Raw genomic sequence first — 144,179 nt, forward strand, 5'->3', positions numbered from 1 at the left:
GATGTTTTAGTAATATACTGGAATATTTGAAGATTACTTGATATCAAGCTTCTATGTCTCTAGTTTGAGCAAACAAGGTCTGTTCATTGTGCTCCTTTCAAAATGGTCACTGTGGTTAACTGCATTGCTTGAAAAAAATAATTTCAGGGGCCTTAAGTTTTTCTTAGAAGCCCACCTTAAGTGCTTCGAATGGCAGGTTACTTAATACCACCTCTCCCTGTGATTCCACCTCAGGCCTCTTTCTTCCACCACCCTACATTTCTCTTGCAAACCTTTTTTCTCCCCAGCTTTCTCTTTTGCCTTCTTTCTCCCCTTCTCTCTCTTGCTTAGGGCCAAATTCTGATGATAAAAAAGTAAGCCCTGATCCCCAAAAATGAATGCTGGTGCCCATCATCTAAAACTGTGAAAAAATGAAGTAATGAAGTGGTTTTAGAGCTCATGCTCCTTTTGCCTGGAAGTAGTTGCCCATGAATTTGAGAAGCATTTAGGATCATCCAGGTAGGTCTGCTCCCTTTTCACCTGTCATTTATAGTTGTACAGCACCTTCAGACAGCTAGCTTTATCAGAGTATGTTGTATAAATGTTCTTACTGGGTCATTTGGGCTGCATTCTGGGTTGCCATTTGCAGTTTGATCACAGTTGTTTTCTACTAGTGCTTCATGTGTTCTTTTTAAACACATTTTTTCTCTTATTTTCTAGATTTTGGCTTTCTATGGTCTAGCTTGACAGTTGCCAGGCAATTATGTAAGCAACACTAGAGAAGGGCTTAGGCTCTCCCTACACATTGGCAGCCAGGAGTACATGTTTTGATTGCATGCTTCCAAATAAAAAGTGCTTCCCTCCATGCAGCTGTGATAATTTTGTTTATTTATCCAGCTGCCGAAGCTTCAACTTCTAGGGGCACACATATGCCATGGGAATGCTATTAATGTGTCTTAGCTAACTAGATAATTGATATTGTGTTTTACTCTGGCAGCAGCACAGATGAGAGGAGGGCAACCAATAACTTACATGGATTTTTAGGTCTGGTTTGACAGTACATCTGTCAGCTGTCCTTTTAATCTACACCAATATTACTCTACAGTTCTTTGCTTCTACACAAATACATATCTATTCCCATGCCATTTACTTGTAAAGCTTCACATTACTATAATTTGTTTGCAAGCCAGATCCATTGGCATTGCCAATGGTTGTTTAAACATTGCTATGGTGATTTGCTAATTATGAATTGCTGCTTGAAGCTAGGAAGCTGGCATTGTTGCTCACTACAAATATTAGACTTGACGATTTTGTATTGCAAATGTATTATTTTGTGGGTGCAATCCCTTTTGCATTTGCATTTTTATAGAATGGTTGTCTTTTCAGTCGTGCCTCTTTTCTGATTTGCACGCCCTCTGTCGATCTTCCTGCTCATCTGTGCAACTGTCTGTGAATTCTCAACATATTTGTATACATAGTGTACAGCCTAGAGTACTTCTGAGAAGTGGGCCCTTCATCTGGAAATGCTTTCGAACTAAATCCTATATGCCCTGTCCTTCAAATGTGTAGCTCTTTGAATAACCTTTTAACAGTCATGGGAAGCTAGGCCTATGTGATGCCTAAGACAGTAGCACACTGAACTACTCACAGACACATTTTAAGGAAATAGAAAATAGAAGCATTCCTTATCCAAAACACAAGTTCCAAGTATACTTTACAGCACATCAAGTTACTGAGACCCTCATTACAAGTGGCCTGGGAGGTGGTCTGGTATTTCCCCACCTCCAGAGTAACACATCCAGGGTGTACCATAACTCCAGAGGAAAACTCTGCCACATTTTGAGTTGGGCCCATGCCACTAAGAAATGAGGAATTACTAGGGAAAATCGTCAATTCCAAGTCCAATTCCCATGATAATTCCTTATTTTGAACTGGACTTTCACCTAGAGATTTTGGTTGCTTTCGTCTGCCGAAATTTCCGAGTGAAAGTAAATAGATCCTCGGTTATTCTGTAAATAAAATGCTCTCGAAAGAGCAAGTGACGGCTGTTACCGGCCTCAGTGGAATTAAGTGGACATTTGGTATGAGGATTTACGACACATCCCTAAAGCACACTATACTTGCTAACTGCCTAATCTGAAAACCTTTTTGAAATGCTGAAAAATCGAGGAAATGCAACCTCTCTCACTACAAAGTACAAGGGCTTATTTGTGAAAGGCAAGCCTAACATGATTCAAATTGACAAAAAATGCTTCCATTTTCTCTGTAACCAAAGCAGGACCTCTGTGCACATCCACAAAATTACATTGTAAGGCGCCGAGTTGCCCCCACAGTGCCTAACATAGCCACTAAAAACAGCCTAGGCAGCTCTTGAAACCAGTAGGAAGCTGCAGTACCCGGGGGACTACATCAGAATTATCGAGGGGGATGGAAACTCTATAAACAACAAGGACAAACAAAGGGCAGATAAAGATCCACACTGGAGGGAATATGCAGGGCAGCGAGGTAAAAGGGCGATTCGTACTATTGACAGGCTGGCGTGGTGCAATTACCTGGCCCGATGCCAAACAGCTGTGTACAAGGAGGTCAAAGGTTGGAATCCATTCCAGGTGGACAGAGGCCTGACGTCAGTGCGATCTGGTAAGTACTCACCTTCCCAGTCCTAGTGGGCAACTGTGGACCGAGGATTCCCTACTGCAGGGCTCCAGCCCTCACAACATGACTCCCACTTAAGAGAATCCCCATCTCAATCAAACTGAATGTGGGAAGGATCCCAGCTTCAAACTGCAACTCTCGTTCGTCATAGGCCAAAGACTGAACAAATAAGATACATTTACATAAATGGACGTTGCATAGTTAAAATGCCAGTGGCAGACTTTGGCCCCTGAAGTAATCAATTGTGGAACTTTTGTCACACCCTTTTTTTGACGCTGACAGTGCTTAACGTTTAAAATATATATGCCGAGGGCTAACGTTTTGCTCAGAAGCCAGCGACTGGCGATATCCAATGTTGGAGTGCAGAATACCCAGGTACTGTGCACTTGACAGCATCTCATGCCTCTTTAATTCACAACCAGTCATGCCCTATCCCTTTATATCACACTTTCAGGTACTTTTTCATGCTTAATTTCAGCCTTTGTTGCTGTTTTTCCACCAGTTCCTACTGCCATCTATTTTTCTCTCTTGCTCTGGGTCAAAATCTGATGAAAAGAAATAAGTGCCAGTCCCCAAAAACTAGTGTTGGTAGGCCCCATCTGTAACCACTGGCTCAAATTCAGCTATAGCGGCTTAGTCACTATGGAAAGTGGTAGTCAACGCCCAACTGTCTCACTTCTTAGAAGAAAACAACATACTCAACACCTTCCAGTCTGGATTCCTCAAGTACCACAGCACTGACACCACCCTCATCGCCTGCACAGACAACATCAGGACTAGAGTGGACAAGGGCGAGACCGTTAGCCTTATCCTCCTAGACCTCTCCACAGCATTCAACACTGTATGCTACCAGACCCTCCGCGCACGCCTTTTTGACACCAGAATTCGACACAAGGCCCTGGACTGGCTCACCTCTTTCCTCGCCGAAAGAACCAAAAGAGTTCGCCTCCCTCCCTTCCGGTCTCCAGCCACCAAGATCATCTGCGGAGTCCCCCAAGGATCCTCCCTGAGCCCCACACTCTTCAACATCTACATGGCCCCTCTCGTCAACATCCTCCGCCCCCACGGAATCACCATCATCTCTTACGCAGACGACACCCAACTCATCATCTCACTCACCAGGAACCCAGCCACCGCCAAGATAAACCTGCACGCCGGACTCCTCGACATTGCCAAATGGATGACAGCAAGCCACCTCAAACTTAACTCAAACAAAACAGAAATCATCATCTTCGGCACCAACAAGACAGCATGGGACGACTCCTGGTGGCCCACCACACTCGGACCACCCCCAACGCCCACCACCCACGCACGCAACCTTGGCATCGTTCTAGACTCATCTCTCTCCATGGCCCAGCAAATCAACACCATATCGTCCTCCTGCTTCAACACCCTTTGCATGCTACGCAAGACTTTCAAATGGATTCCTTTAGAAAGAAGAAGAACGGCCACCCATGCCCTCATCAGCAGCAGACTGGACTACAGCAACGCCCTCTATGCAGGGACCACAGCCAAGCTTCAAAGAAAACTCCAGCAAATTCAAAACGCATCCGCCAGTCTCATCCTCAACCTCCCTCGCCATGAACACATATCCACCCACCTCAGATCCCTACACTGGCTGCCCATCAGCAAAAGGATCATCTTCGAAGTCCTCGTCCACGCTCATAAAGCCCTCCACAACACTGGACCGGCCTACCTCAACGAATGAGTAAACTTCCACATACCAAGTCGACAGCTCCGCTCCACTGACCTCGCCCTCGCTGCAGTCCCCCGCATCCAACGCACCACCTCCGGCGGCAGATCCTTCTCCTCGCCGCCAAGACCTGGAACTCCCTCCCCACCAACCTACGCTAGACCCAGGACCTCCTAACTTTCAGAAAGCACCTCAAGACATGGCTTTTTGAGCAGTAACCGGCAACCCCCCTCACACAAAGCGCCTTGAAACCCTAACGGGTGAGTAGTGCGCTTAAGAAATTTTTTGATTGATTGATTGAAAGGGCAAAGACTGTCAACAACAAAAAGTAAAGAGCATTTTTTGTTTCCTTTTCCTTCCTCTGCTTCCATGACCACTGTTACTGGAGTACCAAAGGCAGTACCAGGGGTAATAAAGAGCATCCAAAGTGTAGCAGATGCTATCCCTGGCTACTCTAAATGTATATGCATGTTCACAAGTCGTCCCTTGTGCAGATACGTCTAGAGAAAGGAAATTATGGTAAGTAAGAGGATCCACTCCCTTAATCCACCAAGTACTAATCCTTACTGAGAGAGGCCAATGGCCGAATGGGCATAGAGATGCAGCACATCTATCATGTCTATATGAAGTGGTACCAGATAGAGACTGTTTACTTTCGGGAAAATTCCTAATCATAGGTGGAGGAGGAATAGCAGTGCCTCTGGTCTCCATTGATATGGGTCTACACTTCCATGGATCCTGTTAGACCTGACAGCCTTAGGATGGTCACACCTTACTTTTTGCCTGCCTCTCTCCACTTTTTTGACACTGTTTTTGCTGGTTTTAGAACTATGTGCACTTTACCACTGCTAACCAGTGCTAAAGTGCAAATGCTCTCTCCCTGAAAACATGGTTACATTGGTTCCTACCCAATTGGCTTATTTAATCTACTTGTAAGTCCCCAGTAAAGTGCACTACATGTGCCCAGGGCCTGTAGATTAAATGCTACTAGTAGGCCTGCAGCACTGATTGTGCCACCCACATAAGTAGCCCCTTAACCATGCCTCAGGCGTGCAATTGCAAGGCCTGTGTGTGCAGTTTCACTGCCAATTCGACTTGGCATTTAAAAGTACTTGCCAAGCCTTAAACTCCCCTTTATCTACATATAACTCAGCCCTAAGGTAGGCCCTAGGTAACCCATAGAGCAGGGAGCTATGTAGATAAAAGGCAGGGATTATGCCTGGGTAGTTTATGTGTCCTGGTAGTGAAGAACTCCTAAAGTTTTTGTAACACTGCTCTGAGGCCTGCTCCTTTCAAAGGCTAACATTAGGGCTACCCTCATATACTGTTTGAGTGGTAGATTCAGATCTGAAAGGAGTAACAAGGTCATATTTAGCATGGCCAGAATGGTAATACAAAATCCTACTGACTGGTGAAGTTGGATTTAATATTACTATTTTAGAAATGCCACTATTAGAAAGTGTCTCACTTAAAAATGCTCCTAGAGGAATTATTTAGATATAGGCCCTCATTACAACCCTGGCGGTCAAAGACCGCCAGGGCTGTTTCGTCGGATGCACCGCCAACAGGCTGGCGGTGCAATCCATGGAATTACGACTGCTGTGGAAGCGCCGCGGTCGCACCGCCGGGACCAACGTGGCGGTAAACCTCCAGGGCAGCGCTGCTTGCAGGGCTGCCCAGGGGATTACGTGTCCCCCTCCCGCCAGCCTTTTCATGGCGGTAGGAACCACTATGAAAAGGCTGGCGGAAAGGGGAGTTGCGGGGCCCCCTGCCACAGCCCGATGGAGCTTTTCAAAAGCGCAACAGGTGCAACTGCACCCGTCGTACTGCCGCAACACCGCTGGCTCCATTTGGAACCGGCTCCCGTGTTGCGGCTGACATCCCCGCTGGGCCGGCGGGCGGAAAATCGGTTTCCGCCCGCCGGCATAGCGGGGATGTTGAAATGGCCACCGCGGAACTGCGGCTGCATTGGCGGCCGTGCAGTGGTTACAACTTGGCGGGCTGCGGTTGCCGCCCGCCAAAGTTGGAATGAGGGCCATAGTCTGCGTACATTTATTGGAATTGTTGTACATTTTTTTGAACTTCCTTAATCCTATTGAGTAATTTATTGGATTTTAACAGTACGGAGTTGTCTTATTCATTAATTGAAGACTGGATAATATGTGCGCATACTATATCTAAATAATTCCTCTAGAAGCATTTTTAAGTGAGACATTGTACCAAGTTCCTAGGGGAATACTGGGGTGTGTTCATTCACTTTTAGAAAGTGAGCATTTCTCTGCACTTAAATCCTTCTGTGACTTACAATCTATGTCTGGCTAGGTTAGTTGACAGCTCCCTTGTGTATTTCAACCCAAACACAGGATGCTCAGTCACACCTTCACACATCTGCATACTGAATGGGCCTTCCTGGGCTGGGAGGGTGGAGGGCCTGACACTTACATTTGAAAGGACATTGGCCTTCCCTCACACAATGGACTGCCAAATCCCCTACTGGGACCCTGGCAGACAGGGTGGAACTGAAAGGGGACCTGGTGCACTTCTAAGTCACTCTTTAAAGTCTTCCCCACTTCAAAGGCACATTTGGGTATTTAAACAGGGCTTCTGACCCTACCAACTCAGACACGTCTGGACAAGATACCACTGGTGAAGAAACTCTGAACCACAACCTGCAACCTGCCAAGAGGAACTGCCTGGCTGCCCAAAGGACTCACCTGACTGCTTGTCTGCAAAGGACTGCTGCCCTGCTGTTGCCCTGCTGCCTTGCTGCCCTCTGGCCCTGCTGAGAAGTACTCTCCAAGGGCATGGATAGAGCTTGCCTCCTGTTCCTTGAAGTCTCAGGGCCAAAAAGACTTCATCCTGCAAAGAACTCCTTGTGTGGCGAAAATTCGACACACAGCCTGCCAGAAATGACGCACAGCCTACATTACAGTGAGAAAATCACCGCGCGCTGAACCGGACGACGCAGCCCAGTTCCCCAAGAGGAGATCGACACAGCGCCAGCATTGCGAATGGAACTTTGATGCACGGATCACTGGTTCGCCGCATAGCCGAGCCAGAACGACACAGCCCGACTTCCTGCAAGAAGAATTGATGCAGAGCCTGCTATGCAACAGAAATTTTCCTGCATCGCCCACTGGATCGATGGAGCGCCTATGACTTCGTCCTTCATGCCCAGGATTTCTCTGCATCGTCCCCGGGGCGTCCAAATACCCCACAGTCTGAAGAGGATCCAAGTCTTCACGCTGGAAAGCGACGCAAGGCCCTGACTGCGTGGAAAAATATCGATGCATCGTCTGTGTGTGCCCGGAGAAACCGATGCACACATCCCTGTTTTCCACGCATCTCCTCCTCTGCGGCCCCTTGTGGATAATTTAGATGCAAACCAGGTACTTTGTGCTTGCAAGAGACACTTATTGCGTTTTAAGATCTTAAGACTCTTTTTATCATTGTCTAAAGTGATATTTCAACATGTACTTATCAATCTTTTTCGTTTTGGCCTGCATTTAACCAGGTAAATACTCTATATTTTTCTAAAAATTGTGTGGAGTATTTTTGTGGTATTATACTGTGTTATTGCATGATTTATTGCACAAATACTTTACACATTGGCTTCTAAGTTAAGCTTAACTGTTCAGTGCCAAGCTACCAGAGGGTGGGCACAGGATAATTTGGATTGTGTGTGACTTACCCTGCTTAGAGTGAGGGTCCTTGCTTGGACATGGGTAACCTGAATGCCAACCAAAGACCCCATTTCTACCAGATCCCATTACGCACACTAGGCATACTTTAATCCCTACGGTGCCGTGTGCGAGCTGGTCTCGTCCTCGCACACGGTTCCCATGTGCCGGGGATGAGACCAGCTCCTCCTACACTGGGCCCACAATGAGCCTCCCACCCACTCCCCCAGGGCAGGGATGGAAGGGGAATCAATAACCTCCCCACCCTCCCAGTGACGTCTGATGACGTCAGCGTGCAAATCGCACGCTGACCTCATCAGAGGTCACCTCCAATTGCGCTGGAAGCACAGATCCCAGAAGAGAAATGCAAAAGAATTTCTCTTCCGACCAGGAGGTGGGGCGGGAGAGGCATGAAAGGAAAGGAAGACCTTTCCTTTCCTTTCATGTCTCTCTCAGCATTTCTGTTGCCCGATCGCGAAGCAATCGGGCAGCAGAAATGCCCACTAGACACCAGGGATTCTTTTTTTTAAATATATTTCATTAGAGGGGAGCAGCCCCTACTGTTATTAGGCTGATCTGCCCCCAGGGGGCAGAAACCTCTAGAAGCCAGGGATTATTTATTTATTTATTTTGTGCAGGAGGGGAGCGACCCCTTAAGCAAGGGTCGCTCCCCTGGGGGGGAAATTATTTTTAGGCTATTTATGCCCCCCTTGGGGACAGATCGGCCTATTTTTCTCAGACCAATCTTCCCCCATGGGGGGGAGCAGAAACCACTAGACACCAGGGATTCTTATATATATCTATATATATATATATATATATATATATATGTATTTATATCTATATATATATATGAATAAGGGGAGCGATTCCTTGGGCAAGGGTCACTCCCTAAAGGGGCAATTTTTTTAAAGGCCTTTTCTGTCGCCCCGGAGGGGGGGGCAGATCAGCCTACTGTAATTAGGCCGATCTGCCCCAGGGGAGGGGGGGTCAGAAACCACTAGGTACCAGGGATTTGTATTTTTTTACAGATTGGGAGCGACCCTTGCCTGAGGCCAACCTGCCTCCAAGGGGGGTAGAAACCACTAGACACGGGGGATTTTTTTTATTTTTCAATTTCACGCAAGGGGATCGACCCCTTAGGCAAAGGTCGCTCCCCTGGGGAGGCAAATTTGTTTAGGCCCTTTCTGGCCCCCTTGGGGGAAGATCGGCCTATTATAATTAGGCCGATCTGGCCCGGGGGGGGGCACAAACCTCTAGGCACCATGGATGATTATTATTATTATTATTTTTTTATTAGACGTGGGGTGCGACCCCTTAGACAAGGGTCACTCCCCTGGGGGGAAAAATCTTTTTAGGCCATTTCTGCCCCCCTTGGGGGCAGATCGTCCTATTTTTATTAGGTCAATCTGTCCCCAAGGAGGGCAGGAACCACTGGACACGAGGAATTTTGATTTTTTGTGTCAATTTCACGCAAGGGGAGTGACCCCTTAGGCAAGGGTCGTTCCCCTGGGGGGCAAATTTATTTTAGGCCATTTCTGCCCCACTTGGGGGTAGATCAGCCTATTTTTATTAGGCTGATCTGCCCCCAAGGAGGGCAGAAACCACTAGGCACCAGGATTTGTTTTGCACCAATTTCACACAAGGGGAGCAGCCCCTTAGGCAAGGGTCGCTCCCCGGGGGGGGGGGCACATTTATTTTAGGCTATTTCTGCTCCCCTTGGGGGCTGATCTGCCTATTTCTATTAGGCTGATCTGCCCCTGAGGGGTCAAAAAAACACTTAGGCTCCAGGGATTGGTGCATGTGGGTTTTGTTGGGGGAAGCCTCTTGAGCAAGGGTCGCACCCCATGGGGCACATTACTGTTGGCCATATCTGCCCCCTTTGGAGGCAGATCAGCCTATTTTTGGAAGGCCGCCAGAGACCAGAGAAGATGTTTTTCAAAAAAAGAGGGTGGGGATATGGCCATAACCCCACCCCAAATAAATGGGGTCACAGTTGTTCTGCCCACTGGTGGGCAGATGGGGCAATTACCCCGGATCCACTCCCCAGGGATGCAGAAAGCCTACTAGATTCCAGGGAATAAAAAAAAAAATAATGGGGTGGTGGCTACCAACCAGTATGGGCATGGTTATGCCCCCACTCCAGCTGAAGGGGGTAACTGTCTTTCAGCTCTCACCCGTACACTAAAACATCTTATCCCACGGCAAGCAAGAGGACATTTGATTATTTGGGGTTTTGGTTCTACATTTGGGAAATGAGAGCTTGTCTAACTCTCAAAATCGTCCCACTTGGAATGGTAAGGGCTGCACTTTTTGGACTTTGGGACACTGCCATGTAGAAAAATCCACAAGACCTAGACACATCTGAAAACTAAACATCTGGGTGAGTCTAGGGTGGTGTGCTTCACATGCACCCCCCCACCATTTCCTTACCCACAATGCCCTGATAACCTCCAACTTTGCTGGAAATCACACATTTTCCCCATATTTTTGTGATGGAACCCTCCGGAATCTGCAGGAACCCAAAAAATTCCTACCACCCATCGTTGTCGCATCTATACCGATAATAATTCTGCCCCACTTGTCAGCCTAAAAATGTTTTTTTACAAAACTGCCCCTTTGGACCCACTTTGGTTCCCCATCAATTTCAACATGTTTTTGGCTCTTCCCTGTCACAGGCACTTGGCCCACCTACACAAGTGAGGTATCATTTTTACCGGGAGACTGAGGGGAACGTTGGGTGGTAGAAAATTTGTGCTGGTGCTTTGATCCCAAACAGAAATGTAGGAAAATGTGATTTTGTTAGCTAAATTTGAGGTTTGCTAAGGATTCTGGGCAAGAAAGCACTGGGGGATCCACGCATGTGACACATCCCTGGACTCCCTTGGATGTCTACTTTTTAGAAATGTTTGGGTTTGGTAGGGTTCCCTAGATGGCTGCTGAGCCAAGGACAAAAACACAGGTGCTCCTCCCTGAAAAAAAAAACAGGAAGTTTTGTATTTGATAATTTTGATGTGTCCACATAGTGTTTTGGGGCATTTCCTTTTGCGGGCACTAGGCCTACCCACACAAGTGAGGTACCATTTTTATCAGGAGACTTGGGGGAACGCTGGGTGGAAGGAAATTTGTGGCTCATCTCAGATTCCAGAACTTTCTGTCACTGAAACGTAAGGAAAACGTGCAAAGGATTCTGGGTAACAGAACCTGGTGAGAGCCCCACAAGTCACCCCATCTTGGATTCCCCTAGTTTTCGAGCTAGAGATACAAAACCACAGCTAGGCACTTTCCAAAAAACAGGTCAATTTTCAATGTAAAAATGTGATGTGTCCATGTTGCGCTTCCTGTAGCGGGCATTACGCCTACCCACACAAGTGAGGTACCATTTTTATCGGGAGACTAGGGGGAACACAGAATAGCAAAACAAGTGTTATTGCCCCTTGTCTTTCTCTACATTGTTTCCTTCCAAATGTAAGACAGTGTGTAAAAAAGACGTTTATTTGAAAAATGCCCTGTAATTCACATGCTAGTATGGGCACCCCGGAATTCAGAGATGTGCAAATAACCACTGCTTCTCAACACCTTATCTTGTGCCCATTTTGGAAATACAAAGGTTTCTTTGATACCTATTTTTCACTCATTATATCTCAGAAAATGAATTGCTGTATACCCGGATTACAATGGAAACCCATTGCAAGGTGCAGCTCATTTATTGGCTCTGGGTACCTGGGGTTCTTGATGAATCTACAAGCCCTATATATCACCACAACCAGAAGAGTCCAGCAGACATAACAGTATATTGCTTTAAAAAAAATATGACATTGCAGGAAAAAGTTACAGAGTAAAACATGGAGAAGAATGGCTGTTTATTTCGCCTAAATTTCAATATTTTTGTATTTCAGCTGTTATTTTCTGTAGGAAACCCTTGTAGGATCTACACCAACGGTACTCAAAGTACGGCCCGCGGGCCGCCAGCGGCCCCACGGACCTAGCTTGGCGGCCCGCGAGACGCACACCAAACGCCACATCATAATGGCAGCAGTATGTAAACATAGAAGAGGGCCGCGGGAGCATGCTCCCGCGGCCCTCCTCTATGTTTACATACGGCGGCCATTGTTTATGGCGTTGCCCTGACGATCCTGGAAGCCAAAGCCCCATAAAAGTCAGCGCTTGCAGCTAACTTTTATGGGGCTTTGGTCGTCTGCTTCCTGTCACCGGCTCCACGTCTGCTGCCCGCCTGCCTGCCTGCTGTTCCACATTTGTGGCATCTTTACAGTGCTTTGAGTCAGGTAAGGCTCTTTGGTTATTTATTTATTTGTTTTAAATGTAGTGTGTGTTACTGGGGTAGGCGTGAGAGCAGATTGCGCTGTGTGTGTGCGCTGTGTGTGTGTGTTACTGGGGTAGGGGTGAGAGCAGATGGCGCTGTGTGTGTGCGCGCTGTGTGTGTTACTGGGGTAGGGGTGAGAGCAGATGGCGCTGTGTGTGTGCGCGCTGTGTGTGTTACTGGGGTAGGGGTGAGAGCAGATGGCGCTGTGTGTGTGCGCTGTGTGTGTGTGTTACTGGGGTGGGGTGAGAGCAGATGGCGCTGTGTGCAGATGGCGCAGTGTGTGTTACTGGGGTAGGGGTGAGAGCAGATGGCACTGTGTGTGTTACTGGGGTAGGGGTGAGAGCAGATGGCGCTGTGTGTGTTACTGGGGTAGGGGTGGGAGCAGATGGCGCTGTGTGCAGATGGCGCAGTGTGTGTTACTGGGGTAGGGGTGAGAGCAGATGGCGCTGTGTGCAGATGGCGCAGTGTGTGTTACTGGGGTAGGGGTGAGAGCAGATGGCGCTGTGTGCAGATGGTGCAGTGTGTGTTACTGGGGTAGGGGTGGGAGCAGATGGCGCTGTGTGCAGATGGCGCAGTGTGTGTTACTGGGGTAGGGGTGAGAGCAGATGGCGCTGTGTGTGTTACTGGGGTAGGGGTGGGAGCAGATGGCGCTGTGTGCAGATGGCGCAGTGTGTGTTACTGGGGTAGGGGTGAGAGCAGATGGCGCTGTGTGCAGATGGCGCAGTGTGTGTTACTGGGGTAGGGGTGAGAGCAGATGGCGCTGTGTGCAGATGGTGCAGTGTGTGTTACAGGGGTAGGGGTGAGAGCAGATGGCGCTGTGTGTGTTACTGAGGTAGGGGTGAGAGCAGATGGCGCTGTGTGCAGATGGCGCAGTGTGTGTTACTGGGGTAGGGGTGAGAGCAGATGGCGCTGTGTGCAGATGGTGCAGTGTGTGTTACTGGGGTAGGGGTGGGAGCAGATGGCGCTGTGTGCAGATGGCGCAGTGTGTGTTACTGGGGTAGGGGTGAGAGCAGATGGCGCTGTGTGCGTTACTGGGGTAGGGGTGGGAGCAGATGGCGCTGTGTGCAGATGGCGCAGTGTGTGTTACTGGGGTAGGGGTGAGAGCAGATGGCGCTGTGTGTGTTACTGGGGTAGGGGTGGGAGCAGATGGCGCTGTGTGCAGATGGCGCTGTGTGTGTTACTGGGGTAGGGGTGGGAGCAGATGGCGCTGTGTGCAGATGGCGCAGTGTGTGTTACTGGGGTAGGGGTGAGAGCAGATGGCGCTGTGTGTGTTACTGAGGTAGGGGTGAGAGCAGATGGCGCTGTGTGCAGATGGCGCTGTGTGTGTTACTGGGGTAGGGGTGGGAGCAGATGGCGCTGTGTGCAGATGGCGCAGTGTGTGTTACTGGGGTAGGGGTGAGAGCAGATGGCGCTGTGTGCAGATGGCGCTGTGTGTGTTACTGGGGTAGGGGTGAGAGCAGATGGCGCTGTGTGCAGATGGCGCTGTGTGTGTTACTGGGGTAGGGGTGGGAGCAGATGGCGCTGTGTGCAGATGGCGCAGTGTGTGTTACTGGGGTAGGGGTGAGAGCAGATGGCGCTGTGTGCGTTACTGGGGTAGGGGTGGGAGCAGATGGCGCTGTGTGCAGATGGCGCAGTGTGTGTTACTGGGGTAGGGGTGAGAGCAGATGGCGCTGTGTGTGTTACTGGGGTAGGGGTGGGAGCAGATGGCGCTGTGTGCAGATGGCGCTGTGTGTGTTACTGGGGTAGGGGTGGGAGCAGATGGCGCTGTGTGCAGATGGCGCAGTGTGTGTTACTGGGGTAGGGGTGAGAGCAGATGGCGCTGTGTGCAGATGGCGCTGTGTGTGTTACTGGGGTAGGGGTGAGAGCAGATGGCGCTGTGTGTGTTACTGGGGTAGGGGTGAGAGCAGATGGCGCTGTGTGTGTGCGCGCTGTGTGTGTTACTGGGGTAGGGGTGAGAGCAGATGGCGCTGTATGTGTGCGCGCTGTGTGTGTTACTGGGGTAGGGGTGAGAGCAGATGGCGCTGTATGTGTGCGCGCTGTGTGTGTTACTGGGGTAGGGGCATTGTTTTGAAAAAGGGGGTGGGGTGGTTGTTCCCCCTCTAAGCCCCGCCCCCTCTAAGCCCCGCCCCCTGCTGTCACTTCAGTGCGGCCCTCGGCCGCAAACCATACTGCAATTTTGGCCCCCGAGAAAAAGTTTGTGAGTACCCATGATCTACACAAACGACCCCTTGCTGAATTCAGAATTTTGTCTACGTTTCAGAAATGGTTTGCTTTCCGGGATCCACCATTGGTTTCACACCCATTTCTATCACCAACTGGAAGTAGGCTAAAAGCACAAAATATAGTAAAAATGGGGTATGTCCCAGTAAAATGGCAGAATTGTGTTGAAAAATGTGGTTTTCTGATTCAAGTCTGCCTGTTTCTGAAAGCAGGGAAGATGGTGATTTTAGCACCACAAATGCTTTGTTGATAACATTTTCAGGGAAAAAACCATAAGCCTTCTTCACAAACTCTGGGTACCTCTAGAATCCCTAGGATGTTGGAAAAAATGAAGCAAATTTGGCGTGGGTTGCTTATGTGGACAAAAAGATATGGGGGCCTAAGCGTGAACTGCTCCAAATAGCCAAAAAAGGCCTGGCACCTGAGAGGGGAAAAGGCCTGGCAGCGAAGGGGTTAATCTGCAGACAGCCTTGTGCTAGTCACTGCCAGGTTTAGTGTGGTGCCAACTCCAAATTGCCTTTCCGAATGCGTGGTGCTCAGAGGGAAAGCATTACTAAAATCGATGATAAGGTGTTCTGCCTATTAAAAATACCACTGCTACACTCATACATTGTTAATCATATTCTTTTGAAGCATTGTGCCACATACCATGGATCTCTAACTTATATTTACATATTTACATACTACATACGTTATTAAGAAATATTTAATATTTTTCACTAAATGTGCATTTAGTCCATGGTTTAAACACAAGCGAAAGAGTTTTTATTTTGCATCATCCACTGCTGAGCTCACTAATTTCTAGTATTGGTTGTGTGTAGAGGCAAAAAGTCCTTCAAGAAGTTCATTCGATTTGTCTGCTGGAGTTCCTCCAATATATGTGCCTTATTCTGGCATTCCTTAACTTTCAATAATTGCCTCCATTATGTGTGGAGCTTGTACTTGCTAATTGAGGAATTATGGAATTTCAAGACATGACTGAATAAGATATTTTGGGGGATGTTAAGTTGTAGCATAACAAATATCTTGTAAAAGAACTGCTGACGCTAATCAGAAGGTTTTTGGACCAACGGGAGCAATAAGCATGAGGAAAAGAGCGAGTTTCAGACATACCAGGATCTACTGTGTTGCCTCAGGAATTACAGGACTTGCAGTCCTAATCCCAATCACATTTGATTTTTAGAGGTAAAGTACTGGCTTTTCTGATTAGGAAACAAGTACTCTAAAATATGAAATACAAATAATTTGTATTTTTTAATTAAAACATTGCTTTTCTGCTTATCTGAAACCTGAAGTATCAACACGTTGGTTTCCGACCCCAAAATATTTTTGTATGTTTTAAACCTGTAGAGAATCGCAACTTGGACAGGGCATGAAAGAGATGTTCCCTCCTAACTGCGATTTTGTATGGTATGTATCAGTGGTATCAAAGAGTTGATCAGTTACCAACACCATGAAGGGGGTGGTATTTTATTCTCAAAGTGAAGCTGTCTCTATGGTAATTGAGATGATGGCCTCGGGTCTGAGGACTTCCTAATTTCTTCTGAAACAGCAGTGTTCCCTTTAAGGGATTTTTAGGTCAAGCGTGCAAGCGTTCTGGCTTGTTTTAATCTATCTGTGGGCTTTTAACCACACCCATCACTATCACTTGTTCATGGACTTGCCTTTCAAAAATCCATTGTTATCATTGGTAATTGTTTTACATTTTCCCTCCTTGGGGCAGTTTTGTTACCACCTTGTTCATCAAGCCTGTTACATGGATAATTGCACTTTTACCGATACATTTGACAGCGAGCAAACTTCTTTTTCCTTTTGTCTCTCCTTCAAGCTCATGCTCATGGCGGCCATGGTGCTTTGAATCGGCTTGTTTATGTCAAGTGTTTTACTTTTCATTCTCAATTTATGTGATAAGAAAAGTCCAGTAGGAATTTACAATGCTAATAGCTCTAACTCAAGCAAACACAAGACCCATTACATTGCAAATGCTTGTTTTAAAAAATATTACCTGTTTAGGGAGGGCAAATGCAGGGATGGAGATCTGTAGTCATTTGCAAGCTCCTAACCCAGTCCTTGCTGTTAATCAGATGGGGTCACAAACTGCAAACTGCCTAATTAATATTCATTAGGCAATTCATTTTGTGACCCCCGCAAATGTACAAGTTGCGTTGCGATCTATTAGTACACATAGAAGAGACTCTCCGAAAATTGCTTGATATTTGGTCAAAATGTTTGGTTTTACAATACACTGGGCCTACATCATTCATGAAAACTTGACAGGGTTTCCTTTTTGCATGCTGTAAATACTGAGTAAGAATGCATTCAAATATAAGTAAGATTTAGAATGCCTCAAGGCTAGGAGGAGTCCCATGATTGTCAGGTACACAGTTTATATTCTTGGACATTCTTTGATTCTCTCACTCCTATTTTTATCAATTGTCATATTCTGTCTACCTGCTGCTCTCTGTCCTTCTGTCTGGCAAGTCTCTTTTCTTCCTATTGTTTCTGACTTCTTTCCCTCACTATTGCTCACTTTTTCTAGCCAGTCTATACTTCTTTTCCTTTGTTTCTGGATCATGCATTTATTTTATTTTCACCCTCCCTTTTTTACCGCCTGTCTTAACCCTTGCTTCACCCTTCCACCTTTCCTTCATTTCCTTTTTCCTATTTTTTTCTTTTGTCCCTCTTCCCCTCGCCACTTCCCTCTTCCTCACTTACCATCTTTCTTCCCCATGGGTCTATATATTTATTTTCTCCCCAACTTTTATTATCTGACTTTTTCTCTCTCTCCTCTTTCGTTCTCACTTATCCTTTCTATACACCCTCAGTCTTTGTATAATGTTGTTCCTGTATCCCTACTTCCATTCACTTACACTTTTGTTTATTGACTTTAAGTTTTCACCCTCATTTCCTCATCTCTTCCATTTATTCTTTATTTTTTCATAAATACTGAGCCAGTATAGATAAAAATATAAGTAAGGTTTGGAACCTCACCAGGCAAGGAGGGGTCCCATGCATGTCAGGTCCACAGTCTATATTCATGACATTCTGTGCTTTTCTTCTCTTTATCTCTCTTCCCTAGCTCTCCTTCACCTAATGCTTCTGTTGTGTCCCCTGCTCCTCACTGTTCTTCTGTGCTGTGTGACTTTCTCTCCACTTTCCTTGTGTGACTTTTTCTCTCTCCTCTTGTTTTGCTCACATGCTCTTTTTATATGCCCTTCATCTTTCTTTCACTTTGTTCCTGTATTCAAGATAAACCTCAAATTGCACAGATAACGATATCCAGAATGAAAAGATGCTCCAAGTAATTAGATGTGAAGCTCATCATGACCATGAGCAAATACGGTGCAGATACAGGAGTCGCTATAGATATAGATATAGTTATCTATGCAAATGTGAGGTTCATCTTGAAGTATTAGTTACCTATGTAGAGTGGCCCACATATGTGATACCCTTGGGTTATCCTGTTACAGGTGTGGGCCCCTTGTTTCCCGGGGCTTTATGACACCACTCTGTGCATCTGTCTCACAGATCTGTCGCTAGGTTTACCCTTACAAGAAGAAGACTCCTGGTCCCCTCTACCTTATTTCGTAAGGCAAGGTGGTGTTCCTATGTACTCTACGGCTTCCCGTCTTGGTTATATGTTCGTTGAAGACTTTGCAACCCTATAAACACTTTCCCCCGACTTCCCAATTGGAAGTTTACCCATTTTCCTTGTCAGTTTTTTGGGCACTGAGGAAGGTGGTTGCTGGCTGGGGTAGGCTGAGGGTTTCTTCAGGAGGGGCTTGACCTCGGCGTGTTTCCAGGAACCAGTGACAATGGCTGTAGAGATGGAGGTGTTGAGAAGTTCTGTGAGTTTGGCTCCAATAGTTTTCCTCCTGGGTTGTAGATACAGTGTGGGCAGGGGTCAGCGGGGAATCGGGAGTGAATGGAGGCCATAAGGGTGAGAGTGTTCTCACTGGAAAGCTACTTCCATTCTGTGATCCTGTGAGGGGGGAGTGGTGGGATGGGGTCAGGGGTGGTCGAGGTCAGTGGAATGTGGGTTGAAGTTGCTGTAGATGTGGGCGATCTTGTGATGAAAGTAGTATGATAGCTGGTTGCAGAGGGCTTGTGAGGGGTGAATCATGTTCTCTGTGGCAGCGGGGCAGAAGAATTTTCTGACGATGCTGAAGAGTTCTCTGGCACGGTTGTTGCTTGCCTCAAGACGGGTGGTGAGTGCTTCTTTCTTGGTCTCTCTGAGTCTGTGGTGGTATCTTTTGAGTGAGATCTTGAAGGCTTCAAGATTGGTGGTGGTCTTGTTGCATCGCCAGTGTCTCTCTCCAGTCTTCTGCAGTGTTGTTTGAGGGTCTGAAGTTCTGACGAACCATTGGTTTGCTTGGTGGGCTTGCTCCTGGGTGTTCTCTTTAGAGGAGTGATGGTGTCACCAGCTGAGGAGATCCAGTTGGAGAAGTTTTGCATGCAGCGTTTGAGGGTGTCCATGAAGACAGGTCTGCTTTCTTTGAGGGCGGAAGTCCAGTTAGTTTCTGTGAAATGGCTTCAGTTGCGGGGAGGAGGGCTGAGGGTTTCGTCTGGGCTTCGAGTTGTCTTTCGATGGTGAAGTGAACGATGTTGTGGTCGGTCCATGTTACTTCTGAGGTGTGGGAGAATGGCTAAGGTTCGGGACGAGAAGATGGGATTTAGAGTGTGTCTTGCGTTTTGCATGGGCGTGGTGACCAGCTGTGAGAAGTCGATAATGCTCATGTTGTCGAGGAGTGAGGTAGAGCTGGCATTGTTGAAGTCTTCTAGGTGGAATTCAGGTCTCCCAGGAACGTGAAGTGGCTGGAGTTGATTATCTAGAGGGCAATGAAGTCTGGGATGGAGTTGCAGAAGCTGTGGTGGAGGCCAGGGGGTCTGCAGGCGAGAGTTCCTCTGAAGGTGGTTTTGCCATTGTTTTTGATCTGGAAGTTGAGCTGTTACATGTTCGTTGTAGTGTGGTTGTCTGTGGTGGTACAGAGGAGGGAGTCCCTGTGGATAATGGCGATGCCCCCACCATGTCTGTAGGGGCGGTCGTAGTGAATCATCTTGTTTCCAGGGAGGTGGCGATGTGTGGTGCAGAGGACGGGAGTGAGCCAGGTCACTGTGATGAGCAGAATGTTGGGTGTGAGGGTGGAGATGGTGTTCCAGATTTTAATGGCATACTTGCAGAGGGATCGGACCTTGAGTAGTACGCAGTGAAGTTGGGTTTTGTGGCTTGGCGTCTGCTGGGTGTGGTTTGCAGTGTTTCTGACATTGCAGGAGAAAGGGCAGTTGTGGCAGGAGAAAGGGCCTTTGGTGTATCACAGCTGGAGTACTGGGTCTTTGGCCTGAGGTGCTTAATTTCATCAGACGAGTACCAGTGCTGGGTTGCAGAATCAAATTCAATACACAATTTGAAATTGGGAGTCAGTTCCCATCACTGTTTCATGGTCTAAGAAGGCTCAAAACGATGAAGGTACAATGTCACATTAATGAAGATATCAGGACTGTTGAAAGGCAACACCTCAGGATAACATTTCATCTACAAGAAGCGGTTAAGAAGGAGCTGGAAGCTTTGCTGAAACATGACATTATGGAGCGCTCTACTGGTCCCACACTATGGGTTTTGCCCATCATGGTAGTGCCGAAAAATAACAGTAAAGGTGCAGTGCACATCTTTATGGATATGCGACAAGCAACAAAGCAATCGAGAGAGAGAGAGACATCCTGGTCTGCTCATTGCAGATATGATCATGCAGTTGAATGGAGCCAAAGTTTTCACCCGCCTTAACCTGAACGAGGGCTACCACCATCTTGAACAGGACGAGAACTGCAAGTACATTACCAATTTTGCCTCATGTCAGTATATTTAGATACAAAAGATTAAGCTTTGGTGTGTATTCTGTTGCAGAAATATTACAAGACGTTATACGTAGGATTATTCAGCCTGAGACACATGCTTTCAATTACAGTGATGACTTACTGGTATTTGGTGCAACAAGGAAGGAGCCTCAAACAAGTGTGTCAAGTACTTACATGCAGAAAAGTGTGAATTTCACAAACAAAGCTCAAGTTCTTTGGACATGTATTATCTGATAGAGGCATGACTCCTGATCCTGAAAACATACAAGTAATATCAGCCACCAGTCCACACACTGCAGATTCTTTCTCACGAGTACCCCTACAGCGGCGCAGTTCAACGTTGAAAACTTCAGAGGAGTACATCAACTTTATTGTAAAGTACAGCACGCCTCCTGCTCTGTCCATTGAGCCGATCATTGCCACTACCAATGCTAATAAAGATATGTGTGCCCTTAAAGACACTACTGCAGCCCAGTCATGGAAACAGAAGCTCTTATTTGGGTCGGAGAACCACCACTCCGGTTTTCTGCCCGCTGGCCCAATTAAGAGTTTCCTGCTGGCCCAGCAGGAAACTCACCACAACATTGATGCCGGCTTGTAATTGAGCCGGCAGAAATGTTTCAGTGCGTCGGGTGTGGCAGCACCCGTTGCGCTTTTCACTGCCCATAATTCGGGCAGTAAAAAGTGCGATGGGGCTGTCCATGGGGGCCCATGGCACCCCTTCTCCACCAGTCTTTGCAAGGCGGTGGGACCGCAATGCAAAAGTTGGCAGAGAGGGGAGTTGTAATCCCCAGGGCAGAGCTGGCAGATTAAGATCGCCAGGCTGTCGACTGGCGGCAACCCAGCAGTGCCGCCGGTCAAACCGTGGCGCCAGGGTCATAATGTGGAGGCAAGACCACTGCTTTGGCGGTGGTCCGACTGCCACCGCAAGTCTGGCAGCCCCAGGACCTCCAGACTTGTAATGAACACCAGAGTGTTCAACCTTTAAGTGACAATGTTGAATTAAAAAAATATTGCAATTTCCAAGATGAACTGTCTGTCACTAAAGAAGGGATTGTGCTAAGAGGATCCCGAATTTGTCATACCTGCAAGTTTGTGACAGCAAGTTATTGAACTCGACCATGAAGGCCATGGTGGCCACCAAGAGGGCATTGAGGGATCACGTGTGGTTCCCTCACTTGGACAAGAAAGTGGAGGGAGAACTAAAGTGGTGTCATTTATGCAACTACCTGTCTTCCAAGGTAACCCAACATCCCCTGACAATGTATGATCTCCCTGTGCATGCATTGGATACAATCGCTGTCAACTTATTTGGGCCTTTGGAAAATGTACACTGCCTTATGGTGGTCATTGATGAGCATTCCCAGTTTCCTCTGGTAGAAGACCTTTCATCCACAACACAGTCATTGAGCAGCTAGGTAACATCTTTGCAGTGTGGGGCATACCAGACATTCTCAAATCTGACAAAGATTCACCAATCAACAGCAAGGAGTTCAAGGAGTTTGTAGTTAGCCTTAACATAAAACATCAGAAAGGCACACCTTTGTGGCCTCAAGCCAACAGTGTCATGTAATAATTTTTGGGGACCTTGAAACAGGTGATTCAATGTGCAGAGATAGAGGGACTTGATCTGAGTCAGGCTTTATGCCAAGCCCTCTGTGCTTATGGATCAACTCCTACATGTGAGAGTCCTGCTACTCTGATGTTCGGGAGAGCCATGACAACCAAATTACCACAGTGGACCCCTAAGTGAGCCCTACATGTAGGTGTGATTTGTGCTACTGACCCTGCTCTGAAGCATCAGATGAAGACAGATGCTGATCGACGTTGTCAAACTTGAGAGATCGTGTTTGGTGGAGGTGACTTGGTTCATGTCAAACAAAGGTGGAAGCGAAAGACAGATCCTCCATTTGAAGTTGAGCCTTCAAAAGTTGTAACACGAAAGGGACATATGGTAATGGTGCATCGCTGACGAATTCATCACAAGGGTCTCATCCCACCTCAGACATCTGTCTCATTGATCATCAGTCCCCACAGGTTCAGAAGAAAGTGCTCCACCTGAAGACTCTGATCAGATATTAAACCCTGTACTCCTGGGGTCAGCCTTTCATCCTCTAAAGGATGATAACATGTATACTACCAAGTTAACAATAAACATCTGTTATTCAGTGCTCAGATAACCAACAGGTGAACATGTGTTGTATTATTGTCTCAGTGAAAAGAGGGACGACACCAGTCATTCGAAATTATAACCCCTTTTATTTACTTTTATCTACTTCTTGATCAGGCAGCTTCTCTTGGCATGCATGACTCTCCCTATCCGTTCCCCTAGTAGACTCCATCTCTTCCTGTCCCCCACACTGCATTTCCTTTCCCAGAGCCTCAGTTGTCAGCAGAGTCCTAGCGATCTGGTAATAGTGTATCAGTTACGACATGACATCTCTCCCACACATAACACTGAGACTCACGAAGGTGAGAGTATTTAAAGTTCTTTAATGAGACGAGCAGGTCTGCAACAGGTTTGCTGTCAGCGACACAAGGTGCTCGGTTCTGTCCCATCCAGTGAAACAGGAGACCCATGAGTACCTTGACTACTGGCTGGTCCCTGATTATCTTCAAAGACCGTATCATTTGAGATGCCCATTGCATCAGTGATTTCCAGCTCACACTTCTTGAAATGAGAAATATTTTGTGTCACTCTCTTGTGAGTAGAGGATGTGGTGACCATGGTGCCCTTTAAGTTAGTCACTTGCAGTGGGTGTTTAGAGTACCGGCTGTCTGACTTCTTCTTTTGTTCTTGTCTAATACCCAGTCTCCTTTCTTGATAGTAGACGTCCTTGCTTTCCAACGAGTGTCTATGTATTTCTTCATTTTGGCTTTTTTGCCCCTGCCTGTCTCAGCCAGTTCTTCACGCCCTGAAGCCCATTGTGCACAGATGACTGGATTTTCCCAGGTGGGAATTCTCATATGTACAGTATGACCCAACATGAGAGCTGTTGGGCATTTTCCAATTTTCCAATAGTGTTATGGGGTGTGGTCTGATAAGTCCACACCACTTCTTTCAGAGCCATCTGAACATCTCGCCTTATTAGTTCTGCTTATTTTTATGGTCTTCTTTAGTGGGGTCATAAATCTCTCTGCCATCCCATTGGCTTGAGGCCATATGGGAGTGATCTTCCTGTGTTTGAAATTGAGGTGTTTGGCAAATTCTGCAAATTCATGTCCATTAAATGGAGGACTGTTTTCTGTTTTGACTACATTAGGAATTCCCATGCTGCAAATGTTTTGTCCATGAATGGTATGGTGATGGCTGCTTTAGTAGATGACACTTGTTGAGCGATTAGGAATCTTTAGTATTCATCCATTATGATGATAATGTATTTGCCAGACTGCAGAGAACCAGTCAAATACTATGTTATGCCATACGCCTTCCAGGAGTTCTGACATTTGCAATGGCGCAGGTGGTGCTTCTTGACTGACTAACTGACATTGAGGACAGTCATGAAGTGTGGTTTCAACCATCAGGTCAAGGGAAGGGAACCAGACTCTTCCCCGTAACTCCCTTTTTGTGGCCATCATGCCTCTGTGTCCTTTGTGTGCCAAGCTGACCACCCCTTGACGCAATTTCTTGGGTATGACAATCCTTTTGTCTCTGAACAAAAGTCCATTGTCAGCAAGCGTCAGTTCCTATTTGACAGGTTGGAAGAAGTTTAGTTCTCAGATGTTGACCTTTTGGGAACCCTCATGTTCTTCAAGGTGCCTCCACAAATTTGTACTGAAGCCATGTGCTACATTTTGGAGAGTGGCATCCTCTGCAGTGGTTTCAGTGCTAGCCTCCAGTGGGACAGCAAGTGGTCTCACCTCATCAATTACAAAATGGATGTATTCTTCAGCTACTGAATGTCTTGTTCTGAAGGATGTCCTTGAATGCCTTGACATGAAGTCAGCTGGGTTTGCTGCTTTTCCTGGTTTGTGAACAATTGTGTATGTGTATTCCTGAAGACGGATCCCCCATTGCTTGATTCTGGGTGGCATTGTTGCTCATGGGTTTCCAAATATGGTTAAGAAAGCTTGATGATCTGTAATGAATGTGAAGTGTTTCTGCCTATGTGAAGATGTGGAAATGCCTGCAGGCCCAGACAACCGCCAGGCTTTCCTTCTCTGGCTATGAGTTCACTTTTTCAGTATCAGTTAGGCTATGGCTTGTATATGTTACTATGTGCCGTTGGTCACTGTCCTTGTCATACTGAGCTAAGACAGTTCCCAGGCCCACAGAACTGGCATCCACTGTTAGTTCTGTGTTCTTGCGAGGATCAAAATAAGTGAGATTGATTGCAGGCCCTACAGAGTCTTTGATTTTGTTGAATGCTTGATCACAACTTGCATACCATTGAAAAGCTTGAGCCTGCTTGGTAACTGCACACAAAGGATGACTGATAGTAGCATAGTCTTTGATGTACCCGGCACAATAGCTGGTCATTCCCAGAAATTATCAGATGTCACGGACATCTCGTGGGCAAAGGTATAATTTAACGCAGTGACCTTTACAGGATCGGGCCTCATCCCTTCACTAGAATTTTATTGTGGACTTGTGGAATTCACATTTATCTCTGTTAAGTGTCAGGTTGGTTTCCAGGAGTGCATGACACTCTATCCAGTGTTTTGTCATGTTCCTTGATGGTGACACAAAACACAAGGATATCATCACTGTAATTGAGTGCGTTAGGCATTTAGTGGATGACTCCTCGCACTGCTTCTTGGAAGATTTTGGCTGCGGGGGAAACACCGAAGCTAAGGCGTTTGGTTCTAAAGAGACTGTGATGAGTTGAAAATGTGGTCATGTAGTGAGAATTCTCATGAAGTCTGAGCTGATGATAGCCCTTGATGAGGTCCAATTCAGAGAAAAGTTTTGCTCCATTAGAAGCGTGATCATATCGCTGATATGAGGTCCCAGGAGTCTTTCACGTTCTTTCGCAGAGTTTGGTGCTCTCAGATCAACCTGTTGCATAGGCTCTCATTATCCTAATGAGACTACTGGATTTGGGTGGCAGAATCACTTGCACTGTGGGGGACTGAGTCTGAACCCACTACAGGTGACATCTGTCGGCCTAATCGGGTTTTGTTCTGGCTAACTAACAGTGCCTCATCTCCACCCAAGAGCAGGGATGATTGGGAAATCGTGGTCACTCAGATCTCATCCGTTTCTCTCAGTTACATTAGTCTCACATATGCAAGGATGATCAGAGGCAGAATATAGTTCAATAAGGTTTTATTGAAGTAACTGCATCTTAGATAATAAAGCATGAATTGCAATAACTAGGAGGATGAAGCATGACAGGATTACAATTGTGACAAGGAGAGTGAAGCATAAAAATAACGCTACCATATTGTCACTACGATCGTTAAGAATAGTCCTACGTAGGCTATGTTAGAGCACAGCATGTTAAGCTCGAATTCAGCCCTTCAGGGTCCCATGGGAAGACATCATCCCTCATATCTGAGAAAGAGGCCTGTAGTATACATAAGCAGCTGCAGCGAAGCACGCAGCAATCCCCATAAAGTAATGGTCATCTTGCTGGAATCTCCCTCTAATGTACATGGGTCAAAGTAGTGTTTTTATAATAAAACAGCTGATCTTCCAAGAAAGGATCCCCACGTAAGAGTGTGTATGTTTCTATGAACATTAGAGACAAAGCGAACCACTTTTGCCGGCAACCTATCTTACTGCAGCCTTGAGAAAAGCACAGAGTGAAAGAAATGTCTTGTTTAAGAACGCAGTGCTGGCCTAGGCAAAGAACAGATAGATAGGGAAAATAAAACAAGACCGCAAATGTGGCTATTGTTAAAATAATAAAATGAAGCTGAATAAAATATGTCTAGGTTAAAGTGCATAGCGGCAGGCCTAGTTTGCTAAAATAACGTGTGTAAAACTATAGCTAAAATGGCTACACAACAAACACATAAGTGCACCTTGCCTCCTTAACCACAACCACAGACGACACCCAGGGAGATGGTCCCAACGATCTCTTGATGATGTCAGCTCTGAGCAGGGCCCGTAGTTCATCCTCCACTGATTTTGTAGGTGAAACAGCACTTTTTAGTGATGTTGAGCCACAGGCATGACTCGTTCATTGATGTAGCAGAACCTGAAAATGGTGATCTGTCCAACATCTTTGACTATTAGGTTGTGTACGACAATGAGTTGTTGATTTGGGGTTGTGACTTGCAACCCTTTCATAAAGTCTTCAAAATCATTGAGCCGTTCCTGAGTGAGGACCCTTGCCACCGCCAGTTGTGAGTGTCAGAGCTTCTGCTGGGCGTAGGAAGGACACGCCTAACATGGCTGGTCAAGGTTCAGTGTTTTACGTGGAGTCTGGCAGTGTGGACATGATCTAGGCTGACGAGTATTAGAGAACTCAGACAATTGGCTTGATATCAACATATTGTGAGTTGCAGCAATATTTGCAATTCGTCTTGCAGTGGAAGAGGCAGAATTGATAGTTGTAGGCTGGAAGGTCACATGAAATTGCCACTAGCGCTCAGCCGATATGGACGCCTGGCTTTAAAATGGCCACCACCAGTCATTCTTGGCTAATTGGACGAGCTGCCTGACCTCAAAATGGCTACCCGTTGAGGGGAGGGGTGCACAAAATGTACATGAACTCGGCCGTTTGAAAGCTGTCGGCTTGAGCAAATTCAGTGAGCTGGACAGGTTGCAGGCACTTGGAATACCCAAGATGCGGGGGAACAGTATGCAGCACGAGTAATCAGTGGCACAGGTATAAAGCCCAAGCGAGGTGAGTCGAGTAGGGAAACAGATGGGGGAGTGGCATGCCAGTATGTTTCCACATCCCCGCTATTTCCATAGAACATCCAGTACTTAAGTTCCATAGAACTTAAGAAAATACAGCAAATACTTGAAGAACATTTTGATCGCTCAAACCTAGGGAATTAATATTATCAAGTTTCTATGTTTTTCCCTCCTTTCTCCCCACTCTTCTTTCTTTCTCCTTGAGCACTTTAAAGCTACTGTCTGGGTGAACTGGAGCTACCCAAAGACAATTAATAAAAAACATAAAATAATGACCTTTAAAACCACACATTTATTGTTATGCTTCTACTTTAATAAGCAGATTGGAGGTAAAAAGCAAAGGAAAAACATAAATATATACAAAAAACTCCAGGAAACTATTTTCAGAACAACTGACCCACGAACAGTGGGAAAGTCAATAGGTCCGGCTTGTGCAAGTGGAAGTGATACTATATTGTATGGTATGCAGAAACCTCAGAAATAAAAAGAAGAAAAAAAGAGAACATACCATGGGCTCAATGTGTTAGTTATATGCTTGCAGCAAAAAAAAAATACCATGCTTATTATTTTAATAGAACAGTATGGGTCATTTCTAGCAGGCAACTACACCTAGACCAGGTCTAAAAATCATTTTTAGCTGTACTGCACATCACAGGAACAATATGTTTTTTATTGGAGTAAAGAAAGGGTACAGTTGACTTGGAATTACGGTGGCCTGAATTTATAGCGTAAACAAGCAAGGAAGACTATACACAATAAAGACTGGAATGAAGAAAGCAATTGCACAGTAATGTAACCTTGGCTCTGAAGTACACTTCTTTTTAGGGCCGAGTTCACAAGTGCTCTGGCTTGTTGTAATCTTTCTGTGGGCTTTTAACCATACCCACTCTTGCTATACATTCTTTGTTGTGGTTGTTTTAAATGCTTCAGTTTTAGTGGTAAATTTTGTGAAATATCCCTCCTTTGTGTGCTGAGTTCCCTCTCTGGCTATTTTTACAAATTGAACATTTTTGTTGGCCATCACACTATGGCCCTTATTACAAACCTGACGGTCGGTGATAAAGTGGTGGTAATACCGCCAACAGGCCGGCGGTAAAAAAAATTGAATCACGACCATGGCGGAAACCGCCAACATAGACTGCCACTTTAACACTCCGACCGCCACGGCAGTAGAAACAAACACCACGGCGGTAACCGCCAACAGACAGGCGGAAGACAATGTACCGCCCACACTATTACAAGGCACCAATCCGCCAGCGTTTCCGGGGCGGTACCAACGCCATCAAAAGAACGGTGGAAACAGTCTTTGGAAGGGAAACCACTCACCTCTCAACACCCAACGAGGAACCAGGACGCCATGGAACCCGAGTTACAGGTCCTGCCCATGATGGTTTACCTCCTAATCTACCAGGAACATCAAAGACGACACCGACGGTGAGTACTGCACCTAGTACACGGGGGGAGGAAAAACACCCTCACCCACAACAACATACACACACACACATCCAATAACATCACAGATACACCCCGTAACCCCCTGGGAGAACGCAAGGACCAAATGAAATGAGTTTAAAAAGTGTAATAATCGAACAATCAGGTAGCCCAAGATAACTTGAAATCATCAGTATATACAAATATTTACAGCAAGTAAACAAGTCCGTACACTGTCCCATTAAATGTCCGTGGATCAGTGGTCCCAAAAAGCATGGGCGAAGCCCACACGACACCTGAATCAAAATGGAGAGAACACTGCAGGGGCATCAGGTCGAAAAAAACAGGCACCTCAGGGGTAAGGGGAGGGGGGGAACCTCAGCCGGATGATGGGACGACGCCACTGCTCCTCGAGGGGGCTCCATGCCCACTGCTTGGTCCTGGGGAGTGCAAAGCGGCAGTCTCAAGTGGGTGGTTTGCCCACAGTTTGGTCCTGGGGAGTGCAAAGCCACAGTCTCTCAAGTGGGTGGGCTGCCCATTGCTTGGTCCTGGGGAGTGCAAAGCCACAGTCTCTCAAGTGGGTGGTTTGCCGATTGCTTGGTCCTGGGGAGTGCAAAGCCACAGTCTCTCAAGTCTCTCAAGTGGGTGGTTTGCCCACTGCTTGGTCCTGGGGAGTGCAAAGCCACAGTCTCTCAAGTGAGTGGTTTGCCCACTGCTTGGTCCTGGGGAGTGCAAAGCCACAGTCTCTCAAGTGGGTGGTTTGCCCACTGCTTGGTCCTGGGGAGTACAAAGCCACAGTCTCTCAAGTCTCTCAAGTGGGTGGTTTGCCCACTGCTTGGTCCTTGGGAGTGCAAAGCCACAGTCTCTCAAGTGGGTGGTTTGCCCACTGCTTGGTCCTGGGGAGTGCAAAGCCACAGTCTCTCAACTCTCTCAAGTGAGTGGTTTGCCCACTGCTTGGTCCTGGGGAGTGCAAAGCCACAGTCTCTCTAGCGGATGCTGTTCTGCACTGGTTCTGGAGGGGGCCTGGTGCCCAGAGTGCTTCATCCTGCCAAGGACTGGGGTAGTGTATGCTGTTCTCCACTGGTTCTGGAGGGGGCCTGGTGCCTAGAGTGCTTCATCCTGCCAAGGACTGGGGTAGTGGATGCTGTTCTCCACGGGTGCTGGAGGGGGCATGGTGCCCAGTGAAGCTGCCCCAACGGTGTGGCAGTTCCCATTCCCTCACATGGGTGTCTGAGCCATGGCATTTACCGGTAACAGGTAGCATGATACTCCATCGAGCCGGAGCCACACTCGTCCTTGTGACGACTAAGGCTGCAAACTGCTGGAAGTGCCAGTGCTGGTGGTGGTGCCTCATGTAGTGTGTGCAGGGTCCAGGATGTCTCCTGCAGCCTTGGACGCCTTCCCACTGGGGATGCTGCTGATGTCCGCTGTAGTGGCACTGGCTGGGCACCTCGCGGGGCAGGTGACGGTGGCTGCGGCGGTGTCTGTGGCGGAGATGCTGCTAGTGGTGAAGGTGTCTGCACTTGTGGAGGGAGACACCAGGCCGTCTCCTGCAGCCTCGGAAGGCTGCCCACTGGGGATGATGCTGGTCACTGTAGTTGAGGCAGCTGCCGTGCAGGTGGTGGTGCAGGTGGTGGTCTTTGCGGCGGTGCCCACTGCGGTATAGGTTGCTGGGCTGCCTTGCGAAAGGGGTGACACCAGTCCCTCACCCGGAGGCTCCGTGCCCGGAGCTGACTTCCCTTTGCTCTTGTGTCCCTTCCCCACCTTGGAAGTCTCTGCTGGGACCTTGGCACTGTCTTCTTTGGTTCTGGAAGAGGCCTTGCTGGGTGGTGGTGTAGGGAAGAGGTCAATGCTAGCCAGGAAAAATTTCTTAGACACACCGGGACGGGAAGATGGAGGGTGTTTGGGAGTGGAGGAAGAGGTAGTGGTTGTAGGAAGTGTACGTCTGCTGAGTTTGGGTGAAGGTGCATGGGTTGGAGGCTGTTGTGAGGTGGATGGCTGTTGAGTGGGTGTATGCCGGCGTTTGTGTACTTTGGGAGGAGGGCTCACAAACACACTGGGAGAGGACACAGGGGACGTGTTATTGGTAGTGGGGGTGGTGATTGCACGTGAGTGGTGTGTGGTGATGGGCGTGCTGTGATGGAGGTAGCAGCTGAGGATGTAGTGCATGCAGGTGTGAGTGGAGACGAGACTGGGAGGGAGGTGGTGCCCTGGAGGAGGGGTACACAGTGGAGGCAGTGGATGTTGGTGTGTCTGCATGGGTATGGTGCTTGTGGGAGTGCCTGTGGGATGTGAGGTGCTTATGTTTGTCTGAGCCACTTTTGTGTGTTGATGTGTGTGCTTGCTGGTCTGATGGTGTGCGGATAGGCTGAGGTAGAGGGGATTGGGTCTGGGTAGTGGAGGCTGGAGGGGGGAGGCTGGACACAGGGGCATTGGCTGCCATCAGTGCTGAGGCCAGAGCCTGAAATGCTCTCTGTTGGGCCGCCACACCAGAATGAATGCCCTCCAGGTATGCATTTGTTTGCTGCAAATGCCTCTCGACACCCTGGATGGCATTCAAAATGGTTGACTGCCCAACAGTGAGTGATCTCAGGAGGTCAATAGCCTCCTCACTGAGGGCAGCATGGCTGTCTGGGGCAGGGCCTGAGGTGGCTGGGGCGAAGGAGATGCCCACCTTCCTGGGTGAGTGGGCACGGGAAACATACTGAAGGGCTGCTGGGAGGGCGGTGCTGGTATGGGTGGGTAGTGGCTGTACCTGTTGTTGCTGTGGTACAGATGTGTCTGCCACCGCAAGGGAGCTCCCATCAGAGGAGGAGTTGCTGTGGCTGGTGTCCCCACCTGTCCCCGTCGTGGAGCTCCCCTCGCCTTCGTCCCACTGGTGCCTTCAGACTCCGTACATTCACTCTCCTCGGCCATGTGGGTTGCAGCTCCCTCCTGCTCCAGTGCCACTGCTCCTCCGCCAGATGTTGCTTATGTACACAAGGACAGGGTGACAAAACAAAAAGGGGGGGAAAGACAGAGGAGACACATGGTCAATGCCAGCAACACCACTACCGTTGACAGACACAACACACAGGGAGCAGCCCTATTCACTAGCCCATGCACTAACAGTTCTTAGGAAAATCACCTGCCCATGGGGGACTATGCTTAACCCCATTTGCTGCACACCTGAAACACACAGGAGCCTGACTAATTGTAGACGGCCACTACCACTATTGGGGTTGGAGTGGCACAGAGCCTGCCTAACAAAGGACCTACCCTACCACGTTCGCCCTGGCCTAGGGGAGCCCACATCCCCACCCAAACACCTCGTAAAGCGCGCAGAGTTAGCTGAATGAGACTGTACACACCCCCTTGTGGCTGCTGTGATGCCCTCAAGCTCCGGATATGCCACCGCCAGGATCCAGAACATCAGGGAGGTCATGGTGCGACGGGCACCCCTTCCACGTTGGGAGGCCATCCCCAGCTGGGCCTCCGCCGTCTTCTTGCGGCGCAGATCCTCCCATCTCTTGCGGCAGTGGGTGCTCCGTCTATGGTAGACCCCCAGGGCCCGCACTTCCTTGGCGATGGCACACCAAATACCCTTCTTCTGGTGGGCACTGACCTAGAGGAAAGGTAAAGTAAGAATGGAACTTACTCCCCCGTCTGGTTCTTCTTACTCATTGGCCACCAGTTCCCACCCATGCCCTGAAACACATACACTGACCAGCCTCACATGGAGGCCACAGCCCCCCACCCCACAACTTGTATCTTAAATCCAAACCACTCCATACATTCATGTCATATCCATCATGCTCACAGTGTACTCACCTGTTTGTCTGGAGGACTGTAGCGTAGCATGTACTGCGGGAGGACCCCATCCACCAGTTTGTCCAACTCTTCCGCGGTGAAGGCAGGGGCCCTTTCCCCGACACTGTACCCATTGTCGCTTCCATACGGAGGTCACAGCAGCACTTGCAGTGTAGGTCCTCTCCTGTTGAAGGTCAGGTATCAAGTGAGTGAACAGATAGAAAATGGCGGTCACGTCCACGGCGGTGCGTACCGTCACCGCCGGCGTACATCATCATTGGCTCCTGGAACCCATACGGCCCAATGATAACCAATGCTGAATTGCGCGACTGCCTACCGCGACACTGCACAATGCCAGCACAGTTACCTCTTTCCCCTTGTCCCTCCTTATAGGTCAGGCAGCCGCCATATCTGCCCCCCTGAAGGCACCTAACTGCGTCACAGCACATTTGGGCAGGAATACGGACAGACAGCGCCATACACCGATTAAATCACATTAGTGCAAACAAACCTTGTGCAACCTATGTGGTACATGACCCTCTGCTCACCGTTCTCCTCCTTAGGGCACATCCGCTGGGCAGATGAGATGGTGTCATCCTCCGGTGTACAGACCCCTGGTGGACCTGTCAACAATGGAAGACAGACACATCATTATCACCTACAGACTTGATCGTGCCACAATCCAAGAACTGTGTGCCCAGTTGGAGCCTGACCTGATGTCAGCTATCCGCCATCCCACAGGTATTCCCCCCTCTAGTGCAGGTCCTGTCAGTGCTCCATTTCCTGGCCAGTGGTTCCTTTCAAATAACAGTGGCCATGGCATCAGGGATGTCACAGCCAATGTTCTCTAATGTGTTGACCAGAGTGTTGTCTGCCCTGCTGAAACACATGTGCAGTTACATCGTTTTCCCCCCAGTAGAGGATTTGCCCACAGTGAAAGGTGACTTCTATGACCTGGGACATATGTGAGAAAGTAGCCTCTTTCTAGCCTTGTTACCCCCACTTTTGGCCTGTTTGTGAGTGTAGGTCAGGGTGTTTTCACTGTCTCGCTGGGATCCTGCTAGCCAAGGCCCAGTGCTCATAGTGAAAACCCTATGTTTTCAGTATGGTTGTTATGTGTCACTGGGACCCTGCTAGTCAGGACCCCAGTGCTCATAAGTTTGTGGCCTATATGTATGTGTTCCCTGTGTGGTGCCTAACTGTCTCACTGAGGCTCTGCTAATCAGAACCTCAGTGGTTATGCTCTCTCATTTCTTTCAAATTGTCACTAACAGGCTAGTGACCAATTTTACCAATTTACATTGGCTTACTGGAACACCCTTATAATTCCCTAGTATAAGGTACTGAGGTACCCAGGGTATTGGGGTTCCAGGAGATCCCTATGGGCTGCAGCATTTATTTTGCCACCCATAGGGAGCTCTGACAATTCTTACACAGGCCTGCCACTGCAGCCTGAGTGAAATAACATCCACGTTATTTCACAGCCATTTTACACTGCACTTAAGTAACTTATAAGTCACCTATATGTCTAACCTTTACCTGGTAAAGGTTGGGTGCTAAGTTACTTAGTGTGTGGGCACCCTGGCACTAGCCAAGGTGCCCCCACATTGTTCAGGGCCAATTCCCCGGACTTTGTGAGTCCGGGGACACCATTACACGCGTGCACTACATATAGGTCACTACCTATGTGTAGCTTCACAATGGTAACTCCGAATATGGCCATGTAACATGTCTAAGATCATGGAATTGCCCCCTCTATGCCATCCTGGCATTGTTGGTGCAATCCCATGATCCCACGGGTCTCTAGCACAGACCCTGGCACTGCCAAACTGCCTTTCCCGGGGTTTCACTGCAGCTGCTGCTGCTGCCAACCCCTCAGACAGGTTTCTGCCCTCCTGGGGCCCAGCCAGGCTTGGCCCAGGAAGGCAGAACAAAGAACTTCCTCTGAGAGAGGGTGTTACACCCTCTCCCTTTGGAAAATGGTGTGAAGGCAGGGGAGCCTCTGGAAATGCTTTCATGGGCACGCATGGTGCCCATTTCTTCATAAGCCAGTCTACACCGGTTCAGGGACCCCTCAGCCCTGCTCTGGCGCGAAACTGGGCAAAGGGAAGGGGAGTGACCACTCCCCTGACCTGCACCTCCCCTGGGAGGTGCCCAGAGCTCCTCCAGTGTGCTCCAGACCTCTGCCATCTTGGAAACAGAGGTGCTGCTGGCACACTGGACTGCTCTGAGTGGCCAGGGCCAGCAGGTGACGTCAGAGACTCCTTCTGATAGGCTAGCAACACCTGAAGGAGCCTATCTTCTCTCCTAAGTAGCCAAACCCTCTTTTCTGGCTATTTAGGGTCTCTGCTTTGGGGATTTCCTTAGATAACGAATGCAAGAGCTCATCCGAGTTCCTCTGCATCTCTCTCTTCACCTTCTGCCAAGCCAAGGAATCGACTGCTGACCGCGCTGGAAGCCTGCAAAACTGCAACAAAGTAGCGAAGACGACTACTGCAACTCTGTAACGCTGATCCTGCCGCCTTCTCGACTGTTTTCCTGGTGGTGCATGCTGTGGGGGTAGTCTGCCTCCTCTCTGCACTAGAAGCTCCGAAGAAATCTCCCGTGGGTCGACGGAATCGTCCCCCTGCAACCGCAGGCACCAAAGAGCTGCATCACCGGTACCCTGGGTCTCCTCTCAGCACGACGAGCGAGGTCCCTTGAATCCAGCAACTCTGTCCAAGTGACTCCCACAGTCCAGTGACTCTTCAGTCCAAGTTTGGTGGAGGTAAGTCCTTGCCTCCCCACGCCAGACTGCATTGCTGGGAACCACGACTTTTGCAGCTACTCCGGCCTCCGTGCACTTCCGGCGGAAATCCTTTGTGCACAGTCCAGCCTGGGTCCACGGCACTCTAACCTGCATTGCACGACCTCCTAAGTTGTCCTCCGGCGGCGTGGGACTCCTTTGTGCAACTTCGGGTGAGCACCGTTTCACTCCACTTCATAGTGCCTGTTCCGGCACTTCTGTTGGTGCTGCCTGCTTCTGAGAGGGCTCCTTGTCTTGCTCGACGCCCCCTCTGTCCCCAGACGCAATTGGCGACATCCTGGTCCCTCCTGGGCCACAGCAGCATCCAAAAACCCTAACCGCACGATTTGCAGCTAGCAAGGCTTGTTGGTGGTCTTTCTTCAGGAAAACACTACTGCACGACTCTCCACGGCGTGAGGGATCCGTCCTCCAAAGGGAAAGTTCTTAGCCCTTGTCGTCCCTGAAGAATCTTCAGCTTCTACTGTCCAGTAGCAGCTTCTTTGCACCCACAGCTGGCATTTCCTGGGCATCTGCCCATCTCCGACTTGCTTGTGACTTTTGGACTTGGTCCCCTTGTTCCACAGGTACCCTCGTTTGGAAATCCATCGTTGTTGCATTGCTGATTTGTGTCTTTCCTGCAGAATTCCCCTATCACGACTTCTATGTCCTTTGGGGAACTTTAGTGCACTTTGCACTCACTTTTCAGGGTCTTGGGGTGGGCTAATTTTCTAACCCTAACTGTTTTCTTACAGTCCCAGCGACCCTCTACAAGGTCACATAGGTTTGGGGTCCATTCGTGGTTCGCATTTCACTTTTGGAGTATATGGTTTGTGTTGCCCCTATCCCTATGTGTCCCCATTGCATCCTATTGTAACTATACATTGTTTGCACTGTTTTCTAATACTATACTGCATATTTTTGGTATTGTGTACATATATCTTGTGTATATTTGCTATCCTCATACTGAGGGTACTCACTGAGATACTTTTGGCATATTGTCATAAAAATAAAGTACCTTTATTTTTAGTATATCTGTGTATTGTGTTTTCGTATGATATTGTGCATACGACACTAGTGGTACTGTAGGAGCTTCACTCGTCTCCTAGTTCAGCCTAAGCTGCTCTGCTAAGCTACCATTATCTATCAGCCTAAGCTGCTAGACACCCTATACACTAATAAGGGATAACTGGGCCTGGTGCAAGGTGCAAGTACCCCTAGGTACTCACTACAAGCCAGTCCAGCCTCCTACATTGGTTGTGCAGTGGTGGGATAAGTGCTCTGTAACTACTTACCACTTTTGTCATTGTACTTTTCATAAGAGAAAAATATACAAAACAAGTTCAGTGTATGTACACCTAACCAAAAAGTTTTGCATTTCTTTTCTCACTTCTTTTCTAAAGTGCTGAAAAGTACTTCTAAACTTTTAAAAAGTTCTTAAAAAGTTTTAAAACTTTTTTTCTGTCTTTCTAAAAGTTTTGACAAACTTTTTTTCCTTTTTCTGTCACTAAAACACTTTCTAAAATGTCTGGCACAGGCCAAACTGTTGATCTGTCCAGCATCCCTTATGTGATGGGCCAAGTTCAGAGACACCGTGTGTGGCTAATAGGTGAGCCGAAGGTCCCCACACAGTATGAATAGGTGTCTGGGTATGGGATAGTCCCTAAGGGTCGGTGTATGTCTGACAGATATCCCTCTACATTTGCAGGTGACTCTGTTACCCCAACCTGTCATGGCTACTGACCCCAGTGAGGAATCCCGGGACAAGGGCAGAGGAACGCTACAATGAGGCACATGGGCGAACTAGGAGGATTATAGAGCGGACTTTCGGCCTCCTGAAAACCAGATTCCGGTGCCTCCATTTAACAGGTGGCTCCCAATACTACTCACCGGAGAAGGTGTGGTAGATAATCGTGCTGTATGTTGCACAACCTGGCTTTGGGACGCCAGGTGCCTTTTCTGCAGGAGGATGGGCCTGATGTTGGTCTTGTGGGAGCTGTGGAGTCTGTGGACTCTGAAGAAGAGGAGGCAGAAGAAGAAGAAGATATTGACAACCGAAACAACATCATCATGCAGTACTTCCAGTGAGACACAGGTAAGAGACTGGCACTGCTCCTCTCGTATCAGACTACTGTAGGACATTGTTTAAGTCTGCCTTTTTACCTCTGTGTATGGAACCCTGACAGTTCACTTTGGCTTTCCTTTTCACAGATCTGGGTACCACATTCTGCCTTCTGCTATGTTCACTGCTGCCCAACAACTGTCTTTCTTTGGTATGTGCAAATGAACATTAACGTTGAGATTTGTCATAGAGGTTGTAATGACACATTTGTGAAAATACAGACTGACTCCAGATTGTTTTGTGATTCAAGGGTGTTTATTTAAGTGCTAATAAGTGGAGGGGTGTGTGCAATGGGCTGGGGTGATGGTAGAGGAATATCCATGGTGGAGTCCAGTCTCTTTGTATCACAGGTGCATTGTCCAAGGGGGCATAGGAAGTGGAGCAATGGCAGGTCAGGGTGGTCAGGGTGACATAGTGGGACAGAAGGGTGACAATCAGGAGAGTCTTATTTAATGGCGGGGGTCGTGGCAATGTTCTCTGTCTTGTGCCTGGATCGCAGGGGTCATTTGCGGGGTGGTTCTCCTTCTGCAGGGGGTGGGGTGCTGGTGGCCTGTTAGTCCTGTGGCGGGACCTCCTGTCCACTAGTGCCGGCAGACGTGGAGGGCTGTTCATCATTCGGGCTGGTGTCAGGCATCCTTTGTTGTGCCACTGTCTCCCTCATGGTGTTGGCCATGTCTGCCAGCACCCCTGCTGTGGTGACCAGGGTGGTGTTAATGGACTTCAAGTCCTCCCTGATCCCCAGGTACTGTTCCTCGTGCAGCCGCTGGGTCTCCTGAAACTTGGCCAGTACCGTGCCCATGGTCTCCTGGGAATGGTGGTATGCTCCCATGATGTTGGAGAGTGCCTCGTGGAGAGTGGGTTCCCTGGGCCTGTCCTCCCCCTGTCGCACAGCAGTCCTCCCAGCTTCCCTGTTGTCCTGTTGCCTCGGTCCCCTGAACCGTGTGCCCACTGCCACTAACCCCAGGTCCCTGATTGTCCTGGGTTAGTGGGTTTGCCTGGGGTCCCTGTAGTGGTGGACACACTGCTGATTGACGTGTCTATGGGACAGTGGCATGGGCCCGCTGGGTGGGTGCTGTGGTGGTGTTTCCTGAGGGGGAAGGTTCAGTGGTGGTTTGGGACTGTGGCAGGGGAACCGACTGTCCAGAGGTCCCCGATGGGCAGGGCTGATCATCTTGATCCAGGCATGCAGAGCTGCTGTCGTCTCTGTGGTCCTCTTCTGTGGGGGGATTGGATATTGCTGTGCGGTGACATTGGGTAGGGGTCCTGTTGGGGTGTAAATGCATAGTTATTGTATCCGTGTGTGCCATCTTGTGCAATGGGTGAGTTTCCCTCTACTCCTGTGCTTGCATTATTACCTTGGCCCTTGTGTGAGTGGTGATTGTGTGCCCTGGCTGAGTCTCTCTACTGGACATGCTTTGGTGATGGATGTCCATGCAGGTCTGTGATGGGTGTCCATGCATTGTTGTGACATGCAGGGCTTGGTATTGGAATGTGTGGGTTGTGATAGTGGGGTATCTGTGAGGTGTTGGAGTAATGGGTGTGAGGGTAGGGATAGGTGTTTGTGATGGCATGCAGGTAGGGTGGTGGATATAATAGTAAAGATTTGCCTTAAAAGAGAGTCCAGTTCTCCAGCTACTACTCCAAGGCCCTCAGGATGCATGATCGCCAAGACTTGCTCCTCCCATGTTGTTAGTTGTGGGGGAGGAGGTTGGGGTCCACCACCAGTCCTCTGTACTGCTACCTGGTGTCTGGATACCGCAGACGCACCTTCCCCCATAGGTCATTCCACCTCTTCCCGTTTTCTTGGGTGCTGTCCCACTGCGTTGACCCTGTCGACAATTCTCCGCCATAGCTCCATCTTCCTTGCAATGGATGTCTGCTGCACCTGTGATCCGAATAGCTGTGGCTCTACCCAGATGATTTAGTCCACCATGACCCTGAGCTCCTCCTCAGAAAACCTGGGGTGTCTTTGAGGTGCCATGATGTGGTGTGGGTGATGTGTGAGGTGATGGGTTCGGGTGTGTTCTTTGAGGTGCGTGAATGGTGTATGAGGGATGGTGTTGTGTGCCTCTGGATGCTGGTGTTGTCTTTGCTATTCTCTCTCTCTGCCTCTTCCGTAAGGGGTTGTGGGTAATGTGGGTGTGTGTTTTATAGTGGTGTGAGTGTGTGGGTCTGGTGCGTGTATGTGTGTCAGGTGTGTGTAGTTTGAATTGTCCAATGTGGTTGTGTTTTGTAAGTGTGTGTATTTTGAGCGCGCTGGTGTGTACCGCCAATGGATTACCGCGGTTGAAAGACCGCCGCGTTGATTCGTGGGTCGTGATAGTGTGGGCGTATTCCTGTTGGCGTAACGATGTGGGTTTTGTTATCGCCAGTTTATCACTTACCTTCGGTGTGGCGGACTTGTGTGGGTGTCTGTATTGTTGCGGATTTCTAGATGTGGGTCATAATACCTGTAGCGGATTTCCGCCACAGTATGTTGGCGGCCGTCAGCACGGCGGTCAGCGACCTTTAACACCAGGGTTATAATGAGGGCCTATGTCATGCTTCCTCCTGTTACAGCGTGTGATGGTCCCTCTCCGGGTTTCGGTTTGTCTTTCATCCCAGCCACTATCCTTTCTAAACATTAACGCAGGGAGCCAATAACTCTCCCGCTCACACTTATGGCGGTCGTGGCGCTTTGAATTGACTTGCTTATGTCAACTGTTTTACTTTTCATTTTCAGTGTATGTGGCAAGAAAAGTCCAGTTAGGAATTTACAACGCTCATAGCTCTAACTCAAGAAAACGTGAGACCCATTGCATTGCAAATCCTTGTTATGATCTGGAAAAAGGCAGGCACCCACTGAGCACCAGAGCCAGGGATGAAATGGGCTAACCTATTGCCCCATGCTATATGCTATGGGACCAGAAGGAAAATGTGAACGACAGCTGAACAGACAGTGGATAAGAGGCCTGACCCAAAATTCCTCGATGTATCTATATATTTATGTATCATGTTTTTGATTAAATAGAGCAGGTTAACTCCCTCTACCCAAATACACAACCCAGGTGATTACAGTTTGCAGAGAACATGTTATTTAATGGCTTCTGGCACCACCTTGTGGACATTTGTGTAACGCAGGTAAAATAGTTCAGTCAAATCTACCTCAGGAAACCAGCGGACAGAATTACATGTTCATACCTAGGGATGTGACCAAATACCCAGTAAGGTGAATAGAACAGTGTACAAACGAAATGAGCTTAATTGTCTTAGCTTATTTTTTTGAGGAGTGTAAGTCTATTTTGCAGAAAGATTACAGATGTTTGAAATATTTTTAATTTCTTTTGCGATAAACAGTACAGAAGTAATTAGCTTAGACAAAACACGTTCACAGCAACAATGGATATAAAGTGATAGATTTTCCACCTGGCAATGGACGGCCAAATTATGTGGGAGGGTTGAATAAATTGTACAGCAAGGAAAGGCAAATTATGCGTCGTAATGCCACACATTTTCTGATAGTATCATTTCATTATTTTATCAATTTTTAAACTTGTGAACACTGTCTGGGCATTGGTTGCATCTCATTAGTACCAGTTTAGTACCAAAAAATAGCAATAAGCAACAGAAAGTTGACCAGTCAACCTCTACAAATGGCCGTCCACTGCGCAGCAACATGTGTCGTTGCGATTTTAATAACTTGAACCGTTTGAGCCAGAATCAAATTATTTTTAAATTAAAATCTGCAGATTATGCAGCAGATGATGGATTATGTGACAAATGCTGCAAATCTTTAACTATGTGATAAACTGCACAACTGCACAATCGTATAATTCTGGTTTCCTGACTGTAGAGTAGATAGACAGGCAGAACGTGGCACGTGATGTTCGTTAATTGGGTCATTGTTGTGCCGTTTGGCTGCTTCTGACCCAGCTCATCTATCCTGTCTTCAAGAACATGCTCTTATGCAGGCTGTTTTTCCAATGCCTCTTTAGCCATAATACCACTAGCCTTTTGAGCCCTCCTCTGTATCTCAGGACCCAGAGCCCAAAGGCCCTGAACCATGAAGCCCGATCCCCTCCTTTCAAATCTCTTGAATGCTCTCCTTCCTGCAAGGGTCATGTTTCCACAGGCCATGGTGCCCATGGGCTGTCCCTGCTAGTAGAGGTCTTTCAGATCCTCTCCCAGGTTCATGTTTCCATAGCTCACTTGTTCAAGAGCCTGAACCTCCATGTCCGATGGCCTTTGATCTTCCCCTCACGGTCTTTACCCCAGAAGTACCTGGGCTGCTTTTCCAGTACTCTGAGCACCACCCCCAGGCCCTTGCACCCACAGCGAGTTCTCTGCCTTTGCTCAACTAGACAAGGGCTTATCCTAAAAAATATCACCACCATCCTCAAATTCACAAATATATTCCTCATGGTACTCATGGTCTGCATCCACAAACAAAAGCCCAAGTGCTCTATATAACAACAAGCTTCTTATAAAAGCCATGGTCCCATCCCCTACTCACAAACACCCACTGCAAAGACAAATCACTAGACCTCCTGCTAACACTTAATGCTAAGCATCTATCTACCTCTCTCTGAGGAGCCTCACACTCATGCTCATCATCTTCCCTCAACTGCAACCCTTGCTCAAATGCCAACCTCAATAACCAAATGCAAACTTTCATTTACCTGATGCACTTGACCCACACCTAGGCCATTAACATCAGCACATCTCCCACATATGTGTCTCTCCTTACAGACTAATTTTACTCTTGTACTGTGATAGAGATCAAATATTACTAATATATTAGTGGCAAAGAAGTTAGTTTATGGTGACTTATAAACCTTCTTTTTAAGCCTAACAGAGAAATTAACATAAAATATAAAAATGTGCACGTTTCAAATATGGCAGACATTGTGACCTGCATTTCCTGTGACATCGTGTCTTTTCATGGAAGATGTTGTGGATTTATATTCGAGTGAACTACTGACATGGATTAATATTAAAAGTATTATTTTTAGAGGTACACTAAAGATGAAGTATAAATCAACATGGATCAATTGTACTTATATTATTTTAAATGAATTTATTAATGTGAAGTTACATGTGTGAAGAAAAATGCATGTTTATACTGTTCTAATAATAGGCACAAATAATGATTGCAATTAAATAATTTGCTTTGCATATTTGATTCACATTGTAAGGTGCGCATTAGGATTTATATATATTAATCACATTAATATGTATTTAGGGTTTCTGAGCTAGACAAAGCCTGAAGATTCATTTTACAGCAGTAGAGGAAAAGTGCAAATTCATTCTGTTTCATTTGACCTGAATTAATTCTTAGGTTGCTGATGTGTTGGTGAATGTTGTATTGTATTGTATTAAGGACAGAGAATATGTTTTAATTAATAACAAATGTAACAGTATCTGTTCTAGCTGTCGAACAAGACAGAAACCATTATTAAAATTCATATGAGAACTCCTAGAATCATCCTGTGCACCCTGGGAAAGAACTAAATGTTATATTTTGGCAGAACCGTATGAACTCATCGAGAGGACTTTGAACCTTCCCAGACAAAATTGGGAATAGTTGCAAACCTGATGGGTGTCTATTATTTTAATTGGATATTGATCCATGTGCGTAAGTTGAGTACACTCTGAGGCCCAATCAGAACTCTATGGAGATTTCTAGTTAGGGAAAGACTTTTGAAACTTTTAGACAGTCTAGTCTTGATCCCGTCCCCTTGTTGAAGTAAGCCTCAGCAAGGCCTACTAGTGCAAGGGGTTCACCTTTCTCTGCACAAAGTCCTCAGACCATGTAGGAAGAAGTTGGCACAGAAACTGGAATAAAAGACAAAAGTTTATTAACCTCATGAGGTGGTACTACAGTTCAGACAGCACCGTTGGGTAATGTCTGAAGTAGCACACTGAACTGAGAGAGCATGGTCCTTTTATACCCACACAGGGGCTTAAAGGAGATGGTACAATTATGGAAACAAGACTTTTATACATGTAAGGTCATGTAGAAAATGCACAGTCGACAGGTAGGAGGAGCTAACAGTTTCCAAGGACTAACAGCTGCAGACCTTACTGAGCATGTGCGAAAGTAAGAGATGCTAAATATAACTTGTCACTAGGCAGATTTCAAGAGCAGTTAACAGAAAGGTAGGACAGAGCACATGGTGAGCACATGGCAGCATGTAGCAGAGAAAATGGCTGCCATGAATACAAAATGGATTCCGCAAAATGTTCACAATAGTTACTAAATACAAGATGTCTTCTGCTAATGCTTAATCTAATCACTGCTAAATTAAAACAGACGACCCTTTCAGCATTAGCTAAAGACATTCTTCTTTCTGGGATAATCTAAATATTCATCCTGTATATTTATGCTCATCATTTCAGCTATTTCCTTATCTAACATATGTTGTGCCTTCATTTCTGTAATATTTCTTTTGGTAGGCATACAAGCAGTAATACACATGGAGCAGAACATTGTACCACACTGAATACAGATACAGCATGTAAAAAATATTGCAATTATTACACACAGGACCTTCCAACAGGTAGTTGGTAATATCCATAGTTACCACAAACAAAATATGTATTATGTGAAGCTGTAAAACTACTATTATTTACACCCTCAATAGTTAAAATCAAGGTACAATCGCTTATCCCTACTGGAATCCGTCCAATGCTTCGTATACATAAATCTGCTTTAGTTTTTGTAATAGAAATCACAAATTGTTCTTTCTTGTCAGAGTCTCGTATATTTGTGAAGACATATGGTATTGAAACATTGTCCGGTTGATACTCTTCCGATTCCCATTTAGTTCCTTTAGCTTGGGGATACCCATCTTTGTCTTGGTAGCATACTTTATTAAGGCGAAAAAGAAGTCCGCCCTCTGTACGTTTTCCAGATGCAAACAAAAGCATGTACCAAGCTTGACAAGAACCATTGTGTGAAAAAGGAACAGGAATGAAAGGTGTTCCTCCTTTCTTTTGATGCGCAGGTATCATTCCACATACCCAACAGTTAGTAGTATTTGTAGCATTATGAGTATGATGCAACATCTGAATGAAAGTATTATTGAAGTACGATTGACGGTGCTTCTGCTCCTGATAGGGAAGCGTAAAGTAATAGTGATCCTCTGGTACTGGAGTAGTGGCAACAAAAAACTCACGAGCAGGAGACTTCTTTTCAATAAACCAGGTGATTGTTGCTGTAACCACCAAAACAACAACAAACCCCATAATACTAATGATCAATTTGTTATTCATTTTAGCAACAGTGATAATCGACCCTTTCAGAAATGAATTAAAAACAATCGTTGGAGCTCTTATCCCTGGGCAGCCGCTGATTTCTTCACCACGGGCCAAGACGGGTGTCACTACTCTAATGCACGGCTGATCCACCCCCCTTGCTACATTGGCTCTCCGTTTCACTAACCCAGGGCGGTAGCTCAACCAGTCTTTTCAAAACAATTTTCAGATTCTTTCCTCGTCTCAAATTATATCGCGACACTCCAGAAGTCGTATGGTCTGGGAAGACCTCTGCAGATTCATCAGGTGATATAGCACGGCCTTTCTCCGTAGTCAAAATCTCTCGATGATCGGTCAGCACAGCAGGTTCCACCAAGGTAGGTAGCACTCTCTTGCAGTGAGTACTATGGACCCAATTCTTTCGGTTCGTCACTCGAACTGCTGTCCTTGTCGCAAGGAGCACCTGTTCTGGGCCTCGCCACCTTGGTTCCAAGCTGCTTGATCTTTCAAAAGACTTAATCATCACCTGATCACCAGGTCGGAGTTCATGGCCTTCACCTGTAGATCTGTCAGGAAGTGCTTTTCAAACCTGTTGATGAATAGAAACCAAATTGTCGGTTAACTGTGCCAAATACTCATTCATCAGGACACAAGGTACATCATATACAGATTTTGGTTTAGGAACTCCCCAAATATTCATTGGTCTCCCAAATACTACTTCATAGGGGCTAAGGCCAAGTCTGGAGTGTGGCACTGACCTAATAGACAATAATGCCAATGGTAATGCATCCGGCCAAGTTAAGGATGTGGAAGCCTGTATCTTCGCTAATTTCAGCTTCAATGTAGCATTATACCTTTCCACCAACCCTGATGATTGTGGGTGGAAAACCGCATGGAACTTCTGTTTGATCCCTAATCCTTTCAGGACATACTTAATGACTTCCCCAACAAAATGAGATCCGTTATCACTCCATAAAAGTCTGCAAACACCAAACCTAGGGAAAAATTCTTTCAAAAGCACCTTCGCTGTGGTAATGGCAGTATTATCCTTTGTGGGGTACGCCTCTATCCATTTACTGAAGGCACAAACCACCACCAAGACATACTTTAAATTGTTGCAGCGTTCAAGCTGAATATAATCCATTTGTAGAACTTCAAAAGGTGCAGTTGGTGTAGCAAACCCTCCTGCAGGAGTACGTGTCCCTTTTCCAGGATTATATTGTAAGCAGATCAAACAAGACTGTACTATTCTCTTAGCTGTACTGGAAATTTCTGGATGCTCCCAAACTTGCGTAAGCAACTTCGTTATTGTTGAAGCTCCAACATGTGCCAGCCCATGTGCCATCTGAACCATAGGTTGTACAAAAGCTATAGGCAATTTCCATTTATCCATCTGCTTATTCCGCAAACAGCCCTCATCATCCAATTCTCCATCTTTAGACCATTGCTCAGGTTCTTTCACAGAAGCAGATTTCTGTATATCTAATACGTCTTATCTAGCATTATGCCAACGTTCAGCTTGAGACTTCACTACATACATAGAAGTAGTACTTCGCTGCATCGCAGTCTCACGTGCTACACGGTCTGCAAGAGCATTACCTTGCCCTATCTTATCGGTCACTTTCTTATGTGCACTACATTTCACAATAGCTAGTTTATTTGGATATGTCAATGCAGTCAAGAGGTTATGCACTAATTCTCCGTGCATTATCTGCATCCCGTGGGATGTGAGAAAACCTCTCTCCTTCCAAAGCAAACCAAAATCATGAGCCACTCCAAAAGCATAGCGGCTGTCTGTGTAAATGTTCACACTTAAATCAGTACTAAGCTCACATGCTCGTGTCAAAGCTATTAGTTCAGCTGCTTGAGCTGACTTCTGTGGTATACGAGCTGTCTCCACTACCGTGTGTATTGTGGTGATTGCATATGCAGCTGAGGTCGTACCATCTGGCAACTTCAAACAAGACCCATCAACCCACAGTTCCCCGTCTACATCTAAAAGGGGCGTATCTTGTAAATCAACACGACCCTTTGTCTGTTCTTCGGTAAGGAATATACAATCATGTGTTTCTTGTGACTGAGGCTGAGTCACCGGATATGGCAACAAAGTAGCTGGATTTAGTGTCGCACATCTCTTCAGTGTAATGTGAGGAGCCAACAATGTCAACTCATAACCTGTCATACGGGCGCTAGTTAAATGTTGTGTCTTTGTTTGATTTAAAAGAGCATCAACCGCATGGGGTACTAGCACCAACAGCTTATGTGACAAAACTATCCCTTCACTCTGACGTATTGAGACAGCTGTTGCGGCAACTGAACGAAAACACCCAGGCAACGCTCGAGCGACAGGATCAAGTACTGCTGAAAAATATGCACAGGGACTCTGCTTATTGCCATGTGTCTGTACTAAAACTGACAATGCACATCCATCTTTCTCGTGTACGTAAAGTGCAAAAGGCTTCATGTAATCTGGAGTACCTAACACTGGTGCAGAACAAAGGGCTTGTAGCAGCTGCCGGAAAGCAGTCTCACATTCATCTGTCCATGGGAGGGGCATTGGAGTATCTTTAGTCAAAAGTGCTAGCAAAGGTTTGGCAATGTGTGAAAACCCTAATATCCATTGCTTACAAAAAGAAGTAAGACCAAGGAATGCACGAACATCTTTCTGAGTAGAGGCTACTGGTGTGTCTAAAATTGCTTGAATACGATCTGATGTAAGTGCACGGCCCTCCTTAGACAAAAGGTGCCTAAATAGGTTACCTTTGGTCTACAATATTGCAATTTCTTTCGTGACACTTTATGATGGTGTGAAGCAAGAAAAGAAAGTAAGGACAAATTGCACTTTTCACATTGCTCCGGGGTATCAGCTGCCAACAAAATATCATCAACATATTGTATGAGAGCCACACCTTCAGGTAAAACAAAAGAATCAAGGTGTCCAAAGTCATAGTACAAGAACTAATTGCTCCCTCAACTTCCTCATAAAAGGCGGCTGGATTTTTCCGCGGGTCAGGTAATGCTGTTTTAAGTGCCATTACATCTGCCCTATTCCAAGGAGTATGCACCTAATTATAAATAAAATAACCCTTAGCATCAACAGAAGTTTTATCATCACTTGTACCCAATCCTTTAGGAGGAACATACAAAGGCGCGGCCTCCCGCATTGGTTTCGCGTGAACTATCATAATCTTATCTGTTTCAAAGATGGAAGCTTGCGCCCCTTCCGTCTGAGATGCTCGTGCAACTGCGTCCGCAGCCCTTTTCTCTTCTTGCAAACGGACTGCCACAATACGTAATTTCATTAAAAGCCTGATTGCATCAGCCACCTGGGAGAAAACAAAAAGACCATCACGCATTTGCTTATGATCAGCTGCTACATCATCGGGCTCTAACTCATCAGAATATTTCCGATATAGTTCAATAACTTCTGAGCCAAATGCCTCAGTAAAATATAGCTGCTCCTTTTCGGTCCACCCTTTCATGTTGTCTAAAAGTTCAGAAGCAGAAACAACGCTACAAATTGTTTTACGAGCAATAGATCTAAGTTCAGACGCACGGTCAGCAGGCAGCATAGAGAGACTGTCCTGCATCTTCTGTTGCTCCGAACTGGAGACTTTAGGTAACTCATGAGGGGCAGAAGGGACGACATACGGAGGTGGAGGGCGATGTAGTAACAATAAATCATCATGTGGTTTATTAAGGATAGGATAGAGAGGTTGCCTAACAGTGTATTGGCCAGTTACCTGTAGCTTACGTTCTTTCTCTTCTAGCTCCTTTAAGTCATTTATTTCTTTCTTTCTCATTTCCAATGCTTTCACATATACATTCTTCTGCTGCTCTTTCTCAAGCAAGGCTTGCTCACGCTTCACTCGTCCACGCGCTTCTTTCTCCCACATTCGTACACAGTCAAACATATCTTGCCTAGACTTTCGCTTACACATACATTGTTCCACATACTCAATCTTTCGCAAATCAAATGACCCATGCATAGGCCAACGTAACTCAGGATCCGCGCGGGTGTATTTATTCCATAATGTGCTGTACATTATAAAAGAAAGACCATGTTTAACATACATATCTCTATTTGGCGTCCCCTCTGGGGTTGCCGGTTGCGATTCTTCCAGTCTCAAATTGGTACCATTACAAAAGCAACACATCCTACGAAGTGCGCTAAAAACAGGCATGCCAAAAATAGTGCAGAATATGCAATATTATAATCAAAGTAGCACTTAAGGTGCCGTTCAAATCAAAATTAAATTGGAGAAAATTCTCCTCATTACCTGCCTATATAAATTACAATTTATATATCAAATCCAAAGAATACAAATTGACTAGTCACCCAAATCACGAAAGCCACAGTAAGTAGTGCTAAACTACATTACCAAACACAGGCATCAAAACCCACAGCAAGTGCCGTAAAACGGCTCTTACCAATCACAGGGTGTCCAGGTTCCAACTGCCAAGTTCTAAAATCGACCAAATGGTCACTGCATGACGAATGAACAAAAAGGATCTCAGTCGAGGACCGGCGCCACCTGGATGGTCAAGTCAGAAGGAAGGGAAAAACGCTGTGGTTGCCAAGACTCGGGTCTCCTCAGGCATTGATCGTCCGCCGCGAGATCCCAATCCTTCGTCGCGACCAATCCGTTGGGCATCCGAGTCGCCGATGAGTCCCTGTTCGGGTGCCAATTTGTTGAAGTAAGCCTCAGCAAGGCCTACTAGTGCAAGGGCTTCACCTTTCTCTGCACAAAGTCCTCAGACCATGTAGGAAGAAGTTGGCACAGAAACTGGAATAAAAGACAAAAGTTTATTAACCTCATGAGGTGGTACTACAGTTCAGACAGCACCCTTGGGTAATGTCTGAAGTAGCACACTGAACTGAGAGAGCATGGTCCTTTTATACCCACACAGGGGCTAAAAGGAGATGGTACAATTATGGAAACAAGACTTGTATACATGTAAGGTCATGTGGAAAATGCACAGTCGACAGGTAGGATGAGCTAACAGTTTCCAAGGACTAATAGCTGCAGACCTTACTGAGCATGTGCGAAAATAAGAGATGCTAAATATAACTTGTCACTAGGCAGATTTCAAGAGCAGTTAACAGAAAGGTAGGACAGAGCACATGGTGAGCACATGGCAGCATGTAGCAGAGAAAATGGCTGCCATGAATACAAAATGGATTCCGCAAAATGTTCACGATAGTTACAAAATACAAGATGTCTTCTGCTAATGCTTAATCTAATCACTGCTAAATTACAACACCCTTGCTGTATGCTACTCTTTCTTCTCCAGAATCCCCATGACCATTAGATGTCTTCTGAAGATTCCAAGTCATCCTTTCTATTTGCCCTAATTGCTTATGCTGTTCAGTACTGATATGTCCAATAAATTCTGAACTGCTGACCTGCCATTGTGCAGCTCGTGTTCTGCACTGCCCCTGATGCTGCTGTTTACTGAAGCTAAAAAGCTGTGAGCACTCTGGACTGACAAACCTTTCCGTCTGCTGTCCCATTGAGGAGAGGTATATTTATTTTCTGCTAATGTGGTTATTTCTTGTTTCCCTTTCAGCTTAGATGATTACACCAGTGTGTTTTTATAGTGAGTTACTCTAGTTAGATGATTTTCCAAATAATTTTTGCCTTTTCTTTTGTTTTGTCTGCATGTGTTAATCCGTTACCATTCATGCAAGTCGAAATTCGTATTAGGGATAAGAGTGGCCCAGCCCCGAAACCTGATTGTTATTAATTGAATTTTGATGGTTTATTGATGTCACCATTATCTGTTTTGAAATCTGACTTTGATGTGCATATTGTAGTTCGGTTAATTTGTGTTATTCTCTTGGAATGTTTGACAGTATTAATGTTTGGTAGGCTTAATCTTTTTAGATGTTTTGGCCAGCCTATGATTTTCATGTATTTTTATAACTTAGTTTTGTGCACCATTTATGTTACATTGGTGTTGTGGCTGTAATAAAGCATCAAAACTTGATTCAGTTTGCAGTCTTGTTTTGTGATCAAATTGGTTATGATGTTTTAAATTGTGTTTTTCATGTTATTGATCTGTGTTAAATGAATCTGATGATCGCACTCCTCACTCAGTCGAAAGATTCAGTCGACCTCTAGTGTAGGTGGGACAAGTTGTGGTATCTCACCAGTAAGCATGCGGTTTCTGAACCTGCGGCAGGAAGAAGACCTCAGTGTGCCCTCCAGCAGTTTTGTGACCTTTTTTTTGTTTCCTCTTGTAACATTATCAATGTTCTATTCCTACTCAGAATCACCTCCATCATAAAAGCAAATGCTTACCATCCGTCTCAGGCAGTAAAGAGCACACATCTTTCACCACCTGTTAGTTTATGGGTGGTCATTCTTATTCCATCCACAGCTCTGTACTGGGAAAATTCCACATACTACCAACACATCATCACAACTCTTTACACCCTCCCACAGAATCTTTTTAGAGAGGACTGCTATTCCCACCTTGAACAATTCTTGTTTTTTCATTTATGTTTCATTCTTGCTTGTTTGACAGATTTCTAAAGAGTACAATTCTTTCATTTCTAAAATAGTTTCATATCTTAAAATCCCAAATTTAAAATGAAAATAATCACGGTCTTTTCACAGTCAATAAAATAATTTAAAAGTCTTTTGACTGTAGTGAAAGAAATATCGCACAAATTTCCTTGTTTTTCTTCTGTTTATTTCAAGGTAAGGGAAAGCGACCAACCCAGCCAAGATCTCTTCATCATCTGCTGGTTTTCTTTGGATTCTATATTCCAATTCTCCTCTTAGCGACATGTTGCTAGGATACATCACATTCATATAACCATGCATAATACAACATATCTCCCTTTTCACAATGTTTAGTTTAAACAATTTATTTTACCTACAATAATTTCTATACAATCTCTCCTAACTTACAATAGTTCCTATACAATGTTCTCGTAGGTTCCTATACAATAACACTTGCATGTAATAATCCCTTAAACGCCTTGGTAATTCAGTTTTTCTTCTGGAATTCCTCCTGACATCCCTTCCATTCTTCTCCGTACATGTTAAATCATCATTCCTTTCACCTCCATGACTTCCCTTCTCACCATACGCACTCAATCTGTTCCACTTCTCTAACTCAGTTACATTACATCTCACCACATTCATCATATTTCACATCTTCCTATCATCTAACTCTATACTATATTTGTGCACCTTCATAACACGTTTGGGTATTGACCATTTAGACACACCTTTCCTCACACCACCTATGATCCTAGTCCGAACTACATCCTTTCACATCACTTTCCACCCTTCCACAATAATAGTTTTGTCTTTTCTGCACTCTGCTAACTAGTTTGTTCACATCTACCTTCCTGCACCCCATTCTTCCCATCCAACCAGGTACGGCTCTAGTACATGGTTTTCTTTCTTTCAAAAGCACAAAAAGTGATTCTAATGTAGTCGAGTGTGGAGTTATGCAGTAGCTCCATAACAAATCCTTTATCTCCTCTTTTCAATTTAACCCACTTTGCACCGATAACTGTATATTTTCATTTAGAACGCTATTGAATCATTCCACTAAATCGTTTTCACAAGGATGCCCAATCGCTGTTTTTATATGCTTCACCCCACAACTTATTAAGTAATTTTCAAATTCATCTGAATTGAATTGTGGACCATTATCTTTCACTAGTTCTTCAGGATATCTTTCTCTCCTCCACACTTCCTCACAGAAATCTACAACCATACCTGATCTAATGTCACTCACAATATAGTCCTCAGGCCATTTGGAATCCTAATCAATCATTACTACCACACATTTTCTTCCACATCCTTCAATTTTGTATGGCCCACACAAACCCATCCCTACTTTCTTCCATGGTTTACTTGGAAATGGTACAGGAACACTAGGCATTTCTCTCACAATACGTGACTTGTCACTACAGGCACAGTCCTGACATCCTATGACATACCTTTCCACATTGCGGTCCACACCAGGCCACCAAAAATCTTCTCTAGTTTTCCTTTTCATACCTGACATTCCACCATGCCCCTCATGCAAAATCTCTAACACCCTTTTCCTCAACTCTTATGGCACAACAAATTTGCCTCCTCTTTTTATAATCCCATCCTTCTGATAACTCAGCCCAAACGTTTTTGTAGTTCATAAGAGTTTTTTTCATCACTCATCTTTGACCATCCTTCTGGTAAATATTATTTTATCATCTGCATTTCTTCATCTTTCATTGCTGCAGCTTTCCAATCAACTTCAGGAATAGCTTTAATCCTTGCATCAACAATATCAGCTCTCACCCACTCATCATCCTCTTCATCATCATTTGCTTCTAAAGGTAGTCTTGACAGACAATCCACATTTACGTTTGATAAACTAGGCACATATTTCATTATAACATATATTCCTGCAACCTAAAATCCATTTAGCAATTCTAGGAGAGGCTTGCCCTGCCTTCTTTGTCATAAACACGTCTATTAATGGCTTTTGATCAGTTCACAATTCGAACTTCCTTCCCCACACATATTTTCTGAAATGCTGCAACCCCCACCAGCATGCAAGTGCTTCCTTAACTATAGTAGAATAACATGCTTCTGCACCTCTTAGTGTTCTTGATGCAAATGCTATTACCTTTTCTTTCCCATTGCTTACTTGCATTAATACTGCTTCCAAACCGCACACACTAGCATCAGTAGATATTATAGTGTGTTCTTGGACGTCAAATGGTTTAAATTCCACAGCATTTATAATTTTGGTTTCAATTTTTCAAATGCTTTTTGACATTTTTCCTTCCATTCATACCTTTGTCCTTTCTTCATTAATTCATGCAATGGTTGTGCAATATTTGCAAATTGTTTTACAAATTTAGCATAATATTCAGCTAGCCCTAGGAAAGATCTTAATTTATTCTTGTTGCCTGGATATGGTGCTTTCTCAATAGCCTCCATTAACTTCATTTTAGGTTTTATTCCTTCATATGATATGGTGTGACCTACATATTCAACACTTTGCTGGGCAAATTTGCCTTTACTAATTTCTACAGTGAGTCCAGCATTTTGTAATCTTTTACGTACATTTCTCAAAAGGTCATCATGACTTCCTTTGTTCTCTGCCCACAACCAGAATATCATCCTGGAAAAATCTTTCGTTCTCCATGTCACCTAGGAGCTTCTGCATTACTCTTTGGAAAACAGCCGAAGCAGTTGCAAGTCCAAATGGCATACGAATATACCTAAATGGACCTTCAGGAGTTATAAAAGAAGTTTGATTTCTCAAATCAGGGTGTAACATTGTCTGGTGATATGCATTTGACAAATCAAGTGTGGAATATACCTTGCCACCCTTGATGCTCACTAATAACTGATATATGTTGGGGATGGGTTGTTGATCTACCCAAATGTTATCATTCAGGTCCCTCAAATCAACACACATCCTAATTTTTCCATTTGGTTTCCGAGCTATAACCACTGGACTAAATCATTCTGATGATTCTATATTTTCAATTACACCCAGTTCTAAAAGTCTGTTTAGCTCTGCTTTTAACGCCTCCCTCAATACAGCAGGCACACTCCTAACCTTATGAACTTTTGCTGTGGCACCATTCTTTAATATACTTTTGTGCATTAATTTATTCAAACACCCTAAATTGCTTCCAAAAAGATTTGGGAATTCAACTTTCCATTTCACCATGTCTTCGTCCTATTAAACAACGACCACTTTCCGACTCATACACCCAACATGTGGTTTTCCTTTGTTTAAAAAACAATTCTGTTTGGAAACAGCCCACTATCTGTAACTTATTTCCACCATACCCAAACAACTCTACATTAGTTGCAGATAATTCTACTTTCCCTAACTTGTGCCACGTCTCTTGATCAATTAACGTATATGGTGAACATGAATCTGCCCACATTTGTACCATAATACCATTCATTGATACTGTACATTTAGAAGGGTTACAATCATCTTGTTTTAACATATTAATGATGTTTCCTTATTCTGTAGTACATTTTGCATCATCACACACCTGCTCTACCCCATCCTGCAACATTAACACTTCAATGTCATCTGTTGAGGAACTGTCATTGTCTTCCTCATGTTTACTCTGTATTAAATGTACATTTCCTTTGTACATAGGTTTCCTTTGATTACATGCCTGTGAAAAGTGTCCAATTTTGTTACAATTGAAACATTTGCTTTTCATCGCAGGACAATTCTTTGATGACGCCATGTGCTTGTTGCTACCACACCTATAACAAATACTTCTTTCTTCACTAAAAACCTTTCCACACCTGCTTACAGATTTTGTATATCTTATCCTCTCTTTTTACTTCTTGTATTGTTGTATCTTGTGAGTCCTTTGTCTCTAACTCCCTTACACAGCGTTTGGTATCCTCAATTCTTTTAGCTACCATTATGGTTTCATCTAATGATGGATCCTTTGAACTTAACAACTTTTCTTGTATTTTAACACTTTTAGTACAGTTGATTAATTGGTCCTTTATAATTTCTTTGTGTAACCCTTTAAAGTTACATGTAACTGCTAGTGTACGCAAAGCACTAACATATTGCTCAACAGATTCACTAAAAGCTTGTGCCCTTGAAAAATAATTGTGTTGTTTCACCACTGATTTTTTCCCCATAATGTTCTTCTAGTGCTTTGATTGCTACAGTATAAACATCCTCCTCTTCGCTTTCCTCATCGGAACCTTCTTCGCCTTCAGTGTTTGAGTACACACAAGGCAATGTCTTCAGAACTTTCTTCCTTCCACCCCTAAACTATGTTTCAACAACGCTAGCTTTCTATTTGCCGCAAAAATGGCATCTCCCAGGGCTTCTAAATACATTTCAAAGGCCTCTTGCCAATCTTCCCATGACATCACAGGATCTCCTGGGGTGGCTAAAAACACTTGGGGGGGGGGGGGGCAATTGATTGCATTTTTTTTCTCACACTTCTATATATTATAAGTGCAACACTTTTAAGCTCCCTACTTATATATCTTCTTTACTTACATATATATGTAACATCTTTACATCTCTTATGTATGTACAACACTTTAAAAAAAAAAAAAAAAACTAATGTAATAAAAGTAGTCACTGTTGTCTTAACTCCTTTAAATATAATAAATTAACATAAAAGAAGTGATCATTGTCGTCTGATATGCACATTCATACTTCCTGTTTAAATGCGATCTGTTCCGATTTTTATCGGTACACCGTTCTCCTAATGAACAGCAATGAGACTCATCCCAGTGTTTCAAAATGGCTGACACAGAGTCACGTCACATTTGTTTTTGCAGGAAATTGCCTTGTAATCTACTGGTTGCTGTGGATACCTGACGGCTCCTTCCTTGAAGATAACCAATCTGATAGAGGTGGCAGCGTGGCTCTCAGCTTCAGCGTGTGCTTGCCATGTTGCTGTGGATACCTGATGGCTACTTCCTTTGAACATAAACAAACGTGGCAGCGAATCCTTTAGCTTCAGCGAGTGCCTGCCGTGTTTGAACAAAAACACTCCTCAATGGAAGCGGTCAGCACATGTGCTCCAGCGCGCCTCTGCCGCCTTCAAAATGTATCAAAAAGGGCCAAAAGTTCTCAGCTCCTCTCTAACACCAGGTGAGCATGCTGCGCTCGAATCCGTAGCTCTTGCATGAAGCACTGCATCCACACAAAGCCCATATAATGCAGCACTACACCATCAGGTTAACATTGTGTTGGAATTTGAATTCCTCTTCTTCAATACAGTGGATTTGTATCTTTTACTCGCATAATTCCATCATACATATCCAGCGTGGTGAGAACACGCGCCTACTCAAATGATACAGCAGTCTTTTAGAGATAAACAGTTTTTTTCTCAGGCCCACTTGCATGAAATCAGGGTTGGTCCACGTAAAGGCACGTATGAGCAGATCCCACCCTCGTCGCCACTTGAAAGAAATATCACACAAATTTCCTTGTTTTTCTTCAGTTTATTTCAAGATATGGGAAAGAGACCAACCCAGCCAAGATCGCTTCATCATCTGCTGGTTTCCTTTTGATTCTACATTCCAACTCTCCTCTTAGCAACATTGTAGGAGGCTGGCCTGGCTTATAGTGGGTACCATGTGGTACTTACACCTTGTGCCAGGTCCAGTTATCCCTTATTAGTAGAATAGAGGTGTTCTAGCAGCTTAGGCGGATAGAGTTAGCTATAGCAGAGCAGCATAGGCTGAACTAGGAAACATGCAAAGCTCCTACTATACCACTTATATCATATAGCACTATATCATAAGAAAACACAATACTCAGAGTTACTAAAAATAAAGGTACTTTATTTTAGTGACATTATGCCAAAAGTATCTCAGAGGATACACTCCCTTAGGAGGTAAGTAATATACACAAATTATATGCACACAAATCAAAATCAGGTAAGTAACAGTTAGAAAAGTAGTGCAAACAATGTAGAATCACAATAGAATGCAATAGGGAGAAATAGGCATAGGGGCAACACAAACCATTTACTCCAAAAGTGGAATGCGAACCACAAATGGACCCCAGGCCTAGTGTAGTGTGAAGAGGGTCGCTGGGATTCTAAGAAAACACTGAGGGTGTCCAAGATACCCCACCCCAAGACCCTGAAAAGTAGGAGTAAAGTTACCCTACTACCCCAGGAAGACCGTAAAGTCGAGATAGGGGATTCTGCAAGGACAACAACTGAATGCAAAACACTGAAGATGGATTCCTGGACCTGAGGACCTGTAAAGGAAGGGGACCAAGTCCAAGAGTCACGCAAGTGACCGGGGGGGCAGGAGCCCACTAAACCCCGGATGAAGGTGCAAAAGGGCTGCCTCCGGGTGGAAGAAGCTGAAGATTCTGCAAAAACTGAAGGTGCCAGGAACTTCTCCTTTGGTCAGAAGATGTCCCACGGCGTGCTGGAGGATGCAAAGTTGTTTCCACGCAGAAATACCGCAAACAAGCCTTGCTAGCTGCAAGAGTTACAGTTGAGGATTTTGGGTGCTGCTAGGGCCCAGGAAGGAGACAGAGGGGGCACTCAGCAACTCTGAGAGCCCACGCAGAAGCCAGCAGCATCCGCATTAGCACCTGAACAGGCACTTAGAGGTTCTGAGGACAGCGGTCGACTCAGAGTCACAAAGGAGGGTCCCACGACGTGGGAGTCCAACTCAGCGAGTTGGGTAATGCAGGACGGAGTGCTGGGGACCTGGGCTAGGCTGTGCACAAAGGAAGTCTTGCAAAAGTGCACAGAAGCCCGAACAGCTGCAGTTCACGCAGTACACACGATTACTGTCTGGCGTGGGGAGGCAAGGACTTACCTCCACCGAATTTAGACAGCAGGGCCACTGGACTGTGGAAGACACTTGGACCCAGCTCCTGTGTCCAGGGACCACGCTCGTCAAGATGAGAGGGGACCCAGAGGAACGGTGATGCAGAAGTTTGGTGCCTGTGTTGGCAGGGGGAAGATTCTGTCGACCCACAGGAGATTTCTTCTTGGCTTCCAGTGCAGGATGAAGGCAGACAGCCCTCAGAATATGCACCACCAGGAAACAGTCGAGAAAGCCAGCAGGATGAGGTGCTACAATGTTGCTGGTAGTCTTCTTGCTACTTTGTTGTGGTTATGCAGGCGTCCTGGAGCAGTCAGCGGTCGATCCTTGGCAGAAGTCGAAGAGGGAAGTGCAGAGGAACTCTGCTGAGCTCTTGCATTCGTTATCTGGTGAGAGGCCCATAGGAGAGACCGTAAATAGCCCCACAGGAGGATTGGCTACTGAGAAAGGTAAGCACCTATCAGGAGGGGTCTCTGACGTCACCTGCTGGCACTGGCCACTCAGAGCTGTCCATTGTGCCCTCACACCTCTGCATCCAAGATGGCAGAGGTCTGGGACACACTGGAGGAGCTCTGGGCACCTCCCCTGGAAGGTGCTGGTCACTCCTCTTTCCTTTGTCCAGTTTTGCGCCAGAGCAGGGCTGGGGGGGGATCCCTGAACCGGTGTAGACTGGCTTATGCAGAGAGGGCACCATCTGTGCCCATCAAAGCATTTCCAGAGGCTGGGGGAGGCTACTCATCCCCATCCCTTCACACCTATTTCCAAAGGGAGAGGGTGTAACACCCTCTCTCAGAGGAAATCCTTTGTTCTGCCTTCCTGGGACCAGGCTGCCCAAGCCCCAGGGGGGGCAGAAACCTGTCTGAGGGGTTGGCAGCAGCAGTAGCTGCAGTGGAGACCCCGGAAAGTTAGTTTGGCAGTTCCCGGGCTCTGTGCTGGAGACCCGGGGATGCATGGAATTGTTCCCCCAATACCAGAATGGTATTGGGGTGACAATTCCATGATCCTAGACATGTTACATGGCCATGTTCGGAGTTACCATGGTGAGGCTACATGTAGGTATTGACCTCTATGTAGTGCACACGTGTAATGGTGTCCCCGCACTCACAAAGCCCGGGGAATTTGCCCTGAACAATGTGGGGGCACCTTGGCTAGTGCCAGGGTGCCCACACACTAAGTAACTTTGGACTTAACCTTCACCAAGTGAGGGTTAGACATATAGGTGACTTATAAGTTACTTAAGTGCAGTGCAAAATGGCTGTGAAATAACGTGGACGTTATTTCACTCAGGCTGCAGTGGCAGTCCTGTGTAAGAATTGTCTGAGCTCCCTATGGGTGGCAAAAGAAATGCTGCAGCCCATAGGGATTTCATGAACCCCAATACCCTGGGTAACCTAGGTACCATCTACTACGGAATTATAAGGGTATTCCAGTGTGCCAATAATAATTGGTAAAATTAGTCCCTAGCCTGCAGTGACAATTTTAAAAGCAGAGAGAGCATAAACACAGAGGTTCTGGTTAGCAGAGCCTCAGTGATACAGTTAGGCACCACACAGGGAACACATATAGGCCACAAACGTATGTGCACTGGGGTCCTGGCTAGCAGGATCCCAGTGACACATATCAAACACCCTGACAACATAGGGTTTTCACTATGAGCACTGGGCCCTGGCTAGCAGGATCCCAGTGAGACAGTAAAAACACCTTGACATGTACTTACAAACAGGCCAAAAGTGGGGGTGACAAGGCTAGAGAGAGGCTACCTTCCTACAAACATGTTGCTTGGATACATCATATTCATATAACCATGCACAATACAACATGTAGTATCATGGCGTTTACTTTACAATAGATAATCTTCTTTTCACATACAATTTTCTTTTCAGGTTAATGCGGAACACTCCAAATAGCACACTTGACAAATAAAATTAGACAGCAAATCAAAGTTCTTCAACCTGCTGAAGCAGATGTCTTAATTAGAAATTTTTAATGAGTGTTTATGTATTTTTAATAATGAGTTTGTAGAAAACTAATGTGCACGTTTGAAATTGTGACCTTGAAAAATGGTCACCAGTGTTCACGAAATGTACTAATTGATGATTAATATGTATGAAATATTAAGTGTTATGAAGTTTTCTTTAGCTTATTAATTGTAGGCCTCAACTTAGCGAGTGTCTTGGCCTAGTTTGCCAGGCCTCATGCAGAAGCTGTATTTCTTAGCATTTAATAGAAAATGCTGACAAAATAAACTAACTGTGAAATGTTCATTGTTTAATAAAATGCTTAGCAGAGGCTTTCCTTGAGAATCGACTAACAGGAGACAGTGTCCTTAAAATGTATCGGACTGTATGTATTGTGTGCTAAAGGTTCTTTCCCAGGACGCGAATAATGAAGACACTGATTGGAGATGAAGATGCAACAAATTCGATTCCTGACGAGCCGAATTATGAGAACATCTTAAGCGGACCAATTAATGTTGTGTGAAAGGCGAAATATTAGAATTCATAGATTTGGTATAGAATCACTATTGGGTAGAGTAATAACATACGATTAATTGACCAATTGGAAATTAGGGGTTAGTTTAAGTGACTTTGATATAACAACGTGACAGAGGGAAAAGAGACCAGATTTAGGCAGATGTTACCCCGTTATGAGATGCGACTTGAGAGTATGTCATTGGGCTCATACTCTCTGACTGAGAGCCTGATGTGTTGCTGATCGATTGATGACCTGAGGATGAAGACTGATTCTGTATGCTGACCCATACCGTGGATAGGTAGATATGACAATATGACTGAATTGCATTTTTATGCCTTTTCTTTCTAGGTACCAACTGCACTGTTTTGATTAGTTTTCCTTAGCTAGATTTTTCTTAAATTCGAGTTCTAAATTGTTTTGCATGAAGCCCCACATGCAGATGCTAATCTGGTTAGTTGAGGTTATCTATATGACGGTTGACAAATTGCAGAGACGAATGGTTGACAAACTATTTTGCTGAACTCTATGGACTATGTAGCATTACTGAAGCTAACTTTTCTGATGATTTGCACTGATGCTGAATGTATTGAGATTTAAGCTTTGATTAGGTTATGTTTCTTGCATCTTTTTGGTTAACCAATATTAGTATTATTTGCATTTTATCTGATGTCAAGATTAATCTACATGACTTAGTATTGTTAATATAAGGGAAATAAACTTAATAAACTTTTCTTAAAGGTGTGGTTATTCATGGCTGAAAAGTCATGGTGCATGACAATTACTGTCTCCAATGATTATTGATTGTTGACTTGACTAATGATGATTGATTACTGTGTACTGATTAATTGTTTCTATTCTGGAGGTATGGTAAGAACATCTTAATAGAGTCACAAGGTTCATTGACCTATACGTGTCCCCTTTTAAGTTTACATATTAAGGACCAACGTGCAAACAAACCTCTGAATTAGAAATGCTAAGTGCTTTTTTCAAAAAACAAACTCTAGATTTCTACATCTCAAGCAACGAAACGAGCATATCTGACAGAGACCTTCTCAATTCAACAACCCATTACTCAACACCCTGAACTTTAGTTGCCAAGCAATTCAGCCATGTTAATTGTGAGCTAAATTGGATTCTTAGATATTTGTTTTTATAGTTCTTAGCACTTAATTTTAGAGTCTTGAATAGAACATTAAGGCCCATATTTATACTTTTTGACGCAAAACTGCGGCAACGCAGCTTTGCTTCAAAAATTTTAACGCCATTTCATTGTGCCACCTGGGTGTCAAATTTATACTTTGACGCATGGCAGCGCAAACCACTGGTTAGAATTTTTTTTTTTTACTCAAACCAATGCGCCACGTTGTAAAGAAAAACAACGTTAATGCGGCGAAAATGACTTTAATCCGGATTACGACGTTGCAAACTGGATACGCGCCATTTTTTGAAACAATAGCGTCAAAAAGCAGCGCAAACACTGCAAAATGTATAAAGGAGCCCCAAAATGGATTCCAGAAGCTATGGGAGACCCCAGGAAGATGACAACCTACCAGGAACCAGCCAGGAGGACCCACACAAGATCCAGGAGAGGGAGAAGAAGAAAAGGAAGTGTCGGTTCAGTGCAGAGGAGCATGAAATACTGGTGAAAGAGGTGACTGAACACCAGCACCAACTTTTTGTCACCTCATAATTGCCAATTGGTAGGAGAGAGGCAATTTGGCAACAAATTGTCGTTAAGATCAACAGTGTGGCAGAAGTACGGAGAACAGTCACTGAGTGTAAGAAACGCTGGCATGTCTGCAAGCGCAGGACCAACGAAAAGATGGCCAGGAACAGGATGGCAGCATTGCAGATTGGAGGTGGGAGTCCAGCACCGCAGGAGGCCCTGTACCACATGGAGGAGATGGTGGCAGCCGTCATCCCTGAGGAGATAGTCACACGGATTAAAAGACAGGACAGCGCAGACTACCAGGAAACAACACAGATGCAGGGTAAGTGTCATGGGGAACTAAAATGCCTAATTGTAAACTGCAGCCGGTGGGGGACATACGCGCACTACACAATTAATGTAAGCCATGATAATCAGGTAGTGGAAAAGGCAAAGGGGCACAGCACGGGGCATGGGCTGTGCAGGGGAAACCTGAGGCACAGCAAAACACTACACCAACAACCTTTGCATGGGGGTACTCTGCCATGCCAAGGCTGTTTGAAAAGCAAAGCCAGTTCAGGAGGGTAGGGTACAACGTAAAACTGGCCTGCTGTCACACAACAGCTGGAATTGTTGCTACATGAACTAAGCCTCAATTTGCAGTCTCGGGCCATATCCGCAAGTGGTGTTTACCATTGGCAACAGTTGCCACGACCACCTCTGCTGTGTGTGCAGGTCAAGTAGCAAATGGCTGTTATGTGCCCATGGATCAAACACACTCAAATTAGAGGGGTCAGGATAACAACGTTATCAATCCCCTGTAATGAATATAAATGTGCAAATCCTGTCAAATGCCCATGTCCATAGGTGCAACAAACATCAGGTATTGTATTTAACATTATGAGGTACACAGCAGTAATGTCATACCCATGCTGCATATGTCTGGGTCTACCCTGTACCTGGGTCACAATAATTGCAATGTCAACATGCAACATCTCAAGTGTCATAGTGCAAAGACAACTGCATTGAGGGGGAGGGCATGTGTGTGTGTAGGAAGGCAAACACACCTGCACAGTTATAAGAGGAAATGGAACACTGCTAGGACCATCATTGCAATCCAATGTAGCACACATTTCCCAACATCAGCAGTACACACTACCAATGCTGACACCTGTATCGTGCCATGCCAATGCAATACATTGTATATGCTAGGTCTCAGCAACATATAGGTGGATGTGAAATATCAGAGACTGGGTCAGTTCCAGATTAAGGGGGTCATTCCAACCCTGGCGGTCGGTGTTAAAGCGGCAGCCAACCCGCCAACAGGCAGGCAGTAAAAAAAATGGAATTCTGACCCTGGCGGAAACCGCCAACAGAGACCGCCATTTTAACACTCCGACCGACACGGTGGGACAAACAAACAGCGCGGCGGTCACCGCCAACAGACAGGCGGGAGACAATGTACCGCCCACCCTATCACAACCCACCAATCCGCCACCTTTTCCGGGGCGGTAGCCCCGCTGATAAAAACACGGCAGAAACAGACATTACGAACGGAAAACGCTCACCTCTACACACTCCACGAGGAATCTGGACAGCATGGAACCCGAACTACACATCCTACCAGCTATTGTCTTCCTGCTCCTCTACCAGGAGCACGAACGCCGGCGCAGAAGACAATGGTGAGTACTGCACGTACGACACAGGGGAGGGGGGAGGCAAAAAATTACGGGGACACACATACGCGACACACCCACCCTCACCCACAACTACATACACATCAATGCAGAGCAACAACTCAGAGTGACACCCCCAAACCCCCCGGAAGAATGCAAAGACAAAAATAAATGATCATGAAATTTGAAGTATATTGTACTGCTAAGTAAAAATATATATTAAACATCTATAAACTATATATACATATGTAAATTGTCCAGTCCAAATTGGGTATCAGCCATTGTTTGTGGGCCAATGGGCCTAAACACATGGGCAAAGCCCACACAGGACACCCAGCTCCAATGGAGAGAACACTGCAGGGGCATCAGATAGCAAAATTACAGGCACCTCTTGGGGAAGGGAAGAGGGGGCACCTCAGCCAGATGAGTCCACAACGCCAGATCCATGAGGGGCCTCCCTGGCCACTGTTCAATCCTGGGGAGTGCAAAGCCACAGTCTCACAAGTCTCTACAGTGGGTGGATTGCCCACTGTGCCATCCTGTGGAGTGCAAAGCCACAGTCTCACAAGTCTCTACAGTGGGTGGATTGCCCACTGTGCCATCCTGGGGAGTGCAAAGCCACAGCCTCACAAGTCTCTACAGTGGGCGGGTTGCCCACTGTGCCATCCTGGGGAGTGCAAACCCACAGTCTCACAAGTGGATTACAGACTCCACTGGTTCAGGAGGAGGCATGGTGCCCAGAGTGCTTCGTGCAGCCCTGCACAACACAGATGCGGGCCTGCCCCTTCTACCAATGGGCTTGCGGTGCTTGAGACGGCAGTGCCCAGCGGAGCGGTGCTTGAGATGAAGGGCCCAGCGGAGCGGTGCTTGAGATGGCGGTGCCCTGTTCAGCGGTTCTTGAGATGGCGGTGCCCTGTTCAGCGGTTCTTGTCTTGAAGGGCCCAGTTCAGCGGTGCTTGAGATGGCGGTGCCCTGTTCAGCGGTTTTTGAGATGGCGGTGCCCTGTTCAGCGGTGCTTGCCTTGGCAGTCCTTGCCATGTTCAGCGTTGCTTGAGTTGGCGCTCCTTCATTGCCCAGCTGGGCTGTGGCTGGCGCTCCTTCATTGGCCAGCTGGGCTGTGGCTGGCGGGGCCCTCCTGGGCAGCTGGGCTGGGGCTGGTGGGGCCCTCCTGGGCAGCTGGACTGGGGCTGGTGGGGCCCTCCTGGGCAGCTGGGCTGGGGCTGGCGGGCCCTCCTGGGTGGCTGGGCTGGGGCTGGTGGGGCCCTCCTGGGCAGCTGGGCTGGGGCTGGCGGGGCCCTCCTGGGCAGCTGGGCTGGGGCTGGCGGGGCCCTCCTGGGCAGCTGGGCTGGGGCTGGTGGGGCCCTCCTGGGCAGCTGGGCTGTGGCTGGCGGGGCCCTCCTGGGCAGCTCGCCTGCTGCCGGACTTGTAGTGCGTGCTGCCCTTGCCACCCTTCCCTGCTCGTCTGTGGCCCTTTCCTCCCTTTGCCGGTGTGCCAGGTGGCACCCCACTCCCTGACGGTGCCAGGGTAGTGCTTTTGGAGCCTGCTGTCTTTGGCCTCTCGCGCCGGGCACTGGCTTTCTTGGCTTTTTTTTGCAGGGGGTGGGCAGGCCGTCTCTTTACTCCTACCCGAAGTAGCTGGGCTTGAAGGTGGTGGACTCCAAAATCCTTGGACTATTGTTTTTGTAGGTCCAGGTTTTGTGGTGGCTGAGGTGCTGATTGGAGCCTTATGAGATGGAGGGGGTGGGTCAGTTGATGGAAATAGGTCAAGGTTGGAAAGGAAAAGCAATTTAGTAAGACGGACGGGTAGTTGTAGTGGGTATGGGAGTGGAGGAAGAGGATGTGGTTGTAGGAGAGTGAAGTCTGGTGTCTTTGGGTGCAGGTGCTTGTGCTGGAGGCTGTCGTGAGGTGGGTGGCTTTTGGGTGGGTGGCTGCCTGCGTTTGTGTGGTTTGGAAGAGGGGGCGACAGACACACTGGGAGAGGACACAGGGGACGTGTAAATGGTAGTGGGGGTGGTGACTGCACGTGTGCGGAGTGTTCTGGTGGGTGTGCTGGTGATGGACGTAGTGGCTGAAGATGTTGTGCATGCAAGTGTGAGTGGAGACGTCACAGGGAGGGAGGAGGGAGACGAAGAGGAGGGGGACACAGAGGAGGCAGTGGCTGTTGGCATGTCTGCATGTGGATGTTGCTTGGGTGAATGCTTGTGTGATGTGTGGTGCTTATGTCTGGATGATCTTCCCTTGGTTGTTGAGGTGTGTGCAGGCTGGTCTGATGGTGTGTCTGGGATAGGCAGAGGTACAGGGGAGTGGGACTGGGTTGAGGAAGTTGGAGGAGGGAGGCAGGAGACCGGGACAATGGCTGCCGTCAGTGCTGAGGCCAGAGCGTTGAACGATCGCTGATGGGCAGCCTGACCCGAATGAATGCCCTCCAGGTATGCATTACTCCGGTGCACCTCCCTTTCTACACCCTGGATGGCATTCAAAAGGGTAGACTGCCCAACAATGATGGTCCTCAGGAGGTCAATGACCTCCTCACTGAGGGCAGCAGGGGTAACTGGGGCAGGGCCTGAGGTGCCTGGGGCGAAGGAGATGCCCACCTTCCTGGGTGAGCGGGCACGGGGTGAAGGCTGAGGGGCTGCTGGGAGGGCGGAGCTGGCGCGCTGGGTGGCGGCTGTACCTGTTGTTGCGGTGGGCACGGATGTTGCCCCCACCACAAGGGAGCTCCCTTCCGAGGACGTGTCTGTGTCGCTGGTGTCACCACGTGTCCCCGCTGTGGAGCTCCCCTCGCCCTCCGTCTCACTGGTGAAATCAGAGTCAGTTGCATGGCCCTCCATGGCCATGTGAGATGCAGCTCCCTCGTGCTCCGATGCCACTTCTCCTCCGCCTGATGATGCTAATGCACACATGAACAGGAAGACCACAAAAAAAGGTGGGGGGGGGTGGAGAAACAAAGACATGTTGAGTGCATGTATTGGCGACACCGTTGGCGGAGAAGACAGACACAGAAGCCCCCTGCACTATGCCGCGCACTTGGGGTACACTACTCAATCCGTGGGACATGGCCTGCAAGCCTATGGACGACAACTCCACACATAGGTGACACAGGGCCATGATTAGCTGTACTAGGCAACCTACAGAGGTGGGGGGCGGGGGTACAGGGCCATGCCTAACGGAGGGGCCTAGCCTACAGAAAACGCCCTGGCCTAGGGATACCCACAGCCCTCCTCCCCCACCCAGACACCTCCAATGTGCGCAAAATCAGCAGAATGTGCTTGTACTCACCCCCTTGTGTCTGCTGTGATGTCCTCACGCGCCCATCCAAATCGGGGTAGGCCACCGCCAGGATCCGGGACATCAGGGGGGTCAAAGTAAGACTGGCACCCCTCCTACGTTGGGAGGCCATCCCCAGCAGAGCCTCCGCGGTCTTCCTGCTCCCGCGGCGGATGTCCTCCCACCTCTTCCGGCAGTGGGTGCCCTGTCTGTTGTGGACCCCCAGGGTCCGGACGTCCTTGGCGATGGCACGCCAAATGTCGATTTTCTGATGGGCGCTGACCTATGTGACATGTGCAGGGGGAGAAAAAAAACAAACATCACCTTCTGCATGCTCGATGTGAGTGGCCCCCCATCCCCACCCTTGCCATGTGGCACATGCTCTCATCTTTCGTTTGTTGCATGCCTCATTCGCTCCCCTCCCCACCATCTTTCATTCACCCCACTCAACCCAGGCATTGGCCACAAAGCATGGTCCCAGTGTACTTACCTGTTGGTCTGGAGGACCGTAGAGTAGCGCATACTGGGGGAGGACCCCATCCACGAGTTTCTCCAATTCTTCAGAAGTGAAGGCAGGGGCCCTTTCCCCAGTCGCAGCAGCCATTGTCTCTTCCAGACCGAGGTCACAGCAGCACTTGCAGTATAGGTCCTCTCCTGTGGATGATCAGGTATCGAGTGATTAAGCAGATAGAAAATGGCGGTCACGCCCGCAGCGGTGCGTACCGCGACCGCCGGCGCACATCCCATAGGGTTCAATGTTAACCAATGCGGCTTTGCGCCGCGGTCTTCGACCGCCTACCGCCACGTTGTGCCACGCCAGCGCATTGACCTCACATCCCACTGTCGCACTTCACAGGTCAGGCAGCCGCCATTTCAAGGGCCCCCATATCTTAATTTCTACTGCGTCACACATACCTAGGCCTTGCATCAACACTCATACAAGCCATTCAATGCATTGAGAATAGTTTACTGTGCAAGCTGTGGGAACGTACCTGTGGGTTGATTGACTCTGTGCTCCATGTTGTCCTTCCTAGGCACCGTCCACTGGGACTTGCGAGGAGATGGAGGAATCTTCCCGTGTACAGACCGCTGGTGGATCTGTCGACAATGGAAGAAAGACATGTCATACTGACATACAGGCTTGACAGAGCCACTATACATGAACTGTGTGCCCAGCTGGAGCCAGACCTGATGTTACTCATCTGCCAACCCACAGGGATCCCCCCTCTAGTGCAGGTGCTGTCAGTACTCCATTTTTTTGGCAAGTGGGTCATTTCAAACAACAGTGGCCATTTCATCAGGGATGTCTCAGCCTATGTTTTCCAAGGTGTTGTCCAGAGTGTTGTCTGCCCTGCTGAAATACATGCGGAGCTACATTGTTTTCCCTGAGGTGGGGGATTTGGCTACAGTGAAGGGTGATTTCTATGCGCTTGGACATATTCCCAACATCATTGGTGCAATTGATGGGACACATGTTGCTTTGGTCCCCCCCAGCACGAGTGAACAGGTGTACAGGAACAGAAAAAGTTATCATTCCATGAATGTCCAGGTGGTCTGTTTGGCTGACCAGTACATCTGCAATGTAAATGCCAAGTTCCCTGGGTCAGTGCATGACGCGTACATCATGCGAAATAGCAGCATCCCTTACGTGATGGAACTACTTCAGAGACACCGTGTGTGGCTAATTGGTGACTCTGGTTACCCCAACCTGTCCTGGCTACTGACCCCAGTGAGGAATCCCAGGACAAGGGCAGAGGAACGGTACAATGAGGCCCATTGGCGTACTAGGAGGGTGATCGAGCGGACCTTTGGCCTCCTGAAGGCCAGGTTTAGGTGCCTCCATATGACAGGTGGATCCCTAATGTACTCACCAAAGAAGGTGTGCCATATCATCATGGCCTGCTGTATGCTTCACAACCTGGCTTTGCGACGCCAGGTGCCTTTCCTGCAGGAGGATGGTCCAGATGGTGGTGTTGTGGCAGCTGTGGAGCCTGCGGAGAGTGAAGAGGAGGAAGACGAAGAGGACGACACAGACAACAGGGACACAGTAATACAGCAGTATTTTCAATGACATACAGGTAAGAATCAACACCGGCATTTTACATTTACTTAAAGTCTCCTGCCTCTCTACTGTCTGAGTTTCCCCCCAGTGTATGTTGACTGAGTTGTGACTTTCCCTTCCAATTTCAGAGATGTGGGCCCCACTCCGTGACCTCTGCTTTGTTTCCCCATGGACTACAGCTGTGTGACAGTGGTATGTTGTCATCACAATGAAACTGGACATTTAGGCACGGTTCTGTGTAATACATTTGTTCAAAAATACAGGCAGACTCCAGATTATTTTTGTGCAATAAGTGTGTTTATTAAAGTGTTAAATTTTGGGAAATGGTTGCAATTCGGTGATGGGTGATGGTGGAGGAATGTCCATGGCAGAGTCCAGATTTTCAGTCTCACAGGTGCATTGTCCATATGCCTGTGGAAGGTGGAGCAGGGGCAGTTTAAGGTTGGACAGGGTGACAATGTGGGACAGTGGGATGACAATCAGGGGGTATCCTTTCCTGGCGGGGGTCTTGGCATCCTACTCTGTCTTCTTCCTAGACCTCAGGCCCCGCTTGCGGGGTGGTTCTCCTTCTGCAGTGGGTGGGGTTCTGGTGGCCTGTTGTTCTTGTGTCGGGGCCTCCTGTCCACTAGCGCCGGCGGAGGTGGTAGCCTGTTCTTGGTCCATGCTAGTGACAGGGGCCCTTTGTGGTGCCACATGGTCCCGCAATGTGCTGACAATCTGATTGAGAGTCACAACGATGGTGCCCATTGCGGAACTGATGTTTCTGAGTTCTTCCCTGAACCCCATAAACTGTTCCTCCTGCAGTACCTGGATCTCCTGGAACCTGGCCAGGACCGTCGCCATCGTCTCATGGGAGCGGTGGTATGCTCCCATGATGGAGGATAGGGCCTCGTGGAGAGTGGGTTCCCTGGGCCTGTCCCCCCCCCCCACCCCTGTCGCACAGCAGCCCTCCCAGTTCCCCTGTTTCCCTGGGCCTCTGTCCCCTGGACCGTGTGCCCACTACCACTGCCCCCCAGGTCCCTGTTGTTGGGGTGGTGGGTTAACCTGGGTGCCCTGTAGTGGTGGACACACCGCTGATTGACGTGTCCTGGAGACAGAGGCATGGGCCCGCTGGGTGGGTGCTGTGCTGGTGTTCCCAGAGGGGGGTAGGTCTGCTGTGGCCTGTGGCTGTCTGAGGGGAACCGACTGTCCAGAGGTCCCCGATGGGCTGGGCTGGTCATCTGGGTCCAGGGAGACAGAGCTGCTGTCATCACTGTGGGCCTCTTCTGGGGGTGGCATGGACATTTCTGGACCCTCCTGGGCGGTGTCGTGGCGTTCGGGTCCTGCAGGGGTATAAGAGTATGGTTATTGCTTTTGTGTGTGCCATAGCGTGCAATGGGTGGGTGCCCGTGTACCCCAGTGCTGGCATTCCCTTGTGGGGGCTGTTGTGAGGGTGGTTTGGGGGGGGATGGGTATGTGCAGTGGGCATGCTTAGGTGATGGGTGTCCATGCTTTGTGGTCGCATGCAGGGCTTGGTGTTGGGATGGGTGGGTTGTGATGGTGAGACATTAGCAAGGAGGATGTGTGATGGGGGTGGGGGTATGATTTGGCATGCCGGGGGGTGGGGGGGGATGAAGTAGTTGAGATTAGTCTTACCAGAGTCCATTCCTCCGCCTACTCCTGCGAGGCCCTCAGGATGCAGGATCGCCAAGACCTGTTCCTCCCATGTTGTAAATTCTGGGGGTTGAGGTGGGGGTCCGCCGCCAGTCTTCTGCACTGCGATGTTGTGTCTCGATACCATGGAACGCACCTTCCCCCGTAGGTCGTTCCACCGCTTCCTGATGTCGTCCCGATTTCGTGGATGCTGACCCACAGCGTTGACCCTGTCCACTATTCTTTGCCATAGCTCCATCTTCCTGGCAATGGTGGTGTTCTGCACCTGTGTCCCGAAGAGCTGGGGCTCTACCCGAACTATTTCCTCCACCATGACCCTGAGTTCAGCGTCTTAAAACCTGGGGTGTCGTTGGGGTGCCATGGGGTGGTGTGGATGAGGTGTGGGGTGGCGTTTGTGGTGATGAGTGTGGTGGTGTGTGTGGTGTATTGTGCTTGGATGTTGTGTGAGTGATGGTGTTATGTGCCTGTGAATGCTCTGTACTAGCTGGTGGTGTCTCTCTCTGGCCTTAGTCAATAAATGGTGGTCATAGGGGTTTGTGGGTGATGTGGGTGTGTGTTTTATATTGTGTTAGGTGTGTGGGAGTGGTGTTTGTATGTGTATCAGGTGTGTGTGTTTCAAAATGACCAATGTGGCAGTGTTTTGGAGCTGTGTGTGTATTCCATTGGCGGTACACACCGCCGCGGTTGAAAGACCGCCGCGTGGATTCGTGGGTCGGAATGGAATGGGCTTATTTCTGTTGGCGTGACGGTGGTGGTATGGTCATCGCCAGTTTTTCGCTGGCCGTTGCTGTGGCGGACTTTTGTGGATGTCGGGTTTTTGGCGGTTTGCCTGTTGCGGGTCAGAAAGACCGTGGTGGTTTTCCGCGGCCGCGGCGGTGTTATGGCGGTCTTCTGACCGGCGTTAAGTGCCTTTTACCGCCGAGGTCAGAATGACCCCCTAAGTGTGGTGCAAGTGCCATAAGAACACCCACAGCCAGTGCAAGGCCAAACCATGATAATGGAAGTAGACAGAGGGTCGGGTAGGACAATAAGGTGGCAACATACAATTTGGGCAGAACCTACACCTAGAGGATGTGACGCTGACATTTCCCGAAACTGCCCGCACTACATGTGACATGGAGGTGGGGCATAGGCCTGGGAGAATGCTAATATCAATGACACTAACAATGAACAGTAAGTAAGATCACAATGTGCAACTAATAGGAAGTCAGGCACGTCACATTACAAATGCCACAACACAGACACACTAATTGTACAATATCTCATTGCTGAGGACGATGGCTCTCCTGGGGATATGCCTGTCCTGGACTTCCCTGATGACATGGATGACGAGCTGACAAACATCAGCCATTAGACCCTCCAAGATGTCCTTGGAACCCTCCAGACCCCACCTTCAGTCACAAGGAGGAGCACAGAAATAGCAGCCATCACAGAGGACCCACCCACCACTCCAATTGCACGACCTGCCAGCTCCAACCCAGCTGAGGACTCTGACAACACTGGCACCAGCTTTGAGACGACTGTAATTGGAGTACAGCGGGAGCTGGCCAAGGAGGTGCGGGCGGGGATGCAAAATATGGCAGCCAGCCTAGAGGGGGTGCGTTCGTGCATGCATGATTTCATCTGCAGAACAGGCAGCCGCCATGCAGGGGCGAACATCTATCTTGCAAGAACTTCAACAAAGTATGAAGGAAATCAGCACAGTAAGGGAGTTGCCACAACACCTCGCACACCAAACCTTTCACTGCGTGCACAAATGCAATATTGACCCCCTGAGGGCCGACCTGGCTACCTACTACAGTGATGTAGCTGCTATACTTAAGAACCAGCAGCTCCTCCTTGCTGCAGTACTGCCCTTAATAGCCCCACAGTTGGCAGCTACCGGGATTTCTGACTCCACGTCTTCAAACACTGAAGTGTGTGTTGCCCCTTCAAACCCACCACCACCAAGGGCAGAGGAAACGACACACACGTCAGAAGATGAAGACGTGGAACAGATCACCTTCACCCGTAAGAGTACCCGGTAGCACAAGTCCATGCCAAATGGGCACTTATATCCAAGGTCCTGTGCTTCTTAACATGCCAGTCTTACAACAGCTGCTCACATGCACTGTTCTCCAGCCCACTGTTTACCTTGACACTATGCTCTGTGATTGTCTCTCACTACCTCATTGGCAATTCATGTTCCTCTGCACTGTATGACACTTCACCCCAGCATGTCCAATGACATGTCCCTTTGCACTTGTGTAGTATCACAATAGAATGCGTCACACTAATGGACTCTCAATCCTGGACTATGTAAATATTGCACTACAACACTTTAAAATAAATAGCACTTACACAACCACTTTGTCTCTGTGTAATTTGACACATCAACCGTGTGGGAGATTAGTGATGTATGTCACATGTCAGTGGCCATAGAATGTCAATACAGCTGCCTTGAAAGATTGTGGGCTGATAACTGTGCACTAGGGTCTGGATTGTACCATCATCTGCCCTTCCTGAGGGTTATTTCTAAAGTAAATAGAAAAATAACAGTATAATGCTGTGTTGGACAGAATAAGTCTGTCAAGGGATGTTTAAGCAGAAGTTCAATGTGTTAAAAAAAATGTCTAGACAATCTTTAGGTATGTGACATCTGACTCTAAAATGTCATCACACACACACACCATACAGCAGGAATGGATGTGTATGAGTGTATGGACAAATATACCTGGCAGTACAATGTAAGAAATGATAGGTGTGAGTTATGTATACTATACTACATAAGATTATACCATCACTCACCTTATCAGGGTTCACATGAACATCAGGCTGCAGGCAGACGTACCACAGTGCCCAAGATTCCAAATCTGGTCTCAAAGTATGACAGATTGAAAACATACATCCAAACTTAACAAGACATTGGGAACCATAGTAACCTTGAGTGTTGGGTGCAATGGATGGCAGATGCAGAGAGAAGTAGCTTTGGTGTAGCTGCCAATGTGACGGCTCAATTGGGATTTGGATGCAGGATGGAACACAAATGCAAACACTAAACTGACACTGTTCACCCATGAAAAAAGGATAGTAAAACTAGAGGAAACACTTTAACTAACCTAACCTATCCTAACTACACATTACCCACAACTGGCCCTAACTACCCTAAGCTAAACTTACTTATCACATTTAACTAAGCACTCTAAACATCAATCCCCCATCCCCCCTTATATGACGGGACACATGGAGGACAACATATACTAACATAAACACATACTATCTTATCCTAAACAATTATATATTTTTTTGTATTTTCTTATTTTTTTGTACACAAAAACCCCATCATCATCCACCCACCCACCCACAAAGAAAAACACATGTAAAAATATCATATCCTCCACCGTCCACCCCCAACCCAATTACACTAACTAAACTAACAGCCTATTCTAACCTAACACTAAGCCCCCTAAACCCACTAAATATAAGAACCAGGAAAGAGGAGGTAAGGGAGGGAATAATGACTGAGGGTCCAACAGTTACAAGTCTGCCCTCCGCAGGATCTTTTTTATCCCACACAGTCTCCTGCTATTGTGGGACACCTCCTGCTGGATCATGTGATGCATAAATAATTACAAAGACCATGATTGAGTGATGAAGTGAGGTGTTTAATGACATATGGTAAGAAAGTGGTGATGCTGACTATAGTTAAAAGACAGTTTGTACAATGTGTTGTCTCCGACGCAATCCTGCTGCAATGTTTGGATGGTCCCCCTCATGTTGCCGAACACCATCCTCCTCTTGCTCCTCTTCAGGCATTTGTGGGTCTGGTTCGTAGAGGGGAATGTTCCTCCTTACACAAATGTTGTGCAGGATGGCAGAGGTCAAAATGATCTTGCACACCATTTCAGGGGAGTATAGGAGGCTGACTCCGGTGATGTCCAGGCACCTGAATCTTGACTTCAGGATGCCAAAAGTCCTCTCTACTATGGTGCGTGTCCTTCGATGTACCTCATTATAGGCACGCTCTGCCGCAGTGCTTGGGTTTGCAAATGGGGTCATTATCAATGGCTGGATCCCATTCCCCTGATCAGCTTAAAGAGAAAATGAGTGTAAATATTTGGATGTTGCTTGCACCTTGATTATAACTTGGCATGGCAGTTGTTATCTTGTGTCGTCTGTGACTCATCTGTGTTTGTGTTATTGTGTGGGATCCTCGACTTCTAGGATGTTCTATCAACATTGGGTTGTTTCTTTATCTAAACTGGTGTTTGGCTGATTGACTGGAGATCAGCAGTATATTTGTAAACTTGCAGTACATTGTGTATCTCCCATGCATTATGTCATGTGAAAGAAGTGTCCATGTGTCATCACTGGAGGTGACATGATACTTCCACACAAAGAATGGATTCCACTGTGGTGGTAACACGGTTACACTATGTGGCCTGAACATCCCATCCAATTCAACATATGTAATAGCATGGTGACAATGTACAACACATCTCCATAAGTTTGCAGCACTGATGTGTTGACAATTGACAATGCACAAATATCCCATGTGTGACAAGTTCAATGCAAACCTATTTTTGTGTCCTCACCGAGATGGCTCATGTGCAAACGTGTACCTACACTACTGGACCTGGTCCAGGTAAGCTGGCTAACTTGGTTGTGGGGGTGAAGGTTTGTGTCAGAAGATCCATATGCCTGTACATCTTTTGTGTATATGTGTAATTGTCTCAATCCGTATGTGTAGCAATGTGCACTTTGCAAAAATGCCACATCAATATGTGTTCTTAGCACAGTCCACTTCCTTATTGCTGGCGGGCAATGTCACCCCAGGAGTGATGTGAGATGTTGGTACTGCCTCAATGATTCCATGTCACCTTCATTAGAGTCGGTATCATCATGCTATGTGTCTCATTGGGTTTGACCTGCAGCGAACCACATTGCACACCCCTTACACAGTATGTATTACTTGGAAGGGTGTGTGATTGAGTGTTATTGATGTGATATTGTAAGATTCATCTTCCAAGTTGTGCTGCCAGTTAAGGCCATGTCATTGTCACTGTGTGGTTTTAAATTGGTCCCTTGTGGCTCTGGAGTGGCATCTGTTGTTATTTGCATCTGTCATTTGTCCATAGGTGTGTATCCGATTGGGTCAGGATATCAAACATGACTACCAGTGTCACAACCTCAGTGTCTTCCTGACCACGAGTCCATGTAGTGGTGTATGTGTTGTATGTCCTACAGGGTTGCTGTGCTGTGTGTAAATTACTGGGTTTCTATACTTACCAACAAGTAGGCCATTTCCATATCGTCCATCCTGGAAGTGTTGATTGATGGTGCAGTGGCGGAAGATGAATTAATCATGTACACTCCCAGGATACTTTGCCACGATGTAGATGATCAACCCCCGGTGATCCACAATGGCCTGCACATTGATGGAGTGTGTGCGCTTCCTGTTGTGGTATAGATGCTCGGTTGCAGCAGGTGGCACAATCCGTACATGTGTGCAGTCAATGGCACCAAGCATGTGTGGGAAGCCGTTGATTTGGTAGAAGCCCTGTTTGGTCTCCTGCTGCTTCAGCTGTGTGTTGGGGAAGCTGATGTGGCGGGTGTGAGGGAGATGATGGCATCCAGTACCTTAGGTAGGAAGACAGGGAATGAGGAATGTGATATCCCGGCACCATTGGTCTGAAAAGAGCCACTTGTCAATATGTGGAGGACAGCTAGCAGCTTGGTCTCTGGTGGAATGATGTGGGGTGTCTGCAAGCTGGGTGCCAACTGTGGCTCAATGTTGCGCAGCAGCTGCTGTATGGCTTGCCAGTTCAGTCTGTACCTCTGGATGATATCATGTTCCCAGAGGCCCTGAAGGGTTCTCCTGGTCCGGAATATCCTCTCCTGTCTTCTGTGTTGCCTTTGGGGTCCCTGCTGGTGTGGTGGAAGCTGCTGCTGTTGGTCCAGTCCTCTCCGTCTTCGTGCATGCTGGATGAATAGCACCTCCGTGTCTTCCTTTTGGAGCTCTCATGTTGCTTCTGGATGTTTTCCTTAAGTACTGGTGTGTTCGCCCCATTTATACGCCTCCCCTGACCCACATGTTAATTTTTGACGCAAATCATGCTGTGTGTCATTTTTCGTCTCCGCCTTCCATCCGTGCGGCATTTTTGCGGGTTGGATAAAGAAAATTACTTTGATAATTTATTTTGATTGGTAGATAGCCCTTCAGACTCCATATCCATATCTGCACAATTTGTAATGCAAATATGACCTGCTCTGACACCCATTGCAGGTTAGAAAAACAAAAAATCACAATCCTAATATTTTTTTTAACTCCAGCAGCGCTCTGGGATAAAATAGAACAGTGGAGAAAAGAGTAAAAATCAGCACTTCAAAGGCAACTCTGCATGTAATAAATAAATTACATCAGATCAGTTTGACATGTGGCATGCTTCATCTGATCATTTTGAGAACAACTCATTTGCATGATCCGGGCCGTAGTTCAAGAGACCAATTTACTCCAGAAAGCTACGAAGCTGAGTACAAGGAAACACCACATAGTTCTCTGGTGAAGACCAGCCTTGTAATACACTGCAGGCTGTCGTTGACTGCAAGCCTCACTCTACTGTACAAAGATCTTTACTATTGTAGTTCAAATCTTTTTATTATATTGGTTGCATGAAGCAACAATAACAAGTATACATAGCAAACAAGAAAACATTAGGGTCAGTAAAACTTGTAGTGAAACTGTTAATTCCCTCTCCCTCCTTTTAACCCTCCCCCCAACGGACACTATTTAATAAGTTTAGAAAAGAGGTCGGGTGATCTACACACTCAATTCATTTTGGGTTACTGGAAATCGAACTGGGGCGCTCCAGAAGATGCAACAGTCTTAACTATTTAGGACAGGTCAGTTCACCGAATTCCTGGGATAAAAGTGTGATGTACTGCTTCCATAGCTCACTATAGGAGTCACCCTGGATTGATGGGGCCAGAGATAGTTTTTCCATTCCCAGCATGTGCCAGAGACTGTGGAGCCAAGCCCGGTGTGTGGGAACTGTTGTGGTGCCCCAGTGGGCTAATATTGTTTGATGACACTCCCAGTGCAAGGCTGATTTGTTCGCCTCTACGAGATTTAAGTGGGAATGTGAGGGGGTTGGGAAGGCTGAGGATTTTGTAGGCTGGAAACCTGGGTATCTGGGTATCTGAGTTTTGAGATGAGTTTCTATATCCTGTAGCACCTTGTCCCAGAACTGGGAGAGCTTGGGACAATCCCAGAGTTGTGTACCCCACAATCCGCATTGCCGCCAGCAGTCAGCTGGGTGTGTGGAGTAGCATTTCTGTAGGTGGGGGGTGTCCGATACCAATAGGTGGTAAATTTGACTGCTGTTTCTGTACTCACTGAGTTACTCACATTATGTTGAGCTCTATAATAGATCTCCTTCATCTCCCCCATTCTTTAGAGGTCAATAGTCTACCCAATTCATGCTCCCAGTGGCATTGCCCCAAGGATCTGGGATTCAGGGGGCTTGAAGAAGGATGGTATAGAGATCTAATATCATTCCTTTGTCCATGACTTCCGGAGAAGCTACTGTTAGAAAATCATATTGCTCTATTGCCGAATGTGTGGCCCAGTGTGTGGCTTAAAGATAGCGGAGTCTTTCGGACTCCGGAAATCTGAAGTCCATCTCAATTGTTCAAAGGAGCGGATGGCGTTGGCATCATATAAGTGGCTGACAGAGTGCCACTAGCTGGTCTGCCACAGCGAAACGATCTGGCGGTCTTGTCCCGGCATGAAGTCCGTATTATTGAGCATGGGCGTTAAGGGGGGTGGGAAAGTAGTCAGGCCCAAGGAGATGGCCACTCAGTCCCAGACCTTAAGCGTGGGCTCTGTGACCAAGGAGGAGTATAGACCCTAGAAGCGCTGCGGTTGTTTAAGAAAATGCACTTTCCAAAGGTGTACGCCGGCAATCGCCTGGTCCATGAAAAGCCATGGCTTTTCAGATTTGGCTCTGGACCATTCAATGAAATAACGGAGCTGGGCTGCATGATAGTAAGTTATGAGGTTGGGAATGCCCAGTCTGCCTTCTTTTGGGGACCGGTAACTAAGGGCACTGTTCATCCGGGGATGTCTGTCCACCCAGATAAAACAAGTCCATTCCTGTTGTAATGTCTTGATCGGACCAGCCGGAGGTGCAGCAGGTAAGGTTTGAAATGGGTAGAGAATCTTTGGAAGTGCAGTCATTTTCAACACCACAATTTGGCCTAGCCAGGAAAGAGGGTATGGGTGCCACTGAGTGAGATCTTGTTTAATCTGCCTAATGAGGACTCTGTAGTTCACCCATGCAGTATCAGTTACTGGTTTTGCTAGTTGGATTCCCAAATTTGTGGTACACTGGACAGGAAACCTGCCAGAGAGCTGCACTGTTGTCTGCGGGGAGCACAAGATATGTAATGCTTGTGATCTTGTGATATTGAATCGGAATCTCGCTGCTGCTCCGAAGGCCTCAGCTTCTTTCAAGAATGCCGGTAAGGTGGTTCCTGGGTCATCTAGGGCAACTAGGACATCATCTGCATATAGAATGATGGGGTGTTCCTCTCCCCCGAAGCCGACCCCTGTAATTCGGGGGTGACCATGTACCTGCTCAGCGAAATGCTCCATATACAGTGCAAACAGTAATGGTGACAGCGGGAATCTTTGGTGGGTTCCTCTGTTTATGGGGAAGGGAGTCGATGTAAGTCCGTTGACCCTGACCGTTGCTCTCAGGCGACTATAGTTACTCAATATCCAATTTCGGAAACTGGATCCTATTCTGAAGCGAATAAGTGTTTCAACTAGGGAAGGTCAGTAGACACGATCAAAGGCCTTTTTGGAATCCACTGCCAGCAGCACAATTTCTCTTTCGGATTGTTGAGTTTTGTCTATAATATGAAGCATTCTCTTCTTATTGTCACTGCATTGGCACTGGGGAATTAACCCTGACTGATCCAGGTTAACCATTCCAACCATCAGTGGGTTCAATCTAGCTGCTAGGATGCCTGTGAGTAACTTAGCATCAACAATGAGGAGGGAGATCGGCCAGTAGGACTCGCATTTCTGTTTGTCTTTCCCAGGCTCAGGAATGACTATGATGGATGCGTCTCGCGTAGATGGGGGTAGGTCCCGCATCTCTCTATAGAGTTAAACACCCTGGCCAGGACGCATACCAGCAAGCGGCAAAAGGTCTTGTAGAATCTTGCCAGGAATCTGTCCAGTACTGGTGACCTATGGGGCTGCAAGCAGGCAATAGCCACTATTTCCTTCTCTGTGCAGATGGGTTGATCAATCTCATCTGCTTGTGACGGAGGTAAAGGTGTGATGTTGGTGGTCCTTAAGTAGCCATTGATGGTTGCAAGCGGTAAAGGCTGGGCAGTGAAGAGTTTGCTGTAGAAATCCCTAAAATTGGCAACAATGTGGGCATCGGTACAGAGCATTGAGCCTTCTGATTGGGACAGCGCCTCCACAGTCATAGCGTGGCGTTGGGCTCAGAGTCTATTGCATAGCAGTCGCCCACACTTCTTGCCCCAACGTAAAAGGAGTGTTTCAAGCGAAGGGTGGAATATCTCCCTACATCTAGGTGTGATAATTGTTTTCGGGTCACCTCCAGCTGTCTCCACACCCTGGGGGTGCCAGTGCGATGATAGATGCATTCTAATTCTCCAATTCGTTGCTTGTCTCTTTCCTCCAACTTAGCTTGTTATCCACGTGGAAATAGCTAAGAATTCTCCTCGGGCTACCGCTTTTAAAGCCTCCCACAGGACCGCAACAGAGGTGTCCGCTGTGTCAGTGAGCATAAAGTAGGTTTGAATAGCCTGTTCAGTTTGTGTAACCACCGCAGGTCTGCGCAGAAGGGTCTTGTGCAAGTACCACGAGTGATGTGCATGGGCCGCTGGGGGAAAGGCGAGGTCAACCACAAATGTTGCGTGGCCAGATCAGACAGGGATCGAGGTTTCCATATCGATGGCGGTGATAAAGCTGTGGAGTTCCCTTGTTCCCAAGAAATAATCCAGCCTGGAATAAGTTTTATTTGTGTGGAAGTAAAAAGTGCAATCTCCAGAACACGGCTGGCTCAACTTCCTGCAACTCCATTTCTCATAGCCAGTGAGAGTCCTAGGCCGAATGCTCCCCGGAAACACCCTGGCGTTGTGCTGAATGATCCATGTCCTCCCTGAATACTATGTTAAAGTCTCCCCCCAGCAGAACCAGCTTCTCTCTCGAAATCAGTGTGTCAGTAACTGCTTTACGGATAAACGGCTCTTGGTCGTCATTCGGGGCATATAAAGTGCCCAGAGCCAATACTTGTTCTCCCACCCGGACATCTACTATCTTGTCCTCCATCTGCCCTTTGAAGGATCTGGAGACAAAGATAGCCATCCCCACCTTCTTGCTGATCCCAAAGGAGTGTAGTTGGTGTGGGAAGGCCCAGGACCTCAGGCTGTGCCAGTCTTTTCACCTGAAGATGGGTTTCCTGCAAAATACTTGTCTGCCCCCTTGTGTTCCAGGTAGGAAATGAAGGCCTTCCATTTGACAAGACTATTCAGGCCCTTCATGTTAAGTGTTACTATGCGCAGTGTATCATGGTGTGTGTAAGAGTAGTGGGTGCGATGTAGCTGTCCCCTTTGTCTGGTACCCCGAGTTAATCCTGTGGGGGCCCCTACGCATAGGTCTCCATTATCCAGAATAGATGTCCAAGAGCTCTGGATCTTTCAAGAGGACAGTAGTAGGTCACGTGTGCACTGGTGTATCTAAATACCCAGCTAATATCTTTAGCACTGTTTCCCATTCCTGCGTTTGGTGTCCGGTTCGAGGCGCAGGTCTCTGTTGGATGACGGGTGCTTGTGCCAGCGGGGGTGCTTTGCGGTTCTGCATTTGTTTGGACTTGGTTTGTCCTCTCTGATTGTGTCCCTGTCTATTACCAACAGTTCACATGCTGCTGACAAAGAGCAAAGTTGGTGCAGTTGCAGAAAAATGATGCAGAACGGGTATCCCCAGGAGTAGGATACCCCTTTGTCCCGGAAGGAGGGCACTGGGCGAAAGTCTGTTTTCTTTTGGAGAGGCCCTGGTATAATGCCAATGTGTGGTCTCAAAAGTTTAGCGGGTGGAGCTCTGCCGCGTTGTGTATTACCTGTTCCTACACTCGAAAATCATGTATGCATGCCAGGATGTTAGTCAGGCACGAGGTGGACGACTTGGAGAAGCCCACCCTGTGCACCCTGTCCAAATAAACAGCTGTCTGAGGGACCTAGAATATAAGAAAAGAGGGCTTGAACATAGGAGCTGTTGTTGTTCCCCTCTGCGGCTCTTGATACACCTCCTATATGGGCGTTGTTGCGCAGTGACCTGTTTTGAGATCCTCAATGTGAACCAGTAGGTCAACATGCTGTTCTTTGAGAAAAATGGCGTCTTGTTGTAGGATCCCTCATCCCTGCCGGATGCGTTATCCTCTAAGGTTGAAACTCTGTCCCCGATTCCAGCTAGATCCTTTAAAATCAGTTGCAGGTCCTGATACAGTTACCACTTGAAATTGTGCAGTCGTCTTTCAGAGAAGGAAACAATGCATTGAGGAAGGAGCATGTTACCGGCCTCTCCACATCTATCTTCTCAGTGGGGGAGTGCTGGGCTGGCTGTTGAGGGTGATCAGTGATGATCATCTTCGTTAGCTTATCTTTAAGTGAACGTTACTTCCTGGAGCGGACAGTTGTCATGGTGTCCAGTCACTGGTGCAGCCACTCATTGCAGACTCCCTAGGTCGGGTGTCATCCCTCTGATTCTTGGTCGCTGTGCCTGGCGGTGAGGGGGAGACCACGGGTAAGTGGCATCCATGGGTCTGGCAGAGAGTCAAAGAGAGCCAGACATGTAGCCAGGAGTCATTTTGCAGCAGCCAGTCTCTCCCGCAGCTAGTCTCTAAACTTCCCACTAACTTCTTCTATCTCTCCCCTCTCAGCCCTGAACCTACTGGTGGTGGCTGCCAGTGCAAAGCTGGCTCCCCCAGGGCCACGGGCGGACTGCAGTGCGCACGTCTAATCTGGAGAGCAGGGCTGAGGGGAGCGTCCTCAAGCTGTTGTTGGCTGTGTTCTGCAGAGGCCCCGACTTTGCAGGTTATTCAAATCCATATATCATCCAAAGACGCATTTACCTACCCCACCCCTGCCACCCTCTCTCAATATCCACCTACTCACCTATGTTCTATTCTCCCATATGCCATCCTCCCCTCTTTTCCAACAGAGCTAATCTTCTAGTCTATAATCCCACCAAGAGCCAGCACTAGGTTTCTGGTACCACAGCTGAAGTGTCAGAGAAGACGTGTATCTCATTCACTCCAGTTTAGTTTAAGTTTATTGACATATCGAAATATAACCTCTCATAGTCAAACATAAAAGATTCCAAAAAACAATTAAAAAGGAAAGAAGGATAAAATTACAAATATCATAATGCAGAAAATACCTTATAAAATTGAATATGTAATATAATAGATGTGCTCTAATAATGGTTCCTCTAATCGTAATACCGGCAGCTCTAAACAATCTTCAGCAATAGTTTAGTTTTGTTTATTTTGATTTATAAAGAGCATAACTACCTAGATGCATTCCATTGCCAAAGCGGAAACAGAACGGACTGCAGGGGTTAAAGATTTTCAGCATAACAAGGTTTTCAGATTCCTACGAAAAGAGAGTTCATGACTGTTTTGGCAAAGCTCCAAAGGGAGGGAATTCCAGTGTTTGACTGCTTTATAAGTCATGGATCTGCCACCCCACCTCCCTCTTTTAACCCGTGGGATCTTCATCAGGGAGGCTGTCGAGGATCTGAGGGACCTGTGAGGGATGTAGTGAGAGGCTATAGGCCTAAGGAGGCCAGTGCCCCTGTTGTTCAGAGCTCTATGCATAATGCAGAGGGCTTTAAAATGTATGCATTTTTCAAATGTGAGCCATTGGAGGGAGGATATGGAGGGTTTGGCGTACTGGTGTCTTGGAAGATTTATGAGCAGACACGCAGCAGCTTTCTGTACAACCTGAAGTCTCTTTACCACATATTGGGGTGAACTAAAGTAACGAGCATTGCCATAGTCCAGGCGCGAGATTATGAGGGCTTGAACAATGAGCTTTTCGGCTAAAAACAGAAATACCTTAAAAGCATTCCTTAGAATCCTTAGTAGACTAAAACAGGTGGCAGACAGCATTTTTAGATTGGAAGTCAATGGTAAGACGGGAGTTCAGCCAGACTCCTAGACTTTTTATATTTTCTTATGGTAGAGGTAGGCTTTCTAAGCCCTTCAGGGACTGGTGACGGAGACCTATGAAGGAGATAGTTCCCCAAGTTTTGTCTTCATTTAGTTTAAGTTTGCAGTCAGCCATCCATCTGGCTACCTCCTGAAGACATGGGGTTAGTCGGGTTGATCCAGATTAGAATTTGTGGAAAATGAGAAAAAATAGTGTCATTGACGTAAGAAACCAACAACAGACCGTAAGGTTCTACAATCTCAGCTAACAGAAACGTATAGAGATTAAACAGAGTGGGGCTCAGGGAGGATCCCTGAGGCACTCCACAACTGAGGGAAAAACTGTTGGAGAGGTAAGCATGATCAAGAACTTACAAGGTACGATCCTCCAAAAAAGAGAAAAGCCAATTCAAGGCATGGCCATTGATACCTGCCTCAGAAATTCTTTGTACCAGAATAGTGTGGTCTAGGGTATCAAATGCTGCGATAAGGTCTAACAGACTGCCAGTAGTGGCTCCTCCGTTTGGGCGGAGGAGCGTCACCTCCCCCCCACCAGCAAAGGCAACTGTAAAACCTTTTAAAGAAAACAATAATAAACTGTTCATTATTGTTTTCTTTAAAAGAGGTGGAGCCACGGGGTGACGTGCACTGGGGGAGTGCTCAGCACTTCCCCTTCACAGCGCATCTGTGTTTGGCCAGCCATCTCCGGCTGGTCAAACACACATGCGCAGTAGGCTCCCAGTCTGCCTGGGAGCGCCCTTGCTGGGTTCTCCCAGCCAATCCCGATGCTGCTCTAAGCAGCGTCTGGATTGGCGCAAGGGAGGCCGGGAGCCTGTGCCTGCAGAGGCAGAAGAGCGTCGAGGAATGAGGAGCGGCAGAGGAGGTAAGTGTTTTTTTTTTATTTATTTTTTAATTAAATGTAAAGAATATTCCCTCCCGCCTCCCCCCTCCTGCCTCAAACCCCCCCCCCCACCCTTCCCCACCCTTCCCCTTCCGTGGCCCACGTGCCGCTACTGCAGACTGATGGCAGAGGAGCCCCCTTGGTCAAGACATCGTCTTACGTCTTTCACAACTGCAAGCAAGGCAGTCTCGTTTTATGTTAGGGTCTGAAGCCCATTTGCATGTGATGAAGAATCTCATGGTTCTCAAGAAGGCCTGAAAGATGTCCATTGACATGTTTTTCAATCAGTTTGGACAGAGCAGAGAGCAGGAAGCAGAGAGATCGTCCTGTAGTTGTTGAAAAGAGCTGCATCAAGATGAGGCTTTTTTTAGCAACGGCTTGACTAAAGCATACTTCCAGTACGAGGGGATCTGACCCGTTGTAAGGGATGTGTTAAGGAGGTTGGTCAGGACAGGGCAAATATAGCTGACCCTAGGGCAAGAATGTAGGGACAAGCAGGATCCAGTGGGTATCCAGATTTTATGAAGTGTAGAAGTCTGGTTGCTAAATCTTCAGTGAGGACAGGGAAGGCCGATAGAGAGACCGTTGAATTTTGAGCCATAACCTGACTGACAAGATCGACTTTCAGAGCAGGCTTGTTAGGGAAGGCTGACTAAATGTCTAATATTTTCTTTTGAAAGAAAAAAGTAAGATTGTTGCTATGTTCCTTAGAGGCCTCCATGAGGTCAGTATGTGAGGGTGGCTAAAGGATCTCTTTAGAGATTTTAAAATTTTCTTTAGGAGAGTTAGATGACTGTTCTAGTTTGAATGCCTAATAAGAAGCCTGAGTGGACCTTATTTCTGCGTGAAAGTTTCTAATCGCATTCCTGTATTCGGATTTAGAGAAATTCTCATAGTTTTTGTCTACCTTCTTTCCAGGCATTTGCACTCCTTTTTGAACTACAGCAGCTGGGGGGTGAACCAAGCGTTTTTTTTATTACGTACTCCTCTAGTAGTGGTCTATAACGGAAGTACAGTGTCCAATGAGTTGGAGAGCCACTCATTAAATTTATCTGATAATCGGGTAGTTTGATCTCAAAGGTTAGTTTTGGAATTTTCGAGACTGGTAGTACATTCTCTGAGATTCTGCTTGGGCCAACCGCTGCCCATTTTCCTATTGAAAGGCAGGTGGATGAGAGCGGAGGGAATGGGGAGCTTGAGCGAGATTAAAAAATGATAAACCATAATAGCGGGAGAGGAGTCTGAGGTGATAGGTCTGTGACATTACTAAATACAAGATCAATAGTTTGCCGCTTGGTATGCGTTAGACTGCTGATTAGCTGAATAAGATCCAGCGCCGCAAGATCCATGAGAAGACTTTTAGCAGACGCTTTGCTCGCATCATCCAAATAAATATTAAAATCCCACAGAAGAGTAAAATTTGTTTTTACTACAAGCTGGATCCAAGACCAACTCAGGAAGGGCTTGGATGAACTGGTCGTGGGGACCAGAAGGTCGGTAGATTTAAACTCCAGAAAACTTGAAAGTAGGGTTCAATGCTAAGGAGAAAAACATACTTTCACAGTCAGGGATAGTCAGCAGCCGGAAAGAACATTTAATAGTGTCTGTAAGTACAATACGGGTGTTATATAGTAGATAGATAAACGACTCAGGTAGGATAGGGTTAACTGGGTATCCGATTTATTCTTTTATAGGTATAGTTTTGGAATAGGTTGGTTGTTACAGTCACTTAAAGTATTTTCAGTTCTTCTTTTGTTTTCCTCCATTCTAGGGACGTCTTCTAGAATGTCTTCCTGCTGGGATTGGGGTTGCCTCAGGACGGAGGGTAAAAGAAAGAAAGACCAGGTTTCAGGTAAGTGTGTTTTCTTAGTCCTTTTCTCAACCACCAGGTTTACCAGGGCAGGGAGGTGTGCATGGATGTGAGGAGGGATTACCGCGGTGTCACTCCTATCGGACACTCATATGCTTGTGCCAGTGTGCTCACCCCTTATCCCATTCACAATACTTAATAAAAATAAGACCGTACATTGTACAGCCATGCCCCTCCAGGGACGTGGCTAGGCTCTGGTGTTGGGCTCCCCTCTTCAATCCTCCGTTCCTTCCTGCTCTCCTCGGTCTCTGTCACCACCGTCCTCTTCCTTCACCACGTTGTCTTTGCTCCCAGGGACCGGCTCCTCTGTGTCTTTTCTTCCCGTCGTCGGGCTGCTCTGTCTTTCTGCGTTGCTCCTTGTCTCCTCTTCTCTCTCCCTGTCTCTGCATTCGTCGGGGATTATATCCCAGTTGTTTGCAGCCGCTGCCCCCTTCACCGGGAAGTCGTCACCGCCGCAGACCGGCTCCTTGTGTTGGGAAGTGCCCTCGGGGCACTTCCCAGAGTCGTATGTTGTGGTTGCTATGGCAACCCTCGCCACCGGCGCCTGCCATGTAACAGGGACACCGTTACAGTGTCCTTATAGATAATGGCGATCCCACCACCCCTGGTGTGTGGCCTATCTAGCCTGCTTATCAGGTACCCATGAGTATGGGCCACAGCAATATCCATGGAGGATTTCTCATGGAGCCATGTTTCAGTTAAAAATAAAGCCTTTGGAGCAAGGTCACTCAATAAACATTAAGGCCCTCGTCATGACTTTGGTGGTCTCAAAGTGACCGCCATATTATGGATACTGTCTGATTTCCGCCACATTTAGGATGGACATCTGGCATTAGCCATGCTGGCGGTCGGAGATGCCTGGGCGGTGCTACTACCTGCAACTCCCCGCTAGTAGGACGCCGCCAGCCGTATTTTGACCATACAGAAGTCCTGGTGGTGTCTTGCTGGCAGGGTGCTACCAGCGGTAGCAGCACCTCCTCCCGTTCTCTGCCGGACGACCTCCTCGCCAGACAGGGTAAGTCGGGTGTCCGACAGGGGAGGTGGGTGGGAGGGTGGGGGGTGTTCTGTGTGAGTGTGTGGTGTCTGCGTGTATGTATGAATGCATGTGTGAATGCATCTGTGAGTGTTGTGGTGTAAGCGTGGTTGTATGCATGTGAGTGAATGCGTGTTTGAATGTTACAGTGAGTGTGTGTCTGCATGTCAGTGTGTATGTGTGGGAGCATGTTAGTGTGGATGCGTCCCTGAATGCATGTGAGTATGTGTTTGTGTGAATGGATGAGTGTGAGTGAATGGATGAGTGTGAGTGAATGTGTGAATGGAAGTGGAGGTGAATGGGTGTATGAGGGGTGGGTGTGCATGTATGTGGGGAGGGGGTGTGGGGCACGCTGTGACTCTAGGGGTGGTGGGGGATGCTGTGACTAAGGGGTGTGGCGGCGTAAGGTGATTGCTGGGGATGTGGGGGAGCCGTCTACCGGTGACAGGGAAACTGTAGCCAGTTTTCATGGCGGTGCTACTGCCGTGGAAACCATGGCGGTAGGCCGGCTCATTATACCACTGGTGGTCTCTTGTGGACCGCCGGGTCGGAGATGCACATCTCCGGCTCGGCGGTGCATGCCGCTGTGGCGGTATGAGTGGAGATGGTGCTTACTACCACCGTTGATGAATCACTTTTGCAAATCCTATAAGCATTACCGTGATCATAGAGAGTCAATACATTTTCTCCTTGGAACTACATATTTGGGGAAGAAGAAATGAAAGTGTTCAATTGTTTTCTCACCTGACACACACAGTTTACATTTCCTATCGCCAAGGCCATTTGTCAACCATCGAGCGGTGTAGTCATTTACAGGTAGAGTACCATATCTAAGCTGGAGGAATAGGGAACAAATACTAGCAGGTATGGGCAAATCCATGAAAGGTTCAACCAACGGCTCTTGCTTAACAAGCAGAAATTCATTCATCAGGAGGTCCATCCTACTCATCTGGGAAACTCAATCGTTGACCTTCTCCAAAAATTACTGCTTGACAAGTGTAACCACTTTGGCTGGCCCAGAACTGGGGGAAACCTAATTCAACCCTTATTGATTTCATTTCTCGCTGCCAACTAAGCTTATCCAGGCAATTTCAGCACCCTAATAAATCTCTGAAGCCCTCCCTGTAAGGTTCCAGTTCTACTATCTTCCAAAGAAGAATCCAATACAGAGAGGGTTTCAGGGCAGCATGACCTGAGATAATGTTCAACCTAAGATCTAGTCTTAAATGGGGTGCCCTTCCCCAGCCTCAAGATAGTTCTTATAAAATTATTTTCTTTGACTTATAGGATATTCTGACTATTAAAACTCCACAGTTCCGCTCCAAAAAGGGCAGCTCCCTTAACCTGGGCCTTATATAGTTCAGATTGGGATTTAATGGAGGACTTTCAGAGTCTTTAACCTTTCGGTTCAGGGCTCCCCACCTGTGACATATTAAATGGGGGCTTTTGCCGATGTGTGCATTCCCTCTTCCAGATTCCATCAATCAGACCCCCAGGTAGTCTAGCTGATTGACTTTTTCTAAATTAACAGAATTCATTGATAAACTACCTTTCACCTTTTTCTTTCCCTGGCAGCAGATCATCAATTTCGTTTTTTCTGCATTGACCTCAAGGCCAAAATCTTTGCAGAACAAACACAAGTTGTCAACTAATTTCTGAAGACCCTTGGGTGATTTCCAGTTGCGGCTCACGTGACGCAGAAGGGGCGGGGCGGCGAAGCGCGCGGGGGAATGGAGAGGGGGGTCAGGGGGGATTACATTTAAAAATGATAAAACCATTTAAAAAAGACACTTACCTCCTCCGCCGCGCGCCACTCCTTCTGCTCCTCTGCAGGCACAGGCTACCATTCTGCCCGGTGTCAATTGTGACGCTGCTCAGAGCAGGGTCAGGATTGTTTGGGAGCGCCCAGCCAGGGGGCTCCCAAGCAGACCTTGTGCGCAGGTGTGTTTGGCCGGCCCAAGACAGCCGGCCAAACACACATGCGCTCTGAGGTGGAGTGCTGAGCACTCCCACCTCATTCCTCATCACCCCTGTGGCCACGCCCCTTTCCTCCAAAATTGATAATAAACAAAGTTTATTATCATTTTGGGGGAAAAGGTTCACAGCTGCCGCTGCTGGCGGGGGAGACGCTCACCCGCCCCTTGTGATTTCATCAGGATGAGAGTATCATCTGCGTAAAACAGCCCTGGTATTTTCCGACCAGCTAGACAAGGTGAATCGTTCACACAGTTGATGAGATACCCAATGCGGTTATTGATGTTCAAGAGAAATATGGTGGGGGCAAGAACACAGCCTTGCCGCACCTACCTCTCAGTTGTAACTAGATCCGACAATACACCATTCCTGCCACATCTAATTCGGGCATAAGTGCCTTCATGGAGATGGATAATCAGGTTCAAAAGACCAAGTGGAATGCCCATTTTACTCCGCTTACACCGAAGCTTATTTCTTGAGAACAGATCCAAAGCCGCATGGAGATCAATGTAGGTAACGTATAAGTTCCCTCCACGGACATCCATAGTCCTTCCTCTAATACCATGAATCTCAGGACTTGGTCTGTTGCACTAATTGCTTGTCTAAGTCTAGCCTGAAAACTAGAAATGGCCCCACTCTCCTCGATCCACTCCTCCAGTTGATTCAAAACCTGCTTCACAAAAATCTTTTGAAGATTGTAAAGCAGGCTTATCGGCCGATAGTTGGATTACTAGGATTTCCCTTCCTATAGAAAGGGACTATTTCTTCCCCCTTCCATGTATGAGAAATGAGCGCACTGGCAGCCACTGCATTGCAAACTATGTTAGTATAGGGTACCCAAATATCAAGGTTTGACGTATTTTATCGAGACCAGGGACTTTGCCCCACTTAAGAGAGGTTATGGCTGCCGTTGTTTCAACTGAGGTGAACTTGATTGGAGGGACACACTCTCCCCTGCAGAAACTCTTCTCTCTGGGTTCAGGTTCATCTCTCCTACAATAGAGCGAACTGAAGAGTTGGACCCACAGTTAAAACCAACTTCCAAAACCTTCTGGAGTCCTTGCACCTTGCTGCTTCTAAAAGGGCTGCTCAACGCTTCTCTTCCCAGTATCTCCAGCCTATAGTTTGTTCCAGATTGTTTAATCGAACATCTATTACCCTCTCTGAGATTCCTCAGTAGCCTATACTTGGCTTCTTTACAGGATATGGTGCACCACCCAACATTTCTTATATCTTGTTCTACATTTAAGTTATTTAACAAATAACACTTTAAGGTATTCAAATAGTTTCAGGTGCTCAACCAATATCCTCCAATGTTCCTGGCCATATTGAAGCATAGAGTCCATATGGCTCGCCAATAATTGGTACATAGTTGCAGTAGTGCATGGAGAGGAATTTATTATTTCCCACTTAACATTACGTTTATTGTTTACCATAATAATATGCCAGTTGGAATCACCAGAGACAGGAGCACCAAGAAAGGGGAGCAAACTCCTAATAGAGAGTATCAGTGGATCATGGTCACTTTCTTCATGTTCCACCACTACCATGTCTTCCATGTGACCTCACAAACGTATGTCTAGTTGTAAATATACATAGTCTATGTTGCTTCTGCATACCCCTCGTCTAAATGTAGGGGAGGGATTTAAGACTGAGTGAGAGCGTCCATTACATGTTCGAAGGCTGTGTGCTACTGTAATGTTAACAATCTGAAGTGCAGCCCTAGTCAATCTACAACCATTGCTCTTAGCTAATTGCGGGATTCCCCCATAGACTCTTCTCTTCCCGATAAAGCTCCTGGGCCACTGGATAGGGTTCAAAGGTGGTATGAAAATCCCCTGCAATCAGGACATGATAAGCACGATTACAGCTGGCCAACATATTGTACAAAACACATGAAGATTTGTATTCACAACTTCTTCCACTGCTTCTATTATAGATATTTACCAATAGAAGCTGGTCCTCTCTGTGGGTGGACAATACTAGGCACTGTATACCAGTGCAGCCGATTTCCAGTTCTCTGGCTTTACAATAAAGTACCCCCCCGAGGGCCTACCAGAAGACACCCTGCTCACCGGAACCCAGAAGCTTTTATACTCTAGTCTATACTTGGGCTGCACGTCCCATGTTTCCTGAAAAACAGAGATCATATACTCATCTATAAAATCCTCCCAATCTGGGATATGCAGCTTGGCCTCTATTCCTGCTATAGTCCATCTGATGATTTTAACTAAAATCTCAGACATTGCTTGTGATTGTGCCAAAGGTACCCCCAATAGATTTGACGTTTGTATCAGTTCACACTGGGGGTGAGCACCACCAGAATCAGGTATACCAAGAACATCAACTGAACCCCCAAAGGGACCGCTCCTCCCCCAAGATGGGCCCTGGTTGACCGAGTCTTTGAGTCAATCTACATCAGTCAGTGTGGACGCCAACGAACATTCTGTTAAAGGGGGGATCACCGTTCTGGTCACAAATACTTTCAAAATCTCCTGGACAAGATTTCGACCCCTTAGTAAGAGAGGAACCTGTACAGAGGCAGAAATCTGCAAGTATGCACAAAAAAGACCCCTTCTCAAAGGACCAATTTTGTAGCAGTTTAAAAAAATGTGGATAACATTGGTGGGAAAATTATAATTTATAACAATACAATCTCCTTCACAGTACTTACTCAGCATACCCACCCAGGCCACCATCCTCACCATTCATAATGAGGATCCTAATGAAAATAGAAAGTTAGCGTTGGCATGAAGCCATTGAATAACCTTGTTTTTCAATTCAGGAAAAGATTCCGAACTATTTGACTGTAAGCTAGGAACATTGGTGATAACTGCCACAAACGGACTGGCCTCAGGCGGAAGATGTTAGGCCCCTGGCCGCCTTTCACTACCACCTATTTCCTTGCGGTTATTTACTTCTTGACAGTTGATAACCTCTGACCACTAATTTAACACCTTTTTCTCTTGTATTGTTGGGGACTATACTGTCAGATTGGCATTCCTCCAGGACTGGACCAGTGGGTCCAACCATATGCTCTCTCTCTCTCAAGGCCAGTCAGATGCAGTGTGAATCTAAGCACGATGGAGGCCCATTTGGGAGAAGCAGAGCCCCAGCCAGCGGTCTAGATGATGTTGAGCTGATCTGGGACTGGAGATGAAGGGAAGGGATTTTTGGCAGTAAGTCATTGGTTTTAAGTAGTTAAACAACCTTCCCCAAGTTCTCTTCAATAGCTGTTAAGAGATTTTCGATTGGACACAGACTTGTGGCTAGCTTTTCAACAAAATGCTCCATTGTTAAGCCAATTTGGCTAGCAAGGCCCCCGTGGGCCTTTTCAACCCTCCCTCCCTCTTTCGGTTCCAGGGCTAGAGGGACCAGCAGTATGTGCACGTTTATTTCTTGGGGGGGTTTTGTTTTCCCTTTAGTGGCTGAATTCCCAATTGTTCCAGCTATGGGACCAGATGTTACCAAGGGAGGCTCAGCTGTGGAAAGGTCTATGTAGATAGTAGCCGACTTCTCCTGGAGAACCTCCTGCATAGCCCCCCTGCTGATTGATCCTCAGATTAACTTGAGACAATAGTGAGGATAGAGGAGGCGATAGGTGGGCAGCCAAAGGTGCTACAATGGACAGCCTTCCTTTGGCTGATTCAATCTCCCTTTTGAACGATCTAACCACTGTCTGTAAGAACCCATCTAGTGTGCTGTTGCCCTTGAAACTGTTATGCACTTCAGCTACTTTCCGTTTGCCCATCTTTCCTCTGTATAGCGCTATTAGCAGTTACTGTAAACAGTGGGACAGAGTACAACCACAACCTAAGTAGTGCCACTGCCAAACGCCATCTGGAGGCAGCAAAGTAACTTGCCAGAAAAAACAAGAGTTCACTTACTGTAGGTACCAAGGAAATATTGGCAGAGAAGGCATGAGGGGGTGGCCCAGCCCAGCCTCTCCCGGCCTATGACAGGCCTGCTCTTGGTCCGGTCTTTGCCTAGGCGTGTCCTGCTCAACGGGCTGTAGAGCTGGTCTAAGTCCGCCCGGTGGCGCCAAAAGACCATGGCTTCTGCTGCTCAGAACTCTGGGGGTGAAGTCCTCCTGGTCCCCCTCTGCAAACACAGCGTCCCGCACAGTGGGCTGTAGAGCTGGGCTAAGTGTGCCCGGTGGTGCCAAAAGACCACAGCTCCTGCCACTTGGAACTCTGGGAGGTAGTTCAACTGGCCCCCCTCCGCAAACAAAGCGTCCCGTGCAGCAGGCTGTAGAGCTGGGCTAAATGCGCCCAGTGGCGCCAAAAGACCATGGCTCCTGCCGCTCAGAACTTTGGGGGGTGAAGTCCTTCTGGTACCCCCTCCGCAAACAAAGCACAGTGCACAGAGGGCTGTAGAGCTGAGGTAAGTGTGCCTGGTGGTGCCAAAAGACCGTGGATCCTGCCGCTCAGAACTCTGGGGGGTGAAGTCCCCCTGGCTCCCCTCCGCAAACAAAGCGTCCCGCGGAGCAGGCTGTCTAGCTGGGCTAAGTGCGCCTGGTGGTGCCAAATGACCACGGCTCCTGACGCACGAAACTTGGGGGGGGTGGGGGGGGGGAGGGGTGAAGTACTCCTGGCCTCCCACCACAAAGCGTCCCATGCAGAGGGCTGTAGAGCTGGGATTAGTGCGTCCGGTGGCGCCAAAAGACAGTGGCTCCTGCTGCTCAGTACTCTGGGGGTTGAAGTCCTCTTGGGTCCCCTCCGCAAACAGAGCGTCCCCATTCACTCCAGTTAGAACATAATGAGTTCTAAAGTCGCACCATGCACCTCCAAACAGAGAAAAAAGCCTCTCTCCTTGGGATGATGTAATCTCCAGGCTTCATAAAAGCTAACACTCTGCAGCTCTTTTAGCAATGTTCTGGCTGCATGCAAACTCAAATAGCCCCAGTGGGGTCCTGACAACCTGTCTACCATTCAAACCAGAGAAGCACTCACAAAATGTTTGTCATCCTGAAAAAATTACCATCATTACCAATGTTAGGCCAATATGGGCATAGAAAGAATGCTAGTTTCCAATGTATTACTTATTATTTCATCCACGCTGAACTTTATCTCTTACGCTTAATTATACCCTAGTCGATGAAGTGAATGATCTAAAAGACACATCTGCCCTCCCCACTTCTCACTCAACTTTTCACTCTACAGGTGTGACTCCTCAATCCTGGCATTGCCTACTACTCTTCTAATTAAATAAAGTCTGATTGAACTTAACCACTCAATTTACATCCCTGACATTTCAGCTAAGTATCCACAATTTAGGTATATACACAAGTTTCTACTTCACAAGGTACAGTCACACCCCCAGCAAGCAACGCTGATCCATATTAGTCCATGCATAAATTTAGTAATATATTCCAAGAATTCAGGGCCAAGATATTGACTCAACTGCATCTGTCCATGCACAAGCCTTTTGAAGAAAAAAACATTGAGTAAAGTTGTTAACACCTAACAGTTTTACTCATCCTCTTCTTCTAGATCTGCCCTTTCCATCAACTTGGGTTGAAACAATATAACCAGTAGAATCAGGCCTTCTCAAACTCTGAATTGCTTAGATGGCCCAAATATGTAGGTGCACAACTCCAGAATGCTCACTTTTAGTATGGGGAGTGAAATACACCAAAGTCCTTGAACCAATTAAACACTATCCATGTGGTGTAAGATCAATTATGCCATCATTCACAGTTCCTAAGTATCAATCACTGTCTCCTTTCCCATGTTTGTTCCACTGTTTGTGGAACTGCTGTCCTCACACTCTCCTGGGACATACCACTCCTACCTCTGCAGTGACCCCATCCATAATCTTCATTCTCCACGTTGACAGTCCCAAGTGTAATTGAGTTTGTAGAAGAGCCATGTCTTTCCACCATCCAACAATATACCTTAGCAGGAAATAGTAGCATGAATTTGATAATAGTATTTTGCAGCTTATGTTTAACACTATTAAAATATTTTCCTTCCTTTTGCAATCTTGCGAAGCAATCAGATAAAACAGCAACAGAAACAACTCCAAACATTATGAAGCCCGTCTGCGCTCTTGCAGAAGAAGAACCCAACCCCTGAAATTAAGCAAGCAAGTTAATACAGCTCTTGGTGTATTCCAAGAGGAACTTCCAAGCAGACTCTTTCAACAGAGGAAAAAGAACGTGAAGCCCTCCGTAACCATCAATCTTATATTCCATTCCTCTGAAGACGTTCCCCGGGGGGAACCTCAGCTACCTCCAAGGGGGCCCCTGACTGTAGACTGTCCATATGGGAACTTTCTTTAGTGCATCCACCATGTTTTCATCTTCCTCCACTGGAAAGACTGTGGATGAAAGTAAGACTGTGTGTCAGCCACTGATGCAAAACAAGAAGTTGTGCCCTCTCTGTATATTTCTCTTGCCCAAGGCCCTTACAAAAAGCCAGTTACCCTTCCCTTACACTAACCCCCTAACAGAACAGAAAACAACCAGGTGTCGCTCTAGCTAAACTGTGGACTATTCCATACGGACAGATCAGTATGGAAACTGCTCGGGTCCGACAGGTACCCTTGCAGGGTACTTTCAGTTTAATTCCCACTTGGTCACGAAAACTCAATGCAGACAACAATATTTTATCTACAAATCATTATTACAGACTACTCAGGTGTACAAAAAATAGCACCCATTTATTGCTATGATAATGAGAGCATTTGTAAAGACAGATTTGACAAAAATGAAGCCGAAGAAAATACCCAACCTTCTATAAAAAGTCCCTAACAAGACCCAAGACAACAAGGATGTGGAAACGTACCCAAAACAGCATATCTCACTTTTGCTTTCTGCACTAAGCGCGCCCTCACTTTGTCAGAAAGCCAAGTCTATTAGCATATGACTCTTTCAATCTTCAGAATTTCTAATAGCAAAGTGTTCTCCTTTCTAGCAAGTGCATAAAACACGGGAATAAGAAACTATTTTTGAGTTAGTACAGAACGTATGGGTTACGTTTACTTTCTAAGATGTTTGTTAGAATTGTGAGACTCTCTGTCTCTCTCTCTCACACACAGACACCCACACACACTACAACACAACGCAAGCATTGAGAATTCAAGTCCCAAAGTGGCCTAAACACCTCAATGCTAAACATTAGTAAGAAGATAAAGCATATACGCAAGAACACTGCAAGCATAAAAAACAATGTGTACAAGGTTTCTGACCAAACTAAAACCCATATTTTGTTACCTTACCAAGCGGCAAGGAGCAAACGGTCATGGGCCACAAAAATGAAAGCTTGCATCACCTCCAGCTGAAGAGTTGCACACTGAGCGGTGTACAGGCCTCTCAATGATAGTGTGGAGAGACACAAAAATACATTATAGGATGCCCTATAATGATGTGAAACACTTTAATGTGCCACCAAAGGACAAGCATGTGAAATTTTGATACATCTAATAAGAAAGATGTGAGAGGTGCAAAAGTCAGTGAAGAGCTACCAAAATGAAGAGGTTGGTGGGCACAAATGGGCATTAAAATCAATATGCAATGTTCACTATGCAGTCTTTGAGTATGTACAGAAAACATCAAAAGGCCCTTCTTCTAAGGTTAAGTTAGAATTTGTTAGAAAGGAAAGTGAATCAATTGGTGATGATCGAAATAAAGTTCATGGGAGGTGTCAGTCCTGCTGATGTATTTGTAATCAACTTTATCATTTGCAGTTTGAGATACAGTTGTCACCAACAATAAAGAAACATGTGTAAAAGCTTTGTCATATAGTGTTTGAGTCTGTGCTGCAGGCCCATAAGTGGCATAAATTGTAGTCCCAGATGAAACTCGAAAAATTGGAGAATGTGCTATATCAAAGCCACCCACTGAAACATCATTGAAGATTATGAAGTAGAAGTCACATCATCTGTGTCTACAGATTCCTACTTCCCATGGTGGGTCATGAGTCGCTTCGGTGGATGATGATGTTAAAATGGTGGAAATGCACTGTCATGCAAAAGAAATTCAAATATGTGCCGGGCAGTGACAACAAATGAACAATTGTCTGACACCTGGAGCAAGTTGTAATTTTATGAAAAGCAAGAGTATAGTATCTGAAAATGTTTCCTACCACGTCCACTCCAGTACAGAGAATTAGCATTAGCTTGCAACGGTTCCAGTTTTGAAGTAGCCTGTTGGGAACTCTGGCACCGCCAGATGAGCTGGCTTGAAAATACTACTCTGTAGGTCATTTGTTATGGTCCCATGGGCCATGATGGGATTAAAACAAAAAGCAGTCCATGCACTGGCCTTGTCAAGCCGGCTCATCCGGCAGTGCCAGAGTTTTCACAGTGCCTGACAGGCCACTCCAACATTGAATGCTGTAGAATAGAATATGAAGTACTCATCTGCACAACAAGAGCACAAGCAGCACCAGCCTCGTAATGAACAGAACAAGCGTAAATCCCAAAAATCAATTTGAAGTCATAGTTGCAAAACATGAAGAAATATAATCAAACACAGTATTGGAAACCTGGCTAAGTCGAATACCGGCTAAGGCAAAGGAAATCATGTGGTGTGGGTAATACAAAGGGAACCTTGTATGTGGGGTGAGTATCAATACATTCAGTCACTGTTCTGAAGCAGTGTATGAAATACAAATCAGCAGATGAAATAAGGATAATATCTTTTTTGGGGTAAAAGAGCTGTTATTTATAAAGTGTATCAAAATTATTTGAAGTCAAATCAACATAACTCAGTCACAGCAAGTGAAACCCACAACACCTTAATGGTGCTTAGGCAGTGATAACACACAAAATCCAGATTTAAAGGCGCAGCTACAATCTTTCACATAAAAAAGATAAGATGTAGTTGGGTCAAAACATGTGGAGCAGCCCCAAGGTGGCATATTTAACTACACTAGTAGAATGCACAAAGTGAGTGTACAGTAATCGGATCACAAACCGATGTATTAGCTTCCGGATTTTCATAAAATGCACTCCTAATAAGTGGTTTATTTTCTAATAAACAATGATGTTGGTATCCGAAGGCCAATAGTGTTGAAGAGATTAATTATGGTGTTTCTGAAATAACCCTAAAGATTGTAGTTTAGAATAGTGTGTACATTTAAAGGTAAATACAGGGAACAAACCAATATCGTGCTTAAGTCATGAGATCTGTGTTTGTTCATCAGGGAGCAATCAAACATCAAAACTCCAATTTTTACAATGATAAAGTATAATATAATATGCATCTAGAAGGGACATTGGTCTATGACTGCATTAAGCCTACGTGGTACAAAGACAAGAATCATTTACTAATGTTGAGGGATTTCTGTGTATTTTGAGGGTTTGCAAAACCCAATTTAACTCTGTACGGTCAAGGTTTTGTAACTGTTCTGCCTAAAAAAGAATGCAAGTCTTCTTTTAGGAGATTAAACACCGAAGAGGGTATTTATTTTTGTTCACAGATGACACCTTACCAAACAATGCAGTAAAATCTGTGGTATCACTTGAGTTCTCTATGATAGATGCAACTGAATGTGCCTGACCCATAACTATCAGAGTTTTCCATGCTTAGCATAGTGACAGCAAGTGTAAATCTTTGTAACATCAATATAACTAGCTAAGGACCATGAAACCTACCTTGAAAGCACTCGGTGCACTAGTCTGATTGTAAGGACTGAATTGAAATGACTTTTAAAGCATACCTTGAGGTAACAAATATACCATTATCAATTAATTCATTACCGTCTTGTATCATGTGTCAATTTTGGAAGAGGGAATAATTATTTTGACATGCTAACAGAGTGTGCATGCCTACCTGCACTGAAAGCCCTCACAGGTCTGCACATGCAGCACGTGCTGCACCTGTTTAAAGCAGGGCTCATCACAATGATGCTGCAGATGCTCCACCTAAATTCCACTAACCACTAGGGAGAGAGTTGGCTCAGGAAGAGGGACACAAGCAAATTACTTTCCATTTAGCAGAATCTCTTCAGACACGCCCAGCTGCTACTGCCCACAATGTTATGGTAAATGTCCTTTTAGTACGCGGATCTATTTTTCCTTTGAGGGTTCCTGTTACCTCATTAGAAGTGAGAAGCTTGTATTTGCATTTGAAAGGCAATCTCTGCTATGTCATCCACTGAGCTTTTTAACCATTGAGTGCCTACAAGAAAAAGGCAGATAGTCAACAACTGCTTTTTATTTGGGATTTCACCAGTCTGCCAAGTGGCACTTTGAACTATGATACCATCTTTCATTCCTGAATTTTCAGCCAACAGCACATTGCCTTGTGTGGTTTGTACTTTTCCTTTTAACACTCTCATTATGGGTTTCAAACTCCAGAATGCAAAGTGATGCTGGCTAAAATGCAGATATGGCTGATATGTGGCATTGTGCCATCTGTCAGCTTTTTGTTTAAACTTTACAAAATCATCTAGCCCACTCTAAAAACTGTTTCAAATGTAACACCAAAAGTTAACTCTATTCACATATTTTCTTTTACACACATAATTTAAAACAAGCATCTGCAATACAAATTGGTTTGTCTTTTGTGTAGTGGAGAGTTTTAAACCAAGCTTCACAACACAGCAAAGGTACAATATGAACAACAGCAGTGCAACCTTCCCTACCACAATGAATAATTAAAGGACAGGTGGATATAGAAGGAGGAACATCACACAGTTCTCATACACATATATGACAGTGCAGCTCAGGTACCAAACGTACTAAAGACGGAGTCAGAAGAGTCAAACTGCTGTTGTACGCACTCTATAAATAAACATAAACATACAAGAAGTACAACACGCCTGAAAGAAACAGTCAAACCTCGTATAAAATGTAACTAACACAGAATAATAAACCTTCATCTAACCAGGGTAGCTGATTGATCAGTGGGTTCCACTTCTAATACTGAGAAACATAGCATTTGAGAATACTACTGTTTGCTGATTTTAGTCTTCTTGTTATTGGTTCCATAGTTTGGGTGACATTATGGCGGTCATTCTGACTTCCGCCGCCCGCCAAAGTCCCGCCGTCAGAATACCGCTGCGCGGTCAAAAGACCGCCACGGTAATTCTGAGTTTCCCGCTGGGCTGGCGGGCGACCGCCAGAAGGCCGCCCGCCAGCCCAGCGGGAAACCCCCTTCCATGAGGATGCCGGCTCCGAATGGAGCCGGCGGAGTGGAAGGGGTGCGACGGGTGCAGTTGCACCCGTCGCGATTTTCAGTGTCTGCTTGGCAGACACTGAAAATCTTGGTGGGGCCCTGTTAGGGGGCCCCTGCAGTGCCCATGCCATTGACATGGGCACTGCAGGGGCCCCCAGGGGCCCCACGACACCCGTTACCGCCAGCCAGGTTCTGGCGTTCAAAACCGCCAGAACCAGGCTGGCGGTAAGGGGGTCGGAATCCCCATGGCGGCGCTGCCTGCAGCGCCGCCATGGAGGATTCCCCAGGGCAGCGGGAAACCGGCGGGACACCGCCGGTTTCCCGTTTCTGACCGCGGCTGTACCGCCGCGGTCAGAATGCCCATGGATGCACCGCCAGCCTGTTGGCGGTGCATCCGCAGTCCCCGGCCCTGGCGGTAGACAACCGCCAGGGTCGGAATGACCCCCTATGTCCCTTATGTCAACATGTATGTTTTTGCCTTGTTAAACTATCAGACCTATATTAAAGTTGTGTGTGGGTGACCTAGATGTGCTTTTACAGGTATTTTCGTACTACAGGGTTAAAAACAGGAGTGATGCTCACCAGATCCTGCTTCTGTTTTCTTTCAACATGTTTCGGCACATGAATATTTCCACAATAGGGTCAGGTACCATCCTCAGGACTGCTACTGTCCCATATTGACTACTGTGAAACAGCCCCGGTTCACAGGGCATGCTATCCAAGCTCATTCAATAGCCTTTACTTTTTTTGTAGGATATGGCTTCAGCAGTGGAACCACCCATCTTCAAAGAACAGGAAAACCCGGGGCAGAAACTGTGCAGGGTTCCCTCCTTCAGAAGATAGACATGTTTGTCAGCATCAGTGCAGGTTGTGCTTCCTCACAGAACAGGTACAACATGACAGATGCAAAAACAAGCTTGAAAATCTCACAAAATGCAACAAGTGGAACCTTCCATTACCTGCAGAACAGATCCAACATGGAGACTAGTTCAATCTTTCATTACTCACAGAAAGTGTCCTTTACAACATGTAGGTTTCCGACAGATTCATGGAGGGTGTGCTTTGAGAAGAAAGTATAGGTGAATGATTGAATGAATATGCCAGTTCTAACACAATTCTTAGAGGACATTCCACACCAGCATCTTCAAAATCCTGCTGCTTTCACTTGGAGACCCTAAATAAATAACTATGCTCTAGGCAGGCACATGGATGGCAATCTTTTTTGCCTGCGGATTTGAATGCATGCACATCAAACACTGTTGCAATCCCAGTTTGTGGGCTGCACTTGTTGAAAATATTGAGGTCCACCATTTCTTTTTTTTTAAATAATATTATTTTGCAGAAAAACACAACCAAAACCCAAGTCTGCATATTGCAGGATACCATATTAAAGTAGCAATTGGACTATCGGTATCGTCCCTCCAATCCTAAAGCCCTCCCTCACAAACAAAGGGCACTCGTCACTTGTGATCCTCAAAGGGACAACAATTATTGCAGGCACACCAAAACCTAAACATGTAGTCCGAGGTATACAGTATTTAAAAATAAAAAACACTTTAGTGCATGTAAGCAGGAAACAGTGTCTCTGCCCCATGTGTTTGCTAAAATTCAGGTCCACCATAGGGCCTGATTCGATTTCGGAGGACTGGTTACTCCGTAACAACGGTTATGGATATCCCGTCTGCCGAAATATAAATCCCATAGGAAATAATAGAATTTATATTTCAGAAGATGGGATATCCTGCACTGTTGTGACAGAGTGACCCGCCGAAATCTAAATCAGTCCCATAATGTTAAGTGAAACAGGTGCTTTCCAAATCTGACAACCAGATATTTGGACAACCTGATATTCTAATAAATACATAGCTGTATACTTTGCAATACGTAGTAGCAAAGAGGTTCCTTTAAATAATAAAAAGTATCACACCCAAAACCATTATAAAACTATGACAGCTTCTCTTTTAATAACTGTCCATGTGTGACATTGAACAATGTTCCCACTGTGCGTAATTGTAGATCCTGCATGAAGCCTTAGAATATTCGATTCTAAGGATGCACTTACTTTGCATATAGAATCCACATGAGCAAAGCACTCTGTCTATCACCTTCTCCACCACACTGTGGGCCTCATTATGACCCTGGCGGGCGGCGGAGGCCGCCCGCCAGGATCCCGCCCTCCAAATTACCGCGCCGCGGTCAAAAGACCGCGGCGGGTATTACGAGTTTTCCCCTGGGCTGGCGGGCGGTTCCAGTTAAACCGCCCGCCAGCCCAGGGGAAAACGACCTTCCCACGAGGATGCCGGCTCGTAATCGAGCCGGCGGAGTGGGAAGGTGCGACGGGTGCTACTGCACCCGTCGCGTATTTCACTGTCTGCAAGGCAGACAGTGAAATACATTTTGGGGCCCTCTTACGGGGCATGGGCACGGCAGGGGCCCCCAGGGGCCCCGCGACCCCCCCCTACCGCCATCCTGTTCATGGAGGCTTTCCCGCCATGAACTGGATGGCGGTAGGGGGGGTCAGAATCCTCATGGCTGCGGAGCGCGCTCCGCAGCCATGGAGGATTCCAATGAGCAGCGGAAAGTCAGCGGGAGACCGCTGACTTTCCGCTTCTGACCGCGGCTGAACCGCCGCGGTCAGAATGCTCATTGGAGCACCGCCAGCCTGTCGGCGGTGCTCCGGTGGCCGCCAGGGTCAGAATGACCCTCTGTGACTCTTAACTCCTGTTGATCAAGGATGTCTACAGAATGCTGTTGATATTTATGAGGCGAAGAGATACCTTAAGTAATATGCCACTGCATGTTCTACGCTTAACTCCAGTAGTGAGGGAATATACTTTATAAATATCTCTGTGGAACCCACCTTGTGTACTTTGGTGTGGAACTTATAGTTTATGACAACTAAACACACAAAAATATGATCACACATCCTGAATTACTTGTATAACTATCTCAAGCATCGTCTCCGTGCACTGTTTGAGGGAGATGAGATGTATTGTCTACTTGATTATAACTCATGTGTAGAACTGAAGATAACCAACCATGTTATTATTCTGTTGTTTCCTTGTAGGGGCAATTTGTGTGTTCATCTTAGAATTGTAATATCTTGTATGTGATATTTATTTATTCATAAAATTAGTAAGATAGTCCTATCTAAGGCTCCTTCTTGTTCCATCACAGACCACCCTTTCCAAATCAACAACCCTAAGTCTTAGAGTAGATTATATACATGTTCATAGTTCAAAGTTCACTGATACTCTTATTGCTTCTATAGATCCAAAGTCATTCAATACAAATCCATAAGAAAGGAATTGGTTTTGACAAGAGAATCCAAGATCCTTGTTGCAAGGACCTAGCTGCAGAAACATTGTATCCCATTTGTTTAGCAAAGATACCATGGAATACGAGGGAAGTTATACACAGATATTTAGGATGTTGCCGTCTACGCTATAGTTCACAACCTTCTAGGACATATAATTAATTGTTAGAAAGCTGTTGTGTAGCATGTTCTTCATGCATGCGCAGCCTCAGTCCAGACAGTGCTGACAAGACACTATGAATGCCAGCCTTTCTATTATTGAAAGAAACAGGGCATGAGCAGGTTTGGAGTATAGCTCCCTAACACTCTTTCCATATCAGGGGGCAAACAATGCCTGCAGCCCGCTTCTCACATGAATATACCAATCACCATAGTGATAAAAGTAAAATGCATTTATGTAATAAAATGAGTCCATAAAAAAGACTACCATCTAGAAAAAATGCATAACTTTTAAATCAGACACCATTTGTTTGACAAAATCACTATCTCATGGGCTCACAAAAGGTCCTTGGAGAAAGCATGTCTTTTAAGTTCAAATTTAAAAAGTATGGTACTTGCACAGTATCTGTTGGTCCCAGGATTAGGTAGTTGATATATATTCAACAGATTACATTTTTTTTGTAGAGACGCTGTGAGTTTCATAGGTGCTGCACCCCTTTGAACATGGTAAAATGACAAATATGCGTGCAGTTGGTTTTGACAGGAACTGAAGTTTGATGATCTGAAAATAGATGCAATGCAACTAGCACTGCAGTTCTCCACAAAATAAAGTTGATTACAGAGCTATCCCAGTATAAGTTCAAGGTAAAGACACACATACTTGAGACATTTCCTAAGGATGGTTATCCTAGTGTGTTGAAATCTCAGAGTGGCTGGAAGTGTTAAGATTTATGTTACAGGAGCAGGCCCTTTAGAAAAACAAATTACGGAATAAGATGGAAGTGTCCTTGTCAAGGGGAGCTCCTGACTCTAGGCCTGCTTAGGATACTGACAGCTCAATGACAGGAATATCCAGAGCAGGAGACTAGGCAATGATGAAAGCCTGCGAGCAGAGTTAATACAAGCTTGTGACTCTTCACTGAAGGTGGCGGAAACAATGTACATCTCCCCTTCTCCCCAATTACTGGAAAAGGTTGGCTATAAGCAGGTTCAAATGTTTCCTTTTCATGCATTTACTCTTGTACAAGCTCATCTGGTGTTGGTGTCCAAAAAGCACTTTCAGCAGATATCGGGCAGCTTACTGAGAGTCTTATATCTCAGAGTAGTGTTTTGTGGTCTCTTGAAGGTCATGTAATCAGGACGTAAATTAAGTTACTACGACTCTGCAACCTGCCCTCAAAGTCGCACTGGTTGATCTGAAATGAGCATAGTAGTGTTAAAAAAACGAATTGGTGTTGGGTTCTGGAGAACATTTCTCAACGGATTACTGAGGGCTCTTGACATCAACACTTTCTTTAGGGCTCAGTGCGCTGTTTTGAATATTCTGTTCATCTGAGGATGGAACAGATGTGAGAATTACAATTGCATCGCCACACATGAATTTCTGTGAAAACCAGCTCAGTATTTGAAATGTGCAAACTGCTACTAAAGACCACTCATCTTTTGTGATTCTGCAAAAGGTTGCAGTGCTTTGTAGCCAAACGCCCGATAAATCTGGAACAAGAATCTACAGTAGTGAAAATATACTTGCATTGACTGACAGGAGAAGTGGCACTACAACATGTATTATTCAACCTGATTTGCCATAAACACCCTCCATTAGCTTGTTGCAGCAGGGCGAATGTAGAGGCTGTGCCAGCATGAGCCAAGGCCAATCCCTAATAGGCCTCTTTAATAAGATCCTGTCTTTGTAAATCATTTGGTATGTATCTGTCCTGACTCCAAGATTAGACACTGTTGGCATTCCTTGAAATCCCAGATTATATTTTGATTTGGCCAGCACACCTTTTGGTATTCTGTGTTTTTAAAATCAATGTCTGGGTAGACTTTCCTTTCAAATCTGGTTACATCTGAAAACGTTTGGGTTGTTAGCAGTGTTTTTGTGATTGAATCCCCTGTAGTGTTCCCGTGTGAGCTTAGTCCATAAGCCATCTGATGTGCCATACTGTGTTGCACATGCACAAGAGATAGGCTGTTCTGTGGCATTGTTACTTTTTCCTACACATATTTTGCCTTTATTGGCTTTCTCTTGGGGTGTTTGTTATAATTTTTCTGCCATTCAACATTAAAGCTCTGGTCACAGGAATATGAATCTGACACAATCTGAGTGAGAATATTTGGCTCTGCTTTCAGCGGGGCCAATATGATAAACTTTTATGGTTTTTACTGAATTTTTAAAAACAGAACAATATTAGCATTATTTATCATACATCAGCAAATTCTACTGGATTCATCAAAATAAATGCAAACAGTACATAACAAGGGCTACAAACCACTTGACATTGGGCCAATAAAAAATACCTGTATCTGTGGGTGGGGGAGTCACCTAATGTTTTAGTAAACGTATGCAATGGCTGAAAGTCTGAGCCTTGACATTTCCCCCTAGTCTGCTACATATGCATCTAGATATCTGTGTTTTGTCCCGGTCATGGATGAGCTTACTTGTCTATATAAACTATGTTACTTGAATCGAATAGTATTATATGTGAAAGGTCTGGATTGGTTTGTTGATATTATAAAAATACCTGATTCCTGAGTATAGCGTCATATTGAAAATGTATGTTGGCTGCCAAATGAGCGGCGGCCCACTGCACCCATCTCGTGCATAATGCTTTGGAATTCGGTACGCTAGCCTTTGTGGTAGCATCCCAAATGGTTATTGGAAGCACAATGAATATATTTTCCCCTGGGTTGCTAGCCACTCCTTAATATTTATTTGTACTGCTGTTGTTAATTTTCCACAGGTCTAAATGTCTCTTTTGCAGAGCAGAGATGTGATGGAATACATTTTTCATGTCTTTCATTGTAAAGTACATAAATAAAGGCAAATGTAGTGGTGGAATTCACTTATGTAACTAGCTTTAATTTTAAGCTGCTTGGTTGTCTGCATGCAGTTCTTTTAATATTGTATTATCTTCTGTCCAGTCTTATTAACTATAAAGTGGCTTAAACCACTAAAGAGTGTCGCAGTTATGTACAGCCAGAATTTGAGAACCTCATTAGGGCTTGAAGTTTGAGTGTATTTTTAGGTTTTAATCCAGCCCTTTCTCTTCACCCCCAAGAAAAAACACACTAGGAACAACATTTAGTATTTTCTAAAACAGGTTTTGCTAGAATGGTTAGCATTCTAAGTACTTGATTAAGATACTCTTACGTCATCATCTGTGATGTAAATTTCATCAATATACGAAGCCACTTTTGGAACTCTTTCTAGGAGTTTCATCACTACAGAGTTGAATATGTCTGGACTGTTTTTATACCCTCGCGACAAACAAGTCATTGCAAAATGAGGCCACACATGGGTGAAGGTGGCTCATTCTTGGGCCGTAGTTTAGCTGAAGATATTGTTTGGCACATCAAGAATTATTTTTATATTTTTACAAACTACATTTGGCATTACCCCAGTACTATGTGTATGCTGCGCTGCATGTGATCAGGTATATTTTTTTCAGTTTTCTGTATTATAGTACCAAATGTTGAGTATTGTGTTTGAAAATTAGCACTATTAGGTTTTCCATGGAAGAATAACAGAAAACAATCACCTCCTGACATGAATAAATGATTATCTATATGAAGTTTGGAATGTGGCTTTTGGAGATATGTTGGTTGAACGTGTAGATCATTTTATGAAAAAACAATGTGCAGAGTTGCCTCTGTCGCAAACTGAATGTTTTTTTACATGGAGGTGGGGGGGAAGGTTTCCTTGCCGGTTGCCGGTTTGCTGGCAAATAAATTCTGCCCAATTAGAGAAAATGCTTAATTTATAATTCCCTTGGCTTTGGGCATACGTATGATAAAAAAATTATTTAATTATATGCTTTAACAAATGTACCGAATAGTCTTTTCTATAGCTTCTTTTTAAATTTGAGTTATGTGGATCTGTTCTGGTTTATTTGCATGGCCAATGAAAATTTCAAACTGAACATTTTCAATAGTTGAGTCATTTTGGAATATCCTTGAGCCTACAATAATCTCCACTGTGCTAACAATGCCATTTCACAAGTCCTCCCTATCAGGAGAATCCTATTTCCCTCAAGCCATTTTCTTCTCAGTATTCAATCCCACATTTCCATTCATTTTTTAAATCTTTTTTCTGAATTGAATCCCTCTACTCTCTTTTATCAGTCCCCTTCTTTGCCCCACTGCTGAGCTGATTGCTGCTTGAATTTTTCCATTGGGAAGAATACTGATTTAAGTATAAACCTGCTATAACATAAAGTGGCTATACTTTCTGTAGGTTTTTTTATTATTATTTTTAAATAAAATCCCCAGTTTATAACCCCTACAGTACTCTCCTCCTAGGATACCCTACAAGCTCAGTCCCTATTTGTATCTAAATCTTTTTAGAATATTCTCTGATTCTGTTTATGGGTTACACTAAGGTTTGTTCAGTCGGGTGCCAATGACATCTGTTCCTTCAGAATTGTAGACTTGTGATATTCTTGTGTGCAATTCAACTTCTCTGTGTGCGAAAGGCCCATCTATGGGCCCATATCTAATTGACATCGCTGCTATGCCTTCAATAGGACTCCGTATTATTCAGAAACTACTCCACTGTTCCAGGTCAGTTGTATTCTAAGATTGAAGCCCCGTGAAATAAATTGCATATCTGTAGTGATAATTAAAGTTATATCTGTAGTGACAGTTTGCCATATGGCATCCTTGGAGTGCCTTATGGTATCTCGTAAGAGTTCGCTCTTGGAAGCCCTGCCTAGGTTTTGTGACGATTTTCCTTGACCAGTGGTCGAGCCACAAGTGATGGTACACATCGTATAACACAAGATCAGCATCAGATATGCAAAACCTAATCCCCAAATTGTTTGTTTCATTACTCAAGGTTATACATCTGATGATTCTATGTGGTGAGAAATTGAAAAAAGTGTATAACACTGCATTTGCATACTTGTGCTTAGCACCACACTAATGAAAGTTAAGGGAATTAAACTTATTTTCTTTTTTTTAAATTGGGAAGTATCATAACGTTACGACCAAAGACAAATAGAAAAGCATTACAAATCCAAACTCATACAAAAAAAGAAATATACAGCTAGATAAACAAGCATTTGCAATGCAACCGGTCTCGCGTTTGCTTGAGCTAGAGCAATTAGCATTGTAAACTCCTAACCTGACTTTTCCTGCCACATACATTGAAAATTAAAATAAAACAGTTTCACATAACAAACTGGACTTTTCTTGCCATATAAACTGAAAAGTAAAAGTTTCACATACTGACGGCCGCCATCAGTGCAAAGCAGACACACAAAGGAAAATAAAAGTTCACGCGTAGTGAAACCTATCGGCAAAAGTGTAATTATCCATGTAACCAGCAAAAGTGCAATTATCTACGTAACCTGCAAAAGTGCAATTAACTATGTAACAGGGTCGATGTCATGCAAAGCGCTAGACTTCTTCCCAGCGAGATCGTGCTGCGAAAAAGGAGAAAAAGTAGTCCAGAATCCGGACAGAAAACGTAGAGCTTCGTATGGTTTCAGTACTTGGGCACTGCGCTCGAGGAGGGATAAACACCGGAAAAGGTATGACTTATGCTTGCCTTTTCACTAATGAAAACAAGCAGATTTTAAAAGGCAAGCTCACGAACCAGTGAAAGACACTGATGTGACATGGGCGTGGTTTGAAGCCCAAAGAGAGATTACAACACAGGACACAACGCTTTGCGCTCGCCCATCAAAAAGGAATGTAACTATTTCTCTTGCCATAAATTATATAACGGCATGAAGATAATCTCATTAAAATGAAATCTCATGGCAGAGATCTGAAACTCATCGAATATCATGAAGGTAGCCTGGCAAAAAAAAAGCAAATCTTTCTCTGATCATTTGTCTAGGCTCACACAATTTCCGTCTATCTGGATGTGTCTTAATAGTAGTGAGCTCAGCCAAAAGTCAAGGATAAACTTCTGCCACTGGCCTTGAGGTCTGGTGGTTCCCTTTGGAGCCAAGCTCTAGCAGTACCCACCCAGGCAACCGTGATGGCGAAACTATAGATACTAGTAAATGAAAAGTGTACACTGTTCCAAAAAAGTTCTATCTACAGAGACGACTAGCATCGGTCTTATGATAGGAGTGCCCTCAAGCGTCGATGAAGACGCGAAGCATCATCATCGGGCTAACTCCTCGTCAGAACGGCACTGCAATATCTGACGGGTCACCACACATCTGGTGGTGGCACTAAACCGAAGATGGTAACGCAGATCCAATGGTATCTGCAGTACGTGCTGACAGTGAAGGGAGAGGAGAGTAAGAAGTGGGTTAAAATTGGCTCTGGACACTCAGTATCTAAATGTAATTACTCAAAGTAGCAATCAGGCCAAGATTAAGAACAATAGAGGAGTATTTGGAGGACATGAATGGTCACCGATACTCCTACATAAAGGATAAGGAAGAAAAATATTCTATCCTAACACTCAGGGGTCGACATGTTTCGCGCCTTAGTGGTCAAAAAATGATCCAGTGGCGCTTCATCAGGACCGTGATTGATAACTTTTCCTACAAAAAGGTATAGTAAGTGCTAAAAGGTCACTTACTATGTGTAGACTAATCGTCAGAGTCAGTCAAACAGTAGGTCGCCCTATAGAAGAGACAGAAAATAACAAGACATACGTTGGTGTCATAGCACAAATAAATGAACCGTAATACAAGAGATAAACATCATCCCCTAAAAAAGTTATTATCGTCAGACACAATAGACATGACATAGAAGGCTTACCATCCCATGTGGAAATCAGGCATCTTAGGGACGCGTAAACCTCAGACCAAAGGAGAATGCACTATATGTAGAAGAATGGCAGTAAAGTATGTTTGTAGAACAATAATGTCACATATAGTGCATAGGGACATAAGATCATGCACAATTGAAAATGTGTTCCAACATCCACCAAAAGTGTCGAAATCACTCTGTTAACATTATGTATAAAGAAAATTACATGTCAGCAGAGGTAACCGAAAAACTTGAGTAACCTTACTGGCAGCAGTCATGGACAAAGAAACTTCTATATTAAATAAGCATGCAGAGTTCTGAATATTAGGGAGACCCGTGAGGGGAGTAGATGCATGATGATAGTATCAGTAAAATAACATATAAACCAAGGTCTCTTGTGCAGAAAAAGGGGAAAGAGAAACACACACGCCGCAGAACGCGTGAATATGCAAATACTGAAAAGCATAAAAGCCGACAGTACGGCTGATGCTGAATCAACTGTGCCCGTCAGTGGCAGGGCCAGTGTCAGCAGTTTGTAAACGCTCCTCAAATGCGGCCGGCACTCGCCTTCGGGTGCGGACCGCACCGACAACATAGAAGAAATGCTGGTAAAGAGAGGGCGTCTCAGCAAGGATTGACCGAGCCCAAAAACAGTAATAAATGCAAAAAAAACGAATGGCTGCAGGACTTACATGATCTCTTCCTGTAGTCCTTTCTTCACCTACCCGAGGACGCGTACCTGAAAATCAAGGCACCGGACGTCCGGGAGGTGTTAATTAGACTCGGGCCATTCGCCGGAGCAGGGAACACCATCGTAGTGGAAAGTAAACACTAAAAAGAGACTAACACGAGAGTGCACCAAGTGAAAAAATGGCGGCCATCTTTGCAACGAAAAAGGGGAGCCGGTCCAGGACATGAAAATGGTAATCCCCAAAGTCACAAATAGTCACAGAGTCAGCCAAAAATCAGATAGACTCGAGGGGAATAAATAAACCTCATTGAGGTTTAAGAAACTGTACAGATATGATCCAGAAAGAAGGAAGTAATGTCGCAAAAAACGGATAAAAAGGATTATCCCAAGACAAAGAACAGTTGTTAAAAATAGATTGTCAAAAATAGATTAAGGTGATAGGATCCACAATGGAATATCATCATTGAGTCCCTCGTTGGATGTCTTAAGTTTATAAATCCAACGCTGTTCAATCCTGAACAGATATTTAGGGTCATTATCATTGCGTTTAGGCACCTGTAGAACTGTCCACCGCAGATCGTCAGGGCCATGGTTCGCTTCCAGAAAATGCGAGCTTAATTTGGTGGTGATGCGAGAACACCTGATGTTACTACGATGTTCGTTAATTCTTTGTTTGACGGGTCTGGTCGTCATGCCCACATATTGTAAGTCACAAGGACACGTAATCAAGTAAATACAGTGTCGAGTGTTGCAATTCGTGGGTTTAGTCAACTGCCATGTGCCAACATGTTTAAGATCCAGTACGTCTGCCTGATGGGTAAGTGGGCAGACATTACAAGAGCCGCAGGGAAAATGCCCGGAAACCGGAGGTAAATTCCATAGGATGGACTGTTCCCGTGAACTGCCTTGTGTATGCGGCCGTGTATGGACGACTAAGTCCCTAATGTTGGGAGATCTCTTGAATGCAAACAAAGGTCTATCAATGTGTGTCCCGCCACTTTGTAGAATGTTCCATCTTTTATTGATGAGTTTTTTAACAGTGTTTGACATAAGAGTATAAGTAGATACACATGTCAATCGCGCTTGTTCTTCCCGCAAAGTGGGTGCTAAGAGGGCTTCTCTATGATTATGGCGGGCTCTCTTATAAGCTTGATTGATGATCTTAGTAGGGTAGTGGCGGTGCCATAGTTTGTTCTTCAAGTTGCGTGCCTGGGTTTCAAATAGTTGGGCTGTGGAACAATTACGACGCAGCCTCAAGAATTGGCCAAATGGAAGATTATCACGAAGGGCCTTTGGATGGTGGCTCTCATACAGGAGTAAACTGTTCCGATCAGTAGTTTTATGATACATATCGGTCACTAGTTTTCCGTTCACAATTTGTACCATTCAGTCCAAAAACGGGACTTGTTTAGTGGAGACGTGTGCTGTGAATCTCAAAAAAGGATCCAACGTGTTAATCCAGTTAGTAAACACGTCAATGGTCTGTAAAGGACCTTGCCAGATAATAAGAATGTCATCAATATATCGACGCCATAATCTAATGTTGTCGAAGAAAGGGTTAGATGTCGGTAAGATAAACAGTTTCTCAAACTGGTACATATAGAGACATGCCAAGCTTGGAGCAACCGTACTACCCATTGAAGTCCCTCGAATTTGATGATACAGAGAATCTTCAAATTGAAAATAGTTTTGCGTCATAGCCAGGGAAGCGCAGTGCATTACAAAAAGCACAGGGGTTGGTGAGGTCCAAGGGCATTTGAGAAGGGCTGTCTCAACCACCTGTAAGGTGGCTGTCTGAGGAATGTTAGTGTACAGGGACTCAACGTCTAAAGTAATCAGGGCCTTGACCGAAGTAGTAGAATGAATGACCTCAATTAAGTTTAAGACGTCTTTAGTATCTTTGAGATAAGTGCTGGAATTCTTCACTAGAGGTTGAAGAAATGAATCACAAAAAGTGGATAGTGGTTCCAACAATGACCCAATACCGGACACAATAGGCCGTCCAGGTGGAGGGAAAGTTCCCTTGTGGATTTTAGGGAGGCAGTAGAAGTATGGGGTCCAGGGATGGGTAGTAACCAAAAATTCAGCTTCCCTAGAAGTAATCCAAGCATTCCCCTTAGCCTCTTCAACCATCATTTTAATCTGGGACTGTAATGACTTGGTAGGATCCCGGATCAGGGGAGCATAGTAAGTAGTGTCGCTCAAAAGACGGAGACATTCCTGCCTATAGTCTACTGAGTCCATAATGACTATTGCTCCACCTTTGTCAGCTGGTTTAATAACTATAGAGAGATCGTTGGCCAGAGTCTTAAGCGCCTCTCGTTCAGGGGCAGGTAAATTGATGAATGGCCGCTTAGGAATGGTCTGTTAAAGATCTGCCAAGACAGCTTTTTCAAACGCAAGTACTTCACAAGGAAGTGAGTTAGCTGGAGGCATGAAAGTGGAAGGTCTTTTCAAACCTGTGTCATTGCTGGGGGAGGGTGCAGGTCGATCTTTGAAGAAAAAGTGTAAACATACTTTTCTAAAGAATTGGGACAGCTCACAATTTAAGCAGAACGTTTCCTCTGCGGGCGTGGGAACGAAACCAAGACCACGGTTCAGGACTCTTGATTCCTGTACACACAATTGTCTGTGTTATAGATTCACCACTAGGTCTTCGGAGGAGCTGTCTTGTTCTGGCTCCGGGTGACCATTTGTGGTTCTTCGTGGCCCCAATGTACTCTCCTGCCTCTTCCTCTCCTTCTGCCTCTTCCTCTGCCGGGGCCGCGGCCTAAAAAAGGTCCAAATGGTGGTATTGGGCGCGGTTGAAAAAATGGGTAAGGAGGTTGCCAGAAGAGTGGTTGGTTCTGGGGATATTGGGGAAAGTTGTAAAAAGGTGGGTGCACGCTCTCATCAGTGCTCCAACCATCAGAGGAGGAGCTGCTGCTGTAGTTCTGTGTCTTCTTATAAGACACGGAGGATTCGTCTGATGACCGGGACTGAGTGTCAGTCTCGAAGTCATCTTTGATATATGGATAGACCTTCTCCCGATCAAATTTGGCAATGTCTTTTTGTAATTTGGAAATTTTTTGTTGTCTGAGGAACTCTTTGGTTTCACTGAGTTCCGCATTAATCTCCGAAAGACGACTCTTAAAGGCCGCTAAGGTAACTTGTTTTAATTGAACTTTCAATACAATTGATGCTTTTCAGTATTTGCATATTCACCGTGTTCTGCGGCGTGTGTGTTTTTCTTTCCCCTTTTTCTGCACAAGAGACCTTGGTTTATATGTTATTTTACTGATACTATCATCATACATCTACTCCCCTCACGGGTCTCCCTAATATTCAGAACTCTGCATGTTTATTTAATATAGAAGTTTCTTTGTCCATGACTGCTGCCAGTAAGGTTACTCAAGTTTATCGGTTACCTCTGCTGACATTTAATTTTCTTTATACATAATGTTAACAGAGTGATTTCGACACTTTTGGTGGATGTTGGAACACATTTTCAATTGTGCATGATCTTATGTCCCTATGCACTATATGTGACATTATTGTTCTACAAACATACTTTACTGCCATTCTTCTACATATAGTGCATTCTCCTTTGGTCTGAGATTTACGCGTCCCTAAGATGCCTGATTTCCACATGGGATGGTAAGCCTTCTATGTCATGTCTATTGTGTCTGACGATAATAACTTTTTTAGGGGATGATGTTTATCTCTTGTATTACGGTTCATTTATTTGTGCTATGACACCAACGTATGTCTTGTTATTTTCTGTCTCTTCTATAGGGCGACCTACTGTTTGACTGACTCTGACGATTAGTCTACACATAGTAAGTGACCTTTTAGCACTTACTATACCTTTTTGTAGGAGAAGTTATCAATCACGCTCCTGATGAAGCGCCACTGGATCATTTTTTGACCACTAAGGCGCGAAACATGTCGACCCCTGAGTGTTAGGATAGAATATTTTTCTTCCTTATCCTTTATGTAGGAGTATCGGTGACCATTCATGTCCTCCAAATACTCCTCTATTGTTTTTAATCTTGGCCTGACTGCTACTTTGAGTAATTCAATTTAGATACTGCGTGTCCAGAGCCAATTTTAACCCACTTCTTACTCTCCTCTCCCTTCACTGTCAGCACGTACTGCAGATACCATTGGACCTGTGTTACCATCTTCGGTTTAGTGCCACCACCAGATGTGTGGTAACCCGTCAGATATTGCAGTGCCGTTCTGACGAGGAGTTAGCCCGATGATGATGCTTCGCGTCTTCATCGACGCTTGAGGGCACTCCTATCATAAGACCAATGCTAGTCGTCTCTGTAGATAGAACTTTTTTGGAACAGTGTACTCTTTTCATTTACTAGTTCATGCTTAGGGAGAACGTACACTGGACCATTATTCTCCCAGTCCCTCCTCTTGTTTGAAACTATAGATACCCCTAAAATTACATGGTACGTTAAAAGGCCCACAATAATCAGTTTAGAGTCCCAGCGAACATCTATGTCCATCAAGTTATTCAGCTTGTTAAAAACTATTGACCAGAATAATAGCAAAGAGGGGTAAGTGGCAACAATAGGCGTAGTTGTCATCTAAGCCCTAGCGGCAGAAGCAATAGGAGTTCAGCCTAGAGCCCATTTTAAGCAGGCCTTGGGACGTATAGTACGTAATGTGTACACATTTTAAATGAAGGAATTATCAAATGAGATACATTAAGAAATTTCTCGGCTAACACATTAGAGAGCCTTATATGTGCTGAGGGACATAAACTGACAGTTTTTTAAACCACTTATTTGCAATTCAATCAAAATGATACACCCATGACCGATTATACATAAGAATATGATAAAAAATGTCTATCTCACCGCGTTTGGGCCCATTACAAAAACAGCGCAGTAATGAATTCTGCGCCAGAAAAAAATAAGTGAGCTGGCAAGTGGCTGAAATAAGCAGGACGTAATGATAAAAAGTCTGCTTACGCACCCCACCTAAGTAGTTCCTTGAATGTAAGAAGAGTACTGCAGTAGGGTGGCCACAGAGGATACTATGATGTGGGCATATGTCATTTTATTCTGTTTATTTTATGCAGGCGTCAAAATGAGAATTTACAACTTTTCAACAGAAAATAAACTTTTGGTATGTGTATAATCTTTAGTCCCTTTTGGTTTGGTTTTAGTCCCCTTTTTCTTCCTTTTCTTATTCTTTGTCTCTTTTTCTTCACAGGAAGTTTCACCGTCCTTGAAGGAGCTCGTCAACCGGGTTCATGGGGAATAAAAGAAAGTAAAGGTCCCGGCTCAGGTAAGCGGTCTTTTATACATACACATTCTTCCTTTCTAATGTTATCTTTTCCTATCTGCATGCATCCTCTGCGTTCCTCCAGGGGACACTGCTATCCTTGCCGTCCACGTTCGTGGCTCCCCAGTCCTCTTGGGTCATTTCCTCGGACGCAGCAGCTAATGGTCACTTCTCCTGCCTCTCTGTCTTTTTCCTCGGGTCTCCATCGCTCCCCGGTGGTCCCATGTCCTGCTCCGGTACTCCTCTCTTTTTCTTTTGTTTGTTCCCCTTCTTCAAGTACGTCGGTACGCTTCCCTACGTGTATCGACATAATTCGGCCGATCCTCCCCCTGGGGCACCGACCCGGCGACTCAGGGTTTTCCAGGCCATAATCGATGGACCCTGGTAGAGCCTCCTTGCTACAAGTACCTTCATCAAGGAGCTAGCCAAGCCTTTCCATGTCAACGGGCCACCAGAAATTAATATAATCGATGGGAAGTTAGAGTTAGCCCCTAGGGCCACACAGTGCTTAAACCTAGCAGGTACAAATGCTGGAGCATCTTCATCCTTCACAGGAATCAATGCTCATCGAGGCTGATGGATCTTTGGACCATGCGACAGGGTGTGGTAGAACCATACAACTCAATTTCAATACAAACCAATTTTAGCTGAGCATAGAGAAAACCCTACCATTGACCAATCTAGGATTAACATGTGTAGGGCGGAACTCATGCGCGCAAAAGACAAAAAGGGCAAAAAGAATTTGGGGAAAGGTAATCTCAGGTAACAAAATACTAGCTAGGGTGGGCAAAAGAGAAGTAAAAAGGGAAAGCGTCAGCATGTCATAAGTTCTATAAAGAGTCTCTTGCAAGGGTCACAGAGAAAATCTCTAAGTCTCAGCAGGTCATCTCAAAGGGGCAAAGCAGGGAGGAAGATACCTCTCAAGCGTCTCAGCATTCAGGGATTCTTTATCAGCAAATGTTATGGAGAACCGAAGACCTAACCAAAGTCCAACTGGTCAAAAACATATTAAAGTACATAAAACAATCTGATTCACGCTGACAGACAGTTCACATTACGTTGAAAGGAAATCATCTAATAGCAATTGATCACACAACTCCACATTTTGTAGCTCCACACAGGATTGAAACAAATGTATATTTTACCAGTCCATGTTTCAGGATGTTCCACATTCAATGACACTCTTTCACTTCTCTCTATGTCTAAAACAATAGGGTCTATTAACAAAACTAGCCTTCTAATGAGAACGAAGTCTAAAAAAAAAAGCTCACGTTATGAAAATGAATCGGCATTTCCTGCACAGTCACGAAATTCAAGCCTAGCAGGCCTCACTTATGTAAGTGGATTAAATCAATACATTTTAATTAATATAATCTAATAAACACATTTTAATATGCAGACTTATGAAATCAACATTAATAGTGATTTGTTAATATTATGGTTACGCTCACTTTAAATGAAAATACTATGTTAATACATTTCAATGAGTATAGCAGAGAAATGCATTTCTCCGTTTTTGCACACGTATTGTAATAATTAATCATCAGAAATTAAATATTGTTTCAATACATTCTTTTAGTCTAAGGTCTAAATGATAACATAATAGAAATTAAATCTTGCAAACATTTGATTTCTAACCATAACACCAGGGTTTCTGAATCTAGTTTTAACGAATGCACAATTAAAATGACTTGTCAATGCATCTTTCTACATTCAAACTATTAGTAGTTTGTGTAGGAAGTACCCTCTTTTTGGCATGTTACCCCCAATATCTGCCTGATGTCAGTGTGTTTGACTGTGTCACTGGGATCCTGTTAATCAGGACCCCAGTGCTTATGCTCTCTCTCGTCTAAATGTTGTCACTACATACTGGTAACTTAATATTTCATCTAAAACTGACATGCTGGTCACTCCTTATAAATCCCTAGTATATGGGACTTAGATACCCAGGGCATTGGGGTTCCAGGGGATCCTTATGGGCCGCAGCATTTCTTTTGCCACCCATGCAAAGGCTTCTACAGGACTGCCATTGCAGCCTGTGTGAAATGGTGCATGCACCCTTTCACTGCCATTTACACTGCACCAGGTCACTTATAAGTCACCCATATGTCCAGCCTTCCAACCCTGAAGGCTGGGTGTAGAGTACCTGTGTGTGAGGGCACCCCTGCACTAGCAGAGGTACCCACACGTCGTCCAGGACCATTTTCCCAGACCTCGTGAGTGCTGGGACGCCATTTTACGAGTGCACTGTACATAGATCACTTCCTATGTACAGCTTCACAATGGTAACTCTGAATATGTCCATGTTTGGTATCAAACATGTTGGAATCAGACCCCAAGGCTTTTGCAAGCATTGTTTGTATGATTCCATGCACTCTGGGGGCTCCTTTCCGCTAACCGCAAGCTTTGCGTGTGCCAAGGCTTGTTGGCGGAATCCAGTGACGCAAACCAGACTGCAATCATCCATCTGGCGGGCATGGGACATCATCTGCACCAACCAGGAACATGCATCTGTCTTCTTGGGTGCAATACTGACTGTTCTTCTTCACCGGTGGTTCGTCTTTTGCACCTTCATTCTGGTTAGCATGGGCTCCTGTTATCCATAGACTCTTCAGTGCATCTTGGACTTGGTCCCCTTCTTCCACAGGTCTTCAGGTCCAGGAATCCATTGTTGGTGTCTTGCAGTCTCTTCTGGTTCTTGCAATATCTTCTATCACATGTTCTTGTGTGTACTAGGAAAGTTACTGTGATTTACTCCTGCTTTCCTGGCCTCTGGGGTGGGTTCTATTATTTACCTTTCGTGTTTTCTAATATTCCCAGCCCCCCTCTACACACTACACTTGACTAGGTGGGAAACCGACTTTCGTATTCCACTATTTTAGTATATGGTTTGTGTTCCCCCAGGCCCATTTCTAACTATTGTGATTTTCACTATTTGCACTGTTTTCTAACTGTTTTTACAGCTATCTCTGCAATCTAGTGTAGCTGCTGTGTATATTACTTACCTCCTAAGGGAGCATAGTCTCTAAGGTATTTTTGGAATTTGTGTCACCAAAATAAAGTACCTTTATTTTTGTAACACTGAGTATTTTCTTTCATGTGTGTGAGTACTGTGTGACTACAGTGGTATTGCATGAGATTTGCATGTCTCCTAGTTAGGCCTTGGCTGCTCATCCACACTACCCCTAGAGAGCCTGGCTTCTAGACACTGACTACATTTCACAAATAAGGGATAACTGGACCTGGTATAAGGTGTGAGTAACTTAGGTACTCACTACAAACCAGGCCAGCCTCCTACACTTTGGTTAACAGAGTGCATATATTGTCACATATTGATGGCTTCTGTGACATGAGAGACGGCACTAAATTATCAACTACATCACAAATATGTGGCCAACCCTTGTCAAAGACAGCCAGAGTTTAAATCTAGCGTGTTTAAAATACATGGTGTCAATAAGCCCCTTTTGAGGGTTAATGTGCATTCTGGGGGGGAATATATTCCAGGTAGAGGCCTGCCAGCTGTCTAAACCCAATATGGCCAGAGGAGAAAGATAAAAGAGAAGATAAAATCGAGCCAGAGTAATGGAGCTGGCATACCACCTACATCCCAGGAAAGCTGAAAATAATGAGTAGCACACCAAAGTTGTTTATATTTCCATATAAATTGATAGAGGCAGGCTTCCAACTTTTTCAAAAATACTTTTGGTAGAAATAGTGGGATTGAGCAAAACAGATACAAGAAGCGTGGCAGAATTATCATTTTAATTTTTTTATTGAATGGCATCTAGTGATGGGCCCCAAGTGTTCTTGGTCCCTTTTTCCAAAGACTGCTAAAAATTCTTGACACGGTGTATCGTAGTTCAGGCTCACCATATCTCTAGTAGTGGAGCTTATGTGAACTCCCAAATATGTAACAACTTTAAAGTAGCGTGAATGCAGGGGCTCTCACCTAAGGCTTGTGATAACCTGAGTTTTATCTGCATTCAGCTTGTACCTGGAAGCCTTCCTGAATTGGTCCCCCGATACTTTCAATATTAGGACAGGCCTTAAATGGATAGGAGGTCAAGATAGTGGTATCATCCGCATATGTTAAAACTTTAGCACTTAACTTGTTAAGCATCAGTGAAGAAAATCAATTTCTACTATGAGGTTTTGAATGTAAGGTTCTATCTAAAGAGAAAAGAGCAGAGGGTACAAATGACAGCCCTGTCTGGGGCTCCTATTAATTCCCAGTTTATCTGACATCCTTCCCAAAAAGACAATTCGAGCCGTCAATGGAATATAATGGGATTGAACAGAAATTCCAGGAGACCCTGTCTAATGCTTTTTCTGTGCCCTACCAGATCATCTCAGAAGGCACACATAGGCCTTCCTCAACCTCCAAGGCGGAAATACCAAGATTAATCTTGCCAAGTTATCCCATGGAGGTATGAAACCATGCTGCAAAGGCCCACTAAGAAGAAGTGACAGATGAAAGCTGACGGCAAGAGCCCAAGTATAAAGCTTGAAATCAGTGTTCATTAAAGAGATGGGTCGATGCATGCCACAATTAAGGTGCTCTTCCCTCTTTTTTGTTTTTGAAACACTGTGATGTAAGCCTTTCCCCAAGATGATAGTACCCTAGAAAGAAACAAAAGAAGGAGAAGAAGGAGCAGATGGAGCAGATGGGGAAGGGAGAGCTGAGGGAGCAGAAGGAGCGGATGGAGCAGGAGAAGCTGTCTTGTCAGACCTGAGCAAGGTAAATCTTACACTCCCTAAAATTTGAGGGAACTCCGAGGTGATGTCTTACCGCCTCAGTCATTAATCCTTAATGCCCCAGAGCTTCAGTCACTAGAAAATCGAACAAGCCCCATACAAGACAATCCTGCATACCCTCCAGGGGATTCAAATACAGACCCCAGAATGACATAAAAAACACTTCAAGACTTCTTTAAATTGTCTACCTGGGGGCTATATGGACCGAGGAACTACAAGCTCAGGAGCATAAAAGCAACTCCCTGAGGGTGGTTGAGCCTACAGTTGCGGGTGGCCAGGTAGGCACTGAGAGGATGGGAGGTGCCTGATATGAATTGTCTGGTGCTTCCTCTGGGTCATGCTGGGATAAGGACATGAGGAAAGTGTCTGCAGTCTAAGGGGTTGGGCCTGGGATTCAGCAGCAGAAGGATCTAAGAGCTTCCCCAGCAGCTCCAGAGTTTATCTTGACTGTTCTGCCCAGTGACTCTTCCCCCTGTACGGACATCAGCGCATTTGGCGATAACACTACGGCATCTGATTTTCAAGATGGCCTCAAAGTTGTTTTTTTCATTCTTGGATTTCTCAGAGGCTGAGGGCTCTGTCCTGGATGACAGCTTTGCTTTTGACTCGTTTGGAATAATCACTCTTCTTGTGTGCACTCAGCATCTGTTAAGGACTTTAGTGGTCACCTATGGGCAACAAGTTAAAAAAAAGTGATGGGCCAAAGAATGGGTTATTAATACCCACACAGGGGTAATCTCAGCTCTGTTGATCACATTTTTCCTAGTGTAGTCACAAAGTCACTGATGAACTTCTTTGGGACTTGGATGTCACAGAACTGACACCTACAAATGCTCCCAGTATCTGGCCCACAAGATGGCAGGAGCAAAGCAGTGATGTCTGGGCATATTGCATCCATTGCCTCTATAACACATGAATCTGGTCTTGAAACAGCCTGTGATTCAGTATCAGACTCTAAATCCACCCAAAACAACACTTACCATTTGCCTACACTGCCTTCCATCTATGAGCTTCTACTGACTCATAAGGAGAAATAGAAGAAAGATTCACTTTCCTTAAAACCTGCACATCTTAAAACACAGGTGGTCTTCTGTACAATGTCAAAAAACATGGACATACTTCAGGGCAGGCTGAAGGACATAGAGACCTGCTCGACCCAGTTGTAAAGAGCAGAACAGCAAACACAGGATCAGGTTGAGGCCAAGTTTAAGAGTACTGCATATAAATCAGAAAATATTGAAAATCTTGAGTTGAAATAATCTTGGTGCTTGGCATACCTGAAGGCCAGGAGGGTGATAATGCCAGAGCATATACTGTTCATTTATTTATGCAGGTGTTTCCCCGATTTAAAGACTCAGAGTTTGACAGCCAGGTGCAAGGGATGTATCGATTCCCTTTTCAAAAGCCATTTAAGAGCCTAACAATACCCCCTTACAATCTTAATTTATGAAGACAATTAGATTTTACACCAACTCATACATCATCAAGTTCACCCACGTAATTCTATCAATTCATGTGGGGTGGAGTTTTTTGTACACTAGGACTTCTGTCACAAGATGGGGGAACTCAGATGGGGGCTCACAGGATTTATACTCGCTTTTGTGAATCTGGGGGCCTCTCTCTCTCTCTTCGGGGCTGCCAATCTTAAACTATTTTTTCAGGGACAAGTACATTTCTGCACAATCCTGTGAAGCCTCAGACCTTCTGAAAATGTGTGGTAGGGGGTCAACAAATTAAAACTAAAGGGTGGTCCCAGAATTACTTTGACTTTTTCTTTTTTTTCCTGACTTGTGGTTGATCTCCGCATGATCATCTTAAATGCATTTGAAGGTGTATCACTTATGTTTGTTCTAAAGGGGGAAAGGACAATACTATATGTTGCTTTTCTTTCTTTCTTTCCTTATGTTTTTTTTTTGTTTAAAGATGTGGATGGGTTTAAACGGTGGCCAGAATCTTGGGGCTGGTCAAGAGTTGCAGTTCAACAACTAGCAGAGCATGTTTGCAGCTATATGCTGGGTAGGGACCCTTGCAGTGGTGGACAGAGGGGTGAAAGATCCATTTTCTCTTGGTAACAAAGATAGGATTAGGTTTTGGGAGGGCTTAGGGAGGGGCTCAGATAGGGAGGATGGGGAAGGTGGACAGGTTTAGGGCTTGGTGGTGGTGGTCCTGTACACTGTCATACGGTCAACTGGATTCACTAGGGATTTTAAAATGTCTTAAAACTGGAAAGTATCAATCATTGTTGCTAAATATTTTGACATATGCAAATATCTAACTCTTCTTGATGGCTGAGAATGGTGGTCAGGTTAGCCAGGGCATCCATATTCGCAGTCAGAACATAAATGGCCTGAGAGCAGCCACCAAGCTCTGACATGTTAAGGAAGAGTTAACTATGCTTAAACCACAGCTGGTGTTACCTCCCCCTTGCAGAAAGCCACTCAGGCTGCTGCCTACAAAGCGAGCTTCAAAGGTGAAGCCACCTTTGGTGGGTGAATTGAGATCACACTCCTGAAGGATTGCCTGTTGTGTTCAAGTAGACAGGCTGGTAGCGTAAATAGAGAGGGAAGACCAGTTCCCTAACCAGTTCACCTGTAGACATGTAGCCCACAGGTAGGGACACCTCTAGGGTGGGCTATCAAACTCCTCACATCCAAGGAAGGGTTCAGACAACTTGGGAGTTGGCAGAATAGTGAACTCTGGGATTGCTAGATGCCACACACACACTAGGAAATTGTCACAGGGCAGGAGGGATCCTGATAGCCCACTGGCTAGTGATCGCATTATCCCCCAGGGCCCTTTGTAGGCATACATATGGCACCCCTGAACCCCAGACCTCGATGGAACTGGAGAAAACACTGAAAAAGGGCTGCCCTGCTGACTCCTGGCAAGACAAGCTGCACCAATTGCTGGACTACACCTACTGCACATTGGGCTAGCAAAGACAAAACTGTGCCTGTGGCTCCTGGCTTGTGAAAAGTTGCTCCTGAGCCACAGACTAAAGCAGCGACTCCAAGGTCAGTCAGCTGACCTCCTGGAAACAGTAACAGGGCAATCAAATTTGAAGTTGCCAATTCAGGCAAGTCAGGAGCCATTTCCTGTGAACTGTCACTGGGTGACCCAAGAGACTGATCCTCGACGGCTAAAAGTTGCACCTGAGTCTGCTCGACCCAGGAGTACCATCTAAGTCCAGACTGGTGGCTGAAGAGGGACACCAGCCATCACCATAGGATACTGCTGGACCCGCTGAGCAGGGAGATCGGTAGCCCAGCCACAGCTGGCCATCTCAACAAGTACTTCAAGGGACACCGACCCCTGAGGCCAAACCCTTGAGGTCAAAGTTGCCCCACCTTACCAGTAGACCAAGAAATAACCGCCAGAACATCCCCATCAACCTCACCCCAACCAGAACATCTTCCATTGTCCTCAGCATTCTGCATCCTCAGCATAAGGGTTACTCCATTGAAGTTTATGGCAGTGTTGATGAAAAGTGTAGAACTGGACTTCAAACTGCTTTGGTAACCAGGTAACTGTCCAAATACTCCATTGTGCCAACCCTACCTTCTCCCTGTTGGACTTGGTCTCTCCACTCAGGCCGGAGTAGCCGAACGCAATTCTCTCAAACTTTTTAAAAGTTTCTAAACTTTACGGTTACCAAATGCTTGTTTGCCCTTGGGACTACAAAGCTGAGACTTGTGTTTTACTTGAAAATATATATCTCCAGAACCCTCCGGTGGATTTAGTTCATCATGGTGTCTAAAAATTCATAAAAATTTATTCTATTTGTAAATTTTGGTGCTGTATTTCTTTTCTGTTGTGTGACTTACTTCTCTGTTTGGTGTTTCTTAATGCTTCACACTAGTTCCTTTGCTTAGGCTTTGCTGCTCAAAGCCACGGCTACCCAGGGTTCAGCTAAAGGTCTTACAAATGAGCCTGACTGTACCCAAGACAGTTTTGCAAGTGTATGACACGGTAAGGTTGCACAACCATTCCATATAATAAACCACAATCCTAAAAAACTGTAGATGGTTTCGTAAGGCAAGGCACTGTTAGTCAATAGGCTAGACCAAATAATATACTGTTGAGGAATGAGCACCATCTCAACAGGAAGGAACAAAGTCATAAGCCTGTTTTTCTTGTGGGTTACTATAAGGATAAACTCCGTCTAGTTTGTGTGTTCAATGATTCACCAAAATGGGAATTTCCTCCCATTTATTTGGCCATTTTCCCATTAAAATTTGTATGGTATGCACACTCATATACTGCAGGATTTGTCTGGAAGAGTGGGAACATGGGGTTCCAGAACCACTGTCTTTGAGACATGCTGTTTCAGCTATCTGTAGATAGCAATTAATTCCTCTACCATTCCTGGAGTGCCCTTGTGATTTTTTTGGACCCGTTTTGAACAATGAGTGAACACTGCTAACACCAGCCCGGTTTGCCCTAGTAACTTAAGTGAACCCATTTTAACAAGGTCTGTGTCATGTAGCAGTGTGGTTTTAATCAATTTTAAGTGTTCCAGATGTGTTACTGCAACCTACAGATACCAATCTACAGATACTGGAAAGAAAGACCGTGTGCTTTTGGATTAGCTGATGTATAGTGGGTATACCAATCAACATGTATTTCAGCTAAAAAAGCCATACAAAAACACAAGATACATCAGGTTTAGTTTAAAACTATAGTACATATCATAAATATATATAATCAAGGACCAGTATGAAAAGTGCTAATAGTACTGCGACTCAATTGCTGAAGGCGCTCATCAAACTGCTATGGCGCTCATTATAACATTGGCGGTAAGTCCCACTTAACGCCACGCTGACTGCCGCCAAAATACCGCCGCCGCCGCGGATATCTGTTCATCATATTATGACACACATACACCAGTCCGTCAGTATTCAGCCACATACACAAATCTGCCACACCAAAGATCAGTGATAAACTGACGGTATCAAAACCCACTCCGTTACGGCAACAGAACAACGCCCAGAACCTTATGACCCACGAATCACCACGGCGGACATTCAACTGCGGTAAACCATTGGCGGTACATACCGCGGTGCTCAAAATACACACACACACAAACAAAACAACACCACATTGGACAATTCAAACAACGCACAACTGACACCCATACACACACCACACCCACCCACTCACACCACTATAAAACACACACCCACAGTACCCACAACCCTTTACCATTACAAACAATTGCCACCAGAGAGAGACAGCAAGACCACAGACACAACCAGAGCCACACACTACTCACACCTACACACCACTCATGCACCCCACATCACACACCCAAACAAATTACCCAATACACCCTCACCTACACACCTCACACAATACCCATGGCACCACAAAGACACCCCCGATTCGTGGAGGAGGAGTTACGGGTCATGGTGGGAGACAACATCAGGGTAGAGCCTCAGCTATTTGGAGCACAGGTGCAGCAGATATCGATAGCTAGGAAGATGGAGCTATGGCGGAGAATCGTGGACAGGGTCAACGCTGTGGGACAGCACCCACAAACTAGGGATGACGTCAGGAAGAGGTAGAATGACCAACAAGGGAAGGTACGTTCCATTGCAGCAAGACACCAACTCGTGAGCCAGAGGACTGGCGGTGGACCCTCACCCCTTCCCCCATAACTCACAGCAAGGGAGGAGCAAGTCTTGGCAATCCTGCATCCTGAGGGCCTGGCCGGAGTAGGAGGAGGATTGGACTCTGGTAAGTCAACTATCCACTATTATCACCCCCCCCACCTGCATGCCATCACATACCCCCACCCCCACTCCCATTGCTCCACCACTACCCACACACCCCACCAGCACATCTCACTTATGCCAATGCCATGCCCTGCATGCTTCACCAATGCATGGACACCCCTCACAGCCCTGCATCGACACTCATCACTAAAGCATGCACAGCATAGAGAACTAATCATCCCACCATACACCAACGTACGCAAGTGAAAGCTGCCAGTGCTAACACAACCAAAGAGGGCAAGTCACGGATGCACAATATGTCAGATACAGAAACCATAACACATCATTTACATCCCCACAGATACCCCAGCTAATGTCACCAGAGAGGGGGTGCCAGCACTATCCAGACCCCCAACTGAAGAGGCCCACAGTGATGACAGCAACTCTGGTCTTCAGGATTTGGATGACCAACCTGGCCCGTCAGGGACCTCTGGCCCAGTCACACACCACCACAGAGCCTCCCCCATCAGGAAACACCACCACAGCACCCACCCAGCGTACCCATACCTCTGTCCCCAGGATACATCAATCAGCAGTGTGTCCACCTCTACAGGGACCCCAGGGCACACCTCAAACCCATGACAATCAGGGACCTGAGGTCAGTGGCAGTGGGCACACGTTCATGGGACAGAGGCACAGGCCAACAGGGACACTGGGAGGACTGCTGTGCGCCAGGGGGAGGACAGAATCAGGCAACTGACTCTCCAGGAGGCACCTGCAGAGATCCTAGAAGCATATCAACATTCCCAGGACACGATGGGCCAGATCCTGGACAATGTGCAGGAGAACAGGCTGTTGCAGGAGGAACAGTACTAGGGGATCAGGGAGGACTTGCAGGCCATCAACAACACCCTGATCTCCATAGCAGGGGTGCTGGCAGACATGGCCCATATTATGAGGGAGGCAGTCACACAAAAGTTGGTCCCTGCCACTAGCCAGACATCTGAGCCTTCCACCTCCCCTCCCCTGCCGCTAGTGGACAGGAGGCCCCGCCACAGGACGCACAGGCCACCAGCACCCCTCCCCCTGCAGAAGGAGAACCACACGCAAACGTTCCCTGTGATCAGACAGAAGCCAGAGACTATTGCAAAGACCCCTGCCAGGAAATGAGACTCTCCTGATTGTCACCCTTGTGTCCCACCCTGTCCACCTTGAACTGCCATTGCTCCCCTTCCTATGTCTCCTTGGACAATGCACCTGTGCTACAAATAGACTGGAACAATACCCTGGACTTTCCTCCATCATCACCCCATCCTGTTGCACTTGTCCCTCAAACATTTAGCACCTCAATAAACACCCTTGCAAAAAAACCTACCATGGCTTGTGTGACTGGGGAAAGGGCCCCAGTCTTCACTTCGGAGAGACTGGTGGATGGGGTCCTACCCCAGTATGGACTGCTGTGTGGGCCTCCAGACCAACAGGTGAGTACACTGTTGGCACGATGCATGAGGCATGAATGCATGGAGTGGTGTGTGTGAAGGCCTCGTGTAAGGGGGGGTGGATGGATGTCCTCTGGGCGGCTTATTGGTTGTGTGCTGGGCCATGTGTGTGCAAATGGTAATGTGAAGGGGTATGGTGGGCCATAAGTGTAACAGGCAGGACTGTTTGACTGATTCTATTTTCCTGTGTGTATTTCCTCTGCAGGTCAGCGCCCATCAAAAGAAGGATATATGGCGTGCCATCGCCAAGGAGGTGCGGACTCTGGAGGTCTACGGCAGGTGGAGCACCAACTGTCGGAAACGGTGAGAGGACCTGAGATGCTGGGCACGGAAGACGCCGGAGGCCCAGTCGGGGATGGCCTCCCCAATGAGGAAGGAGTGCCCGTCGAACCCTGACACCCCTGATGGCACATATACTGGCGGTGGCCTTTCCTGAGCTGCATGGGCGCTTGAGGGCATCACAGCAGCCACAAGCGGATGAGTACAGTGCCCATCATTACTACTTAAGCATGGTAGGGTGGTATCTGGGTGGGGATGTGTGTCAGTGGTTGCCCCTAGGCCAGGCCTGACCTCTGTGACCAACCCAGCTATAGGTACAGCTGCCACCCCGTACCAGCACCGCCCTCACAGCAGCCCCTCAGCGAGTTGCCTGCTCGCCAAGGAGAGTGGGCATCTCCTTTGCCCCAGGCACCTCAGGCCCTGCCCCAGTGAGCCCTTCTGCCCTGAGTGAGGAGGCTATTTACCTCCTCAGATCCATCTCTGTAGGGCAGTCAACCATTGTGAATGCCATCCAGGAGCTGGCAGCCCAGATGCAACAGGCTAATGCATTTTTGGAGTGCATTCACACTGGAGTGACGGCCCAACAGAGATCAATTCAAGCTCTGGCCTCCTCTCTGATGGCGGCCATTGTCCCTGTTTCTACCCTCCCCCCTCCAACTTCCTCTTCCCAGTCCCATTCTCCTCAACCCTAACCCATCCCAAGCACACAGGCAGACGAGCACAAGACAACACACGAGTGTCACAGCCAAACACAAGCACCACACTTCATCCCACAGACACTCACACAAACACCATCCAGATGCAGGCACACCAACATCCACTATTTCCACTGTCTCCCCCTCCTCCTCCTCCACCTCTCTCCCAGTTCCGTCTACACTCACACCTGCATGCACTACATCATCATCCACTACCAGCATCAACACCACACCAAGAAGAACACACACCTCACTGGCAGACACCTCCACAGCAGCCTCGCACACGTCCCCTGTTTCCTCTCCCACTGTGTCTGCCCCCCTCCTAAGGAACACAAACGCAAGCACTCAGACACTCAACAACCATCCACCTCACTACAGCATTCAGGCCATGCACCTGCACCCAAAATCAGCAGACAGACACCTCCAACAACCACTCCCTCTTCCTCCACTCCCATTTCTTCTCCCTCCTCCCGCCCCAATATCCCTGAAAAACTGTTCCTATCCACCACTGACCTACCCCTCCCCCCCATCTTGCACATATGGATAGGGTGGGAAGAACCCAGCCAAACACCTACTCTTGGTGGAAAAGGATCCAGGCCACATGTTCTGAAGGTGAAAGAGCATGCACCAGGCAGCCTCAAGGGAAAGGAGCCTGTCCCAGCTGCCAGAAAGACCAGGGAGCCAGAACCAGTGGGTAAGACACCCACATAGCCAAGATACCCCAGGATCAAGAGCACAGGACACAATGCCCCTTCCAGAACCAGTGGTTAAGACACCCACACAGCCACGATTCCCCAAGTTCAAGAGCACAGGGCATTATGCCCCCTCCAGAACCAGTGGGTAAGACACCCACATGGCCAAGAAACCCCAGGATCACGAACACAGGGCATGATGCCCCCTCCCTAGAACCAGTGAGTAAGACACCCACATAGCCAAGATACCCCAGGATCAAGAACAGAGAGCATGAGGCCCCCTCCAGAACCAGTGGGCAAGTCACCTGCTCAAGAGACTGTGGCCTTGCACTCCCCAGGACCAAGAACAGGGCATGTTGTCCCCTCCAGAGCAAGTGGCAAAGCCACCCACCTGAGATACTGTGGCCTTGTACTCCCCAGGACCAAGCACAGGGCATGTTGCCCCCTCCAGAACCAGTGGTTTTGTAACATCTCCCGGCTGAGGTGCCCCCGTCCCCTGTCCCCCTGAGGTGCCTGCCTATTTACCAACTGATGACCCTGCAGTGTTCTCTCTGTGTTGATGCAGGTCACATGTGTGGCCTTGGACTTTGGCCTTTAGCCATTTGGCCTACGAACAGTGTGGACTGGACTGCGTCCATTTTTATGTACATATGTATATATCTATTCTCTTGCCTAAATTATTTTTCTAGATGTGTTGCTCTCATTACATTCACTTTTTCAAAACCGTTTTGTCCTTGCATTATTCATTGGAGTTGCGGGATAAAATGTTTTAGTAATGCAGCTGATTGTGTGTATTGTGTTGGGGGGTGGGGGGAGGGTGTGTTGCGTGTGTGTGTCACTGTCGTTTCCCCCCCCACCCCCACTTGTGTGCTAGGCAGCTGTACTCACCATTGTCGTCTTCGTCAGCGTTGATGTTCGTGGTGGAGCAGCACGTAGAAGATCATGGGGAAGACATGCAGCACGGGCTCCATGGCGGCGTGGTTGTTCCCTGTGTCTCTAATGGTGAGTCCTTTCCCTTCTGAGCTCAGTTTCCACCAGGCTTTTGATGTCGTTGGTACCGCCCCGGAAAAGGTGGCGGATTGATGTGTTTTAATATGGTTGGCGGAACATTGACTTCTGCCTGGCTGTAGACGGCTACCGCTGTGGTGACTGTTGTTTCCGCCCTGGAGGTCGGTGTGGTACATTGGCTCTCTATCGGAGAACTTTCCGCCATGGCCATAATTTGGTGGTAATTACCGCCAGCCTGTTGGTGGGATTACCGCCAATTTAACACCAACTACCAGGGTTGTAATGAGGGCCTATGTGTCTTTAATCAGCCCCTTTTGTTGGTCATGTCTTATCAAATTTGGGACCTTCCATATGCAAACTTGCTATAAGCTGAGAATAGAAGAATGACTTTTAGATCAAATTCGGTTAAGCAAGCAGAGTCTCCTTGTAACATCAAGAGTTAATGCATAAGAGCAGTACCTGCTAGGGTCGCCATAGCTTGCGGTAACTCTAAAATTACAGTCTATTAACCAGTTAGTGTTAGTTCAGGATACAGTGTTGAGATGTGTAGTGAGTCCACTTTATGAGTATGACTAGAAAGGCCATGGTATAACTGATTGAAGAAGCTTCGAAACTGCCTGTTATTCTTAACAAAACGTTTGAAAAGGAGGGAACACCTTTCCTAGGAGGGGATTGTGTTGCTACCAGACGGCTTTTAATGCATTTCTTGCCTGATTTCTGTCGGGATGCTTAGGCGCGAAGGGTAGGGACAGCCAGAGCTGGGTAGTACAGATGCTAGCCAAAAATGTTGGCTCCCTCGCCAAATTTCTCTTGGCACTGCACCTGTGAGGACAGTCTGTGGGCCTGGAGCGGGGAGAAAATATATGAGTCTGTTTTACAGGATTAGGCTCAAATCGAGACTGCTACAGTATTATCAGGTGGGACCCCCCTCTTATTTCGAAGACGTCAATGAAGACAGGATTTATGAATGTACAAATATCTATGTATTACTACGCTAGCAAGCAATTATTTACAAGATGGGAGCGCTAGCACTGAAATGTAACACACAGAAACCATCTAACATTATATGAAGACAGTCTGTCGAACAAAATGTTACGTTATTTACTGCCATGTTGTGGTAATGTGTTTAACCCCACGCCCCCTCCTTAGCTCTCTCTAAAAAGCTGAAGACTCAATTTGTCAGAATCACAAGACTATTATCATGTTGCACTTTCATCCTGCAGCATGGCTCATCAAGAGACTGAAAAAATCCAGCCACATTAACTCCACGCTAAAGGATCTATGCTGATTCAGTATGCAAATCAAGATCAGACTGTCGCCCAGCCTTGCACTTTCCTTTCTTTAGCTAATGGGGAAAACAGAAGATTTGTATACTATTTTACAGTTATGAGATCTGTGTGTCGGGCAGTGCTTGGCTCCTACGTACGATGTGAGACGAAGTTGTGAGAATAGCACACTTATAAGACACAGAGCTAGTAATGATAATTCCCTTTTCTAAAGCAGCCAAACAGCTAAATAAAGGTATTAGAAATAATTAAAAGTGTATAGAAAACAACTGTAACAACATAAACAAATATTGTGCACCTGCAAGTTTCATAGCACAGGAATACTATTGTAACTCTACCAAGGAAGGAGGCCAGTGGTCTTTTATGTATGTATGTATGTATGTTTTGATATTTCAAAAGTGTGAACCTAGCTGGCTAGGAATGGGATGCTGCACTGGGGACACGCTCAAGGTGGTGGTAGTTGGGAGGGCACAGGCAGGCGGTGGTGCTAGAAGAAGGGGTGAGAAGTAAGCCTATCTGAGGTAGTATTCTTTGAAGAGGCGAGTTTCAGTTTCTTTCTGAATTGTGGGAGGGTTGACTGATCTGATGTCAGAGGGTTATTATTCCTGGTCCTGGAGACATATGCAGTGGAGGCTTGTTTTCATCTTCCTTCAGTGTTTAGTCTCTAATCTCGCAATGTTGGAGCTCTTTTCTAGCTGGCCCACAGATAATGCTAGTTTGTTAGCTAGGTAGACAGGGGTCTTGGTGTAGAGGGCCTTGTAAGTTAGCAGATGATCTTAAAGATGATCTTGATTTGCATACTGAGTCAGCATAGATCCTTTAGCGTGGAGTTAATGTGGCTGGATTTTTTAAGTCGCTTGATGAGCCATGCTGCAGTATGAAGGAAGTAAATTATGAGAATGAGGGCAGTCTCTGAGATGCCACTTAGCAGGGCGTCTTCTTCATCCGAGGGAGGACTAGGGCTTAAACTGTCATTCTGAAGACCTCTCTTTGGCAAAAAGGTTCCACTTTTTCACGTTAACCAGGCTGCTTAGTCTTTTTGACAATATGTTCCTTGAGTGAGATGTTTAAATGGACGATCAGTCTGATAAATCCTATCTGTTTGGTCTGAACTTCGTGATGAGTCAAGAAATGCCAACATTTATGACTCTAGAAATCACTGAAGAAGACACACATGCAGACTGCACATTGATGTAATTGAAAAGACAAATGCAGGTGTGACAGTGAAGGCACATTCAGGAGGGATGGTTCAAGGAGGGAAAAGGCCATAATGACCTGCCTGCATTTCAGCAAATCCATGAACTCCAGATGGTGGCTCCAGGAGGCATACTAGTGAGGACCACTCAAATAGTAGACCCCACCTTACTAAATGCCCAAATCATAGACGAATGAAGAACACCAAGGGGTAGTAGCTATCAAAAGGCTCCTTTGATTGTGTGGTCTCCAGGACTGGATAGAATGGCCGAAGTCACCCCAAGTATGTCATCAGTGCCAACTTCTGAGTGAGGGACCCAAAATATCACCAATCCAAATGTCCCAGCTACAGGAAAATGCCTAGTACAACATTGCAGTGGATTTCTTTGGTCTGCTGTAGTCTGCCACAAACCTGATGGTGGTAATGGATAGAAATTTCCCTTAGCGAAGCAAATTTCGTCCACCATTGCAAAAACAGTATTCCTAAGGCTAGATGACGTATTCACAGAGAGTGGCATTCCAGAGACAGTCAAAAGTGGAATGGACCTTCATTAAACAGACACAAGTTTGCTGACGTTGCCGCTCACCTCAATTTCAAGCACCGGAAAATAACACCACTATGAACTCAGGCCAACAGCATAGAGGAGCAATTCCAGTGAACCCTGAAAAAGACAATACAGCAAGCAGAAAGTGAACACATGCCAATAGAACAAGCTCAAAACTTTGTCTTTACGAGCATATTGAAATACCGTGCATAGACACACTGGACAATGCCCTGCAACACTCATGTATGGTGGTAAACTTGGTGCTAGAATACTGAGGCTGAACAATTGACTCCATCGAAAGTGAATGCACAATTTTCCCGATGAGCTATTCAACCGAGACGGAGAAGCAAAGAGTAAAATGAAAGAGCATGTGAATGCTCGTAGACATGCCAATGTCTGGGACATCCAGAGAACCGACTGGATACTGGTGAAACAGCAACACCGCAGGAAGAATGACACTGAATTTGCCTCTGACCCTCTGTGAGAGGTTGAAAAGAAAGGAATCATGTTGAAGGCCAGGAATTCAGACAAGCCTATAACCCGAAACATCTCACACTTCAGGCCCTACCATCGATGCATGAAATGGAGATACACCAGACATCAAGTCACATAGTGGGACAGTGAAGAACCCACACAGGAATCATATCACCCAGAAAGTCCTTGCAAGACATGACACCCATCAAAGAGAAACTGGAAGAAGCCAATTCGATTAATTGAAATGTGACCCTGTTTTCCAGTGGGGTTGAGAAGTAATGTCGCCAGAAACCAGCTTGATTGCGGAGAAAGTTAAAAGTCTAACAGTCTGGTGACTTGAAGTCTTGGGTGGGGGAAAGGACAGGAAGTAAGTAGAGATTAGCAACGGATTAAACGAGAAGAGATGTGTCGGAGGCTAGCTCGGGGATGAATAAGCACACACATGTAATTAGCTGAGAGAAAAAAAGAAATGAAGAAACCTCTAGCAGAGCCCATCTCTCTCCTGTGTATCTCTTAGCATGAATTGCTCCCTCCCTGGTAAAGGTGCAAGAGATGCATGCGATCTAAAAACTTCCCTTGGGTATGGTTTAATTGACAATAATTTTCCTCCACAATCAATAACAATATTGCATACGTCCCAACATTTGGACAACGGAAAGATTTTGAATAAAAATCTGAATTCATTTTCCCCATTGACTTACACTGCAGAGGAGGCCATTTCTGGCACTAGACAGCTGTAATAAAGCCTTTTTGGTAACAAAAAAAATAAGGGGCGCCTCCCTCCTTAATCGGTGAGTTTGAATGGATGAAGCTGGCAATATTTAAAGGGCACATGGCATTTCTTGGCTCACTTGGCCATCAGAGCATTGGGGATGGGGAAACGTTTACATTAAAAGCTATTACAATTAACAGATGACAATGCATTAATATAAAATTATGTACTATAGAGGAACAAAAGCTTTCAAAATTTAGCCTTTTTCTAATAGGAAAAACATATTTTACATGAAGCTTGCTGTGTCATTTAGACGCTGGCCCGGTTCTAGAGGGTGGCCCTCCCACGGATGGCATCAAAGTGAAGAAAAAAAATGAAAATACATATTAAATAAAACGTTTCTCCGTGTTGGCAGCTGAAGATTGTTTTTCTACCTCATCTTAGTCTTCAGCACTGGAGGAAAGAAGTTAATCCTAATACATCAACACCTTTCTTTGCCTTTCCTGAAACCTGCAGCTGCTGCTTTATTAGATAGCGCTGCGAGGCAGCGATTTTCATTAAAGTTCCAAGCAGGTAAGAGAACGATGCAGGAGATGGCTGGCCATTTGTGCAAGTTTTAAGAATCTGCAAAGGCCCAGCCATGATACGTATTTCATGGAAAATAGTTGTTTTCATTATTAACATGGTCTTTCTGTTTTATCAGGTGGGTCATAAGGGAACTGTAGACCACATTTTAAAGACTGTTCTCTTTATATATACTGTTTTTTAAGTCTGAAACAGAAATTATATGACCTTAGGTGATTTTTGTACAAATAAATTAATATTCCGTATTAGCCTAATAACAACCCTTGTGAATACTGTACCATTGAGGGTATAATGAAAGTGAATGTGCATGGTTACTGATAAGGGGCTGGGGTGCAAGGCCAGCTGTGAGATGAGGCACATTGGGGAGCAACTGTAGCAAAGTGGATACTCAGGCTGGAAAGGGGTGCATTGCAGAGTCTGTGGTCTGGTGGAGGTAGTAATGGAGAGAATCCCTCTCCGAAGACTTACTCGCCTGATACGACCACCTTAGAAATCGTCTCCTGACATTAAAAGGGGAAAATCACTTTTTTAGATTAACATTTAGGAAGAGACTTGGAAAAGGGTGTAGCTTACAAGGCCTTGTAAAGTTCAGGAGATACAGGGAGGGCCCGAGACAGGTGAGACACATGGGCCCAGCTCTAGAGGTGGGTGAGCCAACAAATTAAGTGGGACACCCAAGTGTTTGGCTTGGCTCTAGGAGCCTGGGAATGAGTTGAGTCTTAAAAACGTTTGCCATGTAAATTCTGCAACAAATTACATGTAAAATAAGATAAAATCTCTTCAGCTTTAAAAACACTGCTTTTCTCTAACATGCAGGAGTGTTGCACCTTAGTACATAAGATTATATCACTGGATTGAGAGACATTTATTAAAAGTGACAGAGTTTGAATAGCAACAGAAACATTCATGGCCCCCATGCACAAAGCTTTTAGTGAATTAAAAGGCAAGTCAATTATCATGTGCGTCCTATGTGCGGCTTAGAGTGGGTATAGTAAACTAAATCAACCAGAAAAGGTTTTTGTATAGTGCAAATCCTGAAGACATTTATTTGAAGGTGCCCTATTATGTGATCAGGAAAAAAGGAGGGTCAGGTAAATAAATATTCACTTAGACTCACAGTTTGATGAAGCAGGAAAGCCAGGGTTGATCCCAGCTTTTCTGCTTCACATTGTGCTATTCAGCAACTAGATGGGTAGATCATTCTCCTGTTTTGCATGAAGATTAATGTTTTGACTTTAGTTCTTGGAATATGATGTTATACTCTGGGCAGCAGCAGAAGCCAAATGAAAGATCGGCCTGTTTTAGGCTCACGGGTGCAAGGGGACCTTGATCTGAGCCAGACATCAGGTTCAAACCTTCAGTGGCTCGCCGACCTCCACCAAGCTCCTGCTAGTGGCAACCCTAGCTCTTCAAAAGCAGGCCTCCATTGGCTGCAGGCCTACCTCTTCATGGGGAAATGCCCAAAGAGATAACTAGCCAGTCCGTGCCGCTACCACATACAGAAGTAAGCCTTGAGCTCATCTTTTCAGAAATTCAAGAGTTTCAGAGCAGGCCAGCAAAAGGGCTGGCGTTAGTTTGTATCTGCTCTCTCTGGGCATCCATGTGGGTGTTGGCACAGTCCATGTCCAAGGCGGTCAACCTGAAACTCAGGGTAAAGAGGAGGAATGTGCACAAGGATTAGTTGAGATGAATGGGATGTGGAAAACTTTAGCAAAAAGTATAAGTGTCTTGGCAACAGCTTTCGTACACTGCAAGATCATTAGAGAATGCAACACAAACACAAAACAGCATCAACTGATATGATCACATTATACCACCCACTATCTTGGAGCATACGAGAAATGATGACAAAGGTCAGAGCAAACATCCGTTTGTGAAGCTGTTTTACAAGCACAGGGGTGTACCTACTAATGGTGTAGCACCTGCAGTGGCACTGAGGCCTAGGGCTGAGAAGATCCCTCTGCATCCGAATTATTCATGTTGCTGCGTGTGGGTTCTGACTGTAGTTATGTATTTTAGTCTGTGGGTCAAGTGAACAATTATATACTGTAGGATGTGGCATGCATTATACTAAAGATTTAGTGACAGTCCACGCCTCACTTGATGACCAGCCATGAGGGAAGCGTAAAAATCTGCCTCGCTTTTCCCTGGGCCCCTTCCTTTTGTTCAGCAATCAAATGCATGTGGGCTGCAGTTCTGTTCAGAAGGTTTGCTAGCTGCTCAAGAGTCCAGCATTCCATAAACTTCTGATACTTTGGTTTCCTGGGGGAAAGGTGTTATAGTTGGGTATTGTGGAATGTAGAATGTTGGAGGGTTCTGCAGGGTGGAATGGGAGCGAGCTCATTACTCATTGGATCTCGCTGGATGGAGGATTGTACTGTGCTGTCTACCATTAAACACACTAGTTTCCTTATATTTGCTTGTTACTTGGATTTTACATGTGGCGACGAGGGACGACACCTGTTACTTTACTTGACTGCACAGGAGCGGTGTCATTTCTAGCAGCTTTTCGGATTCCCCTGACTCTTCTCTGCTGTTTAAATACATCAACACCGTGTAACGTGCTACCAGCAAGGTGGGAGGATTTTGTGTTGTGCGGTTCGGCATGCTGTTTGAGGAAAGTGGTGGTGTTATTTCGGGCTGAAGTGGTAAAATCTGTGACCGTTTACTCGCCGCGCGCTGATTTGGTTCAAAGCTCCCATTGTGCGACGGCATCTGCCATAACCAAGGAGATGCGGGTGAATCTGCAAGGAGCTGTTCCGTGTGACGTTTCTATAGAGACGTGCGCGGCTTGAAAATAACAGGAACTTACGCGTGTGTTCAGAAGAAAGCTGGCGCACGTACGTTCACATTACTACGGACGACGAATTGGCAATTACTTTTAAAGGAAGAAAGGAAAGTGGAATATTACCTTCTTGGTGTTCCTCTCTTCATTGGCTCTAACTGGAAGTGATTACTTCTTCTTCTGATTTCCTCTTTCGACTGCTTCCTGTTAATTGATAAAAAAATTAAAAAGACTATAAGGAACTAAGGTTTCAACTTCTACATGCCCTAAGTGCTGGTGGTGATCTTGCCAAACTACATTATTGTACTTTGGGTTTACAGTACAATTGTTAGTGTTTTAAAAAAAAACTGAAAGTAAACATAAGTGAAAGGGAAATTTAATAAGAACAATGCAATTTGAACCTCCTTCAAAGTTTTTGCAAAACAAAGAAGACCCACCCATGCCATGGTCCAGATGGAAAGAAGAATTTCTGATGTATATGAAGGCAATTGGGGATTACGATATGTCTCAAGAGAGGAAAAAAACAATTTTATTGTCTAGGTTCGGAAGGACAAATGGTGTTCAGGACTTTGTCTTTCAGGGACAATCCGATGAGGAGTTGGATGTGTTCAAGGAAGAATTAATGAGATTGGAAATTCGATTTAAGCCTACTCCAAGCATAGATTAAAATTTTATACAAGATCACAGCAACCTGAAGAGAGGTTTGAGTTTTTAACTGCGTTGCATGGTTTGTCAATGCATTGTAACTTTGGGGACATAACAGATGAGATGAAACGTGATCAGATAATAGTGCATGTGAAAAGTAGAAAGATTCAAGAACAACTGTGGGTGATGGGTGATCCTAAGTTACATGATGTTATTACCACGGCAAAAGTGTTAGAACAGTCAGAGAAATGGATAAAATCCATACAGGATTCGGATAGTATCAAATGTATGGAGTCAGATGTTGTAGGTGCAATGGGGATAGTAGCAGTAGTAGCAGTAACACTACTACAAATTTCAAAAATAACATGCTCAGCAAGAAATGGGATAAGAGTGATAAGGTGGACAGGGCATCATGCTATCGCTGTGGTAATATCAATCATATTGCTGCCTCACCTCAGTTTCCTGCGGTTGGGAAGAGGTGCCAAAAATGTGGTAACATTGGACATTTTGCGCGGGTGTGTAAAGATTTAAGGAAAAACAGTAGTGACAACAAAGGAAAAGTGGCTTACATGAATTTTGGTAGGTGTGAAGAAGGGTGGCACAGACAGGAGGAAGAACACAGAGGGGTGGTTTTGTCACTTAAGGATGGTGATGGAAAGGGGAGTTGTATTAGTCAACCCAGATGTGAGGTACAGATGAAAGGAAAGAGTTTAAATCTCATGGCAGACTCTGGTTCACCTTGGACGATTGTTACACGAGAGTACTTTGTGCAGGAGTGTAATGGTCTTTGGGAAATGTCAGATTTGAAAGCATCTGACATAATCGCAGAGAGTTTTAATGTTTCTACTATTGACGTTATTGATTATGTGGAGACAGAAATAATATTTAAGGAGAGAAGGGCAATGATTAAGTTGTATGTAGCAAAAAATGGAGTGAATGTTCTAAGGTGGAGAGATCAAGGCAAGTTAGTAATTATTTTGAATCCAAGATGTACTGAACCAGTCCTAGTTGTAGAGAACTGTGAGACGAGAGTGGATTGTCTCTAAATTTCCTCAACTATTTTCTACTAAATTGGGAAAATTTGAGAATTAAAGTCACAAAATCAGAGTTAAAGCTAATGCTAAACCGTTGGTGCAAAAACTTAGGAATGTTCCTATAAGTGTCAGGGATGAGTTGAAGCAGATTTTGGGCCTGATTACAACTTTGGAGGAGGTGTTAATCCGTCCCAAAAGTGACGGTAAAGTGACGGATATACCAGCAGTCGTATTACGAGTTCCATAGGATATAATGACTCGGAATACGGCTGGTGGTATATCCGTCACTTTACCGTCACTTTTGGGACGGATTAAACCTCCTCCAAAGTGTTGTAATCAGGCCCTTTGTCTGAAATGGTTAAAGAGGATGTGATTGAAGAGATTGAGTCGTCTGAATGGGTTTCTCCGATTGTTTTGGCCCGGAAAGCTGATAAATCTTTGAGATTGTGTGTGGACCTGAGAGCTGTTAATGCAAATATCATTGTGAATTGTCACCCTTTGCCCAATATAAATGAAGTAATCAGCATGTGGGAGGGTACAAGCATCTTCTCCACTCTCGATTTAGGATCAGCCTATCATCAGATAGAACTGACGGAAGATTCAAGACATCTCACTGCATTTATCACACCACAAGGTATGTACCAGTTTAAAAGGATGCCGTTTGGGCTAGCCTCAGCAGCATCGGTATTCCAGAGAGCGATGTTTCTGTCAACACCAGGGCAGTGCGCGCTCTACGGGCGACTAGAATGCAAAAGCCCAGCTCTCTCAAGACAACGTAATTTATGCATTGTGCTGATATGTTGTTGTTTAACCTTTTGCATTGCAGAGTTCAATCCTGAAGAATTATTTTTAAGGTGCTTATAAATACTGTTCATTTGCAATGTATTGCTGCAGGCTTTCAGAGTGTGTCAGGGTGTGGTCCCTTTCCAAGGCCTTCTAGAAGCTTTCCCTGCAGCATGCCTGGGTGTGGTTGTGGGCTGGGCCAAGACTCTATAAGAGGGAGCCAGCCCAGCTCCCCGTGCTCACTATTCAGAGGTTTCCTGGGGGGAAAGGTTACAACGGTTTCCCTTCACACAGGATTGATACACTGTGGAAGTTGTTATCTAACTAAGAGGATCCCAGCCACCTATATTCTGCTGCTACAGTTTATAAAAAAATGTATATGTGTGCCAAATAATGTTTTCTTCTACTTCTATCTGTACCTTCATATATGGTCCTCTCCTTTTCTGGAATGTAGTGTCTCATAGTGCCATCTTTGTCTGGCATCAGTGCTTCTATACAGATTCAATTTTTAGGTTTCCCCTGCACGCGCACTTTCGTGCTGCTTGCAAAATGAATTATTTAAAAAAATAAAAATAAATCTAAAAAAAGACTTAAAAGGGGCTTAGAACCAGCCCCTTACTTTCCTTAACTTACCACTGGCTTAGTCCAACATTGCTCTGATTTACGTGATTCTGATTGGTCAGCACGTCGTCCTGCTTCACTTCATGTTGTCTTCATCGTCGTTCTTGCCATTGTGTTGCCTCTGGACCAAGCACTTCTTCTGGTCACTTGCCATTGGACAATGGCCCATGTCCTTCCTCTGGCTATTATGCTGAAGGTACTTCTTTCTTCGATGCCGTCTTCTCTTTCTTTCTTCGCTGCCGTCTTCTTTCTTCTTTGCTGTATGATGGCTTCTGTTTTCTTTCTTTGCTGCCATATTCTCTGTCTTCTTTCTTCTTCACCCCATGCCATCTTTTTTCTTCGCTGCCATCTTCTTTCTTCTTTGCATGCTGTCTTCTGCCTTCACTGCCGTCTTCTTTCTTCTTCGCCTCATGCCATCATCTGTCTTCACTGCCATCTTCTTTACCGCATGCTGTCTTCTGTCTCCTTTCTTCACGGCTGTCTTCTTTTTTCACTGCCGTCTTCTTTTTTCACTGCTGTCTTCTTTTTTCTTTGCCGCATGCCAATAGGTTTTGCCTTTCTTTCTTCTTTCTAAATGGATTACAAATATTAGAACAAATGTTATAATAATATGTTTTAAATTTGATAAATTGCTAATAGTTGTTTATGTTGTCGTTTATTAAATAAACATACATCTCAATATAAACAGCTATTAACGGTTTATCAAATTTAAAACAAACATTATTATAACATTTTTCTGATATTTTAGAATCCAGTTAGAAAGAAAGAAAAAACAAAGGGAAAACCTATTGGTTTTGCCAAAGCTTGTTTTCTTATTGTCCTCTTTCTAAATATGTGCGAGGGTGAGTTAAATAGTTTTGACACAGAGGAGATGCGTTTATGTATAGGGGCAAGGGAGTAAATCGACACTTAAAATACTCTGTAACTCTACATGCAATGTATATACACAAAATGTGTCCTTTGTATTGTGGTACAAACGTGTTTTGAAGTAGATATGGTTCTGTTGCAGGACCAGAGGCATCTGATTATATTTCTCTTTCTTCACTGTTTATTTTTACAGCACCCAATCATATTAGACTTTAAACAAAACTACATTACCCATGACCTCCTATATCCACCTGACCAACCATAGAGCCGTAGCCCTATAAAACCTTCTTACAACATACTAGCTTCCTCTTTCTTTGCTGCTGCAGCAGCCTAGATAACAGTCTCTTTTCCTTATTAACATTATGTTTCTGATGTCATACTGTGTTAAATGCTTGGTTTTGTCTTCATTGCCCTTGCGCTAAGGTTGCGATGAGCGTGTGTGAAAGTGGAGCGGGAAATTCAGAGGCTCAGCACTCTGTTTTATATGAGGACGCTGTCCTCTTTCGATTGCATGCATTGTGCCTGCGCGTAGAGCCAATTCAGATGTTTTTTCATTCCGATCGGCTCTTAGTGCAGTGTGTATGTCTGCAGATCAACCTAAGGTCCCTGGAACGCCCGATGTGGAAGAACAACACGTTTTAGGGCCCGTCCCAGGGGAAAATTCTTCTGTGCCTGCTGCCACTCCTAATTGGCACAGAAATAACATTTTATCAGGTGGCTCCCTCCACAATAAACATTTAACGGCACAGCTGTGTTTGCACTGCTGATCATTATTTGGCCGGTTCATCTGCTTTTGGGGCTGATTTCCCCCCTGAACATCTTCCACTCATCTGCCTAAAGGCAATGGTATATAGAGGCACTGGGACACCACGTGCAAGACTCTGTGAATTGGGCTCTGATAAAGGCCCTTAAGCCATTTACTCAGCCTCTGGTTAGTTATGGCAGATGAGAATTACTGGGTGACTTCATCCAGACAAGCTTGATCCCTCAAATAATGCCTTATGCCTGAGTGGATCTTCCTCTGCAG

At 45.8% G+C, this 144,179-nt stretch overlaps 1 long non-coding RNA gene across 2 annotated transcripts; it reads left to right on the forward strand.

The window, feature by feature from the left end:
- Nucleotides 1-27,057: 27,057 nt before the first annotated feature.
- LOC138258686 (uncharacterized) lies at nucleotides 27,058-116,982 on the forward strand. 2 transcript variants are annotated; one of them, XR_011198499.1, is made up of 4 exons: nucleotides 27,058-27,201; nucleotides 86,583-86,663; nucleotides 116,774-116,820; nucleotides 116,908-116,982. It is a non-coding gene; the product is annotated as an uncharacterized lncRNA (long non-coding RNA). The 2 variants fall into 2 exon arrangements; XR_011198500.1 differs by lacking the exon at nucleotides 27,058-27,201 and adding an exon at nucleotides 37,258-37,312.
- The last annotated feature ends 27,197 nt before the right edge of the window (nucleotides 116,983-144,179 follow it).

Source organism: Pleurodeles waltl, chromosome 9 (assembly GCF_031143425.1).
Source record: "Pleurodeles waltl isolate 20211129_DDA chromosome 9, aPleWal1.hap1.20221129, whole genome shotgun sequence".
NCBI lineage: Eukaryota > Metazoa > Chordata > Amphibia > Caudata > Salamandridae > Pleurodeles > Pleurodeles waltl.